The sequence below is a fragment of the Phodopus roborovskii genome, unplaced genomic scaffold (genome assembly GCF_943737965.1).
Source record: "Phodopus roborovskii unplaced genomic scaffold, PHOROB, whole genome shotgun sequence".
NCBI lineage: Eukaryota > Metazoa > Chordata > Mammalia > Rodentia > Cricetidae > Phodopus > Phodopus roborovskii.
This window is the reverse complement of record NW_026126636.1, coordinates 13,396,477-13,540,655: the sequence shown is the minus strand read 5'-3', so window position 1 is coordinate 13,540,655 and position 144,179 is coordinate 13,396,477. Positions and strand designations below refer to the sequence as shown.

General features: G+C 45.4%; 5 protein-coding genes and 1 pseudogene across 5 annotated transcripts; 4 read left to right on the top strand and 2 right to left on the bottom strand.

Moving 5' to 3' along the window:
• Positions 1-58,026: 58,026 nt before the first annotated feature.
• LOC127238970 (ubiquitin carboxyl-terminal hydrolase 29) lies at positions 58,027-60,802 on the top strand. Its single transcript, XM_051207763.1, has one exon. The coding sequence runs from the start codon at positions 58,057-58,059 to the stop codon at positions 60,739-60,741; it is 2,685 nt and encodes an 894-aa protein (XP_051063720.1). The 5' UTR covers positions 58,027-58,056; the 3' UTR covers positions 60,742-60,802.
• Positions 60,803-65,084: 4,282 nt separating this feature from the next.
• On the bottom strand, positions 65,085-66,012 carry LOC127239008 (cone-rod homeobox protein-like). Its single transcript, XM_051207804.1, is given in 3 exon segments — positions 65,085-65,581; positions 65,584-65,772; positions 65,775-66,012. Coding segments are annotated over 3 exon segments (897 nt in total). The 5' UTR covers positions 65,986-66,012.
• A 13,795-nt stretch (positions 66,013-79,807) lies between these two features.
• Aurkc (aurora kinase C) lies at positions 79,808-86,241 on the top strand. Its single transcript, XM_051207793.1, has 7 exons — positions 79,808-79,868; positions 80,368-80,401; positions 80,629-80,820; positions 81,940-82,078; positions 84,098-84,246; positions 85,738-85,912; positions 86,069-86,241. The coding sequence occupies exons 2-7, from the start codon at positions 80,379-80,381 to the stop codon at positions 86,237-86,239; spliced, it is 849 nt and encodes a 282-aa protein (XP_051063750.1). The 5' UTR covers positions 79,808-79,868; positions 80,368-80,378; the 3' UTR covers positions 86,240-86,241.
• An 11,171-nt stretch (positions 86,242-97,412) lies between these two features.
• LOC127238475 (zinc finger protein 805-like) lies at positions 97,413-105,438 on the top strand (annotated as a pseudogene).
• A 34-nt stretch (positions 105,439-105,472) lies between these two features.
• Positions 105,473-111,558, top strand: Znf304 (zinc finger protein 304). Its single transcript, XM_051207093.1, has 3 exons — positions 105,473-105,487; positions 107,090-107,216; positions 109,823-111,558. Exons 1-3 carry the CDS (start codon positions 105,473-105,475, stop codon positions 111,556-111,558), a joined length of 1,878 nt encoding a protein of 625 aa, XP_051063050.1.
• Positions 111,559-133,853: 22,295 nt separating this feature from the next.
• On the bottom strand, positions 133,854-140,400 carry LOC127238985 (zinc finger protein 773). Its single transcript, XM_051207782.1, has 5 exons — positions 140,118-140,400; positions 137,808-137,846; positions 136,569-136,695; positions 135,841-135,939; positions 133,854-135,339 (listed from the first exon to the last, which is right to left on the bottom strand). Exons 1-5 carry the CDS (start codon positions 140,193-140,195, stop codon positions 134,444-134,446), a joined length of 1,239 nt encoding a protein of 412 aa, XP_051063739.1. The 5' UTR covers positions 140,196-140,400; the 3' UTR covers positions 133,854-134,443.
• Between the last annotated feature and the right edge of the window lie 3,779 nt (positions 140,401-144,179).

Sequence of the window (144,179 nt, the reverse complement as noted above, 5' to 3'; positions counted from 1 at the left end):
TGTGTGCGCGCGCACATGGTTTTATAAGTGAATATATAATTAGGTGTATGATTATTTCACATAAACATACTGTTTACTTCTTCTTCAAGGGTCAGTTCCAATTGTAGTTCCCCTGATTTTGATCTCTACACTAGACAGCTGGGGAATGTTGTGATTGATATAGGTGCACATAGATATTTTCAATAGCAAAGAACTGGTGGATGAATGATAATGGGAAGATGTATAGTATGAAACCCATAATACTATAGGAATTTTAAAAATGCACGATAGAGACAATAAATGCAAAGGGAATTTTCCACAGTCTCACTCCACCTCCGACACCCTGCTTGAACAGGAGTGTGGATCAGAGGTGTGTGGAGCTGAGCCCAGTCACGTGATCAGGGAGCAGTCACATGAGGGGGGAGATACCTGGTCAGTTGGTGATCGCCTGAAGATGTGTTTTGGGGATGAACTTTGCTCTGTTTGTGGATTTCAACATTATTGGCTCCGAGGTGGCGCATTCTGTACAAATAGAAAACATCACCTGGTGTGTGAATGTGTTACTACTGACCACACATCCAAATCGCAGGTTTCTGTCCCCTTTCCAAACAGCACAGCAATAGCAGAGGCAGTCCCATGTCCCAGGTTTCCTGTCTCAGTTAAGGCACAGCCTTTTGACACGTCTTCAGCAGCAAAATGAAAATCTGAGTCTTTACCTTCAGTGTTTGCTCTTTTCTTGGGTTCTTGACTCTCAGAATAAAATCCTCTTCCTGGACTGGGAAGATAGTTCAGTGGTTTAAGCACTTGCTGAGGCAACATGAGGACCAGAGCTCAGATCTCCAGAATCCATGAAAACAGCAGGTAGGGAACTGGAGAGATGGCTCAGCGTCTGCTCTTCTGGAGGACCTGGGTTCAATACCCAGCACCTACATGGCAGCTCACAGCTGACTGTAACTCTAAGATCTGACACCCTCACACAGGCATACATGCAGGGTAAACACCAATGCACATAAAATAAATAAAATGTTTTTAAAAAGAAAAAACAAAGCCAAACTACTAGGTAGTCATGGCTGCCTTCTTGCATTTCCAACCTCAGAAGATTTAGACAGGGGATCCCCCAGAGGGAGCTGGCTAACGAGACCAGCCAGACTGACAAGCTCTGGGCTTAATTGAGAGCCCCTGCCTCAATGAATAAGGTAGGAAAGCAAATGAGGATGATTCTGAACAGACATCAACCTCAAGCTTCCATATACATGCACATATGTGGGCCCACAATACAGAAACATGTATGTATGCACACCAATGCACTTCGCACATATAAACAAAACAAGCAAACAAACAAAAACACTACTTTTTTTTTTTTTTTTTTAATCGTGGACCAAAGCCATGTCTGTCTGGATTTGAGGGAGATTGGCTAAGCTGGTTGCTTCAAACTCCGAGCACAGGGCCTTGGAGGGGGCACACCCAAATGCATGCCCGTTCCTTCTTATCTACTAAGTATGGAACAGGCTAAGCCTAGCTGTAAGTCCACTGCAGCAATCGTCTTGTGGTGTTTGCAGATTCATCCAGCACAGATAAGGGTGTGTTTCTCCCATTCCATTGTTTTGCTGGCTTAGAAAGACTTAAGGCCTGGGACCAGCTCAGCATTCAAAGTACAGTTGGCTTGTGGGAAAGATGGTAGTATTTCAGTAAGAGGACAAAGGGAGTAAGATAGGGTCACTGAGAAGGCTGTGGCTATGTGTGTGTGTGTGAATGTAAAAACAACAATAATAAAGGATTAAATATTTTAGAGAAGAAACCTACATCATTATGTCTTCCATCGGGGATGATTGATTTCTTCTTTTGTTTTTTTTAATCACAGTGTGTGTGTGTGTGTGTGCATGCATACGTGCGTGCACGCACATGCAACAGCACATGGGTGAACAGAGGACAGTTGTCAGGAGGCAGTTCTGTCCCTTCATCATGTGAGTCCCCGGGGCTGAACTCAGGCAGCACACACCTTTCCCCGGAGCCTCACTGCCAGCACCTGGCGAGTTTCGTTAGGATTGCTTACAGGAGCTAGGTGAGGGGTTGTTTTCAGGAGTGCTATTAGCTTACCAGGAGCTATGCCACTAAAGAAAAATGTGGCCCCCTTCCCCAATGTAGGAGGATTTTAGTCACTCTGGGAATATTCCGCAGTATCTGAAGGCATTTGGGGAAAAGGTGATGTGTTCCAGGCACCTAAACGACTGAAGGCCAGAGATGTCACTTGGCAGCTATGGTGCCTGGGGCATTGAGTTGTCTCTTCAGCAAAGAATTATGAAGTTCTAGATGCCGGCCATGCCGAGGCTGAGCAAAGCCAGGCTGTACAATAGGAATTTCTCCCACGAGCATATCAGAAAGCAAGTTTGGCATCGTGGTGTGGAAATGTGAAATGTGCTCACACTAAGAGCCAGCTGGGTCCTGAGTCCCTCACAAGCACATAGGACAGGAATGCATTGTGTCAGATGAGGGAGAGGAAAGGCTCCAGCCCCAGGAAATTAAAGAAAAGCTGGCTATGGGCTGCATCTAGGGACATGGCGTGCCGAACAGACAGCTGTGCTTTCGATGCTTTGCTGGCCTCGATGAGCTGCTTCCAAGAAGCTGCTGACCCCCTGAGTCCTGTGGAAGTGCAGCTAGTTCCTGCACCTCAGGTGAACCTTGAGCTCACCTCCCATAAGGGTCCACCCACAGTGAGCCCTGGGAGGCAAGTTTGAATTTTGCAACTGGACCCTGTCTTGACATTTCACATTGCATGTTCTTGGACTCTCTGGGCTCTGTGTCAGGAAGTTTCTTTCACCCGTACCTTGGCTTTCCTTTCCAAACTTGACAAATGCAGGCTGGGAAGGTGGCTCATTGGTATAAAGCATTTGCTTTGCATGCACAAAGACCTGAGTTCAATCCATAGAACCCATGTAAAAAGCCAGTTGTGGTAGCACTTGTCTGTATTCCTAGCACTGGGGAAATGGAGGCCGGAGGAGGATCCCGGGGGCTCACTGTCCAGGCAGTCTAGCCTAATTAATGATCTGAAGGTCTGTAGGAGATCCTGTCTCAGATGACAGTGGACAGCATTCCTAAGGAAAACACTCTAGGTTATCCTCTATCCTCCCCTTGCACAGAGACACACAGGTACCCGTAAAACACACAAGCATCTATACACACACACACACACACACACACACACACACACACAAACAAAAAAAAAAAAAAAAAAAAAAAAAAACTGGACAAATGAATTCTGTGAGTTCAGCTGTTAAATAACAATTGTTCAGTGGTATTTGTTTAAGTACAGCAAGGGAGGCTCCTTTCTGGTCCATCTTAATGAGATGGTGAGATGAGGGACACACATTGGGCTCCAAGCAGCCCAGATGTTCGAGATTGGAATGCAAAGCAATCAGGGACAGAAAAATGATAAGAGAAAATCAGGTAAAGGGGATTCTGCACCTTGATGACATCTCATCACCTGGGGATGGTGTGGGGTGCCTGATGAGACATCGAGGCAGATTAGATCTCAAGACCACCCAAGCATTTAAATTACAGTCCTCTGTTGTGACAGTAGATGCCTCTGATTACGCCTTAATTTCCTAGGCCTGGCTGCCTTTTCATCTGTTAAGAAACAGACCCGACAGGTTCTTACTGACACCCAATTTGAGAGTTTCTGCCTAGCACAAACAAAGCCAGGCTTCCATCCCCTCCAAGCTGCATAAACCAGGTATGGTGGTCCATGGCTATAATCCCAGTACCTAGGAAGTGGAGGAGATGGTACAGAAAGTATACATTCATCCTCAACTGCATAATTAGTTTGAAGTCCACTAGGATACATGAGACCTTATTTTAAAAGACAGCAACAACAATAGTAATATTAATAGGCTGGGGAGATTGCTCAGTGATTAAATCATTTGCCACCAAAGTCTGAGGACCTGAGTTTGGAACCCCAAAAACCCATGGAAAGTACCTGATGAATGTGGGCCTCTGCCTGTGATTCTACCCTTAGACAGTGGAGAAAGGCCACCTCCCTCCCCCCCCAGCAAGCTGGCCAGCAACACTAGCCACATGTGTGAGCTCTGAGTTTGATTGAGAGACCCCGCCTCAGTGAATAAGGTAGAGAAGAGTGTGAAGCCCGTGTATCCATGTGTGTGCACACACATGCATCCTCATACGTGCAGTACAGTACACATGAAAAACTGAAAAAGGAAAAAAAAAACACAGCTGAATTTTATAAGGAAATACACAGGCTGATGGAAGACAAGGTTCAGAACCCTGACCAGAGTGTAACCCACTGAAGACAGGAGGGGATGACCTCATCACCCACCAGCTCCCCAAGTTCATACCCTTGTGGTACCCCCTTTCCTGGAGCATGGATGGTGATGATTCTAGCCTGCCCAGTGTAACAAAGGAGATGGGAGGTAACTTTGCAAATAGGAAGCACAATATACAACCATGTCCAGCCAGCAACACATTCTAGATTCTCTTCCCTGGCCGGGTGAAATGGTTGCACTGGGAAAACTTCACTGGCCTGGGAACACAGGTGGTCCTCAGAACAGAGGCAAACTTCCAGCAGGAGCCAAGGAAGGGGCCTCTGATTCTTACAGCTGCAAGGAAGCAGAGCCTGCCAGCAACCCCAGGCAGCCTGGAGGGAGAGCCTTCCCCAGTTGAGAGCCCAGACATACTGTCCCCTAGATTATTGCTTTGTGAGACCTGGAACAGAGGACCTAGCTGAGCCACATCTACACTCCTGGCCCACAGGAAAAAGCTATGGTTTGAAGCTACCAAATTCGGAGTTACGTGTTGGATGGTAATGAAAAAAGCATTAATTGGACCCCATAGAGATGGTTCAGAGGAACTAAATTCTGTTCCCAGTGACTCATTTATACCTGCAATTATAGCCCCAGGTGATCTGAGATACCTTCTTTCTGGACCCTGAGGGCACTTGCACTCACAAATAAATACACACACACTACATCACGCCATACTACACATGCACACCACACCGTGCTGTGCATGCACGCATACACACACACACACACCCCACGCCACATACCATACCACATATACATACTACACCATACCACACTACACACACACACATACACCACACCATACCCCAATACATACGCATCACACTACAGACCACACTTACGCACCATACCACATACAAACACATACAGAACCACACCATACTACATATACACACACCACACCACATACATACATTCTACATCACATTACACTATAATACACACACACACCACTCCATATCACAACTCACCACACACACACACACACACACACACAAAATTTAAAATAAAAATAAATATATATTTTTTAAACTAACACATATGCCACAGGAAACTTTGGAGTTTTTATATCAAAGGCTGAGAGAACCCAAAAAACCATCATCATAAATAACAAGGAATCTGATGGATACATATAGAAAGTTTTGTATTGCAGCTGGGGAGTAAGGGAAAGGAAGCCTCCCATGGGTTTACCTTCTTCAGGGTCATCTCACTCTGTCACACCCCAGCCCAAAGCCCCATGCAGTCTTTTTTGAGGTTTTGGTTGTTTGTTTGTTTGTTTTTTCAAGACAGGATTTCTCTGTGTAGCCCTGGCTGTCTCGGAATTCTCTTTGTAGACCAGGCTGGCCTCAAACTCACAGAGATCCACCTTCCTCTGCCTCCCAAGTGCTGGGATTAAAGGCTTGCGCCACCACTGCCCGGACACCCCCATGGATTCTTACTGCTCAAATCACATCCTACAGACAGTGGGGACCATAGAATTTCCTCAATAGGAATGGACAAATGTGTTTAGACATGGGGTATAGGAAATATTTATATCTATGTGTGTGCACTGAACTCCATTCCCTCTACCCTGCTGATTGTTGTTTTGTGTGTGTGTGTGTGTGTGTGTGTGTGTGTGTGTTTTGTTTTACAGGGCCTTACAATGTAGCCCAGGCTAACCAAGAATTCCTGGCTAAAAGCAATACCACCACTTCAGTGTCCAAGCTGACTTTTTATTGCATTTTAATTAAGTGTGTGTGTGTGTGTGTGTACCCCTATACTTGGAGTTACAGATTTAGAAAAGTAAGAGCTACCCCATGGTCTTGCATTTTCTTTTGCACACAGGGCATCTCTCTGGAAGTCAGAACAAAGAACATTTCTGAACCACCAGTTGTGCACTGAGCTGTGTCACGGGCATGCTGCAGGCCACCGCATTAGAAAATAGAAACTCAAAGATATATTTTTTTTTCAGCCCCTGAAAAATTGGAGAATAATTACATGAAATGGTCTCCATGGAAACAATCAGCAAAACAACCTTAATGGACCATGTTTTATGTCTGAAAAGGGCATCTTTTGAATACTTTGTTTCCTGTGCCATTTCTTGCCATTAAATGGTTATGCGCACACACAATGGATCCCCAAAAGGCATTAAGCAGGGAATAGGAAATGCTCTGGCCTGGTCCGAGCCATTATCTCCTTGGTGTATGCTTGGCCTGAGCTTTGAGTGCCTTCTACTTAGGGGAAGTAATTTCAGGAAGAAAAGACCGCTATTTTGAAGTTATTTGCTTCCTGAATCATCCATAGTTACCTATATGTGTGTGTTGGTGGGGGCGCAAGGTCTCTTTGTCTTCATGCATCCCTCCTCTTATGCTCATTTCATTATTTTTGTAGTTATTGCCATTTTAAATTACTTCAGTCCCAAGTCTAAGCCACTTTCTTTTGTTTGCCACACATTAGGTAAGTTGGAGCTACGGAAAAAGAAAATCTGATAGTAGAAAACATGGGGCTTTCTTCCATGTCAACCCTTTTTAGACTCCTCAGCACCATTGCTACCTGGCCCTCATGAGTTTGGGCATGACTAGATTGGTAGAGTCTTTGTCTACCAAGCACAGGGGCCTGGGTGTAATCCCCAGCACCAGTATGAATGGGGGGTGTTGGTACATGATTTCTCACACCAGCACTTGTAGGGTTGGGGTAGAAGGATCAGAAATTGAAGGTCCCCGTGTATAGAATGCCAGGTCTTCGCCATCCTTCCTTCCCTCTGCCCCTCCATCTCTCTTCTCGGAACTCCGCCACTGGGCAAGATGGTCAATGGTGTCAGAAACTACATAGAAATGGAAAGATCTCCTCCTCCTTTGATGGGTTCATTCCTGCCTCCCTTTGCCATAAATGTGGATATCTGGAAAATAGCTGGCAGTTCTCTTTTTTAAAAATATTTTCGTTGAAAATCTGCTTCCGGTATGACATGTGTTTTCAGTGCTCTTTGCGTGTGTGTGTGTGTGTGTGTGTGTGTGTGTGTGTAAAATAAGCAATGTGAGGTGGCTCACACCGATAATCCTAGCACTCTAGAGAGACAGGAAGATCTGTGAGTTTGAGGCCATGCTGGCTGCACAGTTAGTTCTAGGCTAGCTTGAGCTAGGGGGGGGGAGAGGGAGAGGATGCCTCCAAAAACAAAGACCAAAAGTGATTTTAAAAAGGGGGGGTCAAACAAGAGTAGCTCTTGGAGAAATATTAAAACATGTTTCTGAGCAAAAAAAAAAAATCTTGGTATGAGAGGAGTTGTTTTCTGCTTCTACAGTGGTGTAGTGGGCTCCACAGGGATGGATCACTGCTGCTTACAATAGAAGTCCTGATTTTATAGTCACTGAAGTCGTGTAGTGTATTAATTACTTTCCTGTTGCTGTGATTAAAAAAAACAACAATGACAACAACGCCATAACCAACCGCAACTTGGGAAAAGGGGTGCTTATTCCATCTTACAGCTTGTAGCCTGCCATCCATGGAAGCCAGGACAGGAATGGAAGCTGGGGACAGAAAGCAAAGCAAAAGCCATGTAGGAACACTGTTTATTGGTTTGCTCCATTTTCTTATCAAACCCAGAACCACCAGTCCGGGAGTGTTACCACCAACAGCAGGCTAGACCCTTCCAGATCAACTGTTAGTCAAGACATTGCTACACAAGAACTAAAAGTATAATAGAACAATGGTCTGTCCCCTTCCTTAGGCTGGCTCTCTCCCACTCTAGCTCACAGATTTCCTGAGATGGCGGGAAGAGGATGGTGGCTACAACCTGTTTCTAGAGGAGGAGAAAGGATGGGGAAATCACATCAGGTTGTTACCATAGCAACTGCAAGAGTGTGAGGGGAGGGGCCAGGGAGAGAAGTGACACATAAACCCACCTTCTCCAAGCTCTGAGATGATCCCAGGCTTGTTGTTGTTCCCGAACCTTATTTTAGCATACGGTGAACTTTTAATCAATATTTTCGGGGCAAATTAATGAAATTTTGCTGTGTCTCTTTAACGGCTCCCAACATATAAAATCGTGCCACCTGAGGTCATAGGTTTCCCTGAGTGATTTGAGTTAGACCCTACTTGTAAAATGCCTGAAAATTTGTTTTAAGAAAATCTGTTTTTAAGGCTTCATTAAAAATTTTCTTAAAGCCAGGCAGGTGGTGGTGGCACAGGCCTATAAGGGCTTCTTACTGCGTTTGTGGGTGTGTGCTCTAGATTCCAGAACTCATGCTTATGCAGCAAGTGCTGTACATCTCTATGCCGTCTTCCCAGCCCTTTTGTTTTGTGACCACGGGGCTCTCTCACTGGATTTGAACTGACCAAGTAGGCTAGACTGGCTGGGTAATGATCCCCAAGGATGCTTCTAGTTCTGACTCCCGAGTATTAGGGTTGCAAGTGTATACTGCCACACGCCGCTGTTTTTCACTTGGATTCTAAGGATCAACATGTTGCAGACTGCACCATCAACCAGATCATTCACACACACACACACACACACACACACACAAGCACATGCGCGCACACACACATGCACACGCATGCACACACCTGTAGGCGCCAGTTATAGTGGCCCAAGCCTGTCATGCCAGCACTCAGGAGGCTCAGGCAGGAAGATCGTTTGAGACAAGTCTGGGTTACCTGTCTCAGGTCAGCTTAGGCCCACATAGTGAGCTCCTCTATTTTTCTTTTGTTGAAAATTGGTTATCTAGACTCACTGGCACACACCTGTAATCTTAGCACACCAGAGGTAAAGGGAAGAGTGACCAGAAGTCCAGAGTTATCCTTTGTTATATAGCAAATATAAGATCAGCCTGGCCTATGTGAAATCTGTCTCAAAAAAAAAAAACCCAAACACCAAAAATGTCTTTTTTTTTTTTTTTTTTTTTTTTTTTTTTTTTGCGGAGATACTAAAAAGCCCCAAACTGTGAACATGCAATCACTGGCCCTGCCTCTAACACCTTTCCCCATCTCACTTTGCCTGTCTATGCTGGCTATGTTGGAGTCTGTGTCTGAACCCACCGGCTTCATTTGCTTGAATTGTTCCTGGGTCTCCAAGCAGCCCCGTTAGTCCCTAAGGAACTTCTTGTGTGAGATCTGCTTCTGTGTTATCAGGACCTCAAGAGCCCTGGGTCATCACCAATGCTCACAATACGTGACTGGAGCAGATATGGGAAGAATCAACTCTTATATCAAGTATGCTCATGTCCTTTGACTCTGCAATATTCCTTCTAGAATACATCCTACAGGCATATCAAACTAAATACCTGGTACAATATTCATGAGCTTGCTTCTCTGGTTCTTCTGGAACCCCAGGGAAAGGAATGAAGACGGCCGCATTGTTCGTAGAAGGACGTCTGTTCATTAAATCTCTACGTCCTCGTGCTGTGGAGGATTTGGCCATAATAAAAAGAAAATGAGCAAATTCTAAACCTATCAGGGGACAATGCCCAAGATGAATTGTTGCATGAAGGAAGACAGGTGACAAGCAATATAGGCTGCTGTTTTGCATAATGTATATGAGAATATAATTGTTCGAAATAGGATATGTCTAACAAGGTATGCATAATAGATTATACATAATGACCTGTGTGTGATTATGCATAACAGTCTCTTCATAATGTGTGTGAATAATTTTTGCATAAATGCATGTGTAAAATTTATCTCGGGGGCAATACACTTAATATTGGAGATGTGGAAATCACCACAGGAACGGAGATATGAAATTCCTAAGCCTGGAGATGAAAGAAAAAGAGATTTCTTCTTCTGTCTGTTTAGCACTGCCGTGGATTCTCAAAAGTTCACAAACCGGAATCAAGTAACTAACGACAACATTTCATCTAACAAAGTCAGGACTCTACTCCAGAGAAGCCACCGCAATGGTGATCGAATGCTTTCGGGTTTTAATTCATGGAGGAAAACCATAAACAAAAGTCAGATGATGAATGTCAAGGACCAGCCACACAATGAAAATTTGAAATACCAGTTACAAGCCAGGTGGTGGCGCACGCCTTTAATCCCAGCACTCAGGAGACTGAGGTCATTGGATCTCTATGAGGTTGAGGCCAGCCTCGCCTACACAGAGACCTTGTCTCAAAAAAACAAAACAAAACAAAACAAACAAATAACAAAAAGATCAAATAAATAAAATACCAGTTACTTTAATGTCTACATATATGTAATACCGGAAGTAGGGCGCTAACTCAGCAGGTAAAAATCCTTATTGTGGAAACCTGGTGACTGAACTTGACCCCCACGATCCACATAAAGAGAAAAGGAGAGGACTGGACTCCATGAAGTTCTTCTCTGACTTCTACACATGTACCAGGTGCACACGCACATGCACACACACATACACAGAGTAAAGGTTAAAAACTTAGAATCAGTGGTGCAAATCTGATGAAAGACACTAAAGGTATCTACTAAAACTAATGAATGATAGCAATAAGGCCAGTGAGACAATGGCTCGGGGGTAAAGGAATACACTGCCCAAGCCTGATGAGGTGAGTTTGAGCTTCAGAGCCTACATGAAGGTAGAAAGAGAGAGTGGAGTCTGTAAGTTGTGCTCTGACTGCCACACACCTGTCATGGCGTGCACATACCTCCCCCAACACATGATAAATAGATGCAATTTAAAACTTAAAAGGTGAATATATTAGGTAGAACAAAATGGAGGAAGACAATGGACATCAACCATTTGCGTACACACACCCCCACACACATGCACCCACCACACATAGGCACACAGGCACACACAGGTACATTCACACATGTGCACACACACACACAGGCACATATAGGTACATATACACATATGCACCACACATAGGCACACAGGAACACACACACATATGCACAGATGGGTGCATATGCACACACACAGGCACATACAGGCACACACATGAACATATATGCACACACACACACAGGCACACACATGTGCATATACAGCACACACACACACACACACAGAGGCACATACAGGCGCACACACACACATGCACCACACATAGGCATATATACACACACATGCACACACACACACACACAGGCACACACATGTGCAATGTGACCTTTAACATCCTATCCCATGCTGGTTTTTGAAACATGACACACAGGTAAAGATGTCTGCTGCCAAGCTTGAAGACCTATATTCCATCCCTGAGACCCACAAAATGAGAGAGTCAACTCCTCGAGCTGTCCTCTGACTTCCACAGTCCTGCTGTGGTGGCTTGTAGACACACACGCACGTATGTGTACATACATGCACACAAATACATGCACCAAATTTAATTAAAATTTTTTAAAAAAAGAACTATGACCTTCAGCCCCAGCACATCCTGGTGGAAACATAATTCTGTTTCAGACAAAATCCCCATAGCCACTTAGAACTTTGTGGGGTTCTCCCATCACCTCCTCTCCCAGGGTACAGAGTGGGCACGCACTTTACATTACAATTACTGCTGTTTCAGATGACATTCCCGTCAAGGCTTTGACATTTAAATGACAAATGTCGTGGCTCAAAACCCAGCATGAAAAAAAAAAAAGAAAAAAAAAAAAAACCCCACATCTCTACTGAATTGTGCTAACAGCAATTTTCATTTGCCAATTCCCAGCCTGAGCCCCATCTTCGCATGGCCACGTAATTCCTATAATTTGAGAGATGAGTCACTGTGCCTGAGTCGTGACACTGAGGAAGGCAGGACCCTCCCAAGGGGCCCTAAGACTCAACCGGGCTCGCTCTGAAATGAAGCGTCTTCCGGAAAGCAATTATTCGCCTCCTGTTTTTATTCGTTTGCAAGTCACAGGATTGACCTTTCTTACCAAGGGATTGCTCACTTTTCAGAAGACTTCCATAACACTTCAAAGTTATAAACTACAAAATGCAAGGCTGGGGAGATGGCTCAGTGGTTGGAGCACCTGTCACCAAGCCTGACAACCTGAGTTCAGTGCCACAAGACGTCCTTTGACCTCCATGATTGTGTGTATGTTCTCTGTCTGTCTGTCTCTGTCTATCTGTCTCTCTCTCTCTCTCTCTCTCAAATGTAAAAGTGAAATAAAGAGCACTTAAGAGGGTGAGGCTGTCGGTGGAGAACTCAAAAAGAATTAGCAAAGCTCTAGCTTTGATTCCCAGTCCAGCAAAAGTTGGGCATGGCAGGGTACACCCATGAGCCCAGCCCTCTGGAAGTGGGGGCAAGAGGGTCACCCTCAGCTGTATAGTGAGTTTGAAGTCCTGGGCTGCATAAGGCCCTGCCCTAAAAACAACAGCAACAACAAAATGACAAGAAAAACAAGGACATGATTTGTTCCAACAACACACAAAGCTCAGGGAACACTGCGCATCATCGGGGGTGGTGGTGGGGGGGAGGAGCGTGTACCCTGCCCACTTGGAAACGAGCCCGGTTAACAGCCACACGTAGAATGGACATACAAGCCCACCCACCAGCACACGTTCCAAAGAAGTGAAATCGGTATGCAGAAGAGATACATGCCCGTCTGTGGTCACCAAAGCATTGTTTACCATAGCCAAGATGAAGACTAAAGACAGAGAAGGCTCAAAAGGCGCCATGTTGGCCTGTCTGCCATTTCAGGCTGAAGGTACCTGAGGGACTGTGGCAGGAGGAAGGGCCATTCAGCCTGCCTCTCCCAGGAGCAGCAGCAGGCCACAAAGATTCTTTGGGGAGGGCCGTCCTTCACACACCAAGGCTGACACCAACATGGGCCAGTGACTGGGGCTGCCCTGAACCTGTGTAAACACTTTGAAGTCGCCCTTATCTCCCCCCAGCCCAGCCTGAAGGCCCGTATATCTCCTAGCGACAGCCCGGAGTTTACTCTCCGAGTCAGAGACCCATCTGTCTTGTCGTCCCTTCTCAAACATACTGCTCTTTGTCTGAAAAGTATAAAGGCCTGCTTCAGGCGTCACTCTCCTGTACATGGAAAACTGATGGAACTTGTATGCTCTCCTCCTACTCACTACTCACGGATGCAGCCAGAGCAATCTCAGAAGAACGAAGCAGGGAGAAGTTTTTTGTTTTTTTTTGTTTTTTTTTTGTTTTTTTTTTTTTTTGCACTGATTTATTTATTTTTTCATTTTATTTACTTATTTAGTGGGGTATGCACATGCCATGCCACACCATGTACATAGAAGTCAGGGGACAGCATTTGGCAATTGGCTCTCTCCTCCTGTGTCACGTGGGTCCTAGAGATCCAATTCATGTCATCATGTCATCTGTCTTGGCAGCAGGCACCTTCACCCACCAAGCCATAGAATGGTTCTTCCCTTCTCTCCTGTACAGTCAGTTTGGTCTCCTCAGAACCTTCAGACAAGAGTAGTTACACACACACACACACACACACAAAATCATAAGTCCTGGGGAGATAGAATAACCAGTGACCGTACTTAATACCAACGTCTTCAGCTAGGGTGTGCTTGTCCCTCAGCCTGGTCCCATCACAACACAGAGGTTCAGGAGAATGCTTAAACACATCCCACAATCCCTTGCGCTATCTCTATCACATCGTGAGGCTCAATCACAAGAACCCACCTCCCCCCACAAACCCTCCCTTACACAAGCATCACCTGCAGCATCCCTTACGGAACTGACATAGTGACATCTTCCCCCAACAAGGACCTCAACAAGCCTCGTTCTGCCCCCAGTCCATATGCTCCCCCCTCTCTCCCTATCTCCTTCCCCTCCTCCCTCATTTCCTTCTCCTTCTTTCCCTTCTCAGTCTCGATCCTGGTGTGAAATTTCACACAAACTACCAAGAATTTCCTCCACCTGGGAAGTCTGATTCATTGTCATTTTCTCTTTACCTGTGTGTAATGTGCATTTACGAAGATGCACACGTGTGCAGGCCCATATCTGTGGGGTGTACATGCATGTATGAGCTTACGTATGTGGAGGCCTGAGGTTGATATCGTCGTCCTCTGTCACTCCTCCGACTTATTCATTGAGGTGGGGTCTGTCAATCAAACCACAGTGTACCCATGTGACTGATGTCGCTTGCCAGCAACCCTGAGGACCCCCTGCCCCACCCACGTTTGAACTTCTGGACATCTGAAATCAATTCCTGCATCGAAAGTGTTTCAGCGCAGAGCTGTCGCCCCAGCCGCCTGAATTGCAATATTGTGCAGGGTTAACCTCTGATCACCTTTCCAACTGTAACCCCCAGACCGTCTCCCACCAGGGAAATATCACAGCGGGCGTTTCCTCTTTCCCACGGCCCCCACCCCGCTCTACACACCACCTTCCCTGACTGAAGACATCAGAGCCGACTAGGGGCCGCTCTGCGTTCACTCTTCCCTTCCCATCAGGGGTCAATGCTGCCAAACTGTGGGGAACGCCCCGATGTCATAACAGCTGTGGTGTCTCCAGGCAGTAGGAATTGAATTCTTCAGCTTCCCTGTCATCTCATGGGGCCCTCGTCAGATGCATGTTACACTGTTGTCTGGAATATCCTCAGACACTCAGAACTGCAACTGGACCACAATGGTGGCAAGAGTTTGTGTTTAGAATGTTTTACTCCTTTTTTTGTTTCCGTTGTGCGCCTGTGCATATGTTGGCATAAGGGTGAAATGGTTCACGTTTGGGGGTTAGAAGACAACATTTAGGTTCTCTCCTCCTATCACGTGGGTTCTGGGGATCCACCTTGGTGGAAGATGCCTTTACCCACTGAACCATTGCTCTGGCCTTGATGGAAAGAATTTAGCAACAACCTGATTGTGTAGATCTCTAAGAGTTCAAGGGCAGCCTGGTCTACAGATCGAGTTACAGGACAGCCAGGGCTGTTACACAGAGAAACCCTATCTCGAAAAACAAAAACAAAAAACCCTGAATATATGTATTCCTCTAATATTCGAATATTAAATGTGTACGGCAGTGCCTTTAATCTCGGCACCTGAGAGGCAGAGGCTCATGGATCTCTGTGAGTTCAAGACCAGCCATGTCTATATAACAAGTTCTAGGCTAGCCATGTCTCAAAAATAAGATGGAGTTGGACTACCCTGGGACATGATAGATATGACCTATGGTACATGTATGCAAGTGTACACACACACACACACACACACACACACACACACACAGAGAGAGAGAGAGAGAGAGAGAGAGAGAGAGAGAGAGCAAAAATCTATCATCTAATGCCTACTATGGGTAAAATCTTTTCATTCTCTTCACACAGATGAGAAAATAGATGTTTCAAAAATTGCTCAGAGTTACACAGGCAGCAAATGAAAGAGCCAAGACTCAGATCCAGTATCACTTGATTACAGAGGATGCTCCTGTAATCGTCTCAGGGAGTGTCTGCAGATTAGTTCCCTGTGGCTGCCATAACAAGTGATGCCAAGTTGTGTGACGATAGAAAGCTATTCTCCTCCATGTCAGAGGCTGGGATTCTTGTCTACAGTGCCGGTTTCCTCTGGCTATGGAGATGAATTCTGCTCTCTTTCCCGAAGGCTTCTGCCTATTGCCAACAATGTTGGGGACCCCTTGGCTTGAAGATGCCTTACTCCAAGCTCGGTCTCCACCATTGCAGGCTTTGCCTTCTATGTGTCCTTTTGGGTTTTCTGTAGGGAACAACCTTAGATTCAGAGCCTGCCCTCTCCAGGGTGACAGCCTTCATCATAATGTAAACACTTCTGTTTAAAAATATCTCAATTGTGTTTCTCTCTCTCTCTCTCTCTCTCTCTGTGTGTGTGTGTGTGTGTGTGTGAATGCACACACATGTGCCTGCATACCATGGCTTGCAAATGGAGGTTGGACAATAACTTTGGGGAGCTTCTTCTGGTCTCCCATGTGGGTCCCATGGATCCAACTCAAGTCACAGGCTTGGTGGCAGGCATGTTGAACCACTGAGCCATCTGTCCAGCCCTCATCACACCTGAGGTTGTAGATGAATGTGGGGGTGAGGAGAACCATCCAATCCCCAGAGGTATTTCTTCCCCGTTACTTACTGCGTCTCCTCCCACTGAGGATCAGCACATCCCATAGATTCAACTCGACATCCATACTCCTTAAATCGAGTATCTGGTCCTCCATCTTCATAAATCCCATCCTAGACAAGGGTACCAAAGTATCCCCTCAGGAATAAAACAGTGTTCTCTCTAGGCCTCCCATTCCAGTGAAGCCCCAGGTTATCAACACTCCCTACAACCATTAAGGGAGGATTTAAGTTACAAATCAGACAACATTATCCAAATCATGAGGACTTAGAACTCTTCCATGACCTCCTAAGACCTGGCCGTGAGGGGCCAGCAGGACTGTTCTGATGGGGATGTCCTTCTGTATAATTGTTTCTCTTATTGGTTGATGAATAAAACACTGTTTGGCTAGTGACCAGGCAGGAAGGTTAGGAGGAGCTACCAGTCTAGGAGACAAGGAGAATTCTGGGAAAGGTAGACAGGGAGAACCCGTCAGAGAGGACACCATGTGAGACCAGGAAGATAGGACTCACCAAGTGTTCTCTGGTAGGATAAGACCATGTGGAAATACTTAGATGAATAGAAATAGGTTAATAATTAAGACAGAGCTAGCCAATAAGAAGCCCTAGCTATCAGCCAACAACTTTATAATTAATATGAGTCCTTGTGTGTTTACTTGGGGCTGAGCCCTGGGACCAGGCTGGTGGGAAAGAACCTCCAGAAATACTGTTCAGTGATGTTCTTGCCACCAAGGTTGGAAGCCCACCCTTCATCTCTAGGTCCCACAAGGTAGAAGGAGAGAATGTAGTCTGCAGCGGTGTCCTCTGGCACATGCATGTGCTTGCCTGCCTGAATTACAATTAACAAACATAATAAAAAAGAATTTTAGCTGGTGGTGAAGTCCGAACCACCCAGCGACAGATACCTCCAGGAAGTAGCGTGCAAACATCCAGAAAAGCCACATGTACATCTATTGTCTGGCTCAGGGGCAAAACTGGTCAGGATTCATCTAAGGTGTCAAAACACAAATCTTGAGTATGCACAAAATCTCAAACCCAAAACTGGCCACGACCTTGATTCTGCAGACACACAAAACCTTGAGTCTGAGCCAGGCAGTGGTGGCACACGTTGTTAATCCCAGCAGCACTCAGGAGGCAGAGGCAGGCGGATCTCTGTGAGTTCGAGGCCAGCCTGGTCTACAGGGCAAGTTCCAGCACAGGCTCCAAAGCCACAGAGAAACCTTGTCTCAAAAAAGAAAGAAAATTCCCACACTGGGGACGTAGAGGCAGGCAGATCTCTGAGTTCTAGATGAACCTAGTCTATAGAGTGAATTCAAAGATAGCCAGGGCTATACAGAGATATCCTGTCTCGAGAAACCAAAAGATAAGTAAATGGATATATCAAAATAATTTAATATTAATTTTAAAAATAAATAAAATTAAAATATTTAAAAAAAAAAAAAAAGAGCCTAGGAGATTTAACTCTGTGGTTAAGTGGGAGTATTGCTCTTCCAAGGACCTAAGTTCAAGTCTCAGCATCCATATCCAATGCCTGGAACTACAGCTCCAGAGGATCCAATACCCTCTGCTAACCCTTGACACACATGCATCTATACATTTAATTAAAAGTAATCCAGCTATGGTGGTGCATGCCTTTAATCCCAGCACTTGGGAGGCAGAGGCAATCAGATCTCTGTGAGTCTGAAGTCAGCCTAGCCTACGTAGTGAATTCCAGGCCAGCCACAGCTATATAGTAAGACTCTGTCAACAACAATAATAAACAATAAAATCTTAACCAGGGCATGGTGGCTCATACCTTTAACCCCATCACTTGAGAAGCAGAGGAGAGAGCCCATCTCTGAGTTCAAGACCAACCTGATCTACAGAGAGAGTTCCAGAAAATATAGGAGTACACAGAGAAACCCTGTCTCAAAAAGAAACCTAATAATAATAATGATTTAATTACATGACTAGACAGACAGACAGGTGGATGGATGGATGGATGGATGGATGGATGGATGATACTGTGAAGGGTCTTTAAGATGGAAGTCCTCCCTTTGAAAATAATACTGTGACCTGATCGGTTCTAAACGGTAGAGGAAAAACTGGTTAGAAGCAGCAAGCACTCGTGTAATTCGCCAAACAGATGGTTAGTATTAAGTGCGCTTTTTTTCATGTCTTGGAAGGGCTGCCTCCCACATGTCTGCAAGAAAGCAATGTTCTGCCTCCATCTCTTGGATGTACATCCTGCCTGCTATCCAACACCGCCCCTAGCTCACTGGAAACCCCATGGAATTCTGGAGACCCGAGGGTCCACGTGGCCTCGCAGCCTTGTGTGAACGTTCTAACCGCTTGCTTCCTTTCACTTGGCAACCTTCCTTCTTGTCTGTTCAGCAGGACTGGGATGAGGGGGAGCGGGGTGTAGCCTCCAACAGGGTGCAAAATTTTAAAAGGTGAGGTGCAAACATCTCAGCAACACAGACAAATAACAACTAAATGGAAGACTTTTTTTGCAATATCTTTTTTTTTAATGTCAAATTTTTTAACTCGGGGAAAATAACTAGAGGTGAAATATTAACATTTAGATGGTTTATTTTTGCTTTATTTTATTTTATTTTATTTTTTTAAGACAAGGTCTCTTGTATCCCAGATTGGTCTTGAACTACTGATCCTCCTGTCTTTACAGAGTGCTGAATTGCAGGCATTTAACAGCATGTGGCTGAGGCTCCATCCCAGGGTCTCCTGCGTGTTAGGCAAGCACTGTACTAAATGAAAATCCCAGCCCAAATACCGAACGTTAACTAAGGATAGAGTTGGCAGTAAGACGACGCAGGGGAGGTACGGTTAGTCGAGGGCGGTGGTATCTGCCCTGTTTCTGGGGAAGAATTTGGCGTTGTACTCACTGTGGGTTCTCTGCGTTTCTTTTAATTTCCTGTGGTGGGGTGCATGCCTGTGTGCCCCTCTGTGGGCAGGAGTGGAGGCCAGCGCTTGTAGTTGAAATGTCTTTGTCCATTGATTCTCTGCCTTATTTTTTGAGAGAGGGTTTCATAGCAAACTCAGCAAAATAGTCTAGCCAGTGAGCGACTTGGGTGCGCCGATCTCTGCGCCTGCCTCCCCGATCCCATTTCTTGGGTCCCACTTCTGCGCCGACCTTGTGAGTGGGTACCAAGAATCCAGACTCGAGTCCCCAGACTTGTACAGCATTCTCTTTATCCGCTGAGTCACACACCCGCTCCCCCTCTATCCGCCTTCCCGGGTTCTGCGTTGTTTCAACTTTCTTTAAAATACTGCATTTTGTGGTGTAGGCCTGCAACCCCAACTGCTTCTGAGGCTAAGACAGGAAGGTTTGTAGCTCCAAAGTTCCCATGGGGATGGCAAGATGGATCAGTATATAAAGAGGCCTGCTGTCAAACCAGCTGCCTGAGTTCAATCCCAGGGACCCACAGAGCAAGAAGAAGAAAATCAGCTTCCAAAAGTTGACCTCTAACCTAATGTTCTCTGTGGCACTTGTACACACACACACACTCCACCACCACCAATAATAATGATAATGATAATAATAAATTAAGCCAGGCAGTGGTGGTGCAGCCTGTAATCCTGGTATTTGGGAGGCAGAGGCAGATGGAGCTCTGTGAGTTCAAGGCCAATCTGATCTACAAAGTGAGTTCCAGGACAGTCTCCAAAGTTACACAGAGAAATCTTGTTTTTTTAAAAAAAAAAAACAAGCAACAACAACCAATGATGATGATGATGAATTAAATTAAAAAGAGTTGACTACAGAGCAAATTCAAGGCCAGCCTGGGCAACTAAGTAAGATCCTATCTCAAAACAAAAGCAAACCCAGGCCTGAGATGTGCTCCGTGGCAAAGCACTTGTCTGTCATGCACAAGAACCTGGGTTTCGCCCTTAGCCCCACAGCTCAACCTTCAGTAACAATACTGCATGGGAGCTTCAAGCGTTGTAGACCACAGACTCGCTCTCCTGCCTATCCTGTGTGAGTCCTGGGTTCCAGCCCCAGCACTGGACATAGGTGAAAAGACAAAGTTACATGAAGATATAATAATGGGGGCCAGGGTACAGCAAAGGCTACGCTTGCCTGATCCAGTCACTCATGTCCACTGCTCTTGGCTCTGAGTCCTCATAACCAACCACCTAGTCCTCCCCGCCAATAGATCAGGCTTGAACAGCTAACTGCAACCTCCTCTAACCACATCCCCATCTTTTCCTCCCCGTGAGGACTCATCAGGCCTTAACGACAGGCTGGAATAAGCTAATTCTCTTCCTTCGTTTTTCTCTCCTAAGCCCGAATCCTGTCATCTCTGCCTCCAGTCCCCCACATGTTGACATTTACAGATGCTGTATGTTCCAGTTGGCCTCCATGCGGCCACCAACGGCCTGGGTTGTCATATCTGACTCTGGGCCTGTTTTCTCACCTCCTTCCCGGTCCTCTGCCCAGAGGTTTCCAAGAATGCAGGCTGATTGCACTGCTGGGAGGTCCCAGCAGCTGCTTCAGCGTTTGAGATAACAGACTTTCCCATAACAGCACCAATCTTTAGCCAGTTCTCTCTCCCTCCACACACACACACACACACACACACACACCATTTCATCCAAAAAGAACTTGTTATATGCACCAGAGTGCTCCCAGCAATTCCCTGCAACAACTTCCTAATCATTTTATTTCATTAATGTTTATATATGTAGGTGCATGTGCAAGATGTGTGTGTGTGGTATGTATAGGTGTGTGCACATTTGTGTGTGAGTCAGTGTTCTCAGACATGAGTGCTGGTGCCTTGAGTGCAGCACACGTGAAGATCTGAAGACAGCCTGAGGCATCTGTCTTCACCTTCCATCTTTGCACTGCACACGCATGACGAGCTTGCTGGCCATTGATCCAGGCATTTGCCAGTCTCTGTCTCCCATTATAGACAAGCATCACCTTGAAAGGCAAATAATTTACCTACTGAGCCACATCCCTAGCCTGTTAGGTACTAAAATGCTTCCAACTACCCCGTGATACTTCCTAATGTTTTCTTTAATTTTTTTTTTTTAAAAAATGAGAATGCATTCACTGTATAAATTCATTGTGTGAATGGGTTCTACAATGACGTTTTCATCGTGTGCTTTGACTATGTTGAACTCCCTCTACCATTTCAAGTCCCTTTTCCCTCTAGTCTCCTTCCTCTTCCTTTACAGCAGGGCACTTCAAGAGTTCAGGGTCAACCTCAGCTACATCGTGAGTTCAAGTCCAGTCTGAGATATATGGCACCTTGTCTCAAACCACAAAAGTAGGGGCCCGGGGAGATGACGCAGGGGGTAAGAGTACTTACTACCCAATAAGAGCCTGACTTCAGACTTTTAGAACCCACATTAAAAAAAAAAAAGGACATGTGGCCATGTGTGTATCTATGAAAGAAGACATAGGAAGATCCCTAGGGCTGGCTGCCATGCCAGCCTGGCTCTAGATTTAGTGAGAAATCCTGCTGAAAAAGAATACAATGGAGAGTGATAGAGTAGGACCTCCCACATCCTCTGGCTTCTTCATGCGTGGATTGGCATGCACACAAATTCACTCATGCACACACACATGCACACACACACACACACACACACACAGAGAGAGGTTATTTAGAACTTTTTTATTCTTTAAATTTATAATATAACCACATCCTTTCTCATCTTCCCTTCTCTCCCTCCAACCTCTCCCACGAAGCCCCCCACCTTCTCTCTCAAATCCATACCCCTTTTCTCTAATTGCTGTTACATGATGCGTGTAAATGTGTTCCTAGATGCATCAGTCTATGCAAAGTTATCTGTTTCAGGGATGACCACTTGCTATGAGTATACAACCGGAGCGCCCTCCCTTGGGAAAGGCTGTTCACCCAGCTCTCAGCATTCCTCCGCTCTAGTTCTGGGTTTTGTTTAGGTAGCCATCTTGATGCAATTTCTTGGGTGTAGCTTCTCTTACATTTCCAGGAGACAAAAATCCCACAGCAAACTTCTTGCTCCTCTGGAACAGGGTCTTTCCTTCCCCCTCTTCCACTAGAATCCCTGAACTTTAGTTGCAAGAATTGGTAGACACAATTTTAAAAAGTTTACCTGTGTGTGTGTGTGTGTGTGTGTGTGTGTGTGAGAGAGAGAGAGAGAGATACATATCCACTGGGTTCCACATAGGAGACAAAACATGCTATACTTGTCTTTGTGAGTCTGGCTTAACTTTTTAAAACCATATGACAACCTCCAATTTTATCCATTTACTTTCCTTTCAAGAAAGATTGATTTGCCAGGTGTTGGTGGCCCACGCCTTTAATCCCAGCACTCAGGAGGCAGAAGCAGGTGGATCTCTGTGAGTTTGAGGCCAGCCTGGTCTACAGAGCAAGTTCCAGGACAGACTCCAAAGCTATACAGAGAAACCTTGTCTCAAAAACAAACAAACAAACAAAAGAAAGGAAGATTGATTTATTTTAATTTTATACATATGAATGTTTTGTCTGCATGCGTGTCTGTGTACCACATGAATGCCTGCCGTCGGCGGTCAGGGGAGGGTGCTGGATGCCCTGGAACTGGAATGTGAGGCACCATATGGATGCTGGGAGCCAAACCAAAGTTCTCTGCAAGAGCAACAGTGACCTTAACCACTGAGCCACCTCTCCAGCCCCAACCATCCATTTTATTACAAGTAACATAATCTTTTTCTTTACTTTTACGACAGAAGAGAGCTTCAGTCGGATCTTCAGCAGGTGGTGCCATCTGGTCCAGGGTTTCTCTTGTCTTGCACTGTGGACTTTTCAGCACTGGAGAATTCTTTGCCTTGTGAGTGAGTGTATGGGATTCACGGGAGGAAATTTTCAGGCCCTACATCTACATACCAGTAAATTCTTTATTTTTGTTACTTTTTTCTTTATAGGGTGTGTGTGTGTGTGTGTGTGTGTGTGTGTGTGTGTGTGTGCCCACGTGCACATGCGTCACAGGACAATTTGCCGGAGTTGGGTCTCTTCTTGTGCCATGTGGGTCCGAGGTACAGAACTCAAGGCTTGGGAGCGAGCCCCTTTACCCCACTGAGCCATCCCTTTAGCTCACGAGTTTCTCTTGTGTGGCACCTAAATCTCTCTCCAGACATTGCCAGATGTCTCCACTCCTCTTGGAGATCAAGTTTCAGCCGATGCTGGCTCCCTCTGCTTCGTTTTGATTTCACCTTCCTCAGGGGACCACACTGGCTTCCCGTGAGCGTGTGCAACATCAAAACTCTAAACTGATGTCATTCAGAGTTTTAGATTAAACAGATCCAAAAGAGTAAAGTAGTACACCAAAAAAAAAAAAAAAAAAAAAAAAAAAACAAACCCAGTTGTTGAGGCTGGAAAGCTTCAAACACTGGCTGCTTTTCCAGAGGACTCCAGTTCAGTTCCTGGTACCCACGTGGTGGCTCACAGACATCTGTAATTCCAGTTCCAGGGGACCGGTGCCCTCTTCTAACCTCTGCAGGCCCCGGGGGGCACACATGCTGCACAGATCTACATACAAGCACAACACTCATGCAAATAAAATAAATAAAAAGCACACAAAAAATAAAAATTGTTGGGGCTGGGAATGGGGACCACTTGGGAGAGTGCCTATCTAGCTCGAAGTGCACACATTCCATACTGTCATTCATACATCAAGCCCCGAGTCCCATCCTCAGCACCACCCAGTATCTACAATCAGGAGGTTCACAATTGCCTGTAACTCCAGCTCCGGAGATCTGACTCCTTGGGCTTCCACAGGCACTGTCCTTATGAACACACACACACACACACACACACACACACACACACACACACACTTAAAAATAAAATAGTTAAAGTAACCAGAAAAAGAGTGAGGACCAACAAAATGACCCAGTAATTAAAAGCAACTTGGTGGAAGGAGATGAAGGAAGGGAGGAATGAGGGAAGAAAAGTTATCCGGAAAAAAATCAAGCTCAGTGGTTAGAGCTCTTACTGCTCTTACTGGGTTAAGTTCCCAGCATCCACACCAGGGGATCCGAAACACCTCGTCTGTACTCTAAGGGTATTGCACACACATTCATGTACACACACACACACACACACAAAATATTGACCTGGTAACTGTTCCTGCTCTTTGAAGAAAAAGTTCCGGTGAGCCCTACCCTATTTATCCCCTTAAACTTTAGTTGTGCCCTGAAAAGAGTTCTCTCAAGAGATATCTCTTTGGAGTGCAACCCTCCCATATACAAAGTTTGAGGAAGACAACAAGAGGCATTAGAAACTTCCTAAAGCTCTCTGCCACATGAGAACAAGGGACGTAAGAGTATGGCTGTCCCTCAGATGCAGGGCTGGCTACACCGCTACAGTCTGCTGCCCTAACTCACACACGCACTCACAGTCCCTTTCTCACTCTGAAATCCACAGCTCTGTGTTACATGACGGCACACAGTCTGCAGAAGACCCAGGGAGAAGGCGCCGTCCCTACACATATCTGAGGAGAGGAAGGGGGACCCCCCCAACAGCTGGGTGAACTGCTTGCCAACATGGGAGAAAAAGACTAACAGAAGAATCCTTCACTCTTGGTGACAGAGTGACTGATGACTAAGGCCATCTGGGAGGAGCGGCTGGGAGAGATGTTCTAATAGGTCACAGGGATTTATTATATATTTAAATATATACCCACATGTGGGCCTATGTGTTTCTATATGTACTTGTGTGTGTGCTTGTATATATGTATATGCGTATGTGCTTGTGTATGTATGTGTATGCGTATAGGTGAGTACATGTGTGTCTACATGGAGGTATATGTATTTTTGTGTGTGTATGTGCTTATATATATATATGCACACATGCATGAGTTTATATATGTATTTGTATGGGTGTATATGTATATATGTGTATGTATATATGTGTATATGTGCCTATATATGTGTGGATGTGTGTATGCATATATGTGCGTGCATGTATATATATTCATGTGGGTATATGAGTTTACATGTATATTTATACATGTATCTGCATACATACATGTGTCTGTACATGTGTTTATATGTGTTTGGATCTATGTGTATATATGTGTATGTGTATGTATATATGTGTATATGTGTGAACGTGTATATGCACATATGTGCGTGCATGTATGTATATGCATGTGGATATATGAGTTTACATGTATATTTATACATGTATCTGCATACATACATGTGTCTGTACATGTGTTTATATGTGTTTGGATCTATGTGTATATATGTGTATGTGTATGTATATATGTGTATATGTGTGAACGTGTATATGCACATATGTGCGTGCATGTATGTATATGCATGTGGATATATGAGTTTACATGTATATTTATACATGTATCTGCATACATACATGTGTCTGTACATGTGTTTATATGTGTTTGGATCTATGTGTATATATGTGTATGTGTATGTATATATGTGTATATGTGTGAACGTGTATATGCATATATGTGCGTGCATGTATGTATATGCATGTGGATATATGAGTTTACATGTATATTTATACATGTATCTGCATACATATATGTGTTTGTACATGTGTTTATATGTGTTTGGATCTATGTGTATATATGTGTATGTGTATGTATATATGTGTATATGTGTGAACATGTATATGCATATATGTGCGTGCATGTATATATATGCATGTGGATATATGAGTTTACATGTATATTTATACATGTATCTGCATACATGTATGTGTCTGTACATGTGTTTATACGTGTTTGTATCTATGTGTACATATGCATATGTGTATATGTGTATGTGTATATATGTGTGTGTATTTATGTACACGCTTGTGTGCTTCTGTGTGCATATATATGTATATGCGTATATGTACATGTGTGTTTATGTGTGTTGTGTGACAATATTCCTGTGGAGATGTGACAGATGTCTACTCACCCCAGATAGGGGACCAGGGGTAGACCAAAGTAGGGATGCCACCCGAGTCCCATTTGGTGAATCAGTGAGTTATAAAGGGGTTACATGCAGGAGTGTGAGCGAGGGGTTAGTTATGGAAGCAGAAATAACAAGACAGCTGCATCATTATCAGAGCCCACCCCAGGATGACGACAGCTCACTAAAGCTGGGAGCCTGGAGCACACTACACAGCCTGCAGGCAGCTCTGCGGGTCTCTTCTTCCTCCAGGCAGCTCAGCTGGCCTGAGAGCATCTCTCAGCAGCCCTTGCTGCTCATACATGCTTGGGGAGGGAGGGCTCTAGCGAATCTAGTTATCTTCAGTGACTTCTTGCCCCCTTTTAATCGCTCGCTTCCTGGGCCTAACATGCTTCCAGCAGGATAGTGTTTTCTGTTCCCCAAGAACATTCTGTGTCTTTAGGTGGTCCTCTTCCCCCCACCCACAACATGGAAGCTTTTAACCTTGGAGAAAATGCCTACACAATACTGTGCGTGTATATGTGGTGTGTGGTGGTGGTGTGTGGTGGTGGTGGTGGTGTGTGTGTGTGTGAGAGAGAGAGAGAGAGAAAGCAAAGGGAGACTCTCTGAGGGGTAAACAGTCCTGGCAGAAGAGGGCTGAGACAGGCAGGGAGGATAGCTGGAGAGAGACCAGGAGCCAAGTGCAATGACATATGTATTAAAATGCTGTAATGAAATCCATTATTTTGTGCAGTGACTTAAAATAATAATAAAAAGGAAGGTCCCACCCAGGAGCCCTTCTTGACACCAGAATCTGGTGAACCTTGGATTTTTGTGTTTATTTATTTTTTGCTGAGTCTCGGTAACAAAAAACAAAAAACACCTTCTAATTGTAACTGAAGGCCCAGGATTTTCTCCACAGAGCATCAGCTAGTCTCCATCTCTGACTTTAGGGAAACCTATGCCTGTGTCCCAAGCCCACCATGATGGGTGGGACCGTTTGCCTCGGGGCTGTCTCAGGCAATCCTCTCCCCGACCCCAGCCACCTGGTCCTCCTCCCGCTCAAGGCAGCTTCTTAGATTTGCTCCATGAAGGTGGGAGCAGCTGCTTTCACGGGTGACCAGCTTCACCCATGACCGTGATGAGCGATCAACAGAATTCCTGTCACCAGCAGGTCAGCAGCTGCTGCTGCTGAGCAGGGCGGTCAACTCTGTCCCCTATTGCCTGCCTGCCTGCCAGCAGAGGCCCCAGGCCGGTCAAAAGCAGTTTGACATACCACAGCGGCCAAGGCAGCTGTTGAGGGGGGATTAGCTGTAGGGAAAACTGATCCACTGACGAATGGTTTAGGTATGTCCGCCCCTGGGAAACGTGATCTTCCAGATTTGTGCTATAGGACTTGTTTGTTTCAAAAGATGAGGGACACATTTGTTGTCTCTGTCTCCAGAGAAATCACAATGTTGACAGCTCTTTGGATATACCCAGAGACAGAGTACAAAAAATAAAAATACAACAACGACCAAAAAAACAAAAAAAAAAAAACCCAAAAAAACCAATTACATGTAGGCTGCTCTCATAATCAACAAATGCTGGTTTGGGAATTGCCCTGTGAAGACTCCTCTCGGCAGCCTGCTCAGAATGTATGTCTGGCGACTTCTGAGATGTCACAGTCATCACCCACAATTACTATGTAATAAAAACACTTCCCCAAAGGAAGATATCCGTGAGCACAGCTCCTCATGGGAGGAAAAGCCTGCAGCCGCAGGAGCCCAAGATGTAATCACAAGTTTATCAATATTTCATTTTCTTTGCACGAAGCTGATAAGCATTCATAGCCCTGGGTATGATGGGAATTTATCGAGATTTACATCTTTCGGCTTTCTTTCTAGAAGACAGTGAGGTTTTTCAATAAGGGAATAAGGGGCCAGCAAGATGGCTCTGAGATAAAAATGGTTGCTGTGCAAGCCTGTGACCCTAGTTTGATCCCCAGGTTCCATGGTGGAAAGAGAGAACTGATTCCCCAAATTGCCCTTCCACTGGAATGTGGCTGACTTACCGGTGCTACACTTTTAAACATGCCCCTCTCCCAGCAACTATAAATTGTCAATAGCTCTTCAACTCCATGGCCACATTCCCTCTCCAAAAATATTTGGTACAAATATGCACAAAATGGAGTTTAAAAAGAAAAAAAAAAGAACACAAAGTTGGGTGTGTAAGGAAGGAGGGCTGATCTGGGAGGAGTTGGGGGAGAAGGCGATAAGATCAAAATATGTTGTACAAATTTCCCAAGTAAACATGTGTATTAAAGACAAAACAGAGGGCTGGAGAGATGGCTCGGTGGTTAAGAGCACCAGCTACTCTTCCAGAGGATCCAGGTTCAATTCCCAGCACCCACATGGCGGCTCACAAGTGTCTGTGATCTGGCACCCTTGCACAGATGTATGTGCAGGCAAAAACGTCAATGCACATAAAAATAAAATTAAGAAAAAAAGTAGACCCTTTAAAGACAAAACAAAATTGTCCTTTGATCTCTTCATGCATGTCATGGAACATGTGTACATACAGACAGAAACACAGACAGAAACACACACACACACAGAAAGAAAGAGAGAGAGAATACATAAACACGCCAAAGTAAAATATATTAAAAACAGGGATGACAAAATGGCTCACCAATAAAGGCATTTGACATGAAGCCTATCAACCTGGATTATGTCTAGAGGGCCTAGACTAGACAGTGAGTAGAAAGAGAGAATCAACTCCCCAAACGAACCAAAATTAATCCTGTGACCACTGCACACTCACATCACACACACACACACACACACACACACACACACACACAAAAATAAGTATGTTTTTTTTTTTCAAAAAAATCTTTAAAGGGGGCTGGAGAGATGACTCAGTAGTGAAGAGCACTGGCTGCTCTTCCAGAGGACCCAGGTCCAGTTTCTAACACTCACAGCCACCTGTAATTCAAATCCAGGGGACCTAACACCCTCTTCCAAACTCTGTGAGCATCAGGCACACATGCATGCAGGCACAACACCCATCCACATCAAATGAGATTTTTTTAAATTAATTAAAAAAAATTAGGAGAACAAGGTAGTTGCATTCACAGTTTAGAAATATGACTTGGCTCTCTCTCGATCTGTGAGGTGGAGGACATTACCATTGAAGTTTGAGGACACACTGGAGCATAGAAAATAGCCAAGAAAAAATAAGAAAAGAAAGAAATAGCCAAATGTTCCTCCTTTGTAAACAGTGATCAACCCTATGTCTCAAACTATTGTTAACTAAACCATCACATGCCCCTCATTAATTTTGTTCTCCTCTCTCTCTCTCTCTCATCTCTTCCCCATGTGTGTATTTGTGTGTGTGTGTGTGTGTGTGTGTGTGTGTGTCCAGAGACCAACATTAACTGTCTTCACTTTACTTTTGACTCAGGGTTTCTCACTGAAGCCAAAGCTTTTTTAATTTAGCTAGACTGGCCAGCTAGAAAGTGGTGGTGCACACCTTTAATCCCAGCACTCAGGAGGCAGAGGCAGGCGGATCTCTGTGAGTTCGAGGCCAGCCTGGTCTACAAGAGCTAGTTCCAGGACAGTTTCCAAAGCCACAGGGAAACCCTGTCTCTGGGGTGCGGGGTGGGGGTGGAGGTGAAGCTTTGAGGACAGGACATGATTCCATCCACAAATGTTATGTAGTAGCCATCCCTTAAAGAGAAAGCTCATATATAGAACTGTTTTTTGAACCAAGATGGTGAGCATTCAGAAAACAGTTACTGCTGCCAATGTCTATTATAACTTGTATCAACAAAGACGGAGGCTATGGCTACACACAGAGTGTCTGTTGGCTGCTCACTCTGATCTAGTTCTGGGAACATTCACAGCCGGGAGCTGCATTGAGCATTTAGAATTCAAAGAAACAGAGGGCTGGGGGTGTGGGGTTGCATGGTTCACACAGTAGGTAAAGCGCCCGCTGTACAAGTGTGAAGACCTGAGTTTGGGTTGCCAGAACTCACATAAAAACCTGGCATGGTGGCTCTTGCCTATAACTCTAGCACTGAGGGCACACAGACAGGTTCGCTGGGCTGATGCCCAAATCCATGTGCCTCTAGTTCAGAGAGAGACAGACACCACCTCCAAAAATAAAAGTGGTATGAAGAAGGAAGGGGTTAGAAGGAGGAGAAAGGAAGGAAGGGAGGGAGGGAGGGAGGGAGGGAGGGAGGGAGGGAGGGAGGGAGGGAGGGAGAAGGAAGGTAAAGAAAGAAATCTTCGAATTTACAAGTATTTGGGCTGATAATGGCTGAGCAGTGAGAGCATTTGAGTCAATCCCCAACAACCCACATGGTAGGAGAGAGCCAGTTACTGCGAGCTGTCCTCTGACCTCCACACATTCATCACATACCCTCCCCATACATACATACACTAAAAAAAAAAAAAAAAAAATACAAGTGAAAAACTAAGGTCCCGGGCTGAGAAGAGATTGGAAAACCACGACTAAGGGGTGGAGAGCTTTCTTCAGGGATGTGGCCTCTGAGAGACTGCGCATGCTCCAGTAGATGGTCCTCCATCCATGATGTGCTTGCAAATAACACTAAAGGCACTCAGCATGTTTAGATGACAAAGGGAGCGTATGGAATTGTAGGGATAGAGATGGGATACTTTTCATCCCCCAGCACTTTGTAAACCAGGATTGCTAGTGCAAGCCTGTAACCACAAAGCTTGGGGCTTCATAGAGAGTACCTGGCCAGTCTGCTCTTGGGGATCAAGCTTAGGTCCTCCTCATGCAAAGCAAATATTTTACTAATGTGATCATCTCTCCAGACCCGAAACAACCTAGAAAAAAAAAGATATGTCTATTGGTAGTTATAGATCCCCTGGAGCTTTAGTTAGGAACACGGGCTGTGGTCAACCTCTGACGTGGATGCTGGGAATAGTCCTTGTGTCCTGTAGAAAAGTAGCAAGCACCCTTAACCACTGAGCCATCCCTCCAGCCCTCAGGTTTTTCTTTGTTTAACTTGACATATGAAATAACAGATTTCACACAGTAGCCCTTGCCTGTAACCTTTGAACCCAGGAGGCTAAAGCAAGATATCGTTATGGGTTTAGGGGCATTTGGGACTAACTCGGGACAGTGTGGTTTGCAAGGTGAGATCTCATTGAGAAGAATAAAATAAATAACAGGATAGGTCTCACCGAATCTTCATACGTGTGTCATTGTATGCTTGCCCATGTTCCTCCAGCACACAGTCCCCAGTCCCTCTCGCCCACGTCCCCTCATGATCTCTTTCCTCTCTCTAATTTCCTGTCTGTTCTCTTGCCATCATTACGGTTAGATTTAGTTCCATGTCTGAGAGAGAACATATAATATTTGTCTTTCTGAGCCGGGCTTATTTGTTTAACATGATGAGCTCCATCTATTTTCCTGCAAACGATATTCTTTTATTCTGCTCTGTGGTGGAATGATACTTCACTGTGGGGGCCGGGGCAGGCACACACTGCTGTATATCACACTTTCTTTATCCATTCATGTGTCGATGGGCATCTAAATTAGTTTTATAATTTGGCTATTGTAAATAGTGTCACAATTAGCATGAATGACCACCTTTTTTTTTTTTTTTTTTTTTTTTTTTTTTTTTTTAACCTTAATCACTCGATCATGGCTCTATCTGAGGTGTGGCATTTGTTGCCAAGTCTGATGACCTGAGTTCAATGACCCAGGACTCACATGGTAGAAGGAGAAAACTAACTCTTGTAAGTTGTCTTCTGACCTCCACATTTACTCTGTGTCATGTGTGAAGCAACACACACGTGCACACAAATACCTAAATACATAATGTGTTTTTGCTTGTTTGTTTGTTTTAAATACTCTGTCTCCCAGGTTGGGGACACAGCTCAGCAACAAAGCTTGTCTGGAATCCACCAGTGAGAGAGGGCTTTGGCATTGCAAAAAAAAAAAAAAAAAAAAAAAAAAAAAGACGCCGTTTATAGCAGAGCATAGCAATGACGGTGGTCATACTTGTAATTCCTGAAGCAAGAGAAATGCTGTGATTTCAAGGCCACTCTAAGCTATATGACAAGACCTTGCCTTGAGAATAAATACAGGTTAGCAAGATAAGCACTCGCCACCAAGCCTGTCTATCTGAGTTCGGTCCCCGGAACTCACTTGTGGTAAAAGAGAACTGACTCCCTAAAATTATGCACCATGGCTCATTCGGACCCCGACACGAATAAATCAATGGGGACAGTTTGAATAAAACAAATAAAAATCCCCCTTCTCAAACGCCTCCGGAGGCACTGAGCATTAAGTCAGGGGTGAGCCGGGAAGCTGTGAAAGGCGCCTGCAGTTTGCTAAAGGCAGGATTTGGAGACATGGTATCCAAGGCCTTAGTCAGCAGCCCCAGCTGAAAACAGTCAGTTCAGACTTATGTCCAAACACGGTGGCTCTGGCTGCAGCTGACACTGGGTGGCAAGGGGAGTCCATGGAGGTTGTGTGGGATCCTAAGCCTGGGAAAAGAGCATACAGCTGGAGTCGGGATGGTGCAGGACCTACGCAGAGGGCAAAGAGATTTGCTCTCTCAAGTCTGCCAGTGTGGGAACCTTTACTTCTGTCTCCTCCAAGAAGGCGAGACACAACACACCAGAGATTAGACCCCTGGCTGTCCCCCTCTCTTCTCCCACGGGAAAGACTGAATCTTCATCCACTGAATTCTTTGCTTCTCTGTTGCTGCCAATCAATTTCTTTCCCCGTTTACAGACTTAGGAATGATCACGAGTGCCCTCTATTGGTCGTTTGCTCCACGGTGTAACAAATTGAGCCAGTAGGGAGCCACTAGCCCATCACTGCACTGCACTGCGGCTAAGCAGCACTAATCCTTCCTCCCCCCCCCCTTCCTTTCTTCCTCCCATCCAAGTTATCTATACTGAGGGCCTACTATGTGCCACATATTGTTGTGATGAATAAGATAGCTTCTGTAGGCTCACAGAAATTCACTTATACTGAGCAAGCGGGAGGGGCTGTATAATAATAATAATAATAATAATAATAATAATAATAATAAACTTGAGTTAAGACATAGTGGAGTAATTTGAGGAAAATGAGATCAGGATACGAGTGGAAACAGGAATAGAAGGCTCTAGGAATGCAACTTTTTTTTTTCATTAAACAAAAAGTGTGTGTGTGTGTGTGTGTGTGTGTGTGTGTACGTGTGTGTGTGTGTGTGTGTGTGTGTGTGTACGCATGCCATAATATATACATGTGAAACTCAAGGGTCAAATCACAGCAGTTTGTTTTCTCTCCTTCCACTGTGTGGGTCCTAGGGATTGAACCCTGACTGTCAGACTTGGTTGCAAGCGCCTTGATATATTCTGAGCCCTCTTGTTGGCCCCAGAAACATGCTACTGAGGTGTAACCCTGGTCCTCATGTTTAACAAGCTACAACTTCCACGGTGAGAAGAGATTAGAGGTCACCATAACCAGCCAGGCTGCAATCATATGGGTCGTCCCCCCCCCCCCCACAAAAAAGAAAACCCGAGACTTCGAGCCTCTTCTACATAATAGATGAGAAGACATTCCGAGAAGTGCAAGCCACTGGTCTATGGACCCTTGTTTGAAGAACCTTAAACCTTTTCAGAATCTCCACTGTGAACCCAGGCTGGCATTTTGAGCACACACACATACACACACACACACACCTGTGCAATACAAGTTCAATTCCAGAGCCTACAATACTCCAGGCTCTGCTAGTCCAGGCTCTGCTAGTTCCCTAGTCCTGTGGCAGCCCCCTCCTCTTCTCTAACTGCCTGCGGTTTCCATAGAAACAGAGAGGGCTGGATGAGAGCTCTGAAGGAGACAGAGCCCTAGACTCTGGTCTCAGGCTTTTATGTAATTACAAATTTGTCATCAGAAGAGGCCTCTGCAGTAAAGCAGGGAGAGGAAAGGTCTGTGTGGCATCTCTGCTACCCCAAGCCGAAATCTCAAGCTGCTTAAAATCATTCATTCATGATTAAGCCAATTATCTGTCCTATACACTCAACGACTTAGAGTGAAAACAGAAATAATGTTGTTCTTATTACTGAGGTAGGGTCTTGCTATATGGCCCAGACTGGCCTCAAACACATGGCAATTTTCCTGCTCCAGCTTTCTGTGTACTATAATTATGATAATGTGGCACCATGTGTGGTATAGATGGCTATATTAATGTACATAGATAGAGAGGTAGATTAGTGTAGATAGAGAGATTGATTGATTGATTGATTGATTTAGTATAGCTATGTATTTAATGTACCACAGAGAGCATGTGGGAATCAGAAGACAACTTGTGGGAGTCAGTTCTGTCTTTCTGCTATGTGGATTATGGGGACCAAACTCAGTTCAGCAGACTCGGTGGCAAGCATCTCTACCCGCCAAAGCCATCACACCCACCCACTTAGATTAATATATTAATTTTGTATTTATTCTCTGTTGCTGGTGTTGTCATTGGGGCACAGTATAGATGAAGGAACTAACCCTGCAGTGCCTCGGGAAAGGTGCTTGCTTCTTAGATGAGGTGATCACACAAAGCTACAAATGACCATCAGTACAAATATACTAGCAGGCATGAAACCCTGGGCTCACCCACTAACACTGCATAAGTCATGAATCGTAGCACATACCTGTGATCCCGACACCAGCCAAGTAGGAGCAAAGAGATCAGGAGGTCACAATCATCAAATTTGAAGCCAGCCTGAATGACACGAGGGAAAGAAAAGGAAAGAAAAGAAAAGCGAGGCTAGGCGGTGGTGGTGCACACCTTTCATCCCAGCACTTGGAAGGCAGAGGCGGGTGGATCTCTGTGAGTTCGAGGCCAGCCTGGTCTACAGAGTGAGTGCCAGGACAGGCTCCAAAGCTAAGCAGAGAAACCGTGTCTTGAAAAACCTAAAACAAATGATGATGATGATGATGATGAAAAGAAAGAAAGGAAGAAAAGAAAAGAAAGAAAATAAAAGATTGGAAATTGAGGAGTATTATGAGCGGTTTTCCCGCCAGCCTGGTCCCAGAGCCGCGCCAGCCCCAAATAATACACAGATTAGATACAAAGCTATTAGCCTGCTACTAGCATTTCTTATTGGCTAGTCTGTCTTAAATATTAACCCATTTCTATCAATTTAAGTATTTCCACGTAGTCTTATCTTACCGGAGAGAGCGGCCGGAATTCTGCTCTCTCTGTCCTCCATCTTGAATCTCCTCCCTCCTTCTTCCTCTCTCCTCCTAGTCTCCTAGTCCCACCTATCTTGCTTTCCTATTGGCCAACAGGGCTTTATTCATTAACCAATAAGACAGAATGACATCTCATATCTTCTCCTCTTTTCTGTCTAAAATAAAAAGGATTTTAATTTTAACATAGTAAAATACATAACGAAACAGTTATCAATAAGGACCACAGTTAACGATGTTTAGTCCATTAACATTTAGCAAGATTTAAAGAAGATATTCCATCATCTATCTTATTTTTGTGAGTCATATATGTAACTTATTTTTAATCCTAACTAAGGAGAACTATAACCATAATTATCTGTCTTCAACTCCATCAAAGATCACAGAAGGATAATATATAAATTCTAGAAATGACAGAGACAACTCACTGCCTGGTAAGTCACCCGAAGTTCTTCTGTAAAGTTCCATCTTCAGCCCATAGGCCATAGTGTGTCTGGCAGACTCCTCAGCAAAGCAGGAAACTTTAAACTGTCCACCTGTATTGGCAGTTTGTCAGTCACTTTTCTCTGTGTCCTGCAGTATGTCTGGCAGACTCTTCCACGAAGCAGGGACCCTGTAGCAATGTCCATCTTGTATCAGCAGTCACTTTCCTGTGGGTCCTGCATGTCCAGTTTATACAGCATAAAGTCAAATAGTCCAGATAAGAGCAGTATCTTGCCCAAATGGCTAGTTTTGCCATATTGGAAGTAAACTCCATGATGAGTTTCTTCGATGTCCATCTTCCTTTCTGACACAGGTGGTGTTGCCAGGAGCAATTGTGTCTCACTGTCAAGAAAAACCCTAAACCATTTTAAATGGCATATTCTGTAAGTCTTTGAAAGTTTTGAAGAATGCCTATCCATCTTAAGTACATCTCTGTATATCTAGAAATCCTAACTAACTTAACTATAAGTTTTGACTATTATAGGTAAAACCTAACTTAAGTTTTGACTATTATAGGTAGCTATCTATAATCTGTACTAAACTATACATTGCATTTCTAAATGAGCTATACAAACACAAAACCTAAACAAGAGGAGAAACATACATATGACAAAATTGACCTTAAATTTGTATCAATAAATGAAAATCCACTTTAAAACAAAGTATTTATATCTATACCATAATCCCCTTTTTACCATTAAAGAGATTGGTTGTGGTCACTAACCATTTATAACCAATCCCATTTAAATGAAAACAAACATTTATAAACAATATTTGGGAATTTGGGCATCGTTCTTTCTAAACTGCTTCCTGCTGGTAGGGGGCGATGTCATGGGGATCCTAAGAAGATGCAGAAATCCTGGCTGTAGTGGTCTGCAAAGCTGCCTTGTCCCAGCTGTTTTGAATGCTGGATCACCTGGGACACTGTTTCAGGGGATTTGGCTTAATCAAACCATGTTAGTCTGGAATGAATACACAGCTTTTCATTTTCTGTGGAAACAAAAATAGAAATCCTTTTCCCTAGTAACCTGTCCTTGGACTTAGATGATGATGATGAAAAGAAAGGAAGAAAGGAAGAAAAGAAACGAAGTAAAAGATTGAGAATTGAGGATTGGGGCAAGATGTCCCCATTGGTACAGGCACTTGCCATCAAGCCTGCTGACCGAAGTCAGATCCCAGGACCCCTGCGGCCCCTATGTCAGAAGACCACTGACACACAGAAGTTGTCCTCTGCCCTCCATGCCCTTGCCATGCCACTTTTGAGCATGTGCATGAATAAATAAATGCAGTTGAAAATGTCATTTTAGGCATGCTGGGTATTCCCAATTGGATAACATGTGTGCGTCTCACATGGATGTTTGAGCTATGAATGTTTGCTTTGCACGTGGGGCAAGGACTTCCCCAAGTCAACTACACTAGCTCAGATTTCTCTTCCCACTTCACGGGCGCTTTTCTGGGATTCTGGGTGGTAGTAGACTAATGTTTCTCAACCTGTGGGTTGCAACCCCTCCGACAAACCTCCATCTCCAAAAAATATTCACATTACGATTCATAACAGGAGCAAGATTACAGTTATGAAGTAGCAAGGAAAATAATTTTATGGTCGGGGGTCACCATAAACTTGAGGAACTGCATGAAAAAAAGGGTCACAGCATTAAGAACATTGAGAACCGCTGGTGTAAACAAAGCCGCTACTCATACTTGAATTCTGAATTCTGGATCTCTGCTTCCTGTACCTTACCTAGCTATCTCCCCACGAGGTTTTGCCCTCTACACAGACGCCATCCTTCCCCAGCCCACTCTGCCTCTCAAGCCGTAGATTCCATCTCTGCAGACTCAACGAGATTTCCACCAAAACTATTTCAGAAGCCAGGAACTGCAGTAGCTCACACCCTTAACCCCTGAACCTGGGAGGCCGAGGCAAGCATATCTCTGTGAGTTCAAAGCCAGCCTTGTCTACAGAGCAAGTTCAAGGTCAGTTAGGACTATAGAGTGAGACCCTGCCTCAATAAATTAACAAATAAGTAAATATCACACCTGGACTGAAAGGACACACATTTCTTTGAGAGGTCGGAATTTCCTAAAACAGTGTAATTACTACTTCATAGCACTTACATGGTGTTAGGTATTAGAATTAACGTATAGTTGATGAAAATATATATGTGGGGATGAAGTCAAGGTCCTTGCTTCCAAGCTTAGAAAACTGAGTTCATTCCCCAGGTCTCATATGGTGAAAAGAGAAAGGAAATTCCTGAAAGTCATCCTCTGACCTCTATTGTGTGTGCCATGCATCCCCCAAGCCCAACAGACAGACACACAAAATAAATGACGAAATACAAAATTGTGTGTAGGAGCTACATGCAAACATTGACATTTTATATAGGGGGCTTACTCAAGTGTGGTTTTTTTGATTGCTTGTTTGGTTGGTTGGTTGGTTGGTTGGTTTTTCCAGACAGGGTTTCTCTGTGTAGCTCTGTCTGTCCTGCAATTAGCTCTTGTAGACCAGAGATCCACCTGCCTCTGCTTCCCGAGTGCTGGGATTAAAGGCATGCGCCACTATCGCCTGGCGAGTATGTATGGTTTTAAGCATACTTGGGAGTCTTAGAACAGATCTGTCGTGCGTCCTGAGTCCTGACTATACACATAAAATACCTACTGTGTGCCGAGCATTGCAATGCGTTAGGAATGCTGGGAGGCCAAGAGAAAAATCTTCATCCCTTGGTGCTATGTCCTTACAGAAAGCAATCAGACAGAGAGAGATACAGACAGACAGAGACAGAGAGACAGGAGAAAGAATCAGAGAGACAGGGGCACCTTCAGATAGCAAGAGAGTTTGTGTAGCAAAAAACCAAGTAAGATGTAAAGTAGAAGGCGAAGTTAGGATGGGAGTTTTGCCTTCTCTGGTCTGGAGGGCAGCCTGGAAATCTCCGCTTTCATTGCCACTACTGTCATGGAGGATATTCTCAGCTGTCAATAGGACTAGATCTGAAGTCAACCGAGAGGTCAGATGCTGAATACACTTGTAGGAGATGGTCATGATCAGGTCATTTGAGTTAGGAAGAGCCATCACCTTCCAACGGCAGCCAGGCACGAGGAGGTCCGAGGGAAAAGCTTGGCTTCCCGCCTTGTGGCCTCCAGGTCTTGCTGTTGAGTTTGTCTGTCCTGTCGGCAAGTTTGTCCAGCCTGTTTGTTCATCTTCCCTATCACTGCTATTGTGGCATTCGATCTTTCACTGATATCTGAAGCCAGCTTCTTAGCCCTTTCAATGTGGACTAAAGACCAGTGGCTCTCTGGGAATGCTCCAGGCCCTTCACACTGGATTAAGCACCCAATCTCCTGTTTGTACAGTTGTTGTAGACTACCGGGTTGTACTGTGTAAACTATATGACAGGTATGGGGTTAAGTGATTTGCAAGTAGCACCTATTAATAATCCTTGTCATAATCCAGAAATATATATTCTCAATTTTTTTAGAAAAGAAAACTGAGAATCAGAAAAAAAAATCTCTAACCTATGATCCCGAGTTTTTGTCTAATATTCCCCCCACAAAAATACTACTGAAAATCATTCATACAGCTTGTTAGAATTCTAACCCACAATACAGTCTGGAAGGTTCGATCTCCTGTGTCTCTCAGCCTCATCCTTATCAGCTTCAGTTCCCATAGCAACAGGCAGAGCCTGCCTGCATCACTAACACCAGAGGATGTTTCCGAGGACCAAAGCAGAATAATGGATGCTAGATGAACTGAGGGGGAAATCATGGATCTGCTGCACACCTACCTGGGATTCTGATCTGAAATAGATACAGTTATAATATAAATATAGATATGTATGTGATTATAGAATAGATACGGGTAGATAGATGTGCATATGCATATGTGTGTATATTTTCTAGCATAATCTATGTACACATAGATTTACCATACATAATACCTGCCAGTGTTACATTCTCTGAAAAATAATACATTGGGCTGGGTGGTGGTGGTGCACACCTTTGATTCCAGCACTTGGGAGGCAGAGGATCTCTTAGAATTCAAAGCCAGAAGCAGCATGAGGGGCTGGAGAGATGGTTCAGCAGTTATGAGCACTGGCTGCTCTTCCAGAAGACCCAGGTTCAATTCCCAACACCTGCATCCCATCTCATACCTGTCTGTAACTCCGGTTCCAGGGCATCTGACACCTTTATATCAATGCACATAAAATAAAGTTAAATAAATTATTTTTTTAAAAAAGGACACATTGTGATACACCAGAGAATCTTCAAATAGATATTAGGGACTTTATAAGGAAGAGGAAGGAAATGACCCAGCATAGCAGGATTCTGCTAGAAAGCCTATACTTTTCCCATGATCTACATCTCAACTATTTTCTTTGACAATTTTGCAGCTCAGCTCTAACACCCTGCTGCCTCCCAAGACCTAAAGTGAGGTCCTTGGATAGTGGGAGGGAGAGGAGCATGTATCCATCTTAGGAGGAAAGAGACTCCTTGTCCCAGTATCTCACCCCTCCACCCTGGTGAGCAGACATTTTCCTCTGTCCCTTGTTGACTTCCAAGGCTCCATGACACTTGGTTTTTCAAGTAGCCTTTAAAATATATATGTCTCCCAGTGTCTCTCAGCCTCATCCCTACCAGCCCAGGTGGAGGTGCAGAAGACCCATGATTCTGCCCAGTTCAATTGATCTGGCATCCATTACTCTGTTTTAGTCATTAGGAGCATCCTCTGGTGTTACTGATGCAGGCAGACTCTTCCCAATTGCTATGGGAACTGAAGCTGGTAGGGATGGGCTGGGGAGATGGCTCCTTGGATAAAGTAGTTGTCACCCAAGTGTGAGGACCTGGGTTTGGATCCCCAGAATCCAGGTAAAACTGGGCACACTGGCATGCTTCTACTGTGAGACTGGAGGCAGAGACAGAATACCCAGGAGTTCCCAAGGCAGCTAGCCTAGTGTATGCAATAGCAAACAAGCAACCCTATCCCAAACAATATGGAAGACAAATACAAATACTTGAAGTTGCCATCTGACTTCTACACAGGTGATCATACACACACAGACACAGACACACATAAAAACATATAGGTACACAACACAATAAAAATACACAGGTGTTTTCTTAATTGATGAGTTAACCTTTATTTTTTAAAAAATTCCTTTCTTCCTAAGATGCATTTATAGTCGTGTTAGGGTGGCTGAGCAATCTAAAGCAGCAGACTTAAGCTCAGCTTCCTCTAAGATGTATTTCATTTTATGTGTGCGAGCGCTCAACTGTGTGCAGGTACATTAGTGCAGTATCCACAGAGGCCAGAAGATACCCTGAAGCCTGACTTAGAAGCATTTGAAGAGGGATTTGTGGGTACTGGACACCAAACCAAATCCTCTGCAAGAGCAGCGAGTGTTCTTAGATCTCTACCTAGGTCGATTTCTAGAGCTAGCAGAGCTAGCTCTCCAGGCCCAGCTTTAAATTTGTTTGTCTTCACTATAGTATAAATGCTACACATCCTGTGGTAATTAATGATACTTAGAATTTGGATCTTTTTTCTGTGCATGTGTGTGCTGTTTGTGTGGTGTGTGTGCGAGCATGAGTGTGGTCTATATGTGTATGTGTGTAGTGTGCGTGAGGCCTGTATATGTGGTGTGTGTGTGTGTGTGTGTGTGTGTGTGTGTGTAGAGGAAGGAGCTTAGGGTTTTGTGCATGCTGGAAAGATGTTCTACCACCGAGCTACCCAAACCCAGGTTACTAACACCTTTTTGTTTTTTAATGCTGTATTTTGTATTTTCACAAGCTAGTCTGTCTATAAATGCACTCCAAGGCATTCAACACCTTATTATGAAATAGGTTTTGTGAGAGAAGAGTTTTGCAGAGCTTCAGGATGATCAAGTGTTCTGCGAATGTGGACCAGAATGACAGTCAGTAGGTTAGGTGTATATTAATCCAGTGTATGGTGCATACACGTGTCTATGCAGCTGCAGAGACCAGAGGTGGCAGGGTAGTGGGTGTCTGGTGTGTTATTCTGCTTTGTTCTTTTGAAACAGGGTATCTTGCTAAACCTGGAGCTTGCTGAGCTTTGTCTGGGCTGCCTCACCAGCAAGCTTTTTACATGGGTCCTGGGGTCGTTCTTACACAGCACTCTTACCCATTAAGACACCTCTCCAGATGTATTTATTATGTATACAGTGTTCTGTCTGCATGTGTCCCTGCAGGTCAGAAGAGGGCACTGAATCTCATTACAGATGGTTGTGAGCCACCATGTGTTTACTAGGAATTAAACTCAGAACCTCTGTAGGAACAGCCAGCTCTCTTAACCTCTGAGCCATCCATCCATCCCCCTTTTGTGGTTATTCAAGACAGGGTTTCACTGTGTAGCCCTGGCTTTCCTGAAACTGGCTCATTCTGTAGATCAGGCTAGCCTCAAACTCAGAGATTTGCCTGCCTTTGCCTCTAGGAGTACTGGGGTGAAAGGCTTACACTACCACCTCACAGCTTTCTCTTTAAAAACTCTATCTATCTATCTATCTATCTATCTATCTATCTATCCATCCATCCATCCATTTCTGCATGCATGTTTGTGTGAGGGTGTTGGATCCCCTGGAACTGGAATTACAGACAGTTGGGAGCTGTCATGTGGTAATTGCATCTGGGCCCTCTGGAAGAGCAGCCAATGCTCTTAAGCACTGACATCAACTCTCCAGCACCTCTCTCCAGACTCTTAAATACACATTTTGATGGGAAATATTTGGGACTCATGATGGGTTTATCAGGATGTTAATGCATCATAAGTTGAAAAACATTCTTATACTGAGAGCCAATTATGTGTCTTTAATTATTCTAGACTCCGGGAATACTGCGTAACCAACACAGACAAGGGCCAGAGACATGGCTCAAACAGTAAAAGCCCTTGTTTGGGGCATCTGACAATCTGAGTTCCACCTACGGTGGAAGGGAAGGGGAGGTCTTCCGAGAGATGTGTGCTGACTTATACACACACACAGGCACAGATGCCATGCATGTGCACGTGCAGGGACAATATGTACTTTTTAAACTGCAAACACGTCTTTACTCCTGCTCATACAACCTTCACCCTGACCCAGAGATGCATAAGGCAAATAAATAATAATAAATCGATTTTAGAAGCCTGTGATGAAATGTAATCAAGGACACACATGTACATTGTAAATGTAATTTTGAATATTCAGTGACTACAAGTTTGAGAAGGTGGCCCATCACTTAAATCACTTGTCATGAAGGTGTGAGAGCCAGAATTTGGATCCCGAGAACACATGTAAATGCTGGGTGGGTATGGAAGCACACTTGTAGTTTCAGATTCCCAGAGCAAGGAGCTAGGAACTCACTAACTTCACACTCTGCATTTGATTGACAGACCCTGCCTGCTTCATTGAGTAAGGTGGCAGAGTGATGGAGGATAATATCCAACATCAACCTTGGGCTTACACACACACTACATACACACACACTACACACACACACACACACACACACAACACACACACTATGCACACACACTACACACATGCACGCACACACATGCACACACACTATGCACATACACTACACATACACACTAAAAATATGTGGCTAGGCCTGGTAGTGCATGCCTTTAATCCAAGTACTTGGGAGGCAGAGGCAGGTGGATCTCTGTGAGTTTGTGGCCAGCCTGGTCTACAAAGAGAGTTCTGGGACAGCCGGGGCTACACTGATAAACCGTCTTGAAAACCAAAACTAAACAAGCAAACAAAAACTGAGATTTCAGCCTACCTGGGTTAATGAGGAATTGTGGAGCCTGGGGTAAAATGTGGGGGTCCAGAGCATGCCTCTGGTTCTGGCTTTAATCTGTAGCACAATAGGAACTATAAAACTGAAGTTGCTAGGGGAAAGGCTGATGGACTGGCTGTAGCTTTGTGGTGGGAAGAGTTGGAATGCTGCAGATACACAGTTGAAATTATTTTGCATCATCTCAGTTCTCTTAGTAGCCACTCATTGCCTATGTCTGTTACCATCCTTTCAATTACCAGGTAAAGCCTTTGGAATGCATTATGTAACAGAACACTGGCTTCCACCCATCCCGAAGCTGTGACTGTTATTTGATAGCATCCAAAACCTAGAGCAGGGTTTTGCCTGGCTTGTCATAATCTACCTGTCTGGTCTTCCTAGCATGGAATTTGGTAAATGCCTAGATCTACCATTTTCATTTGTCACGTGGCGCACACTCACATCCACATCACTTAGGATGGATATTTAAAAATAGAGAATAACCATAATATGCATGGATGGATATGGATGTAGAATACAGATGCAAGCACAAATGTTTGTGATTTGAGGGTTCCGTGCGTCCTGTCTAGTGACAAACAATACATGTTTGTCCGTTACCCTGAGATTCATATCTAGACCCAGTTTTTTTGCAACCACATAGTGGTGCATAAAGCATTTCAGTCTCTGGAGCTCTCACTGCCCTCCCTCTCCTCGCCCTTCTTGACCACCCACTCCTTCCTCCCTACAAGTGGTTTCCATGGTGACCTGCTCAGGTTGCTAGCAAGGTTGAGTACCCTGCTGCGGGGGTGGCGGTGAAGGGGAGAAGGCTTCTTGCTGAGGGCAGAGTGAATTGAGGGGTGGGTGGGGAGACTCAAAAGGGGCCTAAATCCTGCTGTAGGAGGACACAAAGGAGCGAGGAGGGAATGATGTGTTGGGCTGCCTGGCCGAGTGGGAAGGGAGAGTTAGTTGGTGTGCATATGACCAAGGTGCATTGTTTACTTGTATGAAATTATCAAAGAACTAGTAAAAGGCATTCTACTTAAAGAAAATAGTAACTCAAACAATAAGTCCTCCAGTCCCCCTCTGCCGCCCCATTATCGCTCCACTCAAGCCCTTGGCATTTGCTAAAGACCTCTAGGTCATTTTTGACTTAGAGGGGGGCAGACATCTAGCCAATGCAGACCGCTGACTCAAATGAAAGTCATGGGTTCTCGGTGGGCAGCTGCCGCAGGTGCAAGAGAAGGCTCATTATGTTGTCTCCTTGTTCTCCATTCAGTACACTTTGTCCTCCTTCTTTTTGTGTGTGTGTGTGTGTGTGCGACTGATGGAGGACTTCCTTTATGTGCCAAGGAGGTTATTAGGCACTCGAATGCAATTTCAAAACCTCTTTGCTACAAGAAATGAGACACTGCTCTGCAGAAGGAGCCCAATAGCTCTCCCCGAGAATCAAAAGCATGAGGGTTCTATTTATGCCTGTTTCAAAAGACATCAGGCTCTTTTGTATTTCCCCATATTTTTCTGTTATTCTCTCTCTTTTTTCTTTTTGGTAGGGAAGACTTATCAATTGTGGAGAGTAGGGTATTGAAGTCCCGCTACCGCTATTGTACTGGGGCTCCGTCTATGCCTTTGCATCTAATAGCATTTGTTATGTAATTTGTTTTATAAAATTGGGTGCACCTGTGCTTGAGATGCATGTGTTTAGAATGTTAATGGCTGAGCCAGTGATGGATGGTTTCCTTCATCAGTCCGAAATGACCTTCTTTGTCTTTTTTTTTTTTTTTCCTCTCCAGTTTTGACATTGGGCTCCGGCTTTTAGTGCAACCCAGGAGGCCCCCCGCCACCTGGGAGACCTATAACCGGAAAGGACTAAGAACAAGAGATTCGACTGAAGCTTAGCGACCTGAGTGACAACACTTCAACCTTCGGCATCGGGTGAGGGCAATGGCAGGCATAGGTTGTCTGGCACCGAGTTCAGAAACCAATGACATCAGGACGCTGGGATTGTTTCCTCACATGAAAGTATCAAAAGGATAAATAAAATATATCCAACTTAAAATAAAAATAGTAATAACCCCAACCATAGTCCTTCAGTCCCCTTCTGCTCTCCCCCCCCCCCACCTTATTGGTCCACTCAAGCCCTGGGCACTTACTAAAGACCTCTAGGTTCTTTTTGAATTAGAAGGGGCTGCAATGCAGAGATCTGAAGATGGGGGCTTTCCGACACAACTTCCGATAGCTGGGGGGGAACTCTCCGTCAGTCTCCGCACAGGAAGCAGCTGGAACACGAGAGAGAGACCGAAGGAACATCTGCCTAAGCAAATGTTCCACCTCCCTCGCTCGTGAAAACAGTCCAAACGGTTTTTATCTACTGTGGATGGGCTGTACCATAGATTCCTTTTGTGAAAGCATGGACCACCATGTCTCTAAAACATCATGGTCCTGAATAGCCTAGAGCATAGATCCCACGGCACATGCCTTTAGTCCCAGCACTCAGCAGACAGGGAGACAGGTGAATCTTTGTGAGTTCCAGGCCAGCCTGGTCTACCGACAGGACAGGCTCCAAAACTACACAGAGAAACCCTGTCTCAAAGAAACCAAACAAATAAATAAATCAATAAAAAATAAAAACAAGCAAACAATCATAAAGCCAGAGGCGGTTTTACAAATGTGTAAATCCCAATGTTCTGGATCCAGTGAGATGGGTGTAGAGGTAGTGAGTCTTAGGAAGGTCGCAGCTAGCCTAGCGTAGGTAGTAGTGAAAAAAAGGAGCGCCCCCCTCCCCCAACAAGGTGGAAGGCAGGGACCAGGACCCTTGCATGTGGGTATGAACACACAGAGACTGTATTATTTATTTTTAAAGATTTGTTTTTATTTTAGATGTATACAGATTGGCCTGCTCATTTCTCTGTGCACTGTTAAGTGTGTACTACCTTAGGAGGCAGGAAGAAGGCATCAGATCCCCTGGAACTGGAGCTCCAGACAGCTGTGGGCTGCAGTGTGGTTGTTAGGAGTTGAACCCCGGTCCTCTGGAAGAGGAGTCAGTGCTCGTAACCATTAAGCCTCCCCTCCAGCCCCACAGGGATTTTGGTTTTGAAGAATTAGGAATATGCTTGGCAGGGTGGTGCACACCTTTAAGACCTGCACTCAGGAGTTAGAGGCAGGTGGTTGTCTGTGAGTTCAAGGCCAGCCTGGTCTGTGTACAGAGTGCGGGGTCATACAGAGCTACACAGTGAGACTTTGTCTCAAAAAAGTCTTCATGATGTATGTAAGTGTAGGTGCATGGATATACATGTAGATATAGATATGTAGATATCATGATGTGCGTATGAAGCGGGGTATAGGGAGTTGGAGCTAGCCTGGGCAACCTTCCTCATTCCTTGTGGTTGATTGTTCGTAAATGTGAAATTGAATTAGTTTTTTTCCTCAATGTGACAAAATGCCTGACAAAAACACCTTGTGGTTGCAGCAGGGTTTATTTGGATTCATAGTTTCAGAAGATCTCAGTCCATCAAAGTGGAGATGGTGCAGGCGCAGCCTGAGCCTGTGGCTCCCTCTCCACATGAAGCAAAACAGGAGGAATTAGAGAGAGCAGCCAGGCTTATTAGAGAGAGCAGCTAGGCTCCTCCTCACCAGGATTCCCAACCTCCCAAAACACCATCACTAGTTGGGGACAAAATCCTCAAGCATGGGAGCTAGGAAGGGACCCCTTACATTCAAACTCTCCCCTCAGTGCTGCGGAATGAGAATCTCCTGTGCGCCAGGCAAGCACACCACTGCTGAGCTATATGGCGGGTTGCCAGCATCTTAATTCAGCAGTTCTCAAGCTGTGGGTTGCCACCCCTTTGAGGGTGACATGACCCTTGCATAGGGATCCCATGCCAGATACCCTGCATATCTGATATTTACATAACAACTCACAATAGTGCAAAAGTACAGTTATGAAGTGGCAACGAAAATAATTCTATGGCTGGGGGGGGGGGGTTTCACCACAACAGGAGGAACTGCATTAAAGGGTCCCAGCACTAGGAAGGGAGATCCCATGTCTCAGTTGTAATGGTAAATGATTGGAGAAAACCCCAATATCCTTCAAAGGTAACTGGCCAAACAACTTCACATATATATAACTAACGTGTGTGTGTGTGTGTGTGTGTGTGTGTGTGTGTGTGTGTGTGTGTATACATACATTGGGTCTGGGTATTTTTTAATTCTTTTAAGATATTTATTTATTTATTTTGCATATATGTGTGTGTGTGTCTATGTGAGTGAAAGCACATGCCATGCATACAGTTTCCCTTGGAAGCCAGGCCAACTAATATGGATCCTGGAAATTGAACCCAGTTTCTCTGGAAGAGCAGCCAGTGCTCTTAACTGCTAAGTCATCTCTCCAATCCCTAAAAAGATTTATTTGTTTATTTATTTGTGTGTATGTGTTCAGTGCCCGTCCAATTCATTTATTAAAAATTGGTTAAAGCCCTGGGCTCAGTTCCTAGCACGGAATAAACAGGGTGTGGCAGCATATAGCTGTAAGCCTAGAACCCCAGATTTGGAGGAAGTTCAAAGCCACCCTTGGCCACATTAACAAGGTTGAGGAGAGCCTACCACATGTGAAATCCTGTTTCAAAAGTAAAATATAAAAATAGGGGGCTGGGCTGGCCTGTGATGGTGCATACCTTTAATCTCAGCACTTGGGAAGCAGAGACAGGTGGATCTCTAAGGCCAGTCTGGTCTACAGAGCTAGTTCAAGGACTGGCTCCAAAGCTACAGAGAAACCCTGTCTCGAGAAACAAACAACAAACCAGACCAAAAAATAGGGGGCTGTAGAGTTGGCTAAGCAGTTAAGAGCACTGGCTACTCTTCCAGAGGACCTGGGTTCACTTCCCAGCACCCACAATGGTGGCTCTCACCTGTCTGTAATTTACAGTTCCAGGGCATCCAGCACCCTCACACAGACATGCAAGCAGGCAAAACACCAATGCACATGCAATAAAAGTAAATTTTTAAAAAGTATACACTGTTTGTGCGTATGGTGGGGGGAATTGTACACGAATAGCAGCCAGAAAATGAATTTGTGGAGTACTCTCTCCTTCCACCTTTACTCAAGCCTCCAGGTGTAGGTGCTGGAAATCACACTCGTCTCCCTTACAGGAGCTACACCTTCCTAACCACTTGGCCATCCATCCCTTCAGATCGCTTCACCCTTTAATAACCCTGCAATTCCAATTTGTCCTGTGTGAAGCCATCACTGAAGAGGGGTGGGAGGGGGAGGAATTTTTTTTTTAGAGAAACCTGTGTTGGGCAAAAGTTTAAAAGGGGGAACAGGATATTTTCATGGGTAATTGCCAAAAAGAGGAAACAGTAACTTCAGCAGAGCCAGGTACCACTTTAGACAAGCGTCAATGCCAACAGCTCCAATGCTGGGTCAAAATAATGCCACAACTGCCAGGCTGTGGGCCTGTAGGTCCAACTCCAGGGAATATAATGCCCTTCTCAGGCTTCCTTGGTCACCTTTATACACACACACACACACACACACACACACACACAATTTACTTTTTTTTTTTAATCTTACGTTTGTTTGTGGATGTGAGGGGGCAGGCACTTGCCATAGGCCACAGGTGAAGACCAGAGGAGCATGCACTTCCGGGAGCCAATTCTTTCCTTGCATTATGCAGGTCCTGGAGGGCGGAAAGCGCCTCTGCCCACTGAGCCATCTCATTGGGCCCCACAAGCACAGGCTTATTAACATGCACGGCTCCTCCTTGAGGTAGTTCTTTTGTGAGAGCTGTGCAGTGGTGGTTTTCTGGGCCCACGTCTCAGGCTGTCTCCCTGATAGAACTCTTTCCTAAGTTCCTGCTTTCCCTTTACCCCACCTTGATTGATACCATGCTGATTTTTGTGGATTTTTAACTTAGTTAAGGGCTTGTTTATAATTTGCTACTTTCAGAATTTATCTTCTCCAGGACTGCTCCAATTTTGATTCTGGATCTTTTCAAGCTTTTTGACATTAAAACAAAACAAAACAAATAAACAATCGTCCCCTGCTTTCCAGACACAGTGAGACATTCTAGCCTCCTATTTCCCCTGCCCTGACCTGCAATCAGCCAATTACCCCAGGTCCCTTGTGTATAGAACAAGATGTCAAAAATCAAGACCTGAGCTCTGAGTGTGCCTTTTTGTAACCCATATTTTGGGGGAATACTGAAGATTGAAGGATTTTTATCAGAAAGACTCATTCTTGCATTTTAAAAAACGATTACACTCTCTTTACTTTGTGTGAATTTGTATGTGTGTGTGTGGGGGGGTACATGAACACACCAGCACTCTGTGGAGTTGAGAGGACTTCTATCCTTCCAGAATGTGGGTCCGGGGGGAATCAAACTTAAATCATTAGGCTGGGGCTGGGGAGATAGCTCAGAGGTTAAGGTCACGTGACTGCTCTCCCAGAGGACCTGAGTTCAGTCTCCAGCACCCACAGGTGGCTCACAACCATCTGTAATGGGATCAGATTCCTCCTTCTGGTGTGCATGAAGACAAAGCACTCATACACATAAAATACAGTAGTAAATAAATCTTAAAAAAATGGTCACTGGGTGGTGGTGGAATACACCTTTAATCCCAGCATTGGGGAGGTAGACCCAGGCAGATCTCTCTTAGTTCAAGGTCAGCCTGGTTTACAGGGTGAGTTCCAGGACAGCCAGGGCTACACATAGAAACCCTGTCTTAGGGGGGGAAAAGTCATCAGGCTTGGCTGCAAATGCCTTTATCTGTTGATCCATCTTACTGGGCCTACATTTTTTAATTTATTTTTGCTTTTGAGGCAGGGTCTCAGGCAGCTCAGGCTCCCTTGAGTTCAAAATTTAGTTAAGGATAACTTTAACCTCCCAAACTCTCTGTCTCCATCACCCAAGTGCTTGGGACACATTTGCCTTTTTAAAAGACCTCTCCAGTTGTAGCTGGTCTGGAAAAACTTAAGTGTTGAGTAAAGTTTCCAAAGACATAACTTTTCCAAATCCTTTCATTTTTTGACAACCTGGGTGAATCTGAAGGGCGTCAGCCAGATGCAGAGGGATAAATGACATGATCTCATTTGCTGGCAGTATCTAAAAACCTGGACTCCTAGGAGCAGATGGAGGGTTGAGGAGATAGTGATCAAAAGACACAAAATTTTCAGTTATAGGGATGGCGAGATGACTCAGTGGGTAACGATGCCTGGGATGCACAGGTCCCAGATGGAGTGGAAACAAAGGCAGAATCTCATCTAGGTTTCCATCCTGAGAAATGTTGTGGACCATGCTGACAAGGGTTAAGATGGGATAGCACGGTATGCGGGAAGAAAAGACCTACCACCAAAGTCTGGTAAACGGAAAGTCAGGAGGTGGTGGCGCACGCCCTTAATCCCAACTCTCGGGAGGTAGAGGTAGACAGACCTCTGTGAGTTCGAGGCCAGCCTAGTGTGCAGCGCGAGTTCCAGGGCAGGTTCCAAAGCAATACAGAGAAACCCTGTCTCGAAAAACCAAAAGAAAAAAAAAAAAAAAAAGAATAAATATGACTCTAAAACGTTGCCCACCTGTGGCCATATATGGCAGTGGAGTGGACTAGAGTAGAGCGTGGGAGGAGGGGGCAGAGAAAAACATGGCTGGTGTTATTACACTGTGCAAACAGAGAGCCTGGGCTTGGGCGGAGAAGACAGCCACAGGCTGTTCACCAATTTCCCCCCGGGGCAGCCAGAGGAAAAGCTCAGCTCTGCAACGGAATTTTCCACTGAGCTAAAAAGGCCAGGCTTCGTTCCGAGAATTATATACCTCCCTGTGTAATTAAGGACGGAAAAAGGTCTTGCTTAGACGCAAAACAATGCGGACAGTCTTCTGAGATGTCTGTTTAAAATCACATCTGTCTAAAGAGCCATCTGCTTTGCAAATTTCCCCTTGATTGTAGCCTTCATTTTCATCCAGAATTTGAGAGCTGACAACATTGAAATTTATAATCTGCAGGCTTTATTGCTTGGGGGCGGGAAGAGGGGCCAGTGTCGGAAGGGTGAGACGGGGTGAGGGTCTCTTTTGGAGCCAAGATTGGCCTGAAACTATGTGGAGCAGGCTGCCTTTGAACTCTCAAGATCCTCAGTCTCCTAGGACTGAAGTGTGCAGGTGTGTGCCTCCATGCCTGGCAATTTAGTTCTTGAAAAGTGTTTATCGGAGTCTGGTACTAAGTAAGATGGGATACCTTAGAGCGCTGGTTTCTTTGATGCAATTTTAATGAAGAAATGAAGCATTTTGTGTTGTAATCTGTGTCCTTTTTATTTGTAGATCATCAACATTATTAAGTTTGGGAGTTCAGGATGTTGTTTTTGTTGCTGTTGTCCTTGTTTTGAGGCAAGGCAGCACCCTGGAGACCAGGGTAGCCCAAACTCTGAGATCTGCCTTCCTCTGCCTCTGGAGGGCAGTGTGTACACCACCGTGCACAGCTATTTGGTTGTTCCTTTTTGAAAAGATTATTCATTTGTTTGTTTATTATGTATATGGTGTTCTGCCGGCATATATGCCTGCACTCCAGAGGAGAGCACCAGACCCCATTATTATTATTATTATTTTATTATTATTATTATTTTAGATTTGGTTTCTGCAGTACTGGGAATTGAACATGGGACCCGTGACTAGCTGAAGAAGGAAGTTCTGTAACCATGAGCTGTGTTCTAGTTTGGTTTTGGTTCTTTTTTTTTTTTTTTTTTAATAGGGTCTCATAGAGCTTGGATTATTTTGTTTGTTTGGTTAGTTGGTTGGGCTTTTCTTTTGTTTTGAGACAAGGTCTCAAATGTATCACTGGCTAGCTAGGAATCCATTAGGTAAACCAGACTGATCTTGAACTCAAGAAACCCTCCCCTGCCTCTGCTTTCCCATTATGGAGAATAAACAGGTGTGCCACCACACTTAGCTCTTGGGCTGGTCTTGGATTCCACAAGTAGCCAAGGATGGCTTTAAATTCTTCCTCCTCTGTGCACCTCGTAAGTGCTGGGGTGACAAGGGTATGCCACCTTGCCCAGCTTTCTTCCTGAAATTGAACTATAAAAAGTGTTGATGTTTGGGCTGGAGAGATGGCTCAGAGGCTATGATAAGAGCGCTGGCTGCTCTCCCAGGGTTAGTTTTGAGCACCTCCATATAGCAGCTCACAACTGTCTGTCACTCCATTCCCGGGGATCCCAGATCCTCACACAGACATGCATGCAGGAAAAACGCCAATGCACATGAACTAAAAGTAAAATTAAAAACTTCAAACTTAAGTGAAAGATTACATATATCACTGCATGAATGCTCTCATACATGTGTCAGTCAATGATAAAGCCATCACTTCCCCATCGTGAGAAATATGTATAAATCTCTCCTAGTAATTTCTGAGCAGCATTATTACTCAGCAGAATTGTTACACTATGCAGAATGGACATGCTCAGAGGCCAAAATCCCTCGATCAAACGACAAAACAGCCTAGTGTTTTGGAGCATGTGTGTGAACTCAAATCCCAACGCCCTCGTTCCCCAGGCCTGGTGACACATGACCAGTGAGTGCAATATAACGACCCTCTACCCTTGTCTTGTAGGGTAAATGGGTCGAAATGCATTAAAGCCAGGACAGCCAGAGGCCCGGTTCCCTTGTCTTGCTTGAACTGTTTTAGGTCCCACCTTATGGCAAGTGGCCGAAATTACTGGTGAATGTCCTTATGGCCATAGACCCAAAAATTCGATGAAAGCAGGATTTACACTTGTAACCCCAACACTGAGGTGGTGGTGGCGGTATCTATGTAGCAAGTTCTAGAACAGCCTATGCTACATGAGAACTTCTCTTAAAAATTAAAGGGAAGAGCTTGGAATGGAGCTCAATTAATAGATTTCCTCCCCAAAATGCACAACGCCCTGGATTTCTTCCCTGGGATGCACATTCATAACTGGGCCTAATCCAACCCTGTAGAGCGTACATCCTTTGTTGCAATATTTGAGACAACTGTGATGTCTGTACTTAACAGATGAAGGCAAGAAATTAAGAAATTCAGCGTGCCCAGCCTTGGTGCCACAAGCCTTTAATCCTAGCACTTGGGAGGCAGAGATAGGGCGATCTCTGTGAGTTCGAGGCCAGCATGGGCTACAGAGTGAGTTCTAGGATACGTTCCAAAGCTAAAGAGAAACCTGTGTCTGGAAAAAGAAAGAAAGAAAGGAAGGAAGGAAGGAAGGAAGGAAGGAAGGAAGGAAGGAAGGCAGGAAGGAAGGAAGAAGAAATTCACTGACCCACATTATTAGTCTAGCATTGGGGGTCACAGGAAACCCATCTCCATGACTTCAAGGCAAGCCTGGTCTACATAGGTGTTTCCAAGACAGCCAGGACTATATAAAGAGATCTTGTCTTGGAGGAAGTTAGGAAGGAAGGAAGGAAAAAATTGAATGGAGGGAGGGGACTCAGAGAATAATGTTTTAAGTTAGTATGTATTTATAGAAAGTAATGGGTTTCATTGTGACCTTTCATTTCCCCCACATTTATCTTTTTACTGTTGAGGACCCCACACAAGCATGGAACACATTTCTATAAAATCCAGACCAGTTTCCCTTACCTCCGATCCCTCCCCATCCTCCCCACCATTTCCTCTCCGCACTTCATGTGCACTTAAAACAAAACAAAACCCACCATTCATCTGCCTCCTCTGTTCCAGCAAGGTCCTCCCTCCGTCTCCCTTGGGAGTCTCTCCTCTAGTTTAAAGCCCCCATTTAACAACAACAACAAAAAAATCTAGATTCCTCAAGTGAGGGAGAAAATGAAATATTTGTCTTTTGGAACCTGGCTTATTTTTGCTTATACTGATTTCCATTTCATACAAATAATGTAATTTTGTTCTTTTTGGCTGAACTAGGCTCCTTGTGTTCACATGCATTCATTTGTATGTGTGCTCTGTTTATCCATCCCCCTGTAGTTGAATTGTTTTCTTTGGTAATGCATAGGTGTTAGGCCCCAAGTTGTACCCTGACATCGATTCTTTCAGACAGACACCCAGAGCTATATCAGGGTCATACTGTAGTTCTGCTTTTTTAGTTTTCATTTTAATATATATTATGTGGGTTTTGTTGTTGTTGCTGCTGCTGGTTTTTGCTTTTGTGAGACAGGGTTTCTCTTTGTTACCCCTGAGGAAGTTCTGGAACTTGCTTTGTAGATGGGGCTGGCCTTGGATTCATTGACATCCACCTGCCTCTGCCTCACAAGTGCTGGGATTAAAGATGTGTGCCAACAATGTGGTTCCATTTTTTTTCTTGGCAGGGAAATGGCTGGCAACAATTTTCTCCCACTATCTAGGCTTTCTCTTTATGCCCATCTCTGTTCTTCCTGCTCTTCAGAAGCCTTTGAATTAGAAGCAATTTGTCAATTTATTATTTTTTTCTTATTTTACATCGATCCCAGTTCCCTTTCCCTCCCATTCTCCCTCCCATACCCCCCAACACCCCTCCCATCCCCCCATTCCACAGGGAGGGTGATGCCTTCCAGGAGGGAATCATCAAAATCTGTCAAGTCATTTGGAGTAGGGACTAGGCCCTCTCTCCTGCCTCATGGGGAATGTGCTCCCAAAGTCCTTTCATGCACCAGGGATACATCCTGGTTCCACTGTCTGAGGTCCCTTAGACTGCCCAGGCCTTCTAACTGAGACCCATGTTCAGCTGGTCTAAGTCGGTCCAATGATGGTTTCCCAGCTATCATTCTGGGTGTTCATGAGCTTCCCCTTGTTCAGGTCAGATGACTGTGGGTTTCTGTGGTCTTAGCTCCTTTTCTTATCCCCCCTCCCTCTCTGCAACTGGATTCCAGGAGTTTGGCTCAGTGTTTAGCTGGGCCATGTCAATTTTTACAAAGGAAAGCATTTAATTGGGTGGTCAGCTTGCACTTTGGGCTTTTAGACAGCATTGGAATTGTTAAAGGCTACAGACCCTTTGCAGTTGGATTTTGCGTAATTGTGTCTGACCATATGGAAACAAGGGAAGGAAAATTAGGGTTTCAAAGCAATGTGTTTGGGTGTCAAGTTGACCAGATGTAGAGTTGGGATGGTTAATATTCCAACTCTAGGATCAAGTAGGAGACAGCCTCTGAACACAACCATGGGGAATCACTAGATAGATAAACTTCCAGGCAAGTCCAGGATTATCTATTCTAGGTTAAGATGGGAAGACACTCCTTAGTTATAGATGTCACCAAACTGTGGAAGATGTCCAGGACTGAATAACAAGGAGATGTATTAACTATTGATTCATTTTTCTGTAGTCTTAGAATCCTACCTGTAATGTTGTGGGAAAGTTCTTTTTTTCTGCTCTTGTCTATTTGGGGTTTTAAATGCCTCCTCTATTTGTCCTTAGGTCTGTGTGTTTCCTGGTGTAACTGAACTTCAGCCTGCACTACAGAACGAACAGGAAGACAAGAACTTGAAGGTAATAAAATGGCAAAGACTTTGCATGCTAATGCATACTTGTAATCCCATCATGGAGGAGGCAGGTAGAAGAATTGCCTCCCAGTTCAAGGTCATTCTGGTTAGTTTAGTGAGTTCTGGGCTGGCCGGGGATACATACCAAAACCCTGTCTCCATAAAATGGAGAAAGGATGCAGTGAGATTAGACTGAGAGAGAAAAAGAGCATGAATTAACACAGAATAGATAGCAGGGGCTAGAAAATAAAGGAAACAAGGCATGGCGCTGCCCTGCACTTTAATCCCAGCACTCAAGAGGCAGAGGCAGGTGGCTGTCTATGAGTTTGAGGTCAGCCATGGATAAGGTGAGATCCTTTCTAAAAGAAAAGAAAAAGAAAAAATACTGTAATATCAATTGATATCATGTCCTTGTTGGGATGTGTATGGATTCTCAGCCCACCAATGTTTCTTGACATTTCAGGCATGTGCATACATGTACACATATGACTTATTTTATAGCTTGTATGTGTTATATAGATGAAGCTTATTACAGAGAGGAACTTGAAGTGAGGAATGAGAATATCTATGCCAGGGCAGTGGTGGCACACACCTTTTATGCCAGCACCAGGGAGGCAGATCCTGCAAGTCTCTGAGTTCAAGTCCAACCTTGTCTACAGAGTGAGTTCGAGGACATCCAGGGCTACACAGAGAAACCCTGTCTCAAAACACAAACCTAGGAAAGGAAAATGTCTAAACCCTTGGGAGTTCAAGTGCATGTAGTGGCATCTCCCGTGAAAGAGCTGAATGGCCTTTATGTGGCGACAGGATGGTGGAAGAGAGTAGGACAGTAGTTGGAAGTCTTCAAGAAGTACACTGCCCCCCCTTCTGCTTTGGGGCAGGGTTTCTCTGTAGCTTTGGTGCCTGTCCTGGGACTCACGTTGTAGACCAGGCTGACTTGAACGCACAGAGATCTGACTGTCTCTGCCTCTCAGGTGGATGTCTTGTGCATGCTGACTGCTTTAACATCTGACCTGTGTCTTCAGCCCCACCATATACTCACATCTCCTTGATATTTGTCACTTAACCACTGCAGGACTGTTTCTGGACGGCCAGCACCAGAGGTGACCACTCGTCATCGGCTTGGTCTTTCCTAACTGTTGCATTTGCATAAGAGACTAGAATTTGACCAGAACCTCTACTGTCTCAGCATCATCTGAGGGGCAGAGGAGACTGCACTGCTCCCGTCTTTTACCTAAGGTACTTGTAGTATTCATTTCTCGCTCTAAGATAAAACACTCTGGAAAATAAAACTTAGGAACATCGTGGCAGGAAGGTTTTAGTTCGGTTCACAGTCACAGGCTCTGGGGATTTCACAACCCCAGGAATTTGAAACAGCCACAGCTAGGAGCAGAGAGAGTATGCATGCACACATGCATACATACACGTGTCTCTACTCTTATGGACATGGTACCCCAGAGCAGGGAATAGTGCCACACACTTTCAAGCTGGCTCTTTCCAAACTTATTAATGTAACCTAGGCAATCCCCCAGGCAACGTTGGGACCGAAAACAAGAGAGCAAAGTAAATCTGGCTGTGTCTTCCTGAGAATGGGCACAGCTTCAATAGCTCAGTGGTTAAGAGCAAGTGCTTGAGCATGTAGTTGAGATGGCTCAATGGTTAGGAACATGCACTGCTCTTACACAGGACTTGAGCTCAGTTTCTAGTCCTAAGGTAGGGTAGTTGAAAGCTGCCTGTAATGCTAGGTCTAGGGAATCTGATGCCCTCTTCTGGATTTTAAGGGCACTGTACTTACATGTACACACATACACATAAGGAAAACATTTTTTATTAAAAGGAAGTAACTCTAGTTTTTATTAATTGTAATTTATAAATAAAAATTGTCAATATTATACCAATATTGTAAGTTTTTCCATTGTGTTGTACTTAAGGCAAAAAGAGAGGACTAAAAGCCAATTATGGTCAGGTAAAGTTTAAAAAAAAAAACACTATGATAAAAACATTTAACTCACAATCTCTGTGTGTATTTGTGGTTTTTGCCTGTTTGTTTTTTAGATCTCACCGTTTTCTTTACGAAGAGAAAAAATGGCTCCCGTAAAGATACAAGGTTTAGTCCAAATCCGAAGCAAGAACCGAAACAGGCACACCCGGGCTTCTCGGTGGAAGGAAGCAGTCATTGAAATCGTGGAAAGAAAACAGAAGGTTACCATGGTGTTTTCCTTCAAGTTGGAAAAAAGAAAGAGGGTTTTTCAGCTGGGTAATAATGTTGCAGGTGTAGTGGTTAGTTGTTGTGAGATGGGATTGCACTGCCTGTACTTAACATTAAAAGGTGACACTTCCTTACTCATTGACAAGTTATCCTCCGAAGATATTGAACAACTGAAGGCATTCCTGGATTTGGCTCATCTGTCTGATGCCCAAGACCTAGATGAGCCCAACAGTAGTCATGATTTTCTTGAAAGCGGGCATGCATTTTGCAGGAAGTACCAGGATCCAGTTTGTGGATCCTTGAATACACAAGAAAGGGAGACGCAGCTCCCCATGAAGGCACCGCTTTCAATGTCCAAATCCACCAGCAGGTACGTTAAGAAAGAGAGAGCAGAGAAAGAGATCAAAAAGAGGAAGAGAATGCCAACACCCAGTGTAGAAATAAGTGAGGAAGTCCTCACAGAATATGATCCCGAGCCACAAAAGAAATACAAGATCTGTACCCCCCGAAACAAAAGAGGCAAAGGGGAGAAACCAATGGCTTCAAGAGAGCAGGAAAAACACAACTGGAAACTTGAAAATTCATTGATTTCCAACGTTCGCAGGAAGATTAACCTAGATGACACTATTCTTCCGACACAAACACTCTGTGATGAAAGATCAAAGCTTAGCCAGGAGACACCAACATGTAACGAAATCCAGTTTCCTCTTGACACTTATGCAAAGCAACTGAACCGTGAAGGCTTCCCCAACTTAGGGAATACCTGCTACATGAATTCCATTTTGCAGTCTGTCTTTGGGATTCCAACCTTCGCAAAGGATTTGCTCACCCAAGGTATCCCATGGGAGAATGTTTCCTGTGATGATCTTATCAAGCCCTTGAGCCAACTTCTTGTCTTGAAAGACATTCGGGATGTGGAGATCAAGGGGCAGTTACTCATGACCGTGAAGAAATCCATTTCGACAGTTGCAGACACATTCTTGGGCGATGAGCAGAATGATGCCCATGAATTTTTAAGCCAGTGTTTAGAGCAGCTGAAGCTGAACATGGAAAAAATTAATGCCATGTGGAATCCTGAGGGGGAAAATGAAGGCGCTATGGGCAAAAGGTTCATTTGCCCTGTAGCTGCTAATTTTGAAATGGAGCTGCATAGCTCCATTGTTTGTGAAGGCTGTGGTGCAGCTACCATCAACACCGAGGTGAGCAATTACCTCTCTGTTGACCTGCACCAAGGAACAAAGGATCACCCTCTATCCATTCAAAAGTCTCTGGATCTTTTCTTTACACCTGAGAAAATTGAGCACAACTGCGAGAATTGCAAGAACAAGAATTCTGTGCTCAGGTACACCTGGAGGAGGCTCCCCAGGGTCCTTATTGTTCATCTGAAGCGCTACCACTTTACCTCCAACAGGATGTTGGTGAAGAGTCAGCAGCCAGTGGAGATTTCTAAGTATCTCAGTGTATCTTCTCACTGCAATGAAAACACGAAGCCACCATTCCCCCTGACCAGTAGGGGCCCCAATGACGACTACGATGTCCCAGATGTCTCTGACGGGATGATGCATGAGATCTTTGGCCAGTCAATATCATCCATGCAGCCAACTGCAGTGTCCATTGATTTCACAGTTCTGCAGGTTGGCTCCAACGAGGATGATGAAGTGCAAAACTTCCAGATAATGTGTGATGACCAGCAGCAGATAGGCCTAGAAAGTGTTTCGAGAATTGATCCAGAACTACTGAAGACAGAAAAATGGATGCTCTGTGAAAATGTGTCACCAACATGGGATTCAATCATCTGTGAACCTATCAGCATCCAAGACCTAGGGCTTAGAGAGACCACTCTTCAAAAGCTGCCTGAGAATCCAGAAGTTAAAAACTACAAGAAAATCAATGTGTATGGAAATACAAGTCATCATACTATCATTGAGATATGTAATAATTTCTGTGATCTCAAAGAACAAAAGATTCTGGAAGATACTCAAGAGATAGGCCAACAGTTCTTCCAACAACATGGGAAACGAATCCAGAAGGAATTTCTTTCTCGGGCATCACCTCAAAGTGTCGGAGGTACTCAGGAAGATGCAGAGAAGGACCTGAGTATGTCTTCAGAGATGGCAGATCAGAGAAATTATGTTGATTTCCTGGGTGCATCTGGGCATCCTGAAAATATCAAAGTTGTCGGAATTGACAACCCAGATGCTATTGATGAGCTAAAAGGGATGGAAGATGACCCCCAAAACTACAGGCTTGTCGGTGTTGTCAGCCATTTTGGAAGCTCCCAAGACTCGGGCCATTATGTAAGCGATGTGTACGACTTTCAAAGGCAGACATGGCTGCTGTACAGTGATGTCCAAGTGTTCGAGATCCCAGAGGCCTTGATTCAGGAGAATCGGCTTCATACTGGGTACATTTTCTTTTACATGAGGAATGATATTTTTGAGTGGCTGTTAAAAAAGGCATCAGAGTGCAGGCTGATGAGCACATCTAAGGATGAAAAGAAAACTATGGATCTTTTCTCATCATTGCTTAATGGCTTTACATACCTTCTGGAAGAATCCTAAATTCTACCCATAAGAATCACAAAAGTCAAGATGAAATATCAGAATATCAGCTAAAAATCCACAAAACAAAATAAAAAACAAAACAAAAAACCCAAAAAAACAAAAACACTAAAAAAACCCCACAAAAAACAAAAAAACAAACAAAAAAAAACTCAAAAAACAAAAAACAAAACAAAAAAACCAAAAAAACAAAAAAATTAAAAAAAAACCCACAAAAAACAAAAAAAACCCCAAAAAAATTAAAAAAACAAAAAACAAAAAAAAAATCCCAAAACAAAACAAATAAACAACAACAAAAACCCCATATTAGAATAGAAACCCCGCCATCCCTGATGCTGGCTATGCACCATTCTCTCCAACAAGGCTATGATGGTGCTTTTTGTGGGATTGTGTTTCTTTTGTTATTTTTTTTTTTTAAGACAGGGTTTCTCTGTGTATCCCTGGCTGTCCTGGAACTCACTCCGTATACCAGGCTGGCCTCAAACTCAGATCTACCTGCCACTGCCTCCCAAGTGCTGGGATCAAATGTGTGTGCCACCGCTGCCTTGCAATTATTTTTAATTATTTATGTTTATTTAATGTGCAGTCCTGTTTTGCCTGCATGTACGCTTGTGTGAAAGTGTTGGATTCCCTGAAGCTGGAGGTACAGGCAGTTGTGAACTCCATGTAGGTGATGGGACTTGAACCCAGATCCTCTGGAAGAATAGCCAGTGCTCTTATGTACTGACCCACCTCTCTGGCCCCAGCAGGATGGATTTTAAATGTCCTTCTGAACCAACACAACACCGCTTAGAAACTGATTATAGGTCCAAGTGTTAGAACTCAAGATAAAAATGGGTTCATAAATAATACTCATGGATGTAAATTTTGAGAAACAGTGTGTGGAATGTCTTATATTGTTAGTGTATTATGAATTGCTCATGTCATCAAGTGGATTTTCACTATAGTGTGTGTTTCCCCTAAATTCATATATACTGTTCTCTTGTCAATTTATTGAGACCATTGTTTTCTATGTTTGTGTGTGACTCACAGCTAATAAAATTATTTGGCTATCACCAACTTATCTTGTGTTTCCGTTTCAGAATTGCAGAACGTAACATCAGGATTGCATAGGATTTGAAATAGATACTATGGCAAATTTGCAAATTCAAAACCTTCTAAGGCTCACTGGTTAAAAAAAAACCATCCACCCCGACCCAGATTCCCTGAATGTGGTGTTAGTTGGGAGGCCTGGGCAGTCTATGGGGCTTCTGGTAGTGGATCAGTATTTATCCTTAGTATAGGAATGGACTTTGGGAGCCCATTCCACATAGAGGGATACTCCTCAGCCTAGACACATGGGGGAGGGCCTGGGATCTGCTCCAAATGATATGACAGACTTAGGAAGACTCTACATGGAAGACTCTGCATGGAAGACCTCACCCTCCCTGGGAAGCAGAAAGGGGATGGGATGGGGGTTGGTGGGGGGAACAGGGGAGGACAGGAGGGTGCAGGAACTGGGATTGATATGTAAAACAAACTTGTTTCAAATGTACATACAAAATTATTTTTAAAAAATTAATAATCTGTCCACCAAGCCCCATGACCCTATCTCTGCCATTGGTCCTCTGACCTCTAGAGGAGCCAGTACATGTGCATATAAGCACATAAATCAAGGGAGGAATAAAGTCTATTAAGGTTTTGAGTCTCACTATGTAGCGCTTCAGGCTTGAAACTCTCAACCCCACAGTTTGGCCCCTACCCCTTCCTCCTGAGTGCTGGTATTTAAAAGTCTGCACGGCAATGCCTACCACAGTGACCTTTTTAAAATACTCCTCAATTTTTGTTTGAAGTGCTGGACGGTGATGTTGCACCCATTTAATCCCAGCACTTGGGAGGCTGAGGTAGGCGAATCTCTGTGCTTGAGTTTTAGGACAGCCTCCAAAGCTAAAGACACACCCGTGTTGAAAAACAAAAACAAAAACAAACAAACAAAAAAAAAAGGCAGAAAGGCAGAAGACCCAGGTTCAATTCCCAAGACCTTCACATTTAATAGGATCCCCTGCCCTCTTCTAGCTTCTACCCCCATGCACAGGAGTGTGATGCACAGACACGCAAGAATAACAAACAACCACACATAAAACAAAAACAAATAAATCGTTAAAAACATAATTTGGGGCAAGTTAAGATATCTCTCAAAGCCGGGGAGGTGATAGCTCACACCTTTAATCCCAGCACTTGGGGATCACAGACAGGCAGATCTCCATGAGTTCCGAGGACAGCGTGGTCTAGAGTGAGTTCCAGGACAGGCTCTACAGGTACACAGAGAAACTCTGTGTCGAAAAAAACTAAAATGAGCAAGCAAACAAAACAAACAACAACAGCAAACATCAAAGGGGATTTCTAAGACAACTGATTTAGTTAGACAAACCCGTCAAGATATGTCCCATTTTAATTCTGGAAGACCTTGAAAAGGCACAGAAGTCAAAGATATAGCTTATGCCTGCAATATACTTGAACAACTCAAAACGAGTTCAGCTTTAACTTAGAATTTTTTTACAATTCTGTAATGTGTCTACATACACACGTGTGGGCATTCCCCTTGGTAAAGCCATCTAAATAGTGAGTGGGACTAAGCCCATGTGGACACGTGAGTTTTCTAAGTCACTGATGTCTGTACATCAGTGTACATGTCTGTAACGGTATTCCTGGAGGCGCGAACATGACTGTGAATTTCTGTAACAGTTGCTACTTGATGCCACTAGATGGCGGTAGACAGCAAACTTGAACACAGATTGAGCATGGGGTAATTAAGTATTCAGTAATATAGATCACATACACGCATGTATACATAGGTGTGTGTGTGCATGTGTGCATGTGTGCGTGTGTTAAACAATGAAAAAGGGGGGTCAGGAAAGAGCCAAGAGCCATATGTGGGAAAATTTGGAGGGAGGAAAGGTTGGATGTGAAGAAATTAAATTACGATCTCACAAACGAAATCATTTTTAAAATTTATTTAATTCACTTATCTTGGTTTTTGTTTTGAGACAGGGTCTCTCTGTGTAACATCCCTTCTTCTGGAATTCGCTCTGTCCACCAGGCTGGCTTCAAACTCACAGAGATCAGACTGCCTCTTGCCCCTCCAATGCTGGGATTGAGCCCAAGTGTCACCACCCCTAACAAAAGAAATTTTATTTTTTTTTTAGTGGGATCCAACATTTTTAATCATTTTCCCTCTGGGTAGCCTTGGAAGGAGACCCGAGAAGCCAGAATGTGGGGAAGAGCAAAGAAGCTAGCATCAACTGAGGGTCCCCTGGCCTCTCTGTCCTATGGCCGATGCCTTATCAGTCCTGTGGCTTGGAAAGTAGGGTTTGCAGGGGGAAAGGAGGGTATTATGTAGCCCGGGCTGGCCTCAAACTTGCCATGTAACCTAGGATGACCATAAACTCGTAATCCCCCTGCCTCTACATGTCTGTGTTGAGAACACGAGCGTGTGACACCACTCCTGGCTTATGAAATAGGATATTGGACATACTCTATGGATGTCTAAAAGACCTCTACCCAGGTAGGTTCATGAATTGGACTTCCAGCCTCTTGATAAGGTTCAACATCTACAGACCCCCAGCACTGGTGCCTCCCCAATATGACCCTGGATTCTAGAACATTCTATTCATCTTTCCGTCATCCCCAGCAATCACATTAAGCTTCTTTTGCATTTTATTTTTGGACAAGACAAAAATAGCTCCAGTCGGTGGCACATGCCTGTAATATGCATGGATACTGATAAGTCATATATATACACACATAAGTCAAGTGAACAGTCAGTGCCCTAAATCTACCATGTAAACCTGACATTTGTTAATTTTAACTGTATAAAATATCCAAGTGAATTTAGAGGTTTCACTCTGTAGCCCAGGCTGTCCTCAAATTCCCAGGAATCCCCCTGCCTCGGTTTCTTCCATTCTAGCACTAAAAACATTAAGTGAGTTCTGACTCACATTCTCCAGGTAAACTTCAACAGATTTCCTTCCTCTCTGGAGCACATTCTCAGCACCTTCACTGAAGTCTGGGGGGAAAGCAGCAGATACAGGCATCACAAACATAATAGCTACTGACTGCTTGCTGCTGGGCTATCTCAGGAGAAGAAGGCGCCTCTCTCACTGGGGTAGGGCTGGATGGGAGCTAGGCTCTCTGATGGAGCTGAGGCTGGATTGAACTTGAGGGTGAATTGTCCGCAGCCTTTGGCAGGATTGCTACCTCCTGTCCCTTACTGGGAGATGCCTTACTGGGAGATGCTCTCTGGAATCTAAGCTGGAGGAGGCAGAGAGTGTGCTTTAGCTGGAAGGGGGAATGGGTAGCCTCTTCTACAAGATCTGAAACTTCCAGGCACTCTGATCTTTGTAGTCCAGAGGGTCCATGGGGTTATAGGTGAATTTCCAGGTGCCTGTGGGGTACTTGAATTCCAGGCTGTCCACAGGGCTGTAGGCGCTGTAGCTCTGGCCTGACAAGGAGGTGGGTGATTGGGCCAGGGATGGCCCTACAGAGGGGCCTGAAAGGGGGCTGAGAGCTGGACCTCCCAGCTGGGGCACCATGGGAGAAAGGTAAGGATCCAGCCCACTGAAATAGGAACTTGGAGATGCATAAACTGAGGGGGAAGAACAAAAAGCAGAGGCAGGAGCATAGGTCATGGCATAGGGGGCTGAGGTGAGAGAGGGTGCTGAGGCCACTAGCCCAGCTCGCTGGGCCTCAGACAAAGGAGACTCTGAAGCTGGACTCCAAATGGACACAGTGGCCACTGCCGCGGTAGGTGAGCCTGAGGGGCCAGGCAGTGATGGGCTGTAGGAATCTGAGATGCCCAAGAGTCTGTACAAACATCTGTGGAGGGCCTTGGGGATGTGCCTGCCTTCCTCTTCGCAGGACGAGCCTTGGCCTGCCCCCCTGGGGGCTGCTGCTGCTGCTGTTTCTGCTGCTGTCGCTGCTGTCTGCATTTTGCCCTGCGATTCTTGAACCAGACCTGGGCCCTGAACTCAGGCAGGTTGATCTTAAGAGCCACTCCTCGCGTGCATACACATCCGGGTACTGGGTCTTGGAGAACGGAGCCTCCAGCTCCTCCAGCTGGCTTCTGGTGAATGTGGTTCGCTCCCTCTGCTGCTTCCTAGAGGTGCTTGAGTATGGGACAGCCTGGTGCATCAGGTCCACACCGGGGCCACTCAGAGCCAAGGCATTGACCAAATAGTGAAGCCCTGGGTTCATATACACCATCATGACCTTCAGTGACTGGGTCCCAGATGAGGGCACCCATTAACCAAACTCTTCTCTCTCTCCTCTCTCTCTTTCCTTTCTTTGCTCTCTCTCTCTCTCTCTCTCTCTCTCTCTCTCTCTCTCTCTCTCTCTCTCTCTCTCTCAAAACAGGGTTTCTTTGTGTAACAGCTTTGGTCATCCTGGAATTCGCTCTGTAGACCACGCTGGTCTTGAACTCACAAAGCACCCCCTGCCTCTGCTTCCAGAGTGCTGGGATAGAAGGTGTTTGCCACAATGTCCAGATGAGAACAGTTTCTAAGAACAAAATAGTGTGCTGGGCATAGCGTCACACAAATTTAATTTCAGCATTTGGGAGGCAGAGGCAGGTTCGGAGCCAGCCTGATCTACATAGTGAATTCTAGGTTAGCCAGGGATATATGGAGAAAGTCTGTCTGGAAAAAAAGGTACAGCAACAACATAAAGAAAATATTGCAAGCCTAAATATTCACTAACAAAGGTCCGACTGAACCATTTAAGGATACACACAAGGCTCCCTTAAAACTATCCCAAGAGACAAGCTGCCACTCTTGTTCCTTGGTAGAGGGGTTACTGTGTATGTTCAAAGCCATGGATTCCTTTGACAGTTCTGTATAAAAGGAGACTAGATGAAACGTCACTGCAATCCTAACACTTGGGCAATGGAGGCAGGAAGATCAGGCATTCCAGGTCGCCTTCAGCAGGATGGGGAGTTCCAGGCTAACCTAAAATATCCTGTCACAAAGAAAGCGCATCACAATACACATTCCCTGTGTTTTATATCAGTCACTCTGGGTTAATAAATCTTTCCAGAAATGCCCATCTACCTCCTCTGCCTAAACTGAACTTTATTTTGTTTTTTGTTTTTTTGAGACAAGCTTTCTCTGTAGATTTGGAGCCTGTCCTGGAACTCTCTTTGTAGACCAGACCTTCCTGCCTGTCTCTGCCTCCCAAATGCTGGGATTAAAGGGCTGTACCACCACTACCCAGCTAAACTAAATTTAAAAATATTTCTTCCCATTATGAAAAATAATTCCATGAAGAATTTTCTTCTCCATGCCTGGCATAGTGACTCATATTTGTTATCTCAGTACTCAAGAGGAAGAGACAGGGATACAGCTCCCAGGTCAAGGACATCCTGAACCTCAAGGTTGTGAGTTCCAGGCCAGCCAGGGTGAGACCCTGTTTCAACAAACAACAAAACTGTTATCAGGAAAAATTCCACTTTGTACCTCAGGCAAGCCTCAAACTTGCTGCATACTCTAGGTTGGCTCAAACTGGACAGTGTCTTTTTCTTGGTTTTCTGAGGATTGGCTGGGCTCATAGGCACGTGTAACCATACTTCCACTAAGAACTGATTGAGGGCCTGATGGGAAGGTGGTGGCATACACCTTTAACCCCAGCACTCGGGTGTATGCTCAAGAATGGGACAGTTGATCTTGAGGTACACCGGTTTCCTGCACACCACAGCCAGAGTTTTTAGATCACAGAAAAGTTTGCAAGAGTTGGTCTCTCTGAGCTGGAGGGCTGGCTCAGAGGTGAAAAGCACTGGCTGCTCTTCCAGAGGTCCTGAGTTCAATTCCCAGCAACCACATGGTGGTTCACAACCATCTGTAACGAGATCCGGTGCCCTTTCCTGGTGTGCGAGCATACATACAGGCATTGTCCGCTGGCCTTCATACGTGCACACCCACTCACATCATGCACATAAATAATAAAAAATAAAAGAGTTGGTCTCTCATTCCACAAGTGGGTGCAGGGGATCAAACCCTGGATGCCCAGCTTGGCAGCAAGCACCTTTAACCCTCTTGGCAGCTGCATTTAGTTTTTGACACTGGTGTAACGTAGTCACTATAGTAATGAAAACAGCATGGTATTGGCATAAAAAGGGACACGTGGATAAGTGGAATCCAGTTGGAGACCCGGATGTAAATCCACACACCTATGAACACCCGATTTTTGACAAAGAAGCCAATATTATACAATAGAGAAAAGAAAGCATCTTCAACAAATGGTGGTGGCTTAACTGGATATTGACATGTAGAAGTTTGCAAATAGATCCATATCTATCACCCTGCACAAAACTCAAGTCCAAGTGGATCAAAGACCTCAACATAAACCCAGATATATTGAACCTGATAGGAGAGAAAGTAGGAAGTAGCCTTGAACACATTGGTACAGGAGACCACTTCCTAAATATAACACCAGTAGCTCAGACACTGAGATCAATAATTAATAATTGGAACCTCCTGAAATTGAAAAGCTCCTGTAAGGCCAAGGATACTGTAAACAAGACAAAATAGTAGCCTACAGAATGGGAAAAGATCTTCACCAACCCCATATCTGGCAGAGGGATTATCTCTAAAATATATAATGAACTCAAGACACTAGAGGTCAAATACCAAATGATCCAGTTTAAAAATGGGGTACAGATCTAAATAGAATTCTCAAGAGAATAATCTCAAATGGCTGAGGTGCACTTAAAGGGTTGTTCAACATTCTTAGTTATCAGGAAAATGCAAATCAAAATGACTCTGAGGTACCACCTTACACCTGCCAGAATGGCTAAGCTCAAAGACACTGATGAGGGCTTATGTGGGAGAGGGTGTGGGGAAAGGGGGACACCCACTAACACTGATGGTGGGAATGCAAACTTGTACAGACACTTTGGAAATCAATGTGATGGTTTCTCAGAAAATGGGGATCAATCTATCTCAAGACCTAGCTGTCCAATCTTGGGCATATACCCAAAGGATGCTCAATCATACCACAAAGACACTTGCTCAACTATGTTCCTAGCAGAATTACTCATAATTGCCAGAACCTGGAAACAACCTAGATGCCCCTCAACCAAATAATGATAAAGAAATCATGGAACATTTACACAATGGAGTATTACTCAGCTGAAAAAATAATGACCTCTGTCGGGTGTTGGTGGTGCATGCCTTTAATCCCAGCACTCAGGAGGCAGAGGCAGGCAGATCTCTTCTAGTTCAAGGCCAGCCTGGTCTACAGAGCTAGTTCCAGGACAGGCTCCAAAAGCAATACAGAGAAACCTTGTCTCAAAAAAACAAAAACTAAAACAAACAAATAAAAAAAACCAGACAAAATATAATAATAGCGACCTATGAAATTTGCAGCCAAGGGATGGAAACACTCATTCTAGGCTTAGAAAGACAAACACGGTATATGTTCACTCATAAATGTGTATTTGGTATAAAAATAAAGAATAACCAGGCTACAGTTCACAGCTGCATAGAGAACAGCTAACAAGGTGGTTCCAAGGGGAGCACATGGATTTACCCAAGAAGAGTAGAAGAATTCCCCTGAGTAAATGGGGGGGGGGTGAGGAGGAAGACCGGTAGGTAGGAACATGAGGGATGTGGTTGGGTAGGTTGGGGTGGGACTAAGGGGGGGTGGGAAATGAAAAACATGTCTTGATGGGGGGGGACATTTCACTGTTATGGAGAAACCTGGTGCCATGGAATTTCCCAGGAATCCACAAGGATGCCCCCAGCTAGACTCTCTGCTGTCATCAGAGAGCCTTTACCCAATAACTGATGGAAGCAGATGCAGAGATCCCACGGGCAAGCCCTGAACAGAGCTCCGAGAGTCGTGTGGGAGAGGGATTGTACCAGCCAGGAGGGTTAAGGTCATGACACATTGGGTGGAACCCACAGAGACAGCTGACCTGAGCTCCTGGAAATGCACAGATATGGACCAAAACCTATGTAGCCCCATGTGAGCAACATATGCCCTCTACGTATGTGTGACAGTTATGTAGCTGTGTGCCGCCTAGAGATGGCCCAGGTCTATCCCTACACAGCCATAGATAAAGTCTCTCCAGTGGCCTCAGGGCTAAGAACATTTTCTTCTTCCCTACACCCTCTGTTGGCTCTTCCTGTTGTGTTTCTTTCATTGTTTCAGCCTTTTAAGCTAAGACTATCCAATTCAGCAACTGCAACTCCACCACTACCAGTAGTGGCGTGGCTAGGCTGCTTTCGAAGCTACCAAGGAAACATTTAAACCTGCCCCACTAAAGAATTCAAGATTCAAAGGTAGAGGTACAACCCTTCTTCCCAGAGAGGCTGAAAAGCAAGCAGCTCACCTAGCTCGCCTCCTCTCATCTCCCGAGAAGTTCTTGTGCTCGTTCTCACCCCTCCTTATAAACCCTTCCCCACCTGCCTCCTCCCTACAACCTCCGGTCAGCTAGTAGCTGACCCCGCCTCCTGACTTCCGGTGGATTTCATTTACCCAAACACACCCTTGCATCAGCAAACAAATAGAGCATGAGCAAAAGTAACACACCTTAAACTGATACTCTGCGACAAATGACACTCTTATCATTGGGCAGGCTGTGTTAAGTTCTGGGGCACCGCAACAGAGTGAGGGTGTATTTAAAAAATAAATAAATAAACAATGGAAAGGGAAGGAAAAAACCCTAGACATCACTATGTACACTCACATGTGCAAACCGCACACGAATGGTAATTTCCGAATTCCACTTCTGTGCTGGAGAACTGATTAAAGAGAAGCAAGTGGTAAGAGGACCGATGTTCAATGCCCAGTATCCACACGGTGGTTTACACCATCTGGAACTGCAGATCCAGAGGATCAAATGCCCTCTTCTGATTTTGTGGTACACAGACAAAACACTTGTGTGCATAAAATACTGTTCAATTCTGTCTTCAAAAAGGTACAACACAGTCAGAGACTAAGTTTAAACAGTTTATAAAATTCTCAATATTGGGGCTGGAGAGATGATGGCTCAGTGGTTAAGAGCACTGGCTGCTCCTCTAGAGGGCCTGCGTTCAATTCCAAGCATCCACATGGCAGCTCACAACTGCCTGTGATTCCTGTTCAGGCTACCTGACACTTCATACAAACATACATACAGGCAAAACACCAATGTATATTTAAAAAAAAAAATCTCAGTATTAAGCTGGGTGTTGTGTAGCACTTGCCTTTAATCCCAGCACTCTGGAGGCAGAGGCAGGCGGATCTCTGTGAGTTCAAGACCAGCCTGGTCTACAGAGCTAGTTCCAGGACAGGTTCCATAGCAATACAGAGAAACCCTGTCTCAAAAAAAAAAAAAAAAAAAAAAAAAAAAAAAACCAAATCTCAGTATTATAATTTATAAGAATATGTAAAATAGGTAACATTTTGAGAATATAGAAAAATATCAAAAACCTAGTAATGTATAAATTATGGGCCAACATTAAGTGAGGGGGTATGAAAAAGAAGAGATTGGTTTAGAACAGTGTTTCCAACCCAGATGCATTTTGCTGCTGTTATGAAGTAGCAATAGACATCATTTTATGGTGGGTGGATCTTCCCAACCTGAGGCTATATTAAATGATCTTAGCATTAGGGAGGTCGAGAACCAGTGGTCTAAAACATATTTATAATAGGAAAATAACTCATCTTTTGCATTCAAAAGAAGGAAAAAAAAACTCTTTCAGGTTAATTCATTCATGTATTTTACGTACACGAGTCCTCCCTCTGTCGGATTGCACACCAGAAGAAGTAATTAGATCACACTACAGATGGTTGTGAGCCACCATGTGGTTGCTGGGAATTGAACACAGGACCATTGGAAGAGCAGTCAGTGCTCTTAACCACTAAACTACCTCCCCAAGCCCCCCTCCCCAATTTTTCTAAGTGCCAGGCAGTTGATAACATAGCTCCTTTGGTAGAGTGTTGGTTACTGAACCTACAGGGATCCCTGGGATGATCTCTCAACCCAGTAATCAGTGAATTTTGGAGATGTAGATGGGTTTAGGGATTTGTTGTTTTGTTTTGTTTCTTTGAGATAGGGTTGCTCTGGAGCCCTAGCTGTCTGTAACCAGCTCTTGTAGACCAGGCTGGCCTTGAACTCACAGAGATCCATGCTCTACCACCGCTAGGCAAGAGCTCAAGATTTTATAATGAGTTTGAGGCTAGCCATGGTTCCATAGGGTCCATCTCACAAAAATGGGCTCCGGGTATTGTAGCTGTTTTCTCTTTACTCTTTGGGGGCCCATCAGCCAGCTGTCAAATAAATGTGCAGGCTTATTCTTAGTTATGAATGCCCAGCCTTAGATTGGCTTATTTCTAGTCTCATCTAGTTTTTGCTTCTAGGTTCTTACCTTTCTCTATTTCTGTATATCTTTTTGTTGCTTCTTATTCCATGTCTGGCTGTGAGAATGAGTGACTGGCCCCTAGGATCCTCCTCTCCTACTTTTCTCGCTCCCATTTCTTCTTCTATTTATCCTGTCTGCCTGCTAGCCCTGCCTATCCTTTCTCCCGCCTAGCCATTGGCTGTTTAGCTCTTTATTAGACGAACGTGGTGTTTTAGGCAGGCAAAGTACCACAGCTTCACAGAACTAAACATATGCAACAGGAAAGAATCTTTGCATCATTAAACCAATATTCCACAGCATAAACAAATGTCACACATCTTGAATTAATATTCCAAAACAGGGTATCAGGGAAGTGATTCGGTAGGTAAAGGTACATTATGAATGCCAAGGATCTGAGTTTGATCCCAGAAATGCATATCAAGAAAGGACAGAATTAACTCCCACAAGTAGTCCTCTCTCCCACAAGTAGTCCTCTCTCTGACCTCCACATGCCACTATCCCAAAGAAATATAAATGTTAAGGGGGAAAAAAAAGAGAGATGGACAGGGGTGGTGTCTTAAGCTTCTAATCCCAGTACTAGGTAGGCAAGGGAAGGGGAAATTTAGTTCAAGGCCACCATGCTCTTCATATCGAGTTTCAGGACACCCAGGGCTAAAAAGGAAAACTTGTCTCAAAACAAACAAACAAACAAAGAGGCCTTGAACCCCTCATGTGTTCATCTCCAGCTGTCAGGTTCTGAGATTATAGGCATATGCCATCTCTTCTAGCATTCCAAACAAACCATATTACCAACGTGGCACGGATTCATGACATTACATTTTCTGATGTGAACTGGTTACCAATGGTTATTATTCATTACAATAAAACTCCATGAAAGCGATAACTCCATGAAGGGTTTATTGGTATCTCTTCAGTCATGTTAGGCAAAGGGCACTTTGTAAATATTTGCCGAGTGGCAGTCATGATGTCATGCACCTGAAGCCCCAGCTACTTAGGAGGCTGAGACAGGAGGATCACCTGAGACCAGACGTTCTAGACCATTCTGGGCAATATAATAATATTTCATCTCAAAAATAGCACAACAGGGGCTGCAGAGATGGTACAGGAGCTCGTAGCAATGTCTGCTCTTCCAGAGGACTTGGGTTCAATTCCCAGAATCTACATGGTAGTGGCAACCTTCTGTAACTGCAGTCCCAGCAAATCCAATGCCTCCTGCTGGTCTTCACGTCTATCGGAGATACATGTGGCACATACAGCAGGCAAAATACACACACACACACACACACACACACACACACACACACACACAAATAACCATTTAAATAGTGAAACAGGAGGCTTGAGAGTGACTCGGAACACTTGTAATCTTCCGGAGAAAAGAAGTTGGCTCCCTACACCCAAATGAGGCAACTGATAACCAACTGGAACCCCTTGAGATCTGATGTCATCAGTTGGCTCTCCAGGCACCTGGATACCAATGACAAAGTTACACACATAGACATACATTTTAAAAAGACAACATAAATGTCTGGTAATGAATGAGTCAAACCTAACCTCAAAGGATGGTCACAGTGAATATAAGTCCTCTGTGTTCTCTGTGATAGACTCAAAGTTGTCAGCCACTTGGCAGTCGGTTTATGGGATGACTATTCCATGCCCTCCTAGAAATGAAGTTTCCCATATTTTTGAAGTGCTCAAAATCCTCATCTAGAGTGAGTTCTTTTCTGGTGTCCATCAGGATATAATTTGCCATCCAAGCCCTTTCCACACTCAGTGCATTTACAAGGTTTTTGCCCAGTATGGAGTTTTTATGAAATCAAGGTATTCCTTGTTGCTGAAGGATTTCCTACTTTCATTACACGCATAAGCTCTTTCTCGAATTTTCTGATGATCTTGAAGCTTTGCCTTCAGTGAGAAGGCTTCCCCACACTGACGACATCCATATGATGTTCCTCCAGTGTGGAATTTTTTTTTATGTTGAGTAAGGTTTTTCTTCTGGACAAAAGCCCTATCACAGAGAGAGATGACACTGGTAAGCCTTAACACCACCATAGATTTTCTCATGATCAATGGCATTGCTTTTTGGGCAAAAGCCTTCTTACACAGCCCACATTTGTAGGGTTTCTTTCCCATGAGTGTTCTTTGAAGGGCAGACTTGCAAATGATAGATTTGGTACACTCCTTACATCTGTAAGGCTTCTGCTCCTTGTGAGTGTTTTTATGTTGACTGAAGGTTGAGTTCGGTTTGAAGGACTTGCCACATACATTGCATTCATAAGTTTTGTCATCCTTGTGGATTTATTGTGATTACTGTAAGATGACACCAAGGAGAAGGTTTTCCCACAAGCTTGGCATTTATAGGGTTTTTCTTTGGTATGAATTTTCTAATGTTGAATGAGATTGGTCTTCTGCCTGTAGGCTTTTCTACACTCACCACACTCATACTTTTCTCCCCGGATGAGTTTTCTGATGCTTATTCAGGATCCATAGTATTTTGAATCTTCTTCCACATTTATTACAGTTAAAGGATTTCTTCCTATTATGAATCCTCAGATGCCTCTCACGTCATGACTTCAAATTGAGTAACTTGCTACAGGCATCACATTCAAACTGCTTTTCCATTGAATTGCATGAATTCATGAGAATTGTTTTTTATGCAAGGCTTCCTATCCAAACCATGTATCAAATGCCTTCCAAGTAGATGGTGCTCTGAGAGCCTGATTCTTGGAATATCATCATCATTGCTTGGGGAAAACATCTTTTCATGTGCATTAGTGAGTGTTTCCTTGTGTACTGATACAACTCCTCTCTTGAGAGTCCTCTCCACCGTCATGGACATCCCAACCTGCCTTTCAATATCCTGGTCTTTTTTTTTCTGAAATGGATCACAGAGACATGTTCTGTGAGAAACTTCCCACTCTTGTGATTTGAGATGAAGATGCTGAAGTCACCAAATGCAACCATTCTGGTCTCAGGGAACAGGACTTAGTCTAGCCCCAGGGAGGAAGTGGCTAATCGGCTAGGTGCCACCGAGAGGACCAACTGCTGGCTGTACTAGTCAAGAGACTGAGCAAGGGGCTGAAGAGATGCCCTCTTCTGACTCACATTAGCACACTCACACACAGATACACAGAACTAAAAGTTAAAGAAATCAGGACTGGAGAGCTCCCTCCGCAGTTAAGAACACTTGCTGCTCTTCCAGAGGACCCCAGCTAGCCTCCAATCACCCACTTCTGGTGGCTCATGATTGCCTACAACCCCATGTCCAGGGGATCTGATGCCCTCTACGCCTTCCACAACCACCTGGATACACATAGCACACACCCACACAAATGCACACTAAATTCAGGAAAAAAATTATCTGTAAACAAAAGCAACAAAAAGGACTGTGGAGGTGGCTCAGTGGGTCAAGTCCTGGCTGTGTGGGTGTTAGGGCCTGAGTGTGGATCTGCAGGACTCAGGAAACCCTGGCATGGCAGGGTCGTGTCTGAAATGTCAGCAAAGCAGAGACAGGAGAACTGGCTGAGGTTCATGGACCAGCTAGTCGGTTGTACTCAGGAATGAATGAGAGACCCTGTCTCAAATAAGGTGGACCTCCAAGGTTGTCCTGTGACCTCCACCTGCCATCCATGACATTAACACACTCACACACAGATGTACACATCAAACAGACAGATGGGGACACACACACACACACCCTCCACCTGCCATCCATGACATTAACACACTCACACAGATACACACATCAAACAGACAGATGGGGACACACACACACACACACACCCTCCACCTGCCATCCATGACATTAACACACTCACACAGATACACACATCAAACAGATACACGCACGCACACACACACACCAGGAGGAAAACAAATCACGGCACCACACTGCTCTCCTGATTCATCCTGATCCTTGCTCACATAGGATATCCCAACAGTGAAAAGTGGTCCAGAGACAAATGTGCTCAACCACGAGCAGGTGCTGGTACATCTCAGCCTTCAGGCAGTCACCCCCACCTCCGCCACAAAGCCCTCCTCAGCCACTCAGGCCAGGATGGTGAAGTTCTCCAGGATCACATCTTTATACAAGTCTCTCTGCTCAGGGTTCAGCCCCAGCCACTTCTCTGTTGTGATATCACCAATGCCACTCTCCCCTGGAACAGGAAAATTCCCATCTGTATAAATACATCGCTGAAGGTGGGTGTGGTGGCTGATGCCTATGAACTTGGTGTTCAGAAAGCTGAGGAGGGAGGACTGTTGTGAGTCAGAAGCCAGGATGGTGGGAGACCCTGACTTAAAATGAGAACAAGTCTCAGCTTGTGGTGCTCACTTTTAATCCCAACACCCAGGAGGCAGAAGCAGGCAGCCCAGTAGTGTACTTAGTGAGTTCTAGGTCAGCCAGGAGTACACAGCAAGACAGTCTCTCAAAAACCAAAACAGCAAAATCCAAAACCCAAACCAGCCAAAAAAGAAAAAAAAAACAAAAAAACAAAACAAAAAAACTGGGAACAGAACATTGCAGTGCAGTGGTTCCTGAAAACTGAAGTTCAGGAGCTTTTGCTCTCCCCCCCCCACAAAGCCCTCCGTTCTATTTGAGGCGAATTCTCAAGGACAGCTGATATTAACTGACCCCGATCCTTAGGGGTCATCTTGTTATTCCTGGCCCATGACTCTACTAATTGCTTCACATATGGTGAGTGCATGCCATTACAGACTACTGCTCCCTTCATACCTTCTAAATCTTTCGTATGTATTGGTTCCCACCTTTCAGGTTTTTTCTTTCTTTCTTTCTTTTCTTTTTTTCTGTTGCTGGTTTTTAAGTAATAGGTACAGAGAAAGCCATAAAAGATGGCATAAAGAATGACCTTAGGCAAGTCTCCCCTGACCCTGAAGGGTGTAGGAAATTTTAAGTCTCTTTCATGCCCTGCTACCTGTACCTCAGGAGTGAAGGTCTTCTAAGGTCTGCAATCTTCACCATTGTTTCTCTGAGTGTTTGAACTTCTTGAAACACATAGTTTTCCAAAGATTTCATTGAATCAGTCAGTTTCTTGTTTTCTCAAACTACGAATGATTCTATACATTTAATATTCTCATCCTTACATATTATCTGAATGGCATGTAAACTGCCTTCCAGGAACAATGTTCCATCTGCTAGCTTGCCATCACCCTCAGACACGGAACAGAATCTGTCTGCCATTTTTCCCATCTGACGTTCCTGTTTTTATAATCTTATTATCTGAGTCATCAGACAAGGAACGAGCTGTTTCTGCTGGCGTCTTAATGTGGTCCTGTGGCTGTTTCTACCATGGTCACTGAAGCAACGGACACGGAATAAATTCTGTCTTCTACTTGATCATTTTTATGTCCATGTTTTGCATTCTTGCTACTAAGTGTCCTATGGTTTGTACAAGTTCTTTATTCTTCACTCCACTCTCAAACCCTTTGCTTAAGGATATTATATTGATTATGAAACAAATCGCCATTATTAAAAACATGTATATTCTGATTAAGACATGGTCCTCTTCAAAGATCCCATCCATAAAGAAAACAAAAAGATTCCTAACGTCCTGTATCTTAAGATTATCCGCCATTGGCATGGAATAATTGATCTCAGTTATTATATCAGCTTAAATTTCGAAGGATGTTATAATTACCTTAGATATATATAATCCTGCTGTCCTGGAACTTTGATTCTTTTAGTTGCAGATCTCAACTTGTAGTAATTATGTATGGCCTATAGGTGGCACATGTGTACACCAAATAGCATCTTGCAGCAGGAGATCCTTCACATCCTGATCCCTGCAGAATAGTTGTTAACAAACTAAGGCAAGCGAAATTTTGTTAAATGGAGGAGTGAAATGAGCCTGGTGCAAATTGCTGGGGCGGCAGGGCCAACAGGTCTCGCCTTCGCTAGTGCTGGGAGCGACTGTCGCTGAGCAGTAGGAGTACACAAGAGACGAGACCAGACCACTGGATGCAAGCTCAAGAGGCTGTTTATTGCTCACACAGGTACCTGTGGACACTTCAGTCTTTCGGGGGACTGAGCGTGCCGAGGTTAAAACTCAGGCAGTTTATATAGGGTTGGGGTGGCAAGAAGCAGGCTTACAGAAGCAGAAGCATGGTTACAGGGATTTCATTGCTCCATTTAATTCAGGTAATTGGGGTCTGCCAAGGACAGAGATGTTTGGCACAAAGAATTCAGTTATGACTACCTCAGCACTCTGGTGGTCTCAATAAAATGTTCCCAGGACCTTTCAGTTCCCGATATCATCCTGCTGTCCTTGCCTTGGTCCAAGCTGCAGACCACAGATATCTGGTTGGCGTCAGAGGAGAGGAACATCTGGTTCCCTCCTGTACTTTCCCAGAACTTGACCTTGGCAAGTTAGCAAGAGCAGCTCAAACAGGCAATAAGCATAGTGGGGGTCTTTCAGTGGGGAGTGCAGTCTCAGGGCTGTGCCTGCCTTAAAGGAATTGCAGAGCAGACACAAAGTCCCACGATCCCACTAGCTGCCGTGTGCCCCACTGTTTTAGTCAAGGGACCCTACCCGGGTTCGGGTTCGGGTCAGCAATAGCGGCTTCGGTCAGCGCTTGCACCGCTGGAGCAAGGAAACCACAGCTCAGATGTGTAACAAACAGTCGGGGTGGGGGTGGGTCAAAAATCGGACACAATATAGACAAGAGGTGTATTTTTTTTGGGGGGGGGGTTTCAAGACAGGGTTTATCTGTATTGCTTTGGAGCCTCTCCTGGAACTAGCTCTGTAGACCAGGCTGGCTTCGAACTCAGAGCTCTGTCTGCCTCTGCCTCCTGAGTGCTGGAACTAAAGGTGTCGTGGGTTGGAAAATTGGCTAGTCTGAAAAGAAATGAGAGGAAGGGGAACGGGTTACTTCTCCATGCCAACAAATTCCTAAAAGAAAGCAGCCAGCCTTTGCATAAACAAAAGTTTTACTGGGTAGGGAGGATTAAAACACTTGGATAGTCCCAGGGTTTTGTTTCCCACAGCTTGGGAGGCAGAGACCGGCATCTGTGTGTGAACTGGAGGCCAGCCTGGACCACTTAGTATCAGGACTGCCAGAGCACAGGGAAAAAAAGGAAAAAAAAATAACAAAACCTAAAAATGAAAACACTTGTACAAAAGTCTTACAGAGTCCTAGTATGCAAGACTTTTGTAGCCTTGGCTGTCTGTCCTGGAACTTGCGGCGTAGACCAGGCTGGATTGGAACTCAGAGATCTGCCTGACTCTGCCTTCCAAGTGCTGGGATTAAAGGTGTGCCCCTCCACCGCCTTTCATGGACGCGATTTTTTTTAAATCATTATTTCATTTGTCCATGCTGACTGACTTGTGCAAACCTTGCTTACCAACTACCTTCCAGAGGCCGCCTGGCCCCGCCCCCACCATCCTATTGGCCGGACCCCCTCGCGGCGGAAATTGGCTTCTCACGCGCATGCCATTGACGTCAGGAAGATCCCCAATGGGGATGAAGCGGAGTCCGCCAGCCCTGGAATGGCGCGTTCTGGAAAAGGCTCCACGGTTCCATCGGTTTGCTTGAGGCTTAATTGACAGGGTAATCTTTGAGCCGGGTGGGGCATCCCAGGAGGTCGAAGAGGACACGGCCGCTGCATTACCCGCCAACCCCTTTCCGGGCGCCCCTGGACCTAAGCAGCCGGCGGGGCTCCAGCTTGCGGTCGCCAGTTCTGCAGAGTTCAGGGAGGGCGGCGACCGCCCTCGGGGGCAGCTTCGCCCACAAGTAAGAGGGATGGGAGCCCGGGCACCGTGGAGGAGGCCGAGGCAGGAGGATGCACGCAGTTAGAGGCCAGTTTGGACTACCGTGAAACCCTGTCTTAAACAGAAGCGGGACACTAACCAGAGGAGGAGCAGAAAGGACTGGGGTCAGCCGTCAGGGTGCATGGGCACTGAGGACTTCAACCTTCCCTCTCCGCCCGCTGGCTCCTCCTCCTCAGTTCCCCTCCCCCTCTCCCTCTCTTTCTCCTCCTCCCTCTTTCCCTTCCTCGTCACCTCCTCTTATACTATTAATCTCTCCCCCAATCTCTGACAGGTTCTCTTGTGACCTCTGTGGGCCTCAGAGTTGCTATGCAGTGGAGGATGACTTTGAACTTGCGATCCTCATGCCTCCACCTCCCATAGACTGGGATTGCAGTTGAGCATCGCCGCGCCATTATTTATTTATTTATTTATTTATTTATTTATTTATTTATTTATTTCCTCCCTCTCCCACTTTTCTTTAGCTACTGGCCAGATGGAGCCCAGCACCTTAATCAGGTGAGTGCCTTGCCATGGTATGTAGAAGAAAGAAGACGGGACTCAGGTGAGGGGCACGCTGAGCCAGGGGAGCATTGGCTAGTGAATCCGAGATGCTGTTTTCCCCCAGTCAACACCTAGCTCTGGGGCTGTGAGCTGAGTGAATGAGGAAGTTGGCGGGTGGGGGGGCTGAGGGTCTTAACTCTCCTAGTCTCTGAGACGTGGCCATCTCTTCCTTCTCTGTTTAGGAGGCATTTCACCATCGATGACTTTGACATAGGGCGTCCCCTGGGCAAGGGGAAATTTGGGAATGTGTACCTGGCTCGGCTCAAGGAAAACCATTTCATTGTGGCCCTGAAGGTCCTCTTCAAGTCCCAGATAGAGAAGGAGGGTTTGGAGCACCAGCTTCGAAGGGAAGTGGAGATCCAGGCACACCTACAGTAAGCAAGCGTGGGCTGTGTGGGACTAGCAGCTGGGGCCTCAAGTTTCTGATTCCCTCTTGCCCGCCTGACCTCTTACCTTGGCCTGCTTCCTGAGTGCTTAATATAAGCCTTTTGTTTTCACCGTGAAGATTTTTCTCTGTAGCTCATTCCAGTTAGACCATGTAATATTCTCACATCTCTCCCCGTGTTGGACACACTAAATAGTCTTGTGTGTGTACACTTGTGTGGGTCAGATATCAGCCCCTAGTGTTGCTCCTCAGGTGATCTCTCTCTCTCTCTCTCTCTCTCTCTTTGGTTTTTTGAGACTGGGTCTGTAATACTTTGGAGCCTGTCCTGGAACGTGCTCTGTAGACTCAGCTGACCTCGAACTCAGAGATCTGCCTGCCTCCGCCTCCAGAGTGCTGGGATTAAAGGCGTGCACCACTACTGCCCGGCTTCTTTTTTGTTTTGTTTTTCGAGACAGGGTTTCTCTGTGTAGCTTTGGGACCTGTCCTGGAACTCCTGTAGACCAGGCTGGTCTTGAACTCACAGAGACCCATCTGTCTCTGCCTCCCAAGTGTTGGAACTAAAGGTGTGCACCATCAACACCCGGCCCTCAGGTAATATCAATCATTCTGTTATATCCCCAGCACCTGGGAGGCAGAAGCAGGTAGATCACTGTGCTTGAGGCCAGCCTGGTGTACATAGTGAGTTCTAAGACAACCAGGTTACATAATGAAACCCTGTCTCAAAAGTAGTTGAGTTTGTTTGTTTGTTTTGTTTTGTCTTGGGGGCAGGGGCTTGGGTTGTGTAGCCTTGGCTGTCCAGGAACTTGCTCTGTAGACTACAATGACTTGAATGCAGAAATCCTGCCTCTGCCTCCTGGGATTAAAGGCGTGTGCCTCCGCTGCCCCACTAAAAGTAATCAGTTTTGTTTTTTAATGAGGGGGTGTCATGGCACGTGGGCCACGTGTGTGTCTCGGTACACACACGTGGAGAACAACTTTCGGGAGTTGGTTCTCACTTTCCGCCATCTGGATTCTGCGGTGGAACTCGGGTTGAGAGGCTTGGCAGTAAGTGCCTTAGCTTGCCGTGCCGACTGGCCTGCCCCCGACTCCTCCTTCATTCCTCCTTCAGACACCCGAATATCCTTCGCCTGTACAACTACTTCCACGATGCTCGACGGGTGTACTTAATTCTGGAATACGCTCCAAAGGGCGAGCTGTATAAGGAGCTTCAGAGGAAACACCACTTAGATGAGCAGCGTACAGCCACGGTGAGGGGAGCTCTGGGCCAGAGGTTGTTATGTGATGATGATGAGTTACCGCCTGTGGCAGCCAGTACACCCCCCCCCTTCCTACTTTTTCTTCACTTATTATTGTGTGTATTTGTGGGGGAGGGCAAACGTGCCATAGTGTACATGTGGAAGTCACAAGACAGCTTGGAGGGGGAGGAGCCTGTTTTCCCTTCCCCCTTTACCGGGAATTCAGGTCATCAGGCGTGCACAGCAAAGCTTCCCTACCCACTGAGCTATCTCGATGGTTTTCATTCCCCCATCCTTACCCCCTTTTTTCCCCGAGATGGGGGAAATCTTGCTATGTGTAGCCCAGGCTAGCTCAGACTTCCCCAGAATCTCCATGCTGATCTGAAATGTGCCATTCTCCTGGGTGAGCCACACAAGTGCTAGTCTTATAGAAATGCCATTATGCCTGACTCAGGGTGCTCTTTTTTTTTTTTTTTTTTTTTTTTCCTGATGCAAGGTCTTTCTAGATAGCGAGAATGACTCAGAACTCCTATAGCCCAAGCTGGCCTTGAACCTGCAGCATCCTGAGTGCTAGGGTGACAGGCATGTGCCACCCAGCACCCAGGTTTTGGATTATTTTTATTAAAAATTTTTTTCCTGGGGTCCTGAGATGTAACTTGATGGTCCAGTTATTTTGTCTACTCTTGGGTTTGATCCCCAGTGTAGGTCTTGAATATTAGCGTTCATAGTTAGGATTTTTTTTTTCTTTTGAGACAGAGTCTCAACTATGTAGCTATACTGGGTGGCTTTGTCAACTTAACACCAGCTAGAGTCATCAGAGGAAGGATCCTCAGCTGAGGAAATGCCTCAATGAGATGCAGCTGTAAAGAATCTTCTCATTTAGTGATCAGTGGGGGAGGCCCAGCTCATGGTGGCTGGTGCCATCCCTGGGCTGCTGGTCCTGGGTTCTCTAAGAAAGCAGGTTGAGCAAGCCAGTAAGCAGCACCCCTCCATGGCTTCTGCATCAGCTCCTGCCTCTTGGATTTCTGCCCTGATTTGTTCCTGTCCTGACTTCTTTCAGTGATGACGTATAATCCTAATAAACCCTTTCCTCCCTAACTTACTCTTTGGTCTTGATGCTTCATCAAAGCATTAGAAACCCCAACTAAGTCAGTAGTCTTCGACTGCTGCCTGGAGTGCTGTGTAGTCCAGACTGGCCTCAAATCCGGAGATCCTCTGATACCTGAGTGCTGGTACTGCACCATACCTGGGGTCTTGTATGTCATGCAGAGATTCTAGCATTGGCTCGAAAGCTTGGCTGAGGGGTAAAGATGCTTGCTGCCTGGGCTGAGCACCTAAGTTTGGCTTCCTGGAACCTACCTGGTAGAAGGGAAGAACAAATCCAGAAGGTAGTCTTGGGAAGCTGTGCATGCACTCACACATCTAGAACCACATAAAAACAATAAATAGATATAATGTGAGTAGCATATAAAAAAGAATACAGAAAAGGAAACTATACACATAATATTGGCAGGTTAGCTGGATAGAGTTTTGCAGGCCTATAATTCCAGCTCTTGGAAGGCTGAGGCAGAAGGATCAGGAGTTCAAGGTGAGCCTGATTCATATCAAGTTCCAAGCCAGTAAGTAGGGTTACATAATGAAAGCCTGTCTCAAAAAAAAAAAAAAAAAAAATTACTGAGCTGGGAGTTAGTGGTGCACAACTTTCAACATTCGGGAAGCAGAGGCAGGTAGATCTTTGTGAGTTCCAGGCCAGGCTGGTCTACAGAGGGATTTCCAGGACAGGCTCCAAAGCTGTCTTGGAGAAAAATGAACAAACAAAAACAAGGTGGCTGGACAATAAGGAGCCACAGTGAAGACCTTCCTCTAGGCTCCACATGGCATCAGTGTGTATAAACACAAATATTAGAATTACTGGTCGGGAATTGAAATTGTAGGTAAATGAAATTGTAGTCTTAAAACTGCATAATGCCTATTCTGCCTTTCGGGGAGGCCGAGAAAGTCTCCCCCACCAGATTGCTTTTGTTCCCACAGATAATAGAGGAGTTGGCAGATGCCCTGACATACTGTCATGAGAATAAGGTGATTCACAGGGACATCAAGCCAGAGAATCTCCTGCTGGGGCTCAGGGATGAAGTGAAGATCGCAGACTTTGGTTGGTCCGTGCATACCCCCTCTCTCAGGTAGGTCAGGTGGATTCATCTCACACATAAGACCCAGATACAAGCTTGGCCTTAGTGTTTGGACACCATCTTTTCCAAGTTATTTTCCAAATGCATATGTTTAAAATGCATTTGCAGCTTGGAAGCCTCGGGTGGCATGATGTCTCAGTGGGTAAAAGTACTTCCTTTGTTATTAAGGGGTAGAAACAAGCAGATCCTGGAAGCTTGCTGGCCCACTAGCCTGGCAAAGATGAACCGGTTTAGGTTCAGTGAGAGACCTTGCCTGAAAGGAATAAAGTGGAGAGCAATAAAGACACCAAATGTCCTCTGTCCGAGTATGTGTGTAGGCATGTATATACACACAAAGAAGAGCCCATCAGAGCTTTTCTTTTCTGGTCTTTAGTATTTGCTTTTGCTAGTAAGGTTCCGTGTCAAGTTAACAAGCATCCCAGGAATGAATCTTTCTGTGTTGATTAGCTACATTCGCTTGGGTCCTCTTGCTTGCTAGCTGTACCATCTTCATGTTCTAACCCCCCCCCCCCCATCCTCCTCACTCTCTAGACCAGGCTGGTCTCAAACTTGGAGCAACCTCCTATCTCAGAAGTGATTTCACTACACCTGACTGGATAATTTTAAAAAGCATGGGGTTAGTGTATTTCCCTTTACAAGGCTTGCCTTCTCTGAGTTTGCTTTCGGTTTTGAGTTTTTAATTTTGTGTGCATGTATGTCGTATACACCCCTTGTCATGCCTGGTACCCATGGAGGCCAGAGGGGAGAGGGCATTGGATCCTCTGGAACTGGAGTTGGAGATGGGTTGTGAGCTGCCGTGTGGGTGCTGGGAAATCTATCTAGGGTCCTTTAGAAGAGCAGCCAGTGCTCTTAACCAGAGTCATCTCTCCAGCCCAGCCTTCTGCCAATGATTGATTGACAGTTTCTCATGTTGTATTCGTGCCTGGCCTGGAGCTCATTCCAGCCTCAAATGCACAGCACTCTGTCCTACCTCAACCTTCCCAAGTGCTAGGGTGGCTGGAGGGGTGAGCCATCTTTACCTTCGCTGAAGCATAGGTGTGCTGTGGCGTGCTGCGTGCGTGCGTGCATGCATAGTGTCTGTGCGGGTGGGGGGGTGCGTGTCAGGAAAACCTCCCTCAGGTGTGAATCTTCACCTTATTTGAGACAGGGTCTCTTGTTTGCTGCTCATTGTTGGCTAGCTGGCCTACTGGCTTCCAGGCTTCCAGGGATTATCCTCTGCCTCCAGTCTCACTGTAGGAGCCCTGAGACTATTGATGTGCACCGAGCTTTATGTGGATCCTGGGGCTAGAACTCGGGTCCTCGGAGCTTTCACTGAGTCACCTCCCACGGCCCCTCTGATGGTTGATTCATATTAACAGTAGGTGTTTCAGAAACCCCCTGCTCAGGAGGGAACTCTTCAGGATGTCCCTAGCTCTCCTGCCTCCTGAACAGGGAGGGTTTCCCTCATTCTGAGCCCCCCCCCCTTCTGTGACCCTGCTCTAGGAGAAATACAATGTGTGGGACTGTGGACTACTTGCCCCCAGAAATGATTGAAGGGAGAACGTACAATGAGAAGGTGGATCTGTGGTGTATTGGGGTGCTCTGCTATGAACTGCTGGTGGGATGTCCACCCTTTGAGAGCAGCACCCACAACGAGACATACAAACGAATCCTCAAGGTGAGACACATACACACAAGGGGGTGAGGGCTGGTCATTGTCAGTGACAGCTAGCAATGATCTATAACCAGAAGGGTGCAGAAGGGATTGACAAAGCAGAGAAAGTTAACTAAAGAGATTAACTAAATTCTCCTCCTTCTTCCCTGGCCTCATTAGGTGGATTTGAGGTTTCCTCAATCAGTGCCCTTAGGGGCCCAGGACTTGATCTCCAAGCTTCTTAGGTACCATCCCTCAGATCGACTGAACCTGGCCCAGATCCTGAAGCACCCCTGGGTGCGGGAACACTCATGCAGAATTCTGCCTCCTGTTGGTCAGATGGCTTCCTGAGCTCCACCCTGTTCCTGTGTGTTTATTCAGGGAGCTCTCCAGGCTCTTGTTACCACATCTGTTTTACTTGGTTTGTCTTTTAAGATGCACATTAAAGATGCTTAATTCAAACTTTTTGGTTAAGTGAGTTAGTATTTCAGTGAGTTAGCATTTGTTTGGTGTGTGGAGGGGGTGGGGGTGAAGGCCAGGAGTCCATATCTGGTATCTCCCTCTATTGCTCTCCGTCTAGTTTGTTTGTTTGCTTTTGTTTGTTTGTTTGTTTGTTTTTTGAGACAGCGTTTCTCTGTGTTAACAGCCAAGCTGTCTTTGAACTCCCTTTGTAGACTAGACATGGTTTCTCTAGCTTTGGAGCCTGTCCTGGCTCTCCCTCTGTAGACCAGGCTGGCCTGGAACTCGGAGATGTCCCTGCCTCTGCCTTCCAAATGTTGGGATTAAAGGCGGGCCCACCATGCAATGTGTGCAGATGTCTGGGGTCCTGTAGGGTGACCACTTTCTCATTTTTCATTTGCCAGACTTTCTGACAAGCTTCCAGACCCACACTCGACACCTCTAGTCTACATTTTATGTTGAAAGTGAAAGACCCCCACTATGAGCTGTTCTTGCTAACTTGCCAAGGTCAAGTTCTGGGAAGGTACAGGAGGGAACCAGATGTTCCTCTCCTCTGATGCCTACCAGATATCTGTGGTCTGCAGCTTGGACCAAGGCAAGGTCAGCAGGACGATATCCGGGAACAGAAGGTCCTGGGAGCATTCTATCGAGACCACCAAAGTGCTAAGATAGTCATAACTGAATTCTTTGTGCCCAACCCGAATAAACAACTCTGTCCTTGGTTGACCCCAGTTGCCTTAATTGAATGGACCAATGAAATCCCTGTAACCATGCTTCTGCTTCTGTAAGCCTGCTTCTTGCCACCCCAACCCTATATAAACTGCCTGAGTTTTAACCTCAGCACGCTCAGTTCCCTGAAAGACTGAAGTGTCCACAGGTACCTGTGTGAGCAATAAACAGCCTCTTGAGCTTGCATCCAGTGGTTTGGTCTCGTCTCTTGGGGCAAGGGCCTCTCCTGCCAGACTCCGAACTCTTGGGGTCTTTCAAAAGTATGGTAGTCTCACCCACTCCCTGAATCCTCGAGAGCTGTGTGCGCTGTTCTGGGTGGGTTGGACTCCATGCCTGGTATATGACCCAGTGCCTACAATCCAAAATGTTCAGGAGACTGAGGCAGGGCAATTTTCAAGGCCTGCCCAAGGAAGTTCAAGGCCAAGTGGGCCAACTTAGCGAGGAGGCCGTCCCAAAAATTAGTGAGACAAATCCAAATAATAAAAACAAGTGCAATTGGTGTGTCTAAGCTGGGTCTGTAGTGCTTTTAAGAAAAAACAGCACTTCAGTTTGGGGGGTGGGGGTGGGTCGGGTGCCAGCAGAGAAAGAACTACATTACCCAGAAGGCACAGCGCACGAGTCCTGCCTGTGTCGCTGGGTAAGTGAAAAGCCTAGCGAAGGGCCCGTTGCTGTCGCCGTGCCACGACGTCATGCTTGCGCGGCGGGGCAGTCCGCACAGGGCTGTGGAACTCCTAGCCTGGCTGAGGGGCGTCTCCTCTGAGATGCAAATCCTGGACATCGCAGGGTGTCCTGGTGGCGTCGGCGAGGATGGACCCGGGCAGGGGGGTTGGAGGAGGTTGCTGATGCCTCCTCCTCGGGTTGTCCATCAAGAGAGCCTCTCCCCGGCTTGTCGCTGTAGTTGTGTGTGTTTGGGAAAAGTGGCTCCGCATAGTCACCCAGTTTTTCCCGGTCTTAGTGTCAGGTCTCAAATGGCTGAGGTGCCCGCTTAGTGTCTAAGCGGACCTGGCCGCCAGGCTCTCCCAGCAGCCTCTACCTGGTCCAGGGTCCTCTTGGCTGGCATAGCACCTCTACCATAAACTCCGGCGCAGGGGCTGCCAGCCCTGCCCCAGTTAACATTCCCTATGCAATGCAACCATTTTGGTTACCCCCCCTCTCAGGGCCATGTCTACTCAGGACTCTCTTCTGGATGTCCCTGTCTCTGACTGTATGCCCCCCCCCCATCCATATATACACATATGTGTATATTTTCTCCACCATACCTAGGAGCGGCCGTGGCCTTTCCTTTATTTCCTTTATTTATGTACTTATTTTTAAATCCACTTAGCACCTGAGAGGTTCACTTATACACATGGGCAGTGAAGACCGTACCTAAAGGAAGTAGGACTTTTGAGTCATGATCGGTAGCAACCTGCCGCCCTTTCTGTAATAAAGAACCTTGGAAGTCAGTCTGTAAGTCTCATCTACAGTGAGCCAGATGGCTATTTCCTGTGATAGTCTAGAGGCCTAACGATAACCTCTGTGACAATAAGCAACAGACATGTAGGATCTGGTTTAATAACTAGTTCCTACTTGTCGTTGTTGCTTCTGCCTCTAATAAAGGACACACATGGCCCTCAGTTTCCAGAATGCCCCTCTGCTAGTTAGCCCATCCCTCCCCAAACCCCCACCCCAGCTTCCTCAAGCCAAGAATGTCAGGCCTCCAGTAGGATTGAAAGGTGAATGATCCGGAGGCAGAGGCAGGCGAATGAATCTCTGAGTTCGAGGCCAGCCTGGTCCAGGACAGCCAGAGCACAGAAACCCGGACTAGAAAAAAAGAAAAGGAAGGAAGGAAGGAAACAAAGGTGAGTGAACGTCAGCCTCCAGGAGTTACTTCAGAGACTGAAAGGTAAGTGATGCTCCAGCGTAAGGACTTCCATCAACTCCCGATCCACTTAGGGTCTTGTTTCCTCTCCTCTCTGGCTCACTGCTATTCAGCTGTACCCTCCTGACCGAAAGTTCCCTTTACTTCTCCAGCCTTCCCCCATGCAGTTCACTTCGCCCGAGACAGCCCTCAGATCCCTGCAAGACCATTCTCCATACCATTTCTGATCCGATGTCCCTTTTCAAAAATTATAAAAAAAAAAAATTTGTAATTGTTTGAGTGTGCACGAGCGACGTGGCAGCAGTGGCTTGAGTGTGGAGGTCAAGGGACAGTTTTTAGAAATTATAGGTTCTGGAGTGAAGGTGGGTGATAATGAGGTCACTACACCCAAGATAAATGATAAATGGGTGTTTATTGGGGAACAACTTAACACAGATAATAATTAAAAAGAAAACAAAAAAACGCCGCAGTGTTTCTCTGCCCTTCCCATCCTATCCACAACCCAAGAAACCGGTTCTGTTATCACCTGAAGCCACGCCCAAAGGGGTGTGGCCATTAACAAATACCCTGGCTAGGAAGATGCTACTAGGCTGGAGATTAAACGCAGGTGGTTTGGCTTGGGGGGAAAGTATTTTTACTCTCTGAACCATCTCACTTGCCCCAATAGAACTCTTAGTTTTTCCAGTAAATCCCAGCATCTGAGTGGCGGAAGCAGGAGGATCCGAAGAGTTCAAGGTCAGCCTGGCTAGATAGCAAGTTTGAGAGCAGCTTGAACTACTAGTGACCTTGTTGTAACGAAGACATGAAACCCTACTTGAATCTGTGGACATCCTCAAGTCACTGACTGATGCATAGGTAACCAGATGCTGTAGACGTTAATAGAAACTAGCATATAGTTAAGTGTGCTATGTTTTGTTTCTGTTTTTTTTTTTTTTTTTTTTTTTTTTTTTTTTTTTTTTTGAGACGGGGGTTTCTCTGTGTAATAACCCTGAGTGTCCTGGAACTCACTTTGTAGACTCAGCCGGCCTCGAACTCAGAGATCTACCTGACTGCCTCCTGAGTGCTGGGATCAAAGATGTGTGTTACCACCACCAGACCCAAATGTGATATGTTTTATCTTTCAAAAGTCTCATCTCGGTCTCATGGCTATTCTTTACCCATGCCTTCCTTTCTCTGTTCCTGTTTTCCCCTCATAGCTGTTGTCCATGAAGTGAGAATGACTATTGATCAGGGAATGAAGGCTCAGATGAAGTGAGGTGTCTGATTTTGCACAGCTGTCAAGTGGTAGTTTCAGGCGCTGGGATTGAAGCTCTAGGAGTGTGACTTCAGAACCGAGGACTTGTGACGCATTCAGCATGGGCAGGAAACTAGCTGGACCAGTGGTTATCGGTATTGGTTCTGTTGTCATTATCATTATTTTGTGATAGCTGTTGTTACCCCAGACACAGTTTGTGCGCCTTGTCTGTTGCTTCCTACGAGCTCCTGCATGAGAGGTTGCTGCCCTGCGCACTGACATACTATGCTCTGTCTTCGTTAGCTTTGTTTCCTGTTTCCGTGATATGGCAATTAAGGGAAGCAGGGGTTTATTTGGCTCACAGCTCCGGGTCTGTGCTGAACAGGGGAGTCATTGAAGCAGGAGTTGGAGAGAACGGGTTAGTGTGTGCCATGGCCAGAAAGAGAGAGCAATAGATGCATGCATGTCTGTGCTGCTCTCATCTCTGCTTGTTTTCGAGGCAGGGTCTCGCCTAAGAACCCAGAGACCCATCTGTCTCTGCTTCTCCAAGTGCTAGGATTAAAGGTGTGAGCTGTCACACCCAGAACGTATTTCTATTCATTTGAAAGTTACATTTATTCACATATGTATGTGTAGGTTTGCATTTGCAAGTGAGGAGACGGCTTTTGGGAGCTGAGTTCTTGCCTTTCAGTGTGTAAGGTCCCAGGGGATAGATCCAGTTGTAAAACTTGGCTCCAAGTGCCTTTTTGTGATGAGCCAACTCAGTGACTCTGCTTCCTCCCTTTGTTTGCAGTCTGTGGCACAAACCCAGGGGATGGTGTCAATCACTTTTAGGTTGGGCCTTTACACCTTAACATAATCAGGATGATCTCCCATAGGCAGGCCCACAGGCCAACCGGATCTAGACAGTTCCTCCCTGAGACTCCCGGTGATTGGGGGTTGTATCAAGTTGTCAGTTAAGTCTAGCTCTTACATGCCCCAACAGCCTCTTTCTCCCCTTGGAGCCCAGGGAGCAGCATGACCGTCAGGGTGTGCTGTGTAGTTCAAGCCTTAATCTCTCTCTCTCTGTACCCTTTGAGCCAAGCACACCTGATATCCTCCCAAGCAGCCCGAGGCTAACACTAATACTTTTAGTGACTTTTCAGGTGGCTTTCACCTTTGAGGATGTGGCTGTAATTTTTACCCGAGATGAGTGGGGGCAGCTGGCTCCAGCTCAAAGGACCCTGTACCAGGAGGTGATGCTGGAAAACCGTGGGCTTCTGGTCTCTCTGGGTAAGTGTCGTCAACTACCCCTTCCAGACAATGCATCCTTGGCTGCTTTCAGCCTACCCTGCATCTCCCGGCCGTGGTGGTTAAGAGGACCTTAGAGCCTACCTTCGTTCCTAACCCCGCTTCAGACATTTTCTAGCCTCATCTCTTCCTGAGTTGTGTCTCTTTGGGCAAGAGATATAGCACCTCCAAGCACTAAAGGTCATCCAGAGAGGACGGGAGGGGTGTTTGGCAGATCCTTAGAGGCAGAATTTCCAATTTCTTCAGCAAGGGCTTTTTTCCTTACAAGATTTACTTTTATTATTTGTAGTCATTTGTGTGTGTATGTAAGAGTCTGCAAACACCAGAACCAGCAGAGAATTGTTCTAATGACTCAAGAGGGAAATCTGGTCCAGCACAACTCAGTGGCTGGTGTTGGTTCAGACTCAGACTTTCACTCCAGGCAGCTTACATTAGACATGTTTAAATACAGCACAACATTGTAACGAGTAAGTTTTTCCACCTGCTGCTGGTCTTGTCCCACTGCTGCGCCAGCCCCAATTAACAAGCCGAGACTCTGTATTTGATACAATGCTGTTGGCCAGCTACTTGTTTCTTATCGGCTAGCTCTGTCTTAATTATTAACCCATTTCTGTTAATCTACGTATTTCCACGTGGTCTCATCTTACTGGGGAATGGGGCCTGCGGCTGGTCTCCCCAGTCTCTCCATCTTGACGCATCCTTCCTACTTCCTCTTTCCTCCTTGTCTCCTAGTCCCGCCTATCTTGCTTTCCTTTTGGCCAACAGCGCTCTATTCATTAACCAGTATGAGAAACATAATACTTAATTCTGTGTGCACAAAAATTCTTAAGGCACAGCTGCACTGAAACTCTTTGTAAAGTACATAAACCTCTTCTGTAAAGAGAAGTCCTATAGGTTAAATAGGAAAGCAGGCTCAAAGTAAATAGCTCAGAGAAGGATCCAGGAGAGGATAGCACCATGGATCGACTGAGATAAATGTCTGGGGCATCCAGGTGTGGCCTGGCCACACAGATAGCACAAAGGTCACCAGGCTGTAACCACCTTCACTCCCAGGCTTCTGGGTGGAAAACAGGTCATGCATCTCTTTGAAGAGACAACTCAATGTTTACCTTCCCTGGTTTTCCTAGTACTTAGCTGTGAACATAAGGACCGCATGTCTCCTGCAGGCCATAGAGGAGGCCAGATGTATCGGATGATGTTGCAGTTGGAATTGCAGGAGACATGGGTGTTAGGACTCACACCCACATCCTCTGGAAGAGCAGTACATGCTCTTAACCACTGAGCCATCTCTCCAGCCCCCTGTAGCTAGTGTTTTTCCCTACTAAGCCCCCTCCCTAGCCTATCCCTCTCCCCCACCTTTTTTCCCCAAGTGTAGTGATACTCTTATGCTAGTACTAGAGAGGCTGAGGGAGGAGGAATCGAAGGCCAGGTTCAGCTAAAAGTGAGACCCTTGGTATTTTTATTTTTCTCTGCTTTATCAAATTTGCAGCTAAGGATAAAGTCAGGAGGGCATCCCAGTGAATATTGAATGCCCCTGTTTATTGTTATCAATCTTTTTATGCTCCCATCAAAAGAGAGGGAGAAGGCAAAGGACTTCTTTACCATGACAAAGAACAAGCATTACCTTCTCAACACCCAAAACCTCAAATAACTGTATCCCGAGTTAAGTATTCTGTTGTTCAGGCAGGACATATAGCGACATCCTGTGCCAAGCATCCTATTACGTTTACATTTTAGGCCAGACAGCCTGTTGCTTCACCTTGGAAGAGCAAGGGCAGACAAAACTCTCTAACCTTAAGTCAAAATGGAAGGGAGTCAATTCTGTGGATTCCTACACACTTCCACATCATAGTTCATCATTGAAGGAACTCAAACAGAGTAGAATCCTGGAGGCTGGAGCTGATGCAGAAGCCATGGAGGGGTGCTGCTTACTGGCTTGTTTCCTCTGGATGCTCAGCTTGCTTTTATTTTTTAAATTTATTATGTATATTCAACATTCCACCTCCGTGTATGCCTGCACTCCAGAAGAGGGCAACAGATCTCATTACAGATGGCTGTGAGCCACATGTGGTTGCTGGGAATTGGACTCGGGACCTCTGGAAGAGCAGCCAGTGCTCTTAACCTCTGAGCCATCTCTCGAGCCCCTCAGCCTGCTTTCTTAGGGAACCCAGGACCACCTGCTCAGGGGTGGCACCACACACGTGGGCCAGACCCTCCCACATCTTCACTAGTGGAAAATGCCCCACTGGCTTGCCTACAGGCCAACCAGCTAGAGGTATTTTTCTTCTTGGAGGTTCCACTTCTGAAATATGTCTCGCTTTGTGTCAAGCAGGTTGTTGCTCTGAGAGGTTGGTTCCCCAATCCCTGTGGAGAAAGGTTTGTGCAGGCTCTGAGAATTAGTTTTTGTAGGGGAGAAGGGCCAGGTACTGCTTTTTTGATGTTGTTTTGTTTAAACCTCAGAATAAAAGATAAGCCAGATTTGCTGTGAATATGTGAGGGTTAGTTTTTTTCTGAAAGTCCATGGCAGGTAGGTTTCTTAAATCATTGGGCCTGTTTATGTCCCTGTTTTTTTTGGGGGGGGGGTTAATGTTTTTTAATTTTAATAATTTAATCTATTGAATTAACATTAATTATCAACCACAGTTCCCTCTTTCTCTGCTTCTGTGTCCCACCACCACCATTCCCATCTACTCTCTTCCCCATCCACTCCTCTGTCTCCATTCAGAAAGGGCAGGCCTCCCATGGACAACATCAGGTTGAGGTAGGACCAAGCTCCTCCCCTTGCATCAAGACAGGACAAGGTAATCCAGCATGGGGAACAGGTTCCCAAAAGCCAGCTAATCAGCAGGGTCAGGTCCTGGTCTCACTGCTAGGAGCCTAACAAGGAGACCAAGCTACACACACATGCAGAGAGCCCGGGCCCCATGCAGGCTCCCTAACTGTTGGTCCAGAGTCCATGTGCTCCCATGAGCTCAGGTCAGCTGTCTCTGTGGGTTCCTCTGTCATGATCCTGACCCCACCCCTGCTCATACAATCCCTCCTTCCTTTCTTCAGGAGGACTCCTGGAGAACAGCCCAGTGCTTGGTTGGTGGATCTCTGCATCTGCTTCCATCAATTACTGGGTAAAGGCTCAATGATGACAATTAGGGTGGACACCAATCTGATCACAGTAGATGGCCAGTTCAGGTACTCTCCACTGTTGTTAGGAGTTTTAGCTGAGATCATCCTTGTGGATTCCTAGGAGTTTCCTTGACACCAGGTTTCTCCTTAACCCTGAAATGCTCTACCTCTATCAAGATGTGTCTTTCCTTACTCTGCCCATCTGTATTGCCCTCAACTCCCCTCCAGCCCCCATCCTGCCCAAAACACCCACTCCCTCAAGTTCCCATCCTCCCATCCCCCAACCTCTGCCCCTAGTTAACACAGGAGATATATCTCTCTCTCTGTCTCTCTCTTTCTCTCTCTCCCTCTCTTTTAACATTCCCAGGGAAATCCATGCATCCCTCTCTGGACCCTCTTTGTTCTCTAGCATCTCTGGGGCTGTGGATTGTAGGTTGGCTATCCTGTACTCTATGTCTAATATCCACTTAAGAATGAGTACATACCGTGTTTCTTTCTGGGTCTGGGTTACCTCAGAATGGCTTTCCCTAATTCCATCCATTTGCCTGTAAATTTCATGATGTCACTATTTTTTAACAGCTGAGTAATACTCTATTGTGTAAATTACCACATTTTCTTTATCCATGGTTCAGTTTGGGGACATCTAGGTTGTTTCCAGGTTCTGGGTATTATGAATAACTCTGCAAAGAACATAGTTGAGCAAGTGTCATTGTAGTCTGATTGAGAATACTTTGGGTATGCCCAAGATTGGTATAGCTGGGTCTTGAGGTAGATTGATTGATTCCCATTTTTCTAAGAAAAAATTGATTTTCAGAGTGGCTGTACCAGTTTGCACTCCCATCAGCAGTGGAGGAGTGTTGTCCTTACTCCACATCCTCTCCAGCATAAGCTGTTATCAGTCTTTTTGAATTTAGCCATTCTGGCAGGTGTAAGATGGAATTTAATTTGCATTTCCCTGATGACTAAGGATGTTGAACAATTCTTTAAGTGTGTCTTGACAGTTTGAGATTCTTCTGGTGAGAACTCTCTGTTTGGATCTGTACCCCATTTTTTTAATTGGATCATTTGGTATTTTGATGTCTAATTTCTTGAGTTCTTTTTATATTTTGGAGATCAGCCCTCTGTCAGATGGGTTTGGTGAAGATCTTTTCCCATTGTGTAGGCTGCCATTTTGTCTTGTTGACTGTGTCCTTGGCCTTGCAGAAGCTTCTCAGTTTCAGGAGGTCCCATTTATTAATTGCCGATCCCAGTGTCTGTGCTACTGGTGTTATATTTAGGAAGTGGTCTCCTGTGCCAATGTGTTCAAGGCTACTTCCTACTTTCTCTCCTATCAGGTTCAATATAACTGGGTTTATGTTGATCCACTTGGACTTGAGTTTTGTGCAGGGTGATAGATATGGATCTATTTGCAGTCTTCTATATGTCAATATCCAGTTATGCCAGCACTATTTGCTGAAGATGCTTTATATTTTCCACTGTATAATTTTTAGTTTCTTTGTCAAAAATCGGGTGTTCATAGGTGTGTGGGTTTATGTCAGGGTCTTTGATTCAAGTTCATTGATCCACCTGTGTGTTTTTATGCTAATAACAAGCTGTTTTTATTACTATAGCTCTATAATAGAGCTTGAAGTCAATGATGACTCCAGAAGTTCTTTATTGTACTAGGTTGTTTTAGCTATCGTGGGTTTTCTGTATTTCCATATGAAGTTGAGTGTTGTTCTTTTAAGGTCTGTGAAGAATTGTGCTGGAATTTTGATGGGGATTGCATTGACTTTATAGATTGCTTTTGGTAAGATTGTCTATTGGGAAGGAGGAGTTAGTGGCTTAGTATAAGATTTTTGGCTATTCTGTGTCTTCTGCGAAATAATTCAGATAAGTGCTGTTTATAAAATTATTAATTGCAGTTCTTTTCACCTTTTTTCTCTCTCTCTTTCTTTCAAAAGCCTCAGACATGCTAGGCAAGTGCCTACCCCTGAGTTACATTCCCCAGCCCACATTCATAATACTTCTATTAGCTATGTATGTATGCTACAAGTTTATTTTTCCAGTTTTTGAAGTAGTGTTTTTATAGGAACGTCAGGCTGGCCTTCAGGCTTTCTGTGTAGCTCAGACTGATCTCGAACTTGTGATCCTTTTGTCTCTGTCTCCTGATTGTGCTGGGAGACACCAGACTATTATTGTTTTTACTACATTTTTTATCTCGTTTATGTGTGTGCATTCACATATGTATATCTGTACCGCGGAACATGGGTGAAGATCAGGGGACAACTTTCAGCAATCAGTTCTGTCCTATTATCTCAGGGCATCAGGCTTGGTGGCAATTCTTTTTACCTTCCAATCTTCTCACGAGCCCCTGGGCCACTGCTTAGGAGCTAATAATGAGCAATCTTTATGGAAATACTAAGTTAGGAATTCTTTTTTGTTTTTGTTTGTTGAGACAGGGTTTCTCTCGGTGTAACAGCTCTGGGGCTCTTCTGGAACTTGCTTTGTAGCCCAGGCTGTCTTTTAAGTCAGGAATTGAGAGTGTCTGTCTACTCTAGACTCTTTCCCATTATGTATACTTTCAAATTGGTCTCCCTTTGAGAGTCAGGAATTCAAGAGTTACAAAAGAAGGAATTACAAACCAGGGTTACCAGACATCAAGGTACTGTTTAAGCTTGACATTTTTCTTTAACATGGCACTTTTATTTTTCCTGTGTTTTTATTACTTATTTCAGGTAACAATGTAAAAACCAAGGCCACAGAACTTCCCATGTACAAGCCAGCACTATCTAAGGGAGTCTCACACCAGAACGGATTAACAAAAGAAGCCTCAGTACAAACTCCTGTTCAAGTTGGTTCCTCAGAAATGCAGCAAGGACACTTTCAAACAGGGATAGATCCTCAGAGCAAGCTGTTTCCTGGGAAAATCAGCCTTGACCATGCCAGTTTAGGGACAGCTGAAGACCTGTGTTCAAGGATTATACAGAAGCACGCCTCAGATAAGGAGGAGGAAAGTGTCTTCAAAGGTCTTGATTGTGGCCAAGTGTTCAGCAAGAAGCGCCTCCTTGCTCGACCTGCCAGGAGGCGCTGTGGAGTGAAGCCGTATGAGTGTACCGAGTGCGGGAAGACTTTCAGCAAGGGCACATAGATTCTTCAGCACCGCATGGTCCTTAGCGGCAAGAAGCCCTGCAAGTGCGTGGAGTGTGAGAAGGCCTTCAGCCTCAAGTCCCACCTTACACAGCACCAGCGCATCCACAGTGGGGAGCGGCCTTATAAATGTGAGCAGTGCGGCAGAGCTTTCACGCACAGCTCTTCTTTTGTCCTACATAACAGAAGCCACACTGGAGAAAAACCCTTTGTCTGTAAAGAATGTGGAAAAGCTTTTCGAGACAGGCCCGGTTTCATTCATCCGGCATTACATTATCCACAGCGGGGAGAACCCATAGGAATGCTTTGAGTGTGGCAAGGTCTTCAAACACAGGTCCTACCTCCTGTGGCACCAGCGGACTCACACTGGGGAGAAGCTGTGTGAGTGCGGGAAAGCATTTTGGGAGAGTGCGGCCCTGAACCACCACTATGCCATCCACACTGGGGAGAAGCCCTCTGAGTGTGGCAAAGCCTTCAACCACAGAACTACCTCAAGAGGCACCAGGGCATCCACACCGGGGAGAAGCCTTCCGTGTGCGGTGAGTGTGGGAGAGCCTTCACCTACTGCTCTACTTTCATCCTGCATAGAAGGGCCCACACTGGAGAAAGACCCTTTGAGTGCAAAGAATGTGGGAAAGCCTTCAGCAGTAGAGCCGACCTTATCCACCACTTAAGCATCCACACTGGAGAGAAGCCATGTGAGTGCAGAGTGCAGGAAGGCCTTCAACCGCCGGTCAGGACTCACAAGGCACCAGCGGATCCATAGTGGGGAGAAACCCTATGAATGCGGCGAGTGTGGGAAAACCTTTGGCTGGAGCGCAAACTTCACCCGACACTCCATCATTCACACTGGAGAGAAGCTGTGTGAGTGCAGTGAGTGCGGGAAGACATTCAGCCGCAGCTCAGCTCATCCCTCACTCAGCATCAAAGGGTGCACAGCCACAGCGAGAGAAACCCCACCAGTGTCCTCACTGTGAGAAAAGCTGTTGCACATTGCTGTTTGTCATATGAAAACATTGGAAATTGAGCATTATTGAGAATGGAGGAGGGATACGCGGACCAGGCTGGCCTCGAACTTAAAGAGATCCTCCTACCTCTTCCCTGCTCTTAGTCATTTCTTGACTAGGGGGTTTAGATTACTGATTTGAACCTCTTTTTTTTTTTATTTTATTTTATTTTCTAAAGTAAGAAGGAAGCTCTAAATTTATCACAATATTGTTGCTGTCATTCAGGTTTTAATGTTTTAACTCTGTTGTCTTCAGTTTTGAAATGTCTTATTTCTTCTCTAACACAGGAGCTATTTAGAAATGCATTGTTTAGTTTCCTAGTCTTTTGAGTATTTCTTGCTGTTTGTTGTTGTTTCTGTTAAAACTTCTTCCCCAGCCCAGAGTTTGGTCTGTTCTGCCACCATTGGTGGAATGTCTATGAATGTCTATGTGACCCTGTTTGCCCCTCACTGCACTGCTTGTCCATAAGCCCTGACTGTCCCCTTCCCTCCATTCTCTAACAGATACGTTCCTTGCAACTGGTCTATGCTCTGTCCGTTCCCTGTATAGTCACAAAGTCCTTTCATCCCACAGATGTTTCACAGTGACTTCCATCACTATTATCTGCATGCACAAGTCTCACAAAAGATCCTTTGTGAGCTATACTTTGTAAACAACCTATCTGAATTAAAGGTCTTTCTGACTTTTGAGTCCTGTCTTCTTAAAGGCAATGTGTGACGGGGGATGTCCTCCTGTATATATGCTTCTCTTATTGGCTGATGAATAAAACACTGTGGGTTTCTACAGTCACATAGCAAATGTTAGCAAACTGTCTAGGACTATTGATGAGAAAATACAGAGGAGAACTGGAGAAAGGACCTCGCCTCAGCCTGATACCTTCTCTATATAGATAAGTCTTCAGTTGTTTTAACTTGCAAATGTTATCCGTGTTAACATTTGTGACTGTGAAGGTGTAATGGCCAGGCGGAGTGCTGTGTCCATATCATGTGACACGCAGTTTCTAATCTATTCTTTACTCATGCTGATTCAAGAACACGGGGCTTATAACCCTTCCTATATTCTGAAATGTGGACATTGTAAAATCAAAAAATAACATTGTCAGAGGCATAGTCACTTGTGTGGATCCAAGTTTCATGTTAAGAAGGATCAGTCTCTCAGGAGATCTTATCTCTTTCCCCATCTCCAGTACCTCTCTCTTAGGGTCCTCCTTATTTCCTGTCTTCTCTGGGGTTGTGAATGGTAGGCTGGTGATCCTTTGCTCTATGTGTAATATCTACTTATGAGTGAGTGCATACCATGGGAGCAGGGCGGGACAGGGAGGAGGAAGGAGAGGGATGGAAGAGAACGTAAGGGGTCAGGAAGATCGGGGTGAGGAAAGAATAGAGAAAGAACAAGAAAAGAGATACCTGAGTAGAGGAAGCCATTATAGGTTTAAAGAGAAATCTAGCACTAGGGAAATGTCCATAGATCCACAAGGATGACCCCAACTAAGAATCTAAGCAATACTAAATACCCTCCTGTATAATGAGATCGAAGACTACCTTAAATGCCATCCTAGAGCCTTCACCCAGTAGCTGATGGAAGCAGAAGCAGATACCCACAGCTAAGCACTGAGCTGAACTCCTGGAATCCAGTTGTAGAGAGGGAGGAGTGATGAGCAAAGGGGTCAAGACCATGCTGGGGAAACCCACAGAGACAGCTGACCTGAGCAAGTGGGAGCTCACAGACCCGCAGTCTGACAGCTAAGGAACAAGCATAGGACTGATCCAGGCCCCCTGAACAAGGGTGTCAGTTGGGAGGCCAGGGCAATTCATGAGACCTCTGTCAGTGAAACCAGTATTTATCCCTAGTGCATGGACTTTGGGAGCCCATTCCCTATGGAGGGGGATACTCTTTTATTATAGATACAGGGGGGAGCGCCTAGACCCTGCCCCGAAATGATGGGTCAGACTTTGATGATTCCCTATGGGAGGCCTCACCCTCCCTGGGGAGTAGATGGAGGTTGGTGGAGAGGCACGGGAGGATGGGAGGGAGAGGGAGCAGGGATCATTGGTTTGTAAAATAAGACTGTTTAATTAAAAAAAAAAAAAAAAAAAGCAGTTGGTCTCATAAGGTGAGGTGGTGGGCCAAGATACTGTTTATCTTTTCTCCAGGCAGTGGCCTGAAGGAGTTGTGACAGAGTACAGAGAAGAAACTATATTCCCCACCATCCTGTGCCAATTGGACAGTGTGGGACTCCCGTCACCACAATTGTGACATCTGAATTGGTTCAGGCTCTGTCCAAACTGGTTTGGAAGTCTGCTGCCAAGTAACATCCCACCCGCAGGACCCAGCAGGTTAAGACAGCATGCCAGACAGCTGGCATTCCTATCCTGGTCATACCTGGAGTCAGCTCCTAAGCTTGGTGGGCGTTTCTACACCAGGCAGGCTGAGGGCACCCAGGCGTGGGTTAGCAAATGAGCCCCCACTGCTTGCCCACTAAGCTGCTGCACAGATGGACCGAGCTCAGGTGATTGGAAGTTCTCTCAGATTCTCGCCCAGATACGGAGGGATGTGTGTCCTGGACAGCATCTTCATTACTTCCTCTCCCTAAATTTAAGCGCCCAGTGGTTGATCAGGGGAACTCCAGGCTGTCCTTAGCTTTGGAGGGTGAAATGTGGAAGGGTTGCAAGGAAATAATACTCAGGTGTAACAGTGAGTTACGAGAGTTTCAGAAACCTCAAGCCTTCTGGGAGCAGGGGTTCAGGCTCCTCCAATTGAGACCCCCCCCCCTTCCTGAGGATTGTGCTTCTGTCCCGAGAGTGACTGGCAAATTCAGTGCAGATATGGAGGGTGTGTGGGACAGATTTTAACAGCGGTCCCCTTGCTTCAGAGTGCAAATGAGTGTGTGTGTGTGTGTGTGTGTGTGTGTGTGTGTGTTCAAGTACAGGTGCCAGAATAAGGTGTTGGATCCTTGTGGATCCAGAGTTACAGATGGTTCCCAGGCCTCTTAGTGGAAAAAAAAAATATGATATTTGGGGTGGGAGCAAAGTCCCAGCAATAAAGAGCACTTGGCTTCTCCTCTAGAGGACCTGGGTTCAGTTTCTAGTACCCATATCTGGTGGATTACAACAACTTTAATTCCAGTTCTGTGAGCTCTGACTCTCTCTTCTGAACTTGCCAGGTACCTGCATGGATATGGAGCCCATACATACTCTCAGGTACAGACATACAAATAGAATAAAATGTACAAAGTGAGATCCAGAAGAGACTCCAAAACTACACTGAGAAACCCTGTCTCAAAAAACCAAAAACAAAAGCCAAAACAAACAAACAAAACCACCGTGGAGTCAGAGGACAACCCGCAGGGATTCTTTCTGCCACGTGGGTCCTGGGGGCTGGGACTCAGCTGTCAAGCTTGGCAACAAGTGCCATCTTCCTGGCATTACCTCAAAATCCTCCAAAGCCTGTGTGCAGTTCTCATAAACTAGGGATGCACTTTTCCAGGACTGTACACTCAGGATCAGATTTACTCACATGTCACTGTACTGTGGCTCTGTAGCTGTTCTGTAGAACCCCTTTGGGGTTTGGGGTTCTTTATTACCTCCTGACATTTTGTTTTGTGATGTGGGCCTGCCTCGGTCCATTACCTCCTTTTTTCCTTCCAGATTTTTTTGTTGTTTTGACTTTGTGGCCCTGGCTGTGTTAGAAGTCACTCTATAGACCAGGCTGGCCTGGAGCTCACATCCTCTCTGAGTTCAAGGGCAGCCTTGTCCAGAATGTGCAGATCTCTGAGCCTGTCTCTATGGCAGCCAAGTCCACTGTCAGAGCAAATCATCTCAAGCAGCAGTTCTCAACCTGTGGGGGCAAAATCTGTTAGGGCTTCAGTGACCCTTTCACAGGCATATCCTAAGCCTTTTGTACGAATTCTAATTGGTCTTAGTAACAAGCCGGAGCCAGCTATTGGTAAATGCTGAAAGATCAGAGAAGCAGAGCAGTCCGCCACTAGCACTACCTCTACCTAATGCTCAGATGGAACAGGCTGAGCTCCTGTCTCTAGGAATCCTCAGACTGAACAGTGTTGAGGTACTGTCTCCACCTCCCCTGTGCTGGGATTAAAGGCTTGTGCCTCCAATGTGCTGGGATCAAAGGCATGAGCCACCAATGCCTGGACACTGTGGTTAACTAGTGGGTAGCTCCACTCTCTGACTTCAGGCAAGGTTTATTTGTTAGAACACAGATAAAATATCAGCACATTGAAGGTTACAGGTTTCTGGCATATCTCAGACTGCTGTGGCCAGGAGGAAATGCCAAGAAAACCTGCCTAGTTGCATGCACCAATGTTATGTTAAAGCTTACAGTGAACCCTGCATGGATTCCATGGCAGCCGAGGTTGACCTATGGAGGGACAAACATGCCAGGCAGACAGAGCTTAAGTGAGAAGTTTTTCAGAAAGGGGAGGGAGGGAGTAGGAAAGAGAAAATGGTAAAGAGACCAGAGACACAGAAGAGGGAGGTAGGAAAAGTCCTGTCTGCCCCAGGGAAACAGCAGGAAAGAGATCATAAGTGGGTGGGGTCTGTCTTTTAAAGGGTCCTTTGCACCTGCGTGCACACTAGTACTCATGGAACCTTGGACAGACCAGAGTACTGTCTGAGTGCATTCTGCCCGGTGACAGGGGCAAGCCTGAGTCCTTACAGGTAGGGTTAGAGTAGTGGCTCTCAGCCTTCCTAATGCTGTGACACTTTAATATAGTTCCTCATGTTGTTGTGACCCCCAACCTCCCAGTTATCTTGTTGCTACTTCATAACTGTAAGTTTGCTACTGTTATGGATCACAATGTAAGTATCTGGGATGCAGGATATCTGACGTAACACTTCCAAAGGGCTTGCAACCTACAGGTTAAAAACCACTCATCTACAACTCCAGTTCTAGGATTTCCAGTGCTTTTTCTGGCTTCTGAAGGTGTCAGGAACACATGTGTTACACAGAACAGGAAGGCAAAGCACCCATATCCATACAAGTAAGTCCTTTCTTTTTTCTTTTTGAATAAGTGATAGAACCATAGACAACATCAACACCTGTAAGGAATTCTTGGAATTTTTAATGAGCCAAAATTTATAGTCTTGTGATTTGTCTGTCATCAAGTATTTTAATGCTTTTGGCATAACTTTTTGATGTTCTATGCAATGATGCTTGATTAAGCATGAGTTTTGGATGACACATGATTTTCTATAAGGTTTACAAGTCTCTATTTTCTGCCTACCATCAACAGGGCACCGTCAGTGTAGACCAGATAATGGGCAAAAGGAAAACACTTGAATATCTTTTCCTAGTTTATGTAGATTGTTATGTTTAAAATTGTTTTGTCTTATTTTGTTTTTGTATGCATGCTTTGCCTGCATGTGGTTGTTTGCCACATGTATGCATGGTACCTATGGAAGTGTTGTGCCTCTGTATGGGTGCTGGGAATCAAACCCAGGTCACTTCCAAGGACAAGTGTTTTTGGTCACTGTTCCCACTCTCCAGTCCTGATAAATCCTTTTATTTTGTTGTGTCTCTTAATGGCATCAAAATAATTTCTTCATCTAAATTATTTTGCCTAATAAAAGTGACAAGTCGGTAGTGTTTGTAACACTGGAGTTGCTTTCACTAAAGCTTAAAAATTTAAATTAAGGGGCCTGCATGCTCCAAATGTTAGGTTTTCAATGTTTTTGTTATTTAATTTTAATTTTTATTTTTTTTAGATAGGGTCTCACTTTATAGAGCTGTCGGGCTTAGAACTTGCTATGTACACTGGGCTGGACTGGAATTCATAGTAATCCACCTGCTTACTGAGATTAAAGTTGTGTACTACCATGCCTGGCTTTCCAGTTTTCTTTTTATGATTATTTTAAATATGTATATATGTGTGTAGGCCTGTATACATTTGAGTGTGATGCCTTCAGATGCCAGAAGAGGGAGACAGGATCGTCTGGGGTTGACCTTTTCAGGTGGTCCCAGGCAACCTAATGTTGCTATGTGCTGGGAACTCAACTAGGGTCATCAGCAAGAGCAGCAAGTGTTCTTAGATATTGAGCTCTCCAATCCACTGCACTGGTACAAGCAACATGTCGTTATTCGGCTTCTGTCAACTAAGAGACCCAAATTTGGGACCCATGAACAAGAGGTTCATTTCACTTTGAAACGCAAGGGCCCTATGAGTGACGTACAGTACATTTGGGAGAACTAAAACCTCCACCCCCAAGACTTGGGGATGCTTTTCCTGGACCTCAAAAGCAGAAACGTTAAAAAAAAATAAGTCATGAGTCCTGAAATGCGGGATTAACACAAATGGCCAGAGAAATCAGAGTGAATTCCACATAAGGTGAGAGTACCAGGCCAAGTTTTCACTGTCTTACTTCTCTCCAGGAAGTGGCCTAAAGGAGTCAGGATCAAATAGCGGCTGGGTTCAGAGAAGAAACTACATTACCCACAGGCCTATGTCAAGGGCACTATTTGATAGGGCGGGACTTATTGCGTCACCATTGTGACGTCTGTCCAAACTGGTTTGGCAGTCGGCGACCAGATCACTTCCCTCCAGCGGAGCCCAGCAGGGAAGACCGAGAGACCACGGCACTTTTCTCCGAGCCCGAGTGACATCTGGCATTCCAATTCTGGTCGTACCTGCAGCCAGTCCCTACGATTTGTAAGCATTTCTGCACCGGGCAGACTTGAGAGCATCCGGGATTGGATTGTCCACTGAGCCCCGGCTGCCTGCCCACTAAGCTGCTGCACAGATGGATCGAGTTCAGGTAATTGGAAGTTGTCTTAGATTCTTGCCCAGATACGGAGGTGTGTGTGTCCTGGACATCTCATCTTCCTTGCTTCTCCTCTCTAAGTATAGGCACTGAGGGGGTGGTTAGGGAAGCCAGGCTTCTTAGCGGGTGAAATGTAGAAGGGTTGAAACGATACTCGGATTAACAGTGAGTTAGGAGAGTTTCAGAAACCTCAGGTCTTCTGAGAGCAGGGGTTCAGGCTCCTCCAGTTGACAGAGGATTGCGTTGCTGTCCCGAGGGTGACTGGCAAATTCAGTGAGGATATGGAGGGGCTGTGGGACAGATTTTAACGGCAGTCTCCTAGCCTCAGAGTGCGAATGAGATTGTATGTGTGTGTGTGCGCACACGCGCGTGTGTGTGCAAGTACTGGGAACTGAACTTAGGTCTTATGCACAAACAGTATTCAGTCTTAACCACTGAGCCATTTCTCTAGCCCTGAGAATCTTTTACAATTACTATTATTGCTTGCATATGTAATATGTACATCTACACACGTGTACCAAGAAATGTACTTGCTTTTGAAAGTCAGAGGACAACTTTGCAGGATTGGGTCTCTCTTTGCACCTTCATGCAGATTCTAGGGACAGAACTCAGGTCATCAGGCTTGTAAGGTAAGAGCTTTATCCACTGAGCCATAGCTACTATCTAGGAAATGATAATCTTGTGTCCTTGCTATTGATGGCTTCTAGAGGGCAGAACTGAGATTTGCTTGTGAGGTATAATGTAGACAAATACAAGAAAACCCCGTGTTAGGAATCAACAGCCTGCTGACCCCCGCCCCCAATGATGGGTGGGATGCTCAGGGCCATGTCACCACTACACCAGGCTTTACCTGGCGGCCAGAGGACTCAGTTACGCATGTGCAAGCCCCCCTTTTAAAGCAATCGAGCCAAGTGCGCCTCTCTCTGGCCTCTCTCTCTGGCTCCCCTCTCTCTCGCTCTCTCTTTCTCTCTGCTCTTTCTCTTCTCTCTCTCTCCTGCTTTCGGTTGGCCACCAGCTACCCCCTTTCTCTCCCCTCTCTCAATAAACTCCATGTGGGCGCTGAGTCTCGTGCTTGTGTTTTATAGGCATTAGCTGCAGCAAAAGAACAACAAGGGATATTTCAGAACTTTCATGCCAGACTGTGTTTAAGTGTATTTAGTTATTTCTATTGTGTGTGCAAAGGAGAGAGAGAGAGAGAGAGACAGAGAGAGAGAGACAGAGAGAGACAGAGAGAGACAGAGAGAGAGAGAGAGTGTAAGTCAGAGGCCAGGTTTGTAGAGTTGATAGTCTTTCACTTTTACTTGGGTTCCGGGCATAAGCCAAGTACCTTTCCTCACTGAGCCATCTTGGTAGCCTAAGACCCTCTGTTTAGATGATATAGTTTTGCACATTGCCTGGTTCTTTGCTAGTCTGAACGCAGTGGAATGAGAGACGCGGGAATAGAGTAGGCATCAGTAGTTTCATGGCTTAGCGTACCCTGGAAGGTGATAGACTTGGGGAGGAGATTGAGGGATGTGTATAGGTAGGGTAGACTGAAGGGTGGTATCTATGGAAAATGCTTCTGGTGGGATTAACTATTCCTTCCCATCATGCTAGAACTGTGTGACCTTTGGGGATGTGTTTGTCGACTTCTCCTGGGAGGAGTGGGAAATGCTTGACGAGATGCAGAGGCTGCTCTACCTCAGTGTGATGCTGGAGAACTTTTTACTTGTGGCCACACTTGGTGAGTATCTGGCTCATTGCTACTTGGCAGATTCCAAATTTTTTTCTTTTCTTTTTAAATTAATTTATTTTTTACATTTTAATCTCAGTTCTCCCTCCCTTCTTCCCTCCCATTCCCTCCACTCCCCCATCCTCCCATCTGCTCCACGGAGAGGGTAAGGCCCCCCCAGGAAGTCTACTAAGGCTGTCACATCATTTGGTTGAGGCAGGATCAAGGCACCTCTCCACCCCCACATCCCTGTGTTTAGGCTGGGCAAGGTATCTCTCCATATAGAATGGACTCCTCTAAGTCTGTTTGTGCAGTAGAGTTAGATCTTGGGCCCACTGCCAGTGGCCTCATATATTGTCCCAGTCACACTATTGTCACCTATATTAAGGGAGTCTAGTTTGGTCTTATGCAGGTTCCCCATTTGTCAGACCAGAGAAATGACTCAACCAAATGATGGTACATCTAGGCTGTTTCCAAGATCTGGCTATTACAGATAATGTTGCTATGAACATAGTTGAGCAGATGCCCTTGTGGTGTGAATGTGCCTCCTCTGGGTATATGCCCAACACTGGTATTGCAGGGTCTTGAGGTAGGTTGATCCATAATTTTCTGAGAAATCGCCATACTGATTTCCACAGTGGCTTACAAGTTTGCACTCCCACCAGCAATGGAGGAGTGTTCCCCTTTCTCCACATCCTCTCCAGCATAAGCTGTCATTGGTGTTTTTGATCTTAGCTATTCTTATTGGCGTAAGATAGAAGGCATATCCCAAATTTAATAGCTTAATAAGCTGAAAGGTTATCTCTTAGCTGAATGTGGTGGAGTGTAACCCTGTAATTCCAGCACTGTGGATTAAAGCCAGCCTGATCTACAATCAAGTCCCAGGACAGCCAGGACTATTACACTGAGAGACCTGTCTTGGAAATAAAAAGTTATTATTGCTTCATTTTAATCATTCAGATTGTGGGAAATGCTTAGCTCAGAGTGTGATGGGGTTTCAGTCAAACTGTCAAGCAGACATCTGGTGTCTTTTGAAGGCCTGTCTTTGGAAGAATCTGCTCACAAGAATGTTCAACATGCTCAGTCATGTTGTCCGTTGTGTGGTGAGCCTCAGAACATGAAGGTGTCTTCTGTTTTAGCAGGTTAATTAGTTGATCTCTAAAGTCATGTTCCATCTTTCTAGTACCTGAGTCAGTAAGTCCAGCCTGTGCTGGGGACAGAGGCTTGCTTACATGAGAGCCAGTGTGTCAGCAAATACCCATCAGTGGCGGCCATTTTTCAGGCTGCCATCCGCAGGATTTCATACCAACTCATGTCCTTGCCTTGTCTGCTGACACTTTAGGAAGAACTGTGTGTGTGTGTGTGTGTGTGTGTGTGTGTGTGAGAGAGAGAGAGAGAGAGAGAGAGAGAGAGAGAGAGAGAGAGAGAGAGAGAGAGAGAGAGAGAGAGAGAGAGAGAGACTTGGGAACGCTTACTGCCCTGACACTATGTTGAGCTGTCACAAGCCCAAGTTAATGTCTTATTCAATGGTGTCCCTTCTATGGGAAACATTATAGGTTAATGATTTGCTTATCAGGCTTCTTAGTGGGGGAAAAATGATTTGGGGGGATGGAGAGAAGTCCCAGCAGTAAAGAGCACTTGCTTCTTCTCCAGAGGACCTGGGTTCAGTTTCCAGTACCCACATTTGGTCATTTACAACCTTTAACTGCAGTTCTGGGGAAGCTGTCTCTCCTGTCCTTGTAGGTACCTGCATACATATGGTGTGCATATGGACACACAGGCACAGACATATAAATAAAATAAAAAAAATTTGTTTTTTTAATAAATTAATGTTAAAAATGTCTTGCCATTTGCATAATGACTCTGTTTTCTTTTGTGTGTGCTCTTTGGCTCTTGTTAGAGACTCTACTTACACTTTGAACAAATAGCTTCATGCCACCTGCCAGTTGAGTGCTAAAACCCCCTCAGTAGCCCAGGGCTCAGTACAGCAGAGGTGGTATGTGAGCTTGTAAGAGTCATCACTGAGGGATTGGATGGAGGTACCCAGCTTGATCCCACCAATTCCTTCTTGGATGAAACCACTATGGTTGACACAGATTAGTCTTGATGTGCTATTCTTCCATGTAGCTTTTTTTGTTTGTTTGTTTTTGGTTTTCCAAGACAGGGTTTCTCTGTGTAATGGCCCTGTGCATCCTAGAACTTGCTTTGTAGACCAGGCTGTCCAGGAACCCAGAGACTCACCTGTCTCTGCCTCCCAAGTGCTGTGATTAAAGGTGAGCACCCCTGTACCTCTGCCCTTCCATAGACTTTTAAGTGTACCACAAACAAAACCATTAGAGTTTCATCATGACTTTGCCTAACGTTCTTCATCTAAACCAGGAAGATTCTGTGTGAAATCCTTTTCGTTGTTGTAGCGATTTATAGTGCCTCCCACTGAGAGAGTCATAGAGCATTCCCGATTGACCTTAACCTTGGCTGTTTTCCTGACAGAATGTTACTTATAACCAGTTCTTACCCTCATCCTGGCTCCTCATGAGAACTGATAGGCTCTGGGTGTGATAGGCAGCTGCTTTCCCACAAAGGCCACCTGCTGGTCATCAGCTTTCCTTTGCTTTCAGGTTGGTGTGAAGCAAATAGCAAGGAGGCTCCTTGTAAGGAGAGCATCTCTGCAGAAGTAGTGCCACAGGCCGGGATTGCTGAATCAAGTGTCTCGATGGGAACAGCTCACTCCTGTGAGAGGTATGGCCCACTCCTGAGGAGCATTCTGCAACTCGTTGAATACCATAGCTCATGCCCTAAGCAGGACCTGCATAGATGTGGGCTCAATGGGCTAGGATTCTTACTCGCTGCAAAACATTCCCAGTACCAGAAGCAACATTGTGGCAAGAATGCCATTGGATGGGGTGACAGAGAAGCCTCAGGCGGGAAGAGCGCAGCTCACATGGCTGAGACACCATATGCATGCAGGGGTGGCAAGATGGGCTGGCTGACCAGTACCAGTCTCCTTCAGCAAGAGACACAGTGCTCAGTGCCCAATCCACACAAAAACACTGAGTGCCTGGAGCCTCTCACGCAGAGCTCCAGTCTTGGGAAACGCCAAGGAGACAGTGATGGGAAGACTTTCCAAAACAGTGACAATGGGAGACCCTCCCTGCACACCTTTACTTCTCTTGACAATCACATACCTCTTATTGAGGGGAAACCCTCTGGATGTCTGCCAGTTGGAAACGTGTTCAAGGAGATGCCAACTCTCCTGAATCACAGAAACGCCCAAAGTAGAGAGACACCTTATGTGTGTAATGAGTGTGGCAAGACCTTTATTCACCTGTCACATCTAAAAATGCACCAGAAAATGCACAGTACGAAAAACCATTACACGTGTAATGAATGTGGGAAGCTTTTCCTCCGTAAAGACACATTTGTTCAGCACCAGAGAGTGCACACAGGGGAAAAACCTTTTAAGTGCAGTGATTGCGACAAAGCCTTCAGTCGCAAAGACATACTTGTCCAACATCAAAGATTTCACACAGGAGAAAAACCTTACAAGTGTAGTGAATGTGGGAAATTCTTTAGTCAAAGTTCCCACCTTGTTGAGCACTGGAGAATTCATACAGGAACAAGGCCTTATGAATGTCCTGAGTGTGGAAGATTCTTTAGCCACACATCCAGCCTTCTTAAACATCAGCGGGTCCATACTGGAACAAAGTCCCATGTCTGCAGCAAGTGTGGGAAAGAATTTAGCTGCAGAGACACGCTTGTTCAGCACCAGATAGTCCATACTGGTGTAAAGCCCTATGAGTGTAGTCAGTGTGGGAAATCCTTTAGCCAGAAACAAATGCTTGTAAGGCACCAGAAAATCCACACTGGAGAAAGGCCTTATCAATGTGCTGAGTGTGGGAAAACCTTCAGACATAGCTCCAACCTCATTGTACATCAGAGAATTCATACTGGAGCCAAACCTTATGAATGCAATGAATGTGGGAAATGCTTTAGTCACAACTCTAGCCTCATCCTGCATCAAAGAGTTCATAGTGGGGCTAGGCCTTACGTGTGTAACGAATGTGGGAAAGCCTACATCAGTAGCGCCAACCTTGTTCAGCACAAGAAAGTTCACACTGGAGCAAGGCCTTATGCGTGCAATGAGTGTGGGAGGTCCTTCAGCCGCAATTCTAACCTCATCCTTCATCATAGAGTTCACACTGGAGAAAAGCCTTTTATCTGCACTGAGTGTGGAAAAGCCTATACCAGAAGTTCTCATCTTCTACAGCATCAGAAAGTGCATGTGGAAGATGAAAAGCCTCGTGTGCGCAAGAGCTTTGGGGACCCTTTAACTGTAGCTGTTAAACTTGTTTAGCATGAAAAAATCCAGCTGGGCATGGTGAGCTCTTTAATTCCGACATTAGGAGGCTGAGGTAGGTGGATCTCCATGTGTTCTAGGCTAGCCTGGTGTACAAAAAAAAAAAAAAAATATTCATCCCAAAGAAAAGCCTTATGCAATGGGAGAAATGTATTGCTTACATTTTTTAAGCTAATAGTCACACTAGAGCAGAGTTCAGTGAGCACTTTTTTTTATGGAGCAAACATCATCCTGGTCCATTCTTATATTTAGTCAGGGAAGATTCCAAGTTAGCATCACACATAGGGAATTTTCATGAAATGTATTCAACTTTCTAAATTGTTCAGGCCTCTTGACAGAGTTATGTCACTGCCAAAGTTTATAGACACCATCTCACTATTTCCATCTGTTCCCACTAGTCCGTTCTGCCTCAGGAAAGGCAGACATCTGCTTGCTGTTCCCTGCAGGGAATCCTGACTACTGGGAGCCCACCGAGGCTTCTCTTTCGCCTTTCACAATTACATTCTGAGCAAGCAACTAGATTTGACCAAAAGGAACCCAGCTAAGGCCTACTACGTATGTCCAGGCATTTCGCCTGGAAACTGTTGACTGTGACAGTAACCTTGCCCAGGTTCCAACCTTGAAACTGCCTTGTCCTGTGCGGTTGCTTTTCACAGTGACAAAGTATACTACAGCATTCATTGTGTTTAGTTTTGTTTACATTTTAGAGTGGATTGAGAAAGAAGTTTGAGTCTGCCGGTGTACAGCGATCTTTATTTACAGGTATATTTATGGATATGTGTGTGTATGTGTGTGTGTGTGTGTGTGTGTGTATGTGTGTGTGTGTGTGTGTGTGTGTGTGTGTGCACCATCTTTATTTGCCTCTGATAAGACCACAGGATAACAGAGTCTTTGCTACAGTTTAACAATGTGCCCCATTGCTATGGCTGTACTAGAAAGAGCTTTGTGTGCTATTATATACTCGGATATAAGGATCATCTGCAATTCCAGTGTTCACTCGGAGGACAGCGCAGTAGGTGTGAAACGTTCATTTGCCTCTGGAAGCAGTGTGAAAGCAGGACCCTCCAGTGTGACCGAGAAATTCCTATCTCTTGGATCTCTACAGTACAGAGCAAGAGTCTGGTCTTCCTGGTTACATAGACAAGTGCCATTGACCTATCCAGTGAGGTGGGAACCAGGAATCGTGCAGGGACACTGAGATGATGTGGTTGGGGTGACATTTGTGGACAAAGGTTTGTTCATTGGAAAGGATCTTCCATGGATGTCTGTGCATGTATAGCCACATGCAATGAGTGTGCAGAACAATCTGAGCCTGTGTCCATGGCAGCCAAGACCACTGACAGAGTAAACAACTAAAGTAGCACCCTGTGGGTCTTGACTCCTTTGGGGTTGAGTGACCCTTTCACAGGGGTCACCTATGCCCATCAGAAAACCAAGATATTTACAATTCATAGCAGTAGCAAAATTATGAAGTAGCAGCAAAATAATATCATGGTTGGGGTCACTACAACATAAGGATCTGTGTTAATGGGTCACGGCATTGGGAAGGTTGAGAACCACTGATCTACAGGTTTGTGAATTTCTTTTCCTTCCTAGATGTCAAGCTTGTGAGTATTGCTGTCCAGTTGGGAACCCCAGCACTGGCAGCAGAAGGTAACTCTGGAAGTCTTCCTAATGTCCAAAGGGAGCATGAATTTCTTTGCTCACCCATTTTTTTTCATAAGTCAGGCATTACCCCTAAAGTGCCAAACTACTTGACAGCTCCGATTTCTAAGAGAAATAGGAATAGGGATCTCACTGGAAAATTGTTTTTAACAATAATTTAAATTGCTACACAAAATAGTTGGTTTCGTAAATTCTGGCAGAGTTTAGCTTTCAGTTGGTACCATATTGCTTGAGGTCTTTTTCTGTTTCTCCTCTTTAATACCCAGTTCTCATGTTATTTTCTATGGCAAGTTACAATTAGAAGATATCACCCATTCCATGAGATCTTGAAAGAATACATCCCAGAAATGTTGATCTATTTTTTTAAGAAGACACAAATAAAAAAGACTGAGCAAATCATGAACAAAGGCATAAAAAAAAAGACACAAATATCCAGACTGCTGAGATTCCCCACCCCCAAGACTATCATGAAGTTCCAGAATTCCAGAATGCTCTTCTGAATGCCTCAAGTCTTAACAATGCCAAAGAGCAAGTATCCCTCTAAACCAGTGGTTCTCGATCTTCCTAATGTTGCGATCCTTTAATGCAGCTCTTCATGTTCATGTGCCCCATCCATATAAAATCATTTTCATTGCTGCTTCTTTTCTGTAGTTTTGCTACTCTTTTGAACTGTTTTCTGATGGCCTTAGATCTTTGTGAAGGGATTGTTTGACCTCAAGGGGGTCATGACCCACAGGTTGAGAACCTCTGCTCCAAACCATGTCACCTGTGAATCTGGTACTGACACTAAGTACTGCCCTTAGATTAAAAAATCATCGTTATTGATTAATGGGCATGATGGAGCCCAGGTAGGTGGGCAGATGGTAGGGAGAAGCACCATCTTGTGGTAGCTTCCATATTACCCTTCTCAGTGGTGTCCAATTACTGTGTCTCTAGGAAATTAGTCATTTACCTTAGCCAGGCAGTGGTGGCACATGCCTTTAATCCTAGCACTTTTGGTATGCGTTCAAGGCCAACCTGGTCTACAGAGTTAGTTCAAGGACAGCCAGGGCTATACAGAGAAACCCTGTCTTGGAAAATAAAATAAGACTTCATTGATGTATAGTTAACATGCAATGCATTACAAGTATGTGTAGTATAAGATGTGTGCTTTTTCAGCATCTGGACACCCCTGTGAACTCACCGTATTCAGGGTCACGTGTTGGGGCTGAAGAATGGCTCAGTGATTAAGATCACTATCTGTTCTACAAGACCTGGGTTTTGTCTACAACACCCATATTGGTTGGCACACAACCATCTGTAAGTCCAACCCCAAGAGGGTTGTAGAAAAAAAAAAAAAAACTTAAAAGATAATGTGTGTATGTGCTTATTCTACATAACCAAATGACTTGTGTTCCTTCCTATCTCTACCATCTGTTCCTGTCCCCTCTCCACAGACATCAGCAAGCGTTTTTGTAGAATTTAGCAGTTGAAAGCTGGTTAGTATTTCCGTGAGGAAACAGTGTTCTGGCATGCACAACACACATGATGCATGACTCAGGGCTGTTGATATGCATTGCTGAACAGCCAGAGTTCCGTTGTATGCCATGTGCTTAAAAGCCGTTCAGTTAGTCGGTGTTTTAGTTGTTTATAGCTTTGGCTATTACAGATAAAGCTGCTGTAGGATTTAGATTCATGTTCAGAGAATAACCTTTTGTTGTGTGTTATACGCTGCATTGTATCCATTCACCAAGTGAAAATGTATTAGTTGTTTTCAGAATCTGGCAGTCATGAATAAACCTGCTACGTATATTTGTGTGCAGTTTCTCTTTGGATAGAAGTTTTGCATTGCCAAGGAGCAGTAAGTATTCACCAAGGAATATATTAGACGTGTAATTTAATCTGGTAAACTGCCAGGTTGTCATCTGAAGTGGCTATTCCACCACTAGTGGATGTAGCTGAAAGACAGGGAACTTGAGCAGGATACATGAGGTCCTAGATTCAATCCTCAGCATGCGGGGGTGGTAGTGCAAGTATCCTACAAGCAACCATATATCTGAAGGCCCAGTGAGGTGGCTTAGCGGGCAAAGTCATCTGCTGTCGAGCATGACTACCAGAGTTTGATTCCTTGGACCCATGTGACGGAGGGGGATAACTGAGTCCTGCAAGTTGTCCTGTGGCCTCCACATGGTGACAACCACAAATAAATGGAATTTGAAAAAGTTTAAGTTGGTACCACCATGCATTGCAACAAGCAGTGAATGGCAGACCCTTCCATTTCTTATTAGCATTGTCCATGTTTTGAGATTTAGCTATTTAGTCCAGCAGATTTGTCATTTTTTTTCCTTTTGTTTGCAGTTCCATGATGACAAGTGATGGGCATCTTTCCATGTGTTTTGTTTGTTTGTTTTTATAATGGGGATTGAACCTACAGCCTTGCACACGCCATGGGAGTCCTCTACTCTGCCGTATCCCCACCCTTTCAAAAACATTTTGAGGCTATGGCAAGATAGCTCAGCAGGTAAAGGTGCTTGCCACCAAGACTATTGACTTGAATTTGATGTCTGGGACCCATTTGATAGAAGGACATGTCATTATGTAGGGAGGTCAGGATACAAGCTACAAAAGCTGCAGAAGTCAATTTCATTCTCCTGCCATGTGAGGATCGAACTTAAATATGAAGGCATTTGTTACAAAGCCAGTACAGGCATTTGCAGGCTTTGTTGGCAGCTGGAAAGGGGTGCTAAATAATGTCCATGCAGAAAGGGAACCCACACAAGCATCCAGCAAAACCCTGGGGAAAACAAAACCAAAAACCCTAGGTCATGGCCAAACTTAAAGTACTGGGAGAGAGCTGGGATTCGTAAATATGCGCACAGCCTGCAGTTACTGATGTCTTCCTCCAAGGAGCAGAAGAGCACAGAGCTGTGCCTTTTGAGGCACACTGGGGTAAGCCTTGTCAGAGCCAGGGACTTCACAGTGGCAGGGTTCTGTCAAAGTCTTAAGTGAGAAATTACAATGTAGGACAGGTGGTGGTGCATGCCTTTAATCCCAGCACTCGGGAGTCAGTGAGTTCAAGGCCAGGCTAGTGTACAAAGCAACTTCCAGGACAGCTATACAGAGAAACCATGTCTCAAAAAACCAAACCCAAAACAAAAGCAAACAAAAAGAATGAAAAGAAAGAGAAATCTCAGTTTCCACATGCATGGCAGTAAGAATTAACTCAGGGTGCATGTTCAGATGTATGAAGTCCAGCTTCTGGCTATTGGCTTACCCTTAGCTTCCTCTAGCACCAGTCATTATGATAACCAAGGAGACAGAATAATCCTCATTTACGGTCTTTCTTCAGGGTGAACTTTTCAGTGCTGGATGAGGGAAGCCCTTTGTCTGACAGCTGTCCCACATCACTGCACTATGTGGCCTTTCTCCAGCATGAATCCTACAGTGCTGAGCAAGTACATGTTTGTGGCTAAGGGCTTTTCCACATTCAGGACTTTTTGCCATTGTGAACCCTTTGGTATGCAATAACATCAGAGCTTTGGCCAAAGAACTGTACGTATGACCAAAGTATTTCCCACATTCACTGCACTCACAAGGCCTTCCTCCAGTGAGCATACTCCTGTGCTAAACAAGGGTGGGTTTGTGGCTGCAGGCTTTTCCACAGTTCATTTGTAAGGCCTTGCTTCAGTGTGTACTCTGATGCACAGTAAGGTTAGAGCTATGATTAGAACCCTTCCAACATATGCCACACCCCTAAGGCATCCCTCCAGTGTGGATTCTCTCCTGAGCCAGTATAGGTTTGGGCCGGAGGGTTTCTCACAGTCACATTTGTAAGGTCTTGCTCCACTATGGACTCTCAGGTGCTGAACAAGTGAGTGTTTGTGAGCAAAGGCCTTTCCACTGTAGCTGGAAGCTTTTCTGTGTCCTCCCTGGTCCTGCAGCCACTTACAAAATAATCACTCAGAGAACGAATATTAATTGTCATCATTTGGCTGATGGCTCAGGCTTACTACTAGCTCTTACATTTAAACTAACCCATTTCTATTAATCTATGTGTCTCCACGTGGCTCATGGCTTTCAGATAATGCTCTGACATCTTACTCCTCTGGCAGCTGCTGGTGCCTTCACCTCTTTTCGCTCTAAATCTCTGCTTAGGTTTCCTGCCTAGCTATACTCTGCCCTGGCATAGGCCATAGCAGCGTTATTCATCAACCAATAAAAGCAACACATAATCTGCAGCATACAGCACATCATTCCACACTTGTAATTCCTTTGTCTATGCTGAAATGCCTCCTCACAATTGGTGATATGGTTTGGATCCCACTCATGGCGAGGGGAATGCTTCTGGAAGAGTCTTGAGCTGCTTGGTAAGTCCCTATGACCTGTCCCTCCCATGAAAGGAGTCCCCGGGAGTTGGCAGGACGGTGATTCACAGGAAATGCCTTCTCTTCACCGTGCCACATCTGGGGTGGATAGAGGTCTGTACTGAACCACAGGTGCTTGTGTGTCACATCTGTATGCTTTCTGCCCAGGGTGAGTATCCTGTTGCTCAGCCAAGTGCAAAATGTCCTTCAAGAATGGGTCATTCTGGGTAGAATGGTTTCCTATGGGATCCCTGCTCTTTGACACATTCTCTTCTTGGAACATGCCCCCCCCATCCTCCACACCATGTCAGTAAGCTGGAAGCAGAGAAGTGGTAGAAACTGGTACAGGAACACAAGCGTGAGGTCTGCACAGACAGCTACGACCCTAGGTCATAGAACTTGAGGACATGGGCTCAAGTTCAGGTTGAGTGAAGAACTGTTCTGCAGGAGCTAGCCTCCAAATTTCTCGGAACACAGTAGGCCCCGGCTGAGAAAAAAAGACCAATATGGAGTACAGCAAGAACAGAATGGGGTTTCCCCTCCTCTGACAACTGGAAGGTCTACGGTTGCTGGGGACAAGTGAAAGTTGTACAGATGGGGTAAATTCTTCCCTGAGCAGTCTAAAGTATGTCTTCCTTTTAGAACCTTCCACAATTACCACCACGCTCACAATACAGCCCCAGCTGTTCACAATGAAAAGTCACGTGTGGCTGTTCTCTCATTCTCTGATCCTTGCAGACTTCAAAAACCCCTGTTTCCCAGCCATGTTATAGCTCTAAACATCTGCACATGCGAATCCTTCCACACTCAGTCACACTAGTAGTCAAAGGGCTGAACTAAGTAAGAACAGTGCCTCCGCACTGACCTAGGAACCCACGTCAATTCTCATCACAAGTTTTAGGATTCAGACACAGGGATAGCGGCAGGACCACCCGCCTGCACATGCATCAGAGCAGTCACCATTCTGCCTGCACACTCAGGAACAGGATGGCAACTTCGAGTACCGGGAGCCCACTTTCCAGAGAACCCATCTGTGGGCAGTGGTGCTTGGGAGGCGCCAGTGAGGAGTCCCCAGGCCGCTTCTCTTTAGGGAAGGCAGTGTGCTTCCTTCACCGGAAAAGCAAACAGTAGTGCGCCCAAGGATGCAACAGAGAAAGTCACGGCTTGTTTTCACAAAACCAGAAAGGCTCCTTTCCTGAATCTTGATTGGTTTAGGGGCACTGAGGCTTCTGGGTTATGTAGTTCTTACAACACCAAAGCCTGTTGAATGATAAAGGCGTGACCTCTAAGGATGCCTGGAATTGGTGTCTAGAGTCTCTGTGGCCCAAGCTGTATCTGTATTCCTGGTGCACATACTCTGTAACTTTATTTTATCGTAACAGGGTCTCTCTCCAGTAGCCCTGGATGTCCTGGAACTCAACGATCTTCTTGCCTTTGCCTCCCAAGTGCTGCGATTAAGGGAGTGGACTACCATGCCTGGCCCCTCTGCAACTAAAACATAAATATCCAGAGATATATTTCAGGGTTCTTTGTGCGCAGAATGCTAGCACACAGAAAATGAACACATCTTACAATACAGAGTCGTGTTAGAAACCGATAAACAATAGGGCATACATGTTTAATATGGTTATTCTGGACTTACAGAGCTAATTTTCTGAGCCTAAGTGGGCTCCACCTGAGCCTGATGATCGAGTTCGACTCCTGGAAGCCACACAGCGGAAGTAGAGAGCTGACTTCTGCAAGCTGTCTTGATCTTAACACTTAATCCAGTCTACATATGTGTGTACACATGTACAAATGCGTGTGCGTGTGCGCGTGCGCGCGCGCGCGCACACACACAAACACACACACACACATAGAACCAAAGCATATTTCTGTTTTAAGATGCGCTGCTGTGCACAGGAGCTACTCCGTGCCTAATGACAATGGAAGTATGAAAACAAGTTCTCCACCGGCCATGCTTTTCAGTTTTACACTTGTCATTCATTTATGCGTATGCGTGTGCACGTGGGGGCCACAGCATGGACATGAAGTCCAGAGGACAGCTAGCGTAATCAGTTCTCTTCTCCCCCATGCGGGTCCCGAAACCAAACGCAGGCCACTCACCAGGCTTGGTGGCAAGCACCCTTTACCCACCGAGCCAGCTCGCTGGCCCAACTCCTGTTTTTGGAGACAAAAAAAAAAAAAAAAAAAAAAAAAAAAAAAAAATCTCTCTTTGTGCCAGGCCATGGTGGCACATGTTTTAATCCCAGCACCCAGGAAGCAGAGGCAGGCGAAGCACTGAGTTGGAACCCAGTCTGTTCTACAGAGCAAGTTCCAGGACAGCCACGCACCCAGGGCTACACAGAGATCCTAGATCACACACTGGATCTAGGACATATTGCCCTTACAGAGGACACAAGTTTAGTTTTTAGAACTAGCACCAGACAGTTCACAACTGCCTCTAACATCAGTTAGATATGACTTCTCTGTCCCCCCACTGTGGGCACCCCCCCATTCAAACACACACACTTAAAATTAAGTCTTTAACATGTTTACAGAATACATGGCTTTTTAAAAATACATAAGCAAAAACAGGTGTGACAGAGGAGGAATTAAGGACTGGAAGATCTAATTTTCCTGAAAAAACAAACAAACAAAAAACCCAAAAAGCAGTGCTGATGTCTCAAAGGTATAGAATATGACCACAGATATCCTGAGAGTAAATGCAGTGTTCTGGACCCTTATCTTCTTCCCATGTAGTAACCCTTCCTCTCCTGTCTTTGCTTTTTTTAAAATTCAAGGTTTTATTTGTATTTTTATTTATATGTCTGTATATGTCGTGTCAGCATAGTGACATGGAAACCAGAAGAGGTCATCAGACCCCCTGGAAGTGGAGTTACAGGTGGTTGTGAGGTGTCAGATACAAATGCCAGGGAGTGAATTTGGGTCCTCTGCAAGAGCAGCAAATGCTCTTAAAAGATAACCCATCATCTCTCAGCCCAGTGTCTTGCTTTTTTCTTTTTCTTCAAGAAAAATCTGCCATGCTCCTTTATAAAGCATAGAATGAGGAACTTGCCATAATTCCATGAACATACATTTCCTATAATTCCTGGAATGTAGCAATGTCTGTACTCACAGTACCTCAAATGTCCTTGGATTCTTCAGAAATACAATTCTCTATTTCACAGAGCTATACTGACTGAATCATCTTTGCAGAACCTGCTGTGTACATGATGGATCCCTGTGGGCAGGGGATTAGCTTTGTTTGCAATAGCTCTGCATGTGCTAAAATTCCGGTAAATGTTAACAGGCATTGAAATGAATCACCAAGGGCTCCCAAGAAGGTTCAGAGGGTAAAGGGGCTTGTCAAACAAGTCTAATGCCTGAGTTCAATCCCCGGAAGCCACGTACGGTGAAAGGAGAGAATCAACTTCATAAAGTTGTCGTCTTGCATCCATTCTGTCTGTGTGTTGGCATGTACACCAACACATCACACACTAGTAATAGTGATGCTCTTTATATACGAAATCAACAATGAAATGAATGGCCAAGGGTTACCAAAAGATCAGAAAAACAACATTGCACACTAACCAGGAAATGTTTTCCTTGTCCTGAAATAGAAGTAGGAGACTGATGAGCACACAGGGGTTGAAATCAGGGATGTGCGGGAGGGCACAGGCACAGGGATGTCATGTGGAATCATCCAAATGTCAAAATAGTGTAGACTGAATAGAAGGCAACAAAGGCATTCGCCAGAATTGGGACAAGCCTAGAAGCCCTGACCTACAGAGACACTCTATGGTTGTATGTTAGACACTGCTTGTGTTTGTAAAATACAAAGCCCGTGGCACCGCTGGCCTGAACCATGATTGTCAGACCCATGAAATCAGGGGAATATACTGCATATAGCAATGTATATTTTTCTTGCATTGCCCAGGATCAAGATCCATGCTTTGTTTTGTTTTTCAAGACAGGGTTTCTCTGTGCAGCTTTGGAGCCTGCCCTGGAACTCACTCTGCAGACCAGACTGGCCTTGAACTCACAGAGATCCGCCTGCCTCTGCCTCCTGAGCGTTGAGATTAAAGGTGTGGGGCACCCCCCACCCAGCTCATGTTTTTTCCCAATCTTTCAATTTTCCCAGTGTGGTGATTTTATGATTTATTAAAGCTTGCCTGAGGATTCAGAAAGCAAAGTCAGCCACAAGCTATAGTCATAAGGCAGTTGTGGCACACAGCTTTAATCCCAGCACTCAGGATTAAGAGGTAGATGGATCCCTATTAGTACAAAGCTACTATGGCCTGAACAAGAGTGAAGGGTAGCAGAGCTCATGCCTGTGATCCCAGCACCTGGGACCACGCGCCTTTAATCCCAGCATTAGGGAGGTATATAAGACAGGAGCAAGACCTCAGAACTGGCATTCATTCTCCAGCCACACTGAGGACAGGAAGCCATTGAAGTCTCAGGATTCTCCAGCTATGCTGAGGAGAGGCTTCAGTCTGAGGTTTGGTGGAGCTAGGATCAAATTTCAGTCTGAGGTAGAAAGAGCCACTGCTTAGCTGCTTTGCTTTTCTGATCTTCAGCTTGAAACTTGAACCCCAATTTCTGGATTTTTTATTTATCGTGCTACATTCCAGACAGGGTTTCTCTGTGTAGCTCTGGTTGTCCTGGAGCTCACTCTGTAACCGGGCAGGCCTCAAACTCAGAGATTCCCCCCTGCTTCTGCCTCTGAGTCCTGGGATTAAAGGTGTGGGCCACCACTGCCAGGCAACTGTGTTGATCTTTTTGTTTTTAGATTTATGTATCCAGTATTCTGCCTGCGCACCACAAGAGGGCACCAGATCCCATTATATATGGTTGGAGCCACTATGTGCTTGCTGGGAAAGTGAAAGATTTTAGTTTGCAGAGCAAGGATGTAGGAAAGGGGCAGGAGAATAATTCTTGCAAGCGGAATATAGAAAATCATAAATCATGGACATTGACATGGGAGGAGAGAACAGAAATTATGAAAACAAGAAAGTTACTATGGTGAGGGGGCTAGTGGTCATGCTAGGCTGATTCTGTTCAATAGGGCTAGTAACTGAATCATCAATCTCCTGTGAAATAACTGGAGTCTCTCCCAGGTTGTGGCCCACATCAAGGAAATGGGCCCCAACCCTGGAACAGATGGTTCCAGATGAACCGTCCAGGCCGGGTTATGCAAGACCAACGGACAGTCTGGGGTCTCTCCCTGTCATTCTGTTGTTTTTCCTTTAAAGAAGAATAGGTCACACCTGGGTGATCTCTCAAACATGACATTATACATCTTTCCACTCTAGGAACTGTTTTTGGGACTCAGAACCCAAACAGCTGGCGTGAAACTTCCTTTGTACCACTTAATCTCTCTGTCTCAACAGCTCAGATCAGCTTAACATCCTCCATGACAGGCTCAACACTTCTACCCCTGTGATACTTACCCCAAGATTAAAAAGGGCTAGATCTGACTGCTGTTAAGGATGGGATTCATGCCCTCCTTGAACAATGTTGCTTCTATGCCAGCAAATCATAACTGGCTTGAGATGGTGCCTGGAGACAGGGCCCAGAAAAACCTCAACCATAAGCCCCCTCCTATGCATGGACTTCTGAACACTACGTCTCTGGCTCCTCTCCCTGGTCACTCTTTACTCCATATCATCCTCATACGTTTTTACCCTGTAAGTTCCTCAGGACAGGGTTTCTCTGTGTAGCCCTGGCTGTCCTGGAACTCGTTTTGTAGACCAGGTTGGCTTCTGACTCAGAGATCTGTCTCTGCCTCCTGGGTGCTGGGATTAAAGGCGTGTATCACTGTTACCCATCTTTACCCTGTCTTTCCTACTGAAGCCCTGCCCCCATACCCAGACAAAACATTCCACACAAGCTGGCCCCATAGATTCTCACCCTACAACAGCTCCGTTTGCTCCTGATAACATCTGCAAAAAGACCTTATAGATGCTATGGGAAAACTTAAAATGGCTCTTTATCCCTTTCACCCCAGGCCAGATACTAATTCTTCACATTAATCCTCTGTAGCTTCCTACTACTTCTAGCCCATTTTTGGCACAACAGCCCTTGCAATGGGACCAGTCACTGCCACGTTGAATTTGTGCCCATTTTTTTCTCTCACCAGCCCACTCAGTCTTCTGCCTCCATCCCTCCCCTCTCCCGACCTCCCTAAATAAACTCGCAGTTCTCTGCAACCAAATCATCTGCTTCCATCCCTCTAATAATTACTCTCCAAGTCTCCTCAGGAAGACAACCACGTGATCCATCGCAGCAGATCAAGTTAAGAATCTTCCCCTGCTATGTGACCACAGGAACCCCTCTTCAGTGAACTCAGAACCACTCCTTCCAACAGAGAGCTTCCTTAGCAAGCAAAGAAAGAAACAGGACCCAGATATAATGCCCCTGCCCTATATTTCTATATCCTTTTAGAAATAGGAATGATAGTCTCCTGCTAAAAGACGACACTTCCCGGCTTCCCTTGCAGACTATCGAAGTTGTGTCTGCCCCTACAAGAGGCTGCATCTCAACTTCTTCTTAGGCATTTTGACCATCCACTCGTGTGATTCAGAAAGATGTCCGCTCACGGTGAATAAACATGGTCCCACTTAATATCAGACCACACCTTTTTTCTTTCTCACTTAAGTCTTCTTACTGCTGTTTTAAATAACCTAACACTCTCCTTCCTCCAGTGCTAGCAATACCGGCATAACTGTGATGGTGGTTATCAACCACTCTCTGATTGGTTGTGAGACCCACACTTTATGCTCTATGTTCAGTCAAGAAACCCTATGTATGGGAAGGTCACAGGCCCAACACCAGAATTTAATATTGACAATTAACTAAATAAACAGCATAAAACTGCCTACAGAGTAATAAATGCTACTTTATCCCATAACCCTTTTCCAGTCAATGGCAGTGAGTGCTGTGGATTATTGGTTATTCAAGATGCTCATAGTACATCACTGCAGACTGCTCAATCATAGACAAAAGACACTATTTTTTTTTTTTGAAGGCTCAGGGAATACAAAAGAAGGCAAAACAAAGGAATCTAAGAGCAAGAAGACTGGGAAGAGGACTATGAAATAAAATCATCTGGGCAAGACATGCCAACGGTAATAACAAACACATCCTAACTTCTATTGTCTCAATTTTACGCAAGAATGGCTCCATCAAAAGAGACATGCCTGGAGGATGTGCCAATGGGGTGTCAACTTCTTCCAGTATTAGGCATGCAAAGGATGTTCATACACACATGCAGGGAAAAGCTCACATACACGAAATAAATCTTTAAATTTTTTTTTATTCTTTGGAAATTTGATACAATGTAACACGTTGCATTTAATTTTTTTTTCTTACAATGTAGTTTGATCATATTCTTTTCCCTTCCACAACTACTCCTAGACTCTTCCCACCTTCCAACATGCCCAACTTCATGTTCTCTCAAAAAAAATTAAAAACTAAACAAAAAACAATAAAACACACCTAAACAAAACAAAACAAAACACGTGTGTGCACGAGCATGTATGAATACAGACACACAAGTCCGTTTCCTGTTGGCCATCTATTCCTGGGCCATCTACTCTGGTTTGCACTAGACTGTGGCTGACATACCTAGTGACTGTCCATTGGATTTTCCCTTTCCCAGTAGGTATCAAGTGCTTCTTGGCTAGAAATGGGATTTTATGTGCATTTCCCCTTGTCAGTCTAGGATTTCATCGGGCTTGAAGCTTTGTATGCTGCCTCAGTCTCTATGGGTTCGTATCTGTATTGGTCCTGCTGTGTATAGACTTTCTCTTTCCTAGGAGTCATCCACCACGTCTGGCTCATACAATCTTTTTGCCTCCTTTTCCACAGAGGTCCTTGAGCCTTGAGAGGGGTTTGAAGAAGACATCCTATTTAAGGCTTAGTCTCTCACTATCTGCACACTGTCTAGTTGTGGCTCCCCGAGTTAATTACCAGCAAGAAGTTCCTCTGGGGGCTGGAGAGATGGCTCAGAGGTTAAGAGCACTGGCTGCTCTTCTAGAGGTCCTGAGTTCAATTCTCAGCAACCACATGGTGGCTCACAGCCATCCGTAATGAGATCTGGGGCCCGGGCATACAGAACACTACACATAATAGATTCCACCAAGTGCTGGTCCGGGAGAAGGTCCTCCACATTTGAAGCATTTTAGTTTCTTTCCAGTGACTGTCACATGTTTAAATTGGACTACTAAAGACTTCCCACGTTTGTGGCTGTCATGGACGTTTATCTATTGTGAATCTTCTGATGTTTGTAGAGGCCAGAGCTGTGGCAATGCACTTTGTCACATTCTTTGCACTCATATTGCTCTCTTGTGATGTGAACTCTCTTATGTCTACTGAGGTTGTAACCTGAGTTAAAGACTCTCCCACACTCGTTGCACACAAAAGGCATGCTGTGAACTTTTTGGTGTTTCACAAGGTGACGATTTTGGATAAAACACTTCCCACATTCACTGCACTGGAAAGGCCTTTCCCCGTTGTGCACTCAGCCATGATACAAAAGGCTGGATTTTTCCCTAAATGATTTTCCACACTGATCACACTTGTAGGGCTTTTCGCCAGTATGAAACCGATAGTGACTGGCAAGGCTGACTCTGTTCCTGTATGATTCTCCACACTGACTGCACTCAAAGGGCTTTTCTCCAGTATGAACTCGATAATGACATATTAAGCTCGATTTGTTCCTGTATAATTTCCCACACTGGCAACACTTATAAGGCATCTCCCGGCTGTGAGCATTCAGGTGATGAATGAGAGATCTTTTATAATTGAAAGCTTTTCCGCACTCGCTGCATTTAAAACGCTTTTCTCCAGTGTGAATACTCAAGTGTACCACGAGATGAGCATTTTGGCGGAAGGATTTCCCACACTGACCGCACTTAAAAGGCCTTTCTCCGGTGTGTGTCTTCTGGTGTCGAATAAGCCGGAACTTATGATTAAAGATTTTGCTACACTGCACTTGTAGCTTCTGTTCTCGGAGTGAGTGGACTCGGCATTCTCAGAGCGTCTGTGAGGCTGCCCAGCACTGGGGGTCCCCGGAGACTCAAGAAGACTTGAAGAGTCCTGGGAGTCTATCACATTGTCTGTGCCTTGTGAACCCGTCTCTGATGGGTCACTTCTGGTGGTCTTCACAGCTGGGACCCTCACCCATACTCTCTGTAGGGGTTCTTCCTACATCTCTGCTTCTGCTGGTCAAGCACGGTTGCATTAACCCCTTCTTCCGTAGAAGTACTCTGTTCAACAGGTGGCGTCTCGATCTCCTCTCCCTTCCCACATCCTGAATACAGAGAAATACTAATGAATGGAATAGAGAATATGGAGTGACAGACAACACATACTGCTACCAATGATGAGATTTTTTTTTTCACAGAATAATGGGCCTAGCTCCGGGTGATGAGTACCTATTAGCATGCTGACATTGTCAAAAATCATGGTTTTCTAGGGGCCACAAGCATGGAGCAAAGCGCAGAGAGGAGCCGCAGCACATGGCTTTCTGTAAGCCCCAGCAGCTGGAGATGCAGAACGCAGCACAGAAGGCAATCTAGGCCCATAGGGCATGATAACCAAAGAACCTGTGTTCAAGAACTGACCAGGGTATTGCCCACACTAGCACAATCAAGGCCATCCTGTCCTCAGTATTGCAAAGACTGGTCCATGAGGAACACTGAGATAGAATCTGCCATTATCCTCTCCTTGACACCAAAACATCAGAACCAGTAGAAAGACACTTCGTACGAACGCATACTGAGTGCATATACAAGCAACATCCAGATCCTTCTGTTACATCCTTCATCTTGGATCCTACCTGATGTAACTTTTATTTCTTTCTTTCTTCTTTTTATTTATTTATTTTGAGACAAGGTCTCTCTCTCTCTACTCAGTCCAGGCTGGCTTTGAACTCACAGAGAGCCTACTGCCTCTGCGTCCTGAGGTCTGGGATTATGTGCATTTCCATACCTGGTTGATATAAAACGCTTAATATTCTCCTTCCCAAATACCAGCCCAGGGTTTGTGTTGGTCCTGGCGTCCAGGGACCTCCCTTATTTATCCCTAGCACACACCCTTCCCTACAACTCCAGCAGTCGATGAGCAAGCTGAGCATATGACACTATCACTCTGAGACTCTCAGCATCACCAAGGACAACTGATCTCAATAACGTGAACTTGGTGCAGCACAGACCCCCAAACGGCCATCCCCTTCCCGATGGTCAGAAACAAACAACAACAAAGTCCCAGAAAAACTAGAATAGTCCTTTTATCTCAGTTTCGCAGCTACCCTTGGTCCAGCAGGGTTCCCTGAAGGCTCAGTTTTTAAAATCCGTCTAGAGATCCGCTCTCTCCTCTCCACCTCTATGGTCCACACCCACCGCTGCCTTTGCACACAGGGTTACAGACAGACGTCACAGGTCCCTGCTTTTCTCTGCCCACAACATTCCAATCCCTCCAGGAGGGGCGAAGCTTTGAGAAATGGGTCTAAAGTCTCCCTGGTTGCAAATGTGTAGACTCCAGCATCTTTACAAATCAGCGCTGAGCTCAGGCCTGCCTGTAAGCCTTTGGAGGTCATGACTCCAGGGCTCCCTCCCAGTGCTCTTGTATTCAGGTAGGCTTGGGACCACCTGGCACTTACTTGGGTCTGGGCTCTTGGCTCACACTCTCCTGGCTATCAGGGGACAGGGACCTTTGAACCAGGCTTACAGCGGGTCAATGCAAAGGTGTCACAGACCAGACACACCTTGGTACCAGAGGACAAGGCTCTTCTTTGGCAACTTCCTGCCCTGGACTACTGAATGTGATACCAGTTTTCTGTGGAACTGGGAAACTCAACCAGGAACTTTTCTTTGAAGAGTCTTTTGCCCAACACCAAAAAAGGCCCGCCCAAACACGTTTTGCAACAATGCGAACGTCCATTTTGATTGGCTGAGCTTTTAAAAAAAATTTCACCACACCCCAAGGCCTGAATATGCCACACCCCATGGCAGGTCTCAAGCTCAGGAACTGTTGGTCAATACAAAAGGGGATTACACGGGCTTTTGTTGTTGGCCGTGGTGGTAGTGTGTGTATATACCTGCTTGCTTTTTTTTCTTTTCTTTTTTTTTTGCCTTTTTTTTTTTTTTTTTTTTTTTTTTTAATAAACCGAGAAAGTTGGGTGGTGATGAGATCTGGGGGGGGGAGTTTGAGAAGGGGAAAGAATATGACCAATATATTGTATGAAAAATTAAATTTGTTCATCTAGTGAAAATGGGTGTCTCTGTAACTAAAAACAGTTTCGGATCAGACTTGTGTTGCCTGCTGGTTTACCCTGTATTGACCAGGGCAGGCAGGTAGGAGAGGAGGAAGTCTGAGACTCTTCAAGTGACCTGTTCAAGCCTTGGATAGGGATTGCCAAGTTCTTCTGCCTTGCTCTCCAAGAGTCTCATTGCAGGAGTATTTCAAGTGAATTCTGGGTGATCCCTCACCCGATTGCTTGATTGTCCCAGGGTGTGTCATAAACTGGAACACAGGGCCATGATCCCATATAGGGATCCATCCTGGTAGCTCTGGAAGGGTGAACTTCAACTTTACCACTCTTTAGGGTTGGGGATTTCTCATCTGCATTGAGGCCCATTAAAGCAGTTGGGGACTACACTCTAAATTCCAGGTTGAGGTGGAGAATTGATTTTGTTTTGTTTGGAGACAGGGTTTCTCTGTGTAGCCCAGGCTGTGCTGGAACTCACACTGTACACCACAAGGCTAGCTTTGAACTCACAGAGATCCTCTTGCCTCTGCCTTCCAAGTGCTAGGACTAAAGGTATGTGCTACCACCACCCAGCTGAGAGTTGATATTTTAAACTCCATGTTCTGTTATACATGTCCTTTCCTACATGTAAAAGAGCTAAACCAGAGGCTAGGGAGAGATGGCTCAGAGGTTGAATCAAGGTGCTTGGCGTGTGAAACCAAAACAGAAGCCACATTGTTATACATTGTTACTAAATCTCCTAAACCTAATATCTCCTGCTAACCATGCTTTTCAACCTATGCTGAACTTATGACCAGATGATGTATGCCTACCTGCTTTGCCTTGCTAATCTCTCGAACCCATGATTGCCCTTTTGTCTTAGGAAAATGTGTCTTCCCAGACACCTTATTAACTTCCCGGCTGCATGACACATTCTTGCACTTATCTATCCTTCAGGCAGCCTTAAGTCCTGAGTCTCCCAGGTGTTTGAACACTGAATCCCCCAGGAGCAAACAGCCAACTATATCGACAGCTGTTTTCTATCAACTCTAACCCTTTCCAGTAAAAGGGACCTCAACAGTCAATGGAGGAACTGCTCCCTGAAATCCTGACTTTGGGAGAGGCAGCCAGCTGGCTAGTCTAATAAAATTGGATTTAGTTTTTCTCTTGCAGAGGACCCAGGTTCAGGTCCCACAGCACATCTATTTCAGGGGAATCTGTTGCCGTCTCCTGGTCCCCACAGACATATGTCCACTTTTATACAGGCACCAAAGGTTCATACACACAAAATAAGTAAATCCTTTTTAGGGCTAATCCAACCGGGCTTGTCAGTCATCTGTCCAAGAGCTTAGGGGTTGGAATTCTTACCACCTAAGCAATCTGAGTCCCCTGCGGAGATTCTGAAACTGCCCTCCATAGACATCATCCGCACAGATATGCTGGGGCTTCCCAGCTTCCCTTGGGCGGCCTGCAGAACCTCTTCGGACTTGGAAAGGTAGCCTGTCTGTCTTTGCACTCCTGGGTGTACATTTCCTGACACTTTTGTCTTTTCTAGTTGGTTCTCCAAACCCACATCCCTGCCAGCATGAAGCTACTGTGTACATGAACTTGCTTCATGGTATGGTATCCATCAGTGGAACAGGCCAGCCCCAGTCAGACTCAAACATGGCTTACCATATGTTTTCTCCTGGCAGCTTCTGGAGTTACACTTTAACTTGTCTGCTCAAGTTCTTATTTGTTTGTTTTCTTCTTAGCAACCCTGGGAAATTGGTTCTGAGCTCTTTCTAGTCCATTTCATATATATTTGTGTGTGTGTGTGTGTGTGTATGTGTGTGTGTGTGTAAAATTTTCTTTGCAATTCTCTCTTTACATTTTTCATTTTATGTACGCTCACAGTTGGGAATGGGGGTCAGATGAGTCTGGGGTCACATGAATCTCCAAGCATGCAGGTTGTCAGGCTTGGTGGCCAGCACCTTTCCCTCTGGAACCATTTCACAAGCCCCAAAGTCATTTTATTTCTTTCTTTTTCTCTCTGTGGATTTTAATTTACATTAGTGTTTATGAGCAAGAGTGGACATGCATGTTTGCCTCCAGGGGCAATGGGAATTGGATCCCCAGGAGTTGAAGTTACTGGCAGCTATAAGCTACCAGGATTAGGTGCTGGAAGCTGCACTTTGTCCCCAGAGAGAAGAAAGCCTTCCTGACCCTGGGGGCTATCTCTCCAGTAGCAGCCCCACCCCTGGTTACTTATTTATTTGAAACCGGTACTTACATTATAGTCCTGGCTGTCCTGGAACTTGCTGAAGAGCAGACTGGTCTCAAAATCAAGAGATCTGCCTGTATGTCTCCCAAATGCAGAGATTAAAGGTGGGCACCACCACATCTGGCTTCCCTTATTTATTTATATCTATGTATCCATCCACCCATCTGTAATCTATTTTCCATCTGTCTATGTATCTATGTATCTATCTATCTATAATCTATTTTCCATCTGTCTATGTATCTATCTATGTATCTATCTATGTACCTATCAATGTATCTATGTATCTATCTATGTATCTATGTATCTATCTATGTATCTATCTATGTATCTATGTATCTATCACCTGTCTATGTATCTATACTAAGAAGGGGCTGGAGAGATGGCTCAGAGTTTATGAGAACCAACTGCTTTTTCCAGAGGACCTGGGTTCAATTCCCAACACTCACATGGCAGTTTACAACTGCCTATAACTCCATCTCCAGGGGATCTGACACTTCATACAGGCACACATGCAGGCAAAACACCAATACACACAAGAAAAAAATAAATAAAAAAAAAGATGCTAAGAAGCCAGAGGTGTTGTGCACCACCACGCCTGGCTTCTCTTACTTGTTTATTTATTTAAGAAGACAGAAAACCCAGAAGAGGAAACTGCAATTAATCAAATAATAATTTAAACTGAGGATAACTAAAGGGTGGTCAGTGGAATTAGGACCATCACAAAGCCTGGCCCTGTACTGAAGGAGAATTCTTAAAACATTTGTTTCGAAAGGGCTATGAAGGAGCAGAAGGGTGTGGAGGGCCTGTTAGGCACTTCCCCACAGAGGTGTTGTTGGCTAGTCGGTAGTTCTGATGGGTGGCTGCAGAATTAAAGTTTTAGAGTGTAAGGATTCTGGGCTGTGGTTGAGACATGGCTGTTGGTGGTACAGATGTGGCTCAGCAGGTTTTCATGGCCACTCACTCCTTTTGGAAAAAAAGGAAGGTCAATCATACAGTTAGAGCAGCCCATTGATGGCTCATCTCCTCAGGCTCACACAGAGGCATCTTCCCGTCCCTGTGGAAGGAACCTCGGCAGAGTTTTGTCCTTGGCAGTGTACCCCTAGCAGTTGGATGAAACTCAGAGCTGGCTTCTCAGGGCCGGCCTGTATTTACTCACTCTATTTTCTTGAAAGTACTTGTTGAAACAGTACTGGGTCAACACTCATACACAAATGGGCAATTAAAACCTAATTGAAATAAATAACATTATTATGAGAGCATTTGTGGGGTTTGCCTTTATAAATCTTCTGACTAATGTAATTTGATGCTATAATCTGGGAATCCCGAGTATGGACATGGCCACTATCCATCATCCTGGCTAAATTTGACTCAAAAATTGTGCTAGTGGTCTTATTCTTGCCCCATTGGATTAACAGAAAACCCTTCAAAGACTTTGAAAAAAGGAAAGGAAAATAGCCCTCAAGGAGAGGTTGAGCTTCAGCTTCCAGAGTACCCAGCTCTCTGTGTGCTTGCTGTATGCATTTCCTCATCCCCCTAGTTAAAATTTTCTGACTGGCTGATGCTGTCTGCTCATGACTGCCATGTTTTACAATTTTCTGTGTTGCTATCTCTAGGATGGGAGAGTTTTCCTGCCTTTTAATTCTTTAAGTGGCAGAGAAAACAAAGCTTGCTTTAAATTGGGCTCAAAGTGTGGTAATGGCCTTACCTTCGCCTGGTGGTGTACATACAATCCCAGTGCTCAGGACACTGACTTATGAGAGTCAAGATCCTGAGGCAGGCCAGGCATACAACAGCTCTGCCATATAACGCTCAAGGACAGAGAAAGGGAATGGACTTTGCTACTAGTTCTCAGAAATACTAAGTCATGTCAGAATATTGCCAGGTGCAGTAGCACTCACCTTAATCCCAGAATTCAAGAGGCATGGGCCTACAGATCTCTCAGTTCAGAGCCAGCCCAGTTTACACAGAGTTCCAGGCTAGTCAGGGTTACAAAGTGAGATCCTGTCCCCCACCCCCCAAAAAATAAAGGTAAAACCAAACAAACCCCACACACATGCCCATGAGAATTTAAAAAACACTACAGAACTATGCTGGGGTATACACTCACATGTACACACAGAACCAAGAAAAGCACAAAATTTGAAAGGGCCCACACTTCACAGAGAACACAGCACATGCATTCAAGACACACACATACACACAGGCAAACACATAAATGGAAGCATTTGGGCTACATTTCAACATGAGATCACAGGGGACACCACGGAGCTGCTCTCATCAGAACTAGTAAAACTCCAGGCTGGAGAGATAGCTCAGTGGTGAAGGGCATGCATTTCTTTCCTAGTATTGAGACTGTGATTCACAACCACCTGTTCCTCTAGTTCCAGGGGGAGGATATGCCCTCTAATGACCTTTGTCAGCACCAGACACATATGTTGTATACAAACATAGACATATGTATATGGGTGGATATACATATATGCAACCAAACATTCATCAAAGAGAGAGAGAGAGAGAGAGAGAGAGAGAGAGAGAGAGGGTGGTGGTGGCTCACACCTTTAATCCCTGTGCTTGGGAGGTGGAGACAGGCTGGTCTCTGTGAGTTCAAGTCCAGCCTGGTCTACAGAGTGAATTTCAGGACAACCAAGGCTAAAAAAAGAAACTCTGTCTTGAGGTGGGGGTGGGGGGGGGAGAATCTCACATCAACAGAAACCTAACTGAAACTCGGGAGCACAGAAGAAACCCTCTGAAAAGAGCCATGAAAGACTATGGGGGGGGGGGGAACAAACATTTATTCAGGGCACTGTAACACTCGGTAAAGAGAGAAGCCACACCTCATTACAAATCCAAGGCCACTCTGTTCCTCCTCCAACCAAGCTGAGTCCCATGGAAACTCCACTCCACACTTGTACAGTCAAGAACAGAACTCCCCCTCTCTCATTTCCCTCGCACCAACTTCTTGGGAAGAGATCTACTGGAGGAGGACATTTCAATGGACGCGTCTCTCACAGAGGGTAATCTCATAACTTCTCATTCAAGGTCAGGGGAAGTCCTAAAGTGAAGGTTTGCCAGTGGCTGAAGCTATTCCCTAAAATCTCTGCACTCAGAAACCTGTGCAGGGGTGTGTGTGTGTGTGTGTGTGTGATGCTGTTTTCAGATAACACTTTTGTTCAGAGGATTCAAACGTGGATTCCCCAAAGCACGGGTTCATGACATATCCTGGTCCAGGGACCTCTCCACTTTTATGAGTTGGAGGTGTGTGTGAATGATGCCATTTGCTCTTTAACAACACTTCTTTTGTCCCACTGGCTTTTCTGGTGTTCAGTTAGATGACCATGGGACTTCTTACCTTTATTGCCCGCTTTAGACTTTCATTTACCGAGTGTGAATCTTCCGGTGTTTATACAGGCTAGAGCTACTGCAATACACTTTGTCACACTCCCTACATGCATACTGCTTCGCCACAATGTGGACTTTCATGTGTCTGACAAAGTTGTAACTTGAATTAAAGACTCTTCCACACTCATTGCACTTAAAAGGCTTGCCATGGACTGTCAGATGCTCAATGAGGTCAGAGTTTTGGGTGAAATACTCCCCGCATTCACTGCAACTGAAGGGCTTTTCTGCAGTGTGACTGTAGAAATGGTTCAGAAGGCCTTCTCGGCTTCTGTAGGATTTCCCACATTCACTGCACTCAAAGGGCATTTCTCCAGTGTGAAATCGATAATGAACTTTAAGGCCTTCCCTGCTCCTGTACGATTTCCCACATTCACTGCACTTAAAGGGCATCTCTCCTGTGTGGAGTCCCTGATGGGAAATGAGGGAGATATTATGCTTGAAGGCTTTGCCACATTCACTGCATCTATAAGGCTTTTCCCCGGTGTGCATTCTGAAATGCTTAATGAGAAAGGCTTTTTGGCTGAAGGATTTCCCACACTCGCTGCACTGGAAAGGCTTTTCTCCAGTGTGGATCTTCCAGTGCCGATTAAGGTGAGATATACTAGTAAAGACTTTGCCACAGTAAGTGCATTTGCAGCTCCTCTTCTCAGTGGGAATGGCCTCTCCACTCTCAGCCTCCCCGACAGTGTAAGTCACCTGGTGCCCGGGAAGACCTGAGGAAGTCTGGAGGATCATTGCATTGTCTGCACTTAGCAAGGGTGTCTCAGCATGGCTCAGCATGGGCTGTTGGAGCATGGATGAATTAAGCTCTCCTTCCTTGGGAAGACTCTGCTCAAAGGGGGATGCTTCACTCTCCACTTTGATCCAACAACCTGAACAGTGAGAAATACTGATGAACGGCGTGGAGACTGTTGAGCGACAGACAGGCAGCACATATTACTAACAGTGTTCTGAGATTTCTCACAGAACAAAGGGGCTAGTTCAGGGCTGTGAGGACCCAGTGCCATGCTCCATTTGTCCGTATCATAGGGCCTAGGGATGCTAGGGACAGCAAGAACACAAGCATGGAGTGAATCACAGAGAGACATGCTGAGAATTATGGCACTGCCCGCAGCAATAGCTTTCTACAAGCGTCGGCTGCTGAGGATGCAGGACACAGTGCAGCAGGCTGTCTAGGCCCCTAAGACACGGTGACTGAAGAGCTTGCATTCAAGGACTGCCCGAGGTATAATGCACACTAGCACAATCAAGGAAAGCCTGAGTTCCACAGCTTTGCAAGGCAACGGGCAAAACAAAAGAGACTGGACCATGAGGGCCAGGCCTGGTTCAGAAGTAATATGTGCGTACACCTGTCATCTCCACTCTAGAAGTACCTGTCCACAAACATGGAGTCGTGAATCTCAGTGCAGGCACGGAGAGATCTCTGCAAGACTCCACCTGAGTTATGTCACTGATCCCAGAAAGCTCAAGTCCTAAAGGAAAATGACAGAAGAGATGAGTGTTCTGTGCAAGGGCTCACTGATCCTCCAACCCCTAATAATCCGAGGGAAAGACCCTAATGAGGACAACCCTTATCAGAGTGGCTTGCAAGAGAAAGAAATAATGGGCCCACCGGTGCCACAATTCCCGCCACCTGCAGACACAAGGCATGCCATCTAAAAACAGAGAGAAGTATCTGGATCACAGAGATGCCATGGCATCAGCTCAAGGAAGACTGATCACTGCTGAGACTCCCAACCACCTAGTGATGCATACCATTAATCCTGGCACTTGGAAGGCAGAGGCAGGAGGATCTCTCTGAGTTCCGGCCAGCTTGGTTAATACAGTGAGTATCAGGAGGTCTTGCATAACCCACCACACAGACAGATATTGTCACCTCAAATGATTTGTTTGCCTTTACTGTTCTTAAGAGAGAAAAGGTGTTGCATAACTAGTTGTGTCTATAACCTGTACTTTCAGTGGGGGCAAAGACACTGTTCACAAGCCAGCTTTGAGAAGAATATATCTGCTTGTAGAAAAAAGAAAAAAAAAAAAAAAAAAAACAAGCCAAGCCTGTACAGACATGCTTTAACATGATTGGGCGCAGGGTGGAGGCACTTACTCAGTGAGGACACAAGTTCGAAGATGTCTGTCATCACAGTCTGGTACAGGAGCCTTTGGGAATCATCTAGCAGCTTCCATTCCTCCCAGGAGAAGTACACAGCCACGTCCTCAAAGGACACACAGCCCTACCACAATGGGAAAGCTGAGTTCATATGCAGCCCCTTCTCAGGGACTCCTGCCATCCTCAAGACAGCCACCCCCACTTAGCTTCCTACATCAGAGGGTCCCAGGCTCTGAAGCTATGACGTCCAGTCTGTCCTCAAGGTCCCACCAACCACTCTGCTCGGCACTCAGCAAGGACAGGCAGGTGGACTGATGGTGTCTTGGTCACTTTTTATTACTGTGAAGACACACCATGACCAAGGCAACGTAGAGAACAGAGGGTTTATTGGGGGCTTACACCTCAGAGAGTGAGCCCATGGCCCTCAGAGCGCAGGCAGCCATGGTACTGCAGCAGTAGCTGACAGCTTCCATCCTTACCCACGGGTACCAGGGACACAGAGTTAACTGGGAATGGCATGGGCTTTTGAAACCTGCAAGCCCATCCCCAGTGACACACCTCCTCCAGCAAGGCCACACCTCATAATCCTCCCCAAACTGTGCCACCAATGGGGACCAAGTATTCAAGCCTATAGACCTATGGGAGGGAGGGAAAGGGATGTTCATTGAAACCACCACAGCTGGAGTCAATCCAAGCTTGAAGGATGCAATGAACAGTCCCTCCTCCCTAGCAGAGAATTCCCATGGGCTCCTCCCAATCATCTGCCTCACACAGACCATTCTGGGTCACCGTTGTCCACTGTGTCCCGGGCAGGAAGGCCAGGAAGCCATCTAGACATACTCTCACAGCACACACAGCAGTCTCCACACTGAATTTCCATTTCCACCTCAGCGGCAAGCCCAGCCCTCAGCTACTGGGCAACCCCCAGCTCCTGCCTTCCACCTAAGCCAGCAGACCCCATGCACACCTGAGGAGGTCTCAGCGTTCCCGACCCATCTCCCTTCCAGGCTTCCTCTAATGCTCATCCCTGGAACTTGAAGACCTCTGAAACTTAAGTCAATGGCTGTCACGAATGGAAACCTGGCCATGCATTCTGACCTTACATTCTGACGCCTGCCAGGACAATCCAGCAGAAGCATAGAGAGAATGCCAGGCAAAGAGACCCAAGACACCACACTCACAGAGGTCTCTCATGTGAAATCTGAGGAGTGTGGCTCCTGGGCACCCTCCACTCACCTCTTCCTGGTTGGGAGGCTTCATTGAGTAATGGGAAACCTGTAGAAAAACAAGACTGTGAGTAACAAATGAGGGTGTTGGCATCCCACAGGTTCATCCAAGTCCCCTCTCATACGTGCAGTCAGGCTGGCCCAACTGCCGCCTGGGCTCCATCCTTTAATGGTGTCCCTTACTGGACAAGGAATCAATCTCCTCAGTTTGTTCTCTGAGGGCAAGAATGGCAGCTTGTCTGTCTTGTTTTCTGTTCTATGGCTGTGATGGGAGGCGGTGATGCAGGCCACTCTTATGAAAGTGTTTAAGTGGGGGCTTGTTTGTAGTTCCATGCTGTTAGCCACCTGATACCAGGGTGGCAAGCAAACACACATGGTGCTAGTGTGGTAGCTGAGAGTTTCACATCCCGATATAGAAGCAGCAGGCAGAGAGAGAGAGAGAGGCAGGCAGGGACAGGAGATAATGTGACAATGGCAAATTTTCCCAGCTGCACGCTTCCAACCAGGCTACACCTCCTAATCTTTCTCAAACAGTACCACTCCCTAGTGACAAAGCATTGAAACACATGGGCCTATGAGAGCCATTCTCCCCCAAACACCACACAGTCCTAGCTCAAAAGGAAAACCATTGCATCAAATTCAGTACCATGTGTCAAGCGCTCAGTGCAGGCTTTTCCTGGGTGCATGCTAATGCTTGTGTCAGGAGTTTCGCAAACACTTAAACAATTATTTCCAGGATGTATGGTTTTATCTACATACATTTCATTAAGAATTTAGGAGCCTAACATCCCCCATGGAGGGATAACTGCCTTAATCTAGAGACAGGAGAGAAGCCCTAGTCCCTACTTCACAGGACCTGTCAGATCTACATGACCCCAACTGGATGGCATTCCCCTACATATGGAATTGGGGTGGGGGGATGGGAGGGGAGGGTGGTTAGGGTGCATGTGAGAGGGCAGAGAGGGTAAAAGGGAGGGAGGGAGGGCTGGGGGAGGGAGGGAGGGAGAGGGAACCGGGATCAACATGTAAAATAATAAATTAAATTAAAAAATGATTTGACTCCAAAATTTAAGTTCAAGGACAAGTTACTGGGGAAAAGGATTTCTATTTTTGTTTCCACAGAAAATGAAAAGATGTGGATTCCTTCCAGACTCATGTGGTTTGATCAAGCCAGACCGCCTAAAACAGAGTACGACGTGATCCTACATTCAAAACAGTTGGACAAAGCAGTCTTACAGACTACAGCCAGGATTTCTGCATCTTCTTAGAATCCCCCATGACAGCGCCCCTTACCAGCAGGAAGTAGTTTGGAAAGAACAACGCCCAAATTCCCAAATATTGTCTATAAATGTTTGTTTTCATTTAAATGGACTTGGTTATATAAAATTAAAAAAAAAAAAGAATTTAGGAGCCTAGCTGTAGTGGGTGGCCCATGCCTTTAATCCTACAGAGAAACCCTGTGGGGGGGGGGAGGGGCATTTAATATTAGCCAGCCATAGTGATACACCCCTTTAATTGCAGCACATGGAAGGCAAAGGAAAGCAGGACTCTTGTGAGTCTGAGGCTACATAGGCCACTCAGAGTCGCATGGTGAATCCAATCGGGGTAAATAGTGACAGTTAACACAGTAAACTTTACTCAAGTGATGAATGTTTTCACATAAAAAAAAGGGGGGGGAGTATTTATTTTTAAATCTATCAGAGAGGTCGGAGGTGGAGGCCACGCCTTGAATCCAATCACTCTGGAGGAGCTATGTGAGTTTGAGGCCAGCCTCGTCTACATAGCGAGTTCCAGGACCGCCAGTACTGTCTCCGAGGAAGAAAATAGTGAAAATCTACCAGATATCTGAAGACTACTCTTCACTTCTATGGTCTACACCTCTAACTCCTGCGTTGGTCCACAGGATATACCTCCATCCACGTCACCTTATCCATGCCCAATATTCCCCGGGGAGGTTTGGAAAACTCTGAATAGATCAAGTCTCTCTTCTGTTCAGACCTACCGCGACCCCACCCCCACCCCCCCTGCATCTCCACAAATAAAAGCTCCGTGGGCGCACTGCGATCTTTCCACCATCTAATTAATGCCAGCAGGGGTCACTCCAGGGCTTCTGTCTATGAGCTCGCTCATGCGGGCCTGCAAGCCTTTGGATGTGCAGCCTACTAAACGTCGGGTGAGTCAGAGGGAATCGCTCTCTAGCATTTAAATGTCTCATCCACCAGTGTCCTACAATCGGGGACGCCGGGCCTGATCTGTTGGCTCCTGATCCTGATCTCAAAGCTCTAGAACTCAGGTAGACGGGCGATCACCAAGCACTCACCTGGGGCAGAGCTCCACCCGCAGCCTCCACGATCACCATCGGACTCCACAGGATGGTGGGGCCCTGGGACATGGCCATTACTTACTCCAAGCCTGGATCAGGTCACACGGGTCGTCTCAAACCTCAGGTCCGTCTCTGTGATCAAGGAGAAACGTTTCTAACGCTCCGGTTTTCTTGTCATGGCCAACGCAGATGAAACCAGTTTTCTGTGAACCATACTGACGGGTCCAGGAAGTTACAAAGAATCTCCTTCACGTAAAGCCCAAAGTCCCGCCCAACTTTTTTTTTTGTCATCACTGAACTACAAATTTTCATTGGCCGAACCTTTTGCAATGTTTTCTGGGCAATGTAGTTCAAAAAGGATCAACTGTCAGCTCAGGACACAACTGTCCAGATGGAGGAGACTCATTTTTCGTGGGTTTCATGGGGACTGGTGCTGAGAATATTGTGATTATAGACTCGGTAATATTTTCCAAGTGAGTTGGGTGTGGTTGCTACAAGGCTGAGCTTGCTGGAACTCTTCAAAGTTCCAGAACTGCAGGAGGCAGAGGCGGAGCTCTGTTTTAGAAGCCAGCCTGTCATAGTGTGTTCCAGGCCAGGTAGGTCTACATAGTGAGACATTGTTAATTTGTTTAATGGTATAAGTGCATGACATAGGGCAATGTTGAATTTTGCATTTGAGACCTTTGCCTTGTGTGAAATGCAACTTTCGAGGTTCATGCCACTAAATACAGGAATGGTAACAATGGAAGAAGACAAAAAGGACATATTTGGGATCAAGGGTTCCTTCACTACGGGTTTCAAGATTCAGACGCTTACCCCACCCCCACCCCACCCCTCACCGGCTTTTTGTTTTATTTTAGTTTGGGTTTTTTTTTTTTTTTTTTTTTTTTTTTTTTTTTTTTTTTGGAGACAGGGTTTCTCCGTGTAGCCATGGTTCTTCTGTAACTCGCTCTTTAGACCAGGTTGGCCTCTAACTCACAGAAATCCGCCTGCCTCTGCCTCCCAAGTGCTGAGATTAAAAGTGTGTGACACCACGACCAGGGACACTTCGGGGTTTTGCACACTAGTGTGGAGTTGTCAGGAATAACTTTGTGTGTGTGTGTGTGTGTGCACGCCCATGCTAAGGGAAACTGGGGAATGGAAACCAGCTTGCTGTGACACTGTTGATGTGCTTCAGAAGGAATGATTTGGGCAGCAGCAGCAGCTCAGGGAAACGGAAACACTGGCACATCTGCAACTATGACAGTGCCCGCAGGAGTCCTGTTAATTTCTTTCATACTGTTTGTGCACGTTCCACTTCTACAACTGTCACGGTCTCCGTGGTGCATGCTGTCTGAACTACATTACCCAGATAAGACTGTGCAGAAATCCTGGACGGTTAGGCAGGCACAGTAGCCTGCATTTTTAATTTCAGCACTTGGGGAGTCAGAGGCTACTGAATCTCTGAGCTCAAGACTTAACCTGCTCCGTAGAGCGAATTTCAGGACAGCCTCTCGGTCCCTGAATAGGCCTTCCCCTTGGATCAGATTAATGACTACCCTAAATGTCACCATAGAACCTACATCCAGTAACTGATGGAAGCAGATGCAGTGACCCACAGCAAACTCCTGAAGTTCAGTTGGAGAGGGAGGAGGGGTCATATGAACAGGGGGGATGGGTCAAGAGCATGATGGGGAAAGCCACAGAGATGGCTGACCCAAGCTAGTGGGAGCTCGCAGATCTGGATTGACGGCTGGGAAGACTTCAGGGGACAGAACTAGACCCTCTGATGTGGGTGACAGTTATGTAGCTTGATCTGTTGGGGTTGGGGGTGGGGCTGGCAGTGGGACTAGGATCTATCTGGGGTGCAAGAACTGGCTTTTGGAGTTCATTCTCTATTATAGGATACCTTGCTCAATGTTGATACAGGAGGGGTTTGGGCTTGGTCCTGCCCAGCTTGGTATGCCGGACTTTGTAGACTACCCAAGGGAGGAGGCCTTACCCACTCTGGGGAGAGGTGGGAGAGAGGAAGGGAGGGAGGGGGAACTGGGGTTGGTATGTAAATGAAAAAAAATTAAAAAAAATAATAAAGAAAGAAACCCTCTATCTAAAAGAAAACCAAGAAGGCAGGAAGGTGGTAGAGGAATAGGGAGGGTCTCGTGCTCTGGCACCTAGACAGCACACATGGTGTGACTGGCTGTAAGTCTTGGGTGGGAATGTCCCTGTACATGTTCTTCTACGGGTAGCCCAGTCAGTTGGTCTGGGGACTCGGGATGAGGGGATAAATGATCCTGACTTACCTGATTGTTACAGCACCCTGGGATCTGGGTCATGCGCCTGGGGCATAGGGCTGCTGTTCCTGATTGTTTCCAGTTTTTATTTATTTTAATTTTTACTCTTTTAAAGACAGTATTTACTTCCTGAGCCGATGTTGCTCCTGGAAACATGGTAGATATTTCTAAAACCTGCTGGAATTTATACAAAGATGTGGCAAGCACCCGCACCGTAAGGTGACACAGGAAACAATGGACAAGGATTCTTTGTCCAAGAAAAGCGCCCTCACGACAGAACAGAGTGGCAATAGTGGTCAGGCGGAGCTTTCTTTATTCAATATAAAGCCTGTTTTATTTCAAGTCTGGAATAACATTTGGTGCTCTAAACTCCTGGGCCGGCTCAACAGCCCCTCCTGGGCTTTGTTTCTTTTGTTCCCACTGGGTTAAACCAGGACCATGTGTTGAACATCTACTTTAAAGTATTCTCTGGACAACCGATAATTCCCCTTCTCCAGAAATCTGCGCATAGCTGGCATCCCTGAAAAAGTCCCCAGTTCATTTGTCCATTTTATGCAAACCTTGGGCAGACAACAGAAGATAGTGTGGCTTTCTTGTTGGGATCATTATGTCTTGCCCAGTAGATGACATCTCACATCCCTTCCAATCTTCTAGCTCTTACATTCTGTCTCCTCTCTCTCAGTATCCCTTACCCTTGTCCAGGGCTGAGCATGCACCTGTAACTTCTCATCAGCCCCTTACACAAACAAGAGCCTCTTCGTCTACTTGAATTCACTCCACAGAGGGGCTTCTCTCATTAACGCTGAGAGTAGCATTTGTCCAGGAATATAGACATGTATTTAGTAGCCAGTTCTATGCTGTGCCTATTAGCTAAACAGCAGTATTAAGTTCAGGTCTGGGACCTGTGATCTCCCCAACCATGGGTTTTGACTGGGTTAACAGTGCCAGGCATGGCTTCCCTCCTTAGGAGTGGGCCTACATCTCATCAAAGAGTGGTTGCCTACCCACAAGTCATGCCAGTAATTCAGAAGTATGCATATCTTGTGTACTGGAAGCAATCGGTTATTAAACAAAAGCCCAAAATACTGAGTGTGAGATACCTCCTTATGAGTTGTTAGCTAGGGAAGCCTATGGGGGCATCCCAAAAATTACAAGTTTCTGTCATCCCTCTTAGCTGCTCACCAGAGGTAGACAGTAAGACTCTGTTGCTCAAAACACCACACAGCTTTGATTGCAAGATATCCCTGCAGGCTTTTTGTTTATTGTTGTGTTTTACTTATATTTTTTTGGAGGGGGTTGGTTTTTTGAGACAGCGTTTCTTTGTGTAGCATCCCTAGCTGTCCTAGAACTAGCTATGTAGACCAGGCTGGCCTCAAACTCACAGAGATCTGCCTGCTTCTGCCTCCCAAGTGCTGGGATTAAAGGTGTGTGCTGCCACCATCCGGTTTGTTTCGTCTATTTGTTTGTTTTTGAAACAGAGACTCTATAGCACTGGCTGGCCTGGAACTCATGATGAAGACCAGGATGGCCACAAGCTCAGAGATCCACCTGCTATGGCTGGAATTAAAGGCATATGCCACCAACCCTACCGGAGTCATTCTTTATAAATTGATCTGTGTGTGTTTGTGTGTGATGTGCATCTGAGTGTGTGGACTTGGTCCAGGGGCAGTGCCTTCTTCACCATCACCGACTCCATGCCCTGAAACATAAACCAGATAATATAAATCTCAAGTTCCCTGTGTTGCTTATCTTAAATATTTGGTTGTATCAATGAGAAAACTAATTAGTA

Bases quoted from the DNA above. Each gene is read 5' to 3' on its own strand.
- LOC127238970 (XM_051207763.1), top strand. From the start codon at position 58,057: ATGGCTCCCGTAAAGATACAAGGTTTAGTCCAAATCCGAAGCAAGAAC.
- Aurkc (XM_051207793.1), top strand. From the start codon at position 80,379: ATGGAGCCCAGCACCTTAATCAG. The intron at 80,402-80,628 runs GTGAGTGCCTTG...TTCTCTGTTTAG, and splicing joins GAGCCCAGCACCTTAATCAG to GAGGCATTTCACCATCGATG. The intron at 85,913-86,068 runs GTGAGACACATA...TGGCCTCATTAG, and splicing joins CATACAAACGAATCCTCAAG to GTGGATTTGAGGTTTCCTCA.
- Znf304 (XM_051207093.1), top strand. The intron at 107,217-109,822 runs GTGAGTATCTGG...CTTTGCTTTCAG, and splicing joins TTTACTTGTGGCCACACTTG to GTTGGTGTGAAGCAAATAGC.
- LOC127238985 (XM_051207782.1), bottom strand. From the start codon at position 140,195: ATGGCCATGTCCCAGGGCCCCACCATCCTGTGGAGTCCGATGGTGATC. The intron at 137,847-140,117 runs GTGAGTGCTTGG...GTTTTTCTACAG, and splicing joins CGGGTGGAGCTCTGCCCCAG to GTTTCCCATTACTCAATGAA. The intron at 135,940-136,568 runs GTAAGTGCCTCC...ATTTTCCTTTAG, and splicing joins CGAACTTGTGTCCTCACTGA to GACTTGAGCTTTCTGGGATC.